The sequence below is a fragment of the Neolamprologus brichardi genome, chromosome 10 (assembly GCF_056152115.1).
Source record: "Neolamprologus brichardi isolate AB-2024 chromosome 10, ASM5615211v1, whole genome shotgun sequence".
NCBI lineage: Eukaryota > Metazoa > Chordata > Actinopteri > Cichliformes > Cichlidae > Neolamprologus > Neolamprologus brichardi.
In genome coordinates this window covers 11,407,187-11,531,091 of record NC_142113.1, presented here as the reverse complement: position 1 = coordinate 11,531,091, position 123,905 = coordinate 11,407,187, and the positions used below count along the sequence as shown (strand labels likewise).

At 40.4% G+C, this 123,905-nt stretch overlaps 8 protein-coding genes across 14 annotated transcripts in view; 7 read left to right on the top strand and 1 right to left on the bottom strand.

The window, feature by feature from the left end:
• Nucleotides 1-3,573: 3,573 nt before the first annotated feature.
• Nucleotides 3,574-10,009, top strand: LOC102778818 (uncharacterized). Its single transcript, XM_087846808.1, has 7 exons — nt 3,574-3,826; nt 4,144-6,730; nt 7,134-7,162; nt 7,305-7,466; nt 7,555-7,621; nt 7,723-7,827; nt 8,866-10,009. Exons 1-7 carry the CDS (start codon nt 3,618-3,620, stop codon nt 9,700-9,702), a joined length of 3,996 nt encoding a protein of 1,331 aa, XP_087702934.1. The 5' UTR covers nt 3,574-3,617; the 3' UTR covers nt 9,703-10,009.
• Nucleotides 10,010-12,037: 2,028 nt separating this feature from the next.
• Nucleotides 12,038-16,843, top strand: rom1a (retinal outer segment membrane protein 1a). Its single transcript, XM_006799444.2, has 5 exons — nt 12,038-12,172; nt 12,425-12,662; nt 15,273-15,703; nt 15,839-16,085; nt 16,225-16,843. Exons 2-5 carry the CDS (start codon nt 12,513-12,515, stop codon nt 16,432-16,434), a joined length of 1,038 nt encoding a protein of 345 aa, XP_006799507.1. The 5' UTR covers nt 12,038-12,172; nt 12,425-12,512; the 3' UTR covers nt 16,435-16,843.
• A 1,678-nt stretch (nt 16,844-18,521) lies between these two features.
• Nucleotides 18,522-30,237, top strand: frmd8 (FERM domain containing 8). 2 transcript variants are annotated; one of them, XM_006799445.3, is made up of 11 exons: nt 18,527-18,939; nt 20,167-20,264; nt 20,390-20,557; nt 20,671-20,772; nt 22,011-22,069; nt 22,387-22,553; nt 24,461-24,670; nt 24,751-24,874; nt 24,970-25,119; nt 26,998-27,226; nt 27,362-30,237. In XM_006799445.3, exons 2-11 carry the CDS (start codon nt 20,174-20,176, stop codon nt 27,469-27,471), a joined length of 1,410 nt encoding a protein of 469 aa, XP_006799508.1. In that variant the 5' UTR covers nt 18,527-18,939; nt 20,167-20,173; the 3' UTR covers nt 27,472-30,237. The 2 variants fall into 2 exon arrangements, with proteins under 2 accessions (XP_087703299.1, XP_006799508.1); XM_087847173.1 differs by having other exon boundaries at nt 18,522-18,939; nt 26,998-30,237.
• A 430-nt stretch (nt 30,238-30,667) lies between these two features.
• vps51 (VPS51 subunit of GARP complex) lies at nt 30,668-37,289 on the top strand. The gene is made up of 11 exons (XM_006799446.3): nt 30,668-31,090; nt 31,478-31,607; nt 31,725-31,871; nt 31,971-32,190; nt 32,678-33,569; nt 33,682-33,897; nt 34,008-34,091; nt 34,176-34,310; nt 34,397-34,518; nt 36,263-36,350; nt 36,441-37,289. The coding sequence occupies exons 1-11, from the start codon at nt 30,914-30,916 to the stop codon at nt 36,699-36,701; spliced, it is 2,472 nt and encodes an 823-aa protein (XP_006799509.1). The 5' UTR covers nt 30,668-30,913; the 3' UTR covers nt 36,702-37,289.
• Nucleotides 37,290-37,554: 265 nt separating this feature from the next.
• Nucleotides 37,555-49,994, top strand: tm7sf2 (transmembrane 7 superfamily member 2). 2 transcript variants are annotated; one of them, XM_006799448.3, is made up of 11 exons: nt 37,555-37,623; nt 38,527-38,609; nt 39,462-39,658; nt 40,143-40,197; nt 40,464-40,658; nt 40,961-41,064; nt 43,378-43,497; nt 43,579-43,747; nt 43,843-43,923; nt 44,084-44,206; nt 49,533-49,994. In XM_006799448.3, the coding sequence occupies exons 2-11, from the start codon at nt 38,537-38,539 to the stop codon at nt 49,691-49,693; spliced, it is 1,278 nt and encodes a 425-aa protein (XP_006799511.1). In that variant the 5' UTR covers nt 37,555-37,623; nt 38,527-38,536; the 3' UTR covers nt 49,694-49,994. The 2 variants fall into 2 exon arrangements, with proteins under 2 accessions (XP_006799511.1, XP_006799510.1); XM_006799447.3 differs by having other exon boundaries at nt 37,555-37,692; nt 49,533-49,993.
• A 7,111-nt stretch (nt 49,995-57,105) lies between these two features.
• On the bottom strand, nt 57,106-70,823 carry cnih2 (cornichon family AMPA receptor auxiliary protein 2). 2 transcript variants are annotated; one of them, XM_087847171.1, is made up of 6 exons: nt 70,269-70,823; nt 67,242-67,310; nt 63,410-63,457; nt 61,039-61,151; nt 60,818-60,961; nt 57,106-60,690 (listed from the first exon to the last, which is right to left on the bottom strand). In XM_087847171.1, the coding sequence occupies exons 1-6, from the start codon at nt 70,404-70,406 to the stop codon at nt 60,663-60,665; spliced, it is 540 nt and encodes a 179-aa protein (XP_087703297.1). In that variant the 5' UTR covers nt 70,407-70,823; the 3' UTR covers nt 57,106-60,662. The 2 variants fall into 2 exon arrangements, with proteins under 2 accessions (XP_087703297.1, XP_006799512.1); XM_006799449.3 differs by lacking the exon at nt 70,269-70,823 and adding an exon at nt 69,204-70,235.
• A 13,883-nt stretch (nt 70,824-84,706) lies between these two features.
• Nucleotides 84,707-110,177, top strand: slc8a4a (solute carrier family 8 member 4a). Of its 3 annotated transcripts, none has more exons than XM_006799451.3 (9): nt 84,707-85,017; nt 86,059-86,134; nt 88,648-90,063; nt 90,211-90,728; nt 99,180-99,286; nt 100,429-100,547; nt 103,006-103,105; nt 104,491-104,763; nt 108,365-110,177. In XM_006799451.3, the coding sequence occupies exons 3-9, from the start codon at nt 88,723-88,725 to the stop codon at nt 108,742-108,744; spliced, it is 2,838 nt and encodes a 945-aa protein (XP_006799514.1). In that variant the 5' UTR covers nt 84,707-85,017; nt 86,059-86,134; nt 88,648-88,722; the 3' UTR covers nt 108,745-110,177. The 3 variants fall into 3 exon arrangements, with proteins under 3 accessions (XP_006799514.1, XP_035767367.1, XP_006799513.1); XM_035911474.2 differs by lacking the exon at nt 84,707-85,017 and adding an exon at nt 85,029-85,700 and having other exon boundaries at nt 86,064-86,134; XM_006799450.3 differs by lacking the exon at nt 84,707-85,017 and adding an exon at nt 85,029-85,700.
• Nucleotides 110,178-119,845: 9,668 nt separating this feature from the next.
• Nucleotides 119,846-123,905, top strand: part of si:dkey-175m17.7 (uncharacterized) — a 23,359-nt gene continuing 19,299 nt past the window's right edge. Inside the window, exons 1-2 of one of the 2 annotated variants that reach the window (XM_006799453.3) lie at nt 119,846-119,928; nt 120,020-120,171. The gene's annotated coding sequence lies outside the window, so the exon portion shown is untranslated. Of the gene's footprint in view, nt 120,172-123,905 lie in introns of both variants that reach the window. The other variant, XM_006799452.3, reaches the window with a different exon arrangement.

Here is a 123,905-nt window from a genome sequence, read left to right as displayed (position 1 = left end):
GATGTGGTCTTCTGTAGCCCATCTGCTACAAGGTTCAATGTGCTCTCCATTCAGAGATGCTGTTCTGCATACGTTGTAATGCATGGTTATCTGAGTTACTGTTGCCTTCCTATCAACTTAAAGCAGTCTGGGCATTTTGTTCTGGTAACAACATTGTGTTTTCTCCCAGAGAGCTGCCACTCACTGGATATTCTCCCTTTTTTCCAGAACATCCTCTGTAAACCCCGGAGACAGCTGGGTGGAGAAATGTCAGTGTGGAAATGAATAACAATGAAATATTCATGTGAAAATGGCAATAGGATGCAGGAGCTTCAATTAACAGACCACAACTGGCCATTTATTAGAAACATACAAACATACAAAGAAATTATATGACCGCAAAAGTCATTGAATTTCTTGTATGGCAACAACTCCTGTGACTGGAGGCAACCACCAGCTGCAGTCCTAGAAGCAAACAAGGAATTAAAAATCTACACTAAATACAGCTGCTAGAATTACTAAACAAGTCAGTTCTGTGAATTGCGTCTAAAACGATCCTTAAATAAAAGGCAGCCAGTGCTCTGCTCATTTTCTGCCTACAATTAAAAGTAACATATGAATTAATAAATACAAAATACACCAATACAGAAACAGTAAAGCTTTACAATTATTAAAACTACTCATAAAATATCTGTCATTTCATTTTATCTGGCAAAAGTATTAGTCAGATCTGGAAGTCAGGCAGGAAGCAGGCCCTACAGCTGGCAGCAATCACCTGTGTGACTCACTTGTGATTGGCTCTTCCCTTGCTTGGTGTTCCCAAGCTACACTCAGACCAGCACACCTGGCACCAGGAACTGTACCACATTTAAAGTCTCTTTATTACTTTTGTTTGTTTATTATTAAAATGCCAGAGGCCCAAACAGTTGGTCTGAGATTCAGTAAGTGACCTTAAGGCATGCTTTGGATTGTTCATGTGATGTACCAAGTGAACCTGCATCACATGATAGGGCAAGATACCCATTCAACAGTCATATTTTCCCTGCATAAAAAGTTTACTTAAAAGCTATAATAATTAAATGTATTTGAAAAAGGACAATCACAGCCTTTTAGTGTGGAGAGTACAGCATTCATTTCTGCCTGCAATGACTTATTGCGTGATGTAACTTTGCCACATCCTGCTTTATTGAGTCCTGTGTAGATATTAGTGTTATAAATATCCACCAATGCGCATGAGCATTATCTGACTCTCCCAGCTTTCCATTGTGCATGCTATTGATTGTCTGTGGTTCTGAGCCACGGTTACATTGATGAGGGGAGACCTGCCAGCAGTTATCAACATGCACATGTTGCAAAAATTACAAAGTGGATCACAGCTCTGTGGTATACACCAGAATATTTTGATTGTATTCTCCGACATGTTACTCGATACATGAAAATTTTCTGTGGTGGTTTAACATAACCGCTTGACTGCTTTGTGAAGTCTAATGGTTTTTGTCACTCTATCGGAGTTCAATGTATTTCTCAGTAACTCTGAGTTATTAGATTGTCCATTGCACTGACATAATAGGGACATCCTGATCAATACGTCCACACTTTCTTGTTAACACGCTGCACACTTTTCCTGCACCTCGCTGCACTCCTGATGCCAATCATAGGTGGTAAAAGTGTCTTTGCAATGAACTCTCACATCTGGAGTGAGTTTTATAGGCTAGCTTGGCCTTTTTAACAGAAGAATTTTCATTTTCCCATCTCTAACACATTAACAGACAAAAAAGAGCATTTTGTGAAATGTATAATACAAGAAAATAACATCTGATACCCACCCACAACCATACCTTGCAGTCATACAGACTCGCTTCAAAAACAGAGTTTGCCTCACATTTTGTTCCCTTTGCTGTTCCTATTTTTGATGAGCGCAGCTGTACGTGCCCCTGTGAACACTGAGCAATGAATGCTGGAAGCCATTGTGGTTTTTTGGCTGGCATAGCAGCTCACATCAGTGACATTAAGGCTTCATTCTATCGCTGTGTCTTCAGGCCATTTCCAAAATAAAGATAAATTCTTGTGATTTTTGAGATTTCTTTGCTGATATATTGAGACAGGAAGACAAAGTTCAAATAATGCAGCGCTGCTTCGATGTCTTGCAGCTTCAGCAGAACAAAACTAGTACAAAAATCCAGAAATATTTTTTAAAAAATGAAAGTGAATGAAAACTGCATTGGTGTTTTAGGTTGTTTTTTTTTTAATGTACACTGCAGAAATGTGTACATGTGGCTTGTATTGATTTTGGAGTTATACTGTACATGCACAGACCAATACATTCCTCATTCAGCTGGTTATTTTTAAATTCAAAAGGTGTCATACAGAGTATTCGATAGAGTTTAATAGAGTTCAAAGTAGCTGCTCGCGGCAGCTTTCCTTTCTGTCACTGGACGGTGCAGGAGTATAAATTGAAATGGGAGTGTGTGTGCTTCACATGTGCCGCCCAGTTCAATTAGAAAGCGCATCACACAAGGGAAGCTTCTGTGAACGTCAGGGCCCGTGGAAAACTGTGAGTACAGCTCTTGTCTCTATGGCAGCTTAGTTAGTCACAAAAAAGCAGCTGAAACAGTTTTTCATCCTCTCGAAACCTGTTGTTTTTCATTACATGTGACAAATGACAGTGATGTCAATGCTGTAATTTTAAGTTTAAATTACGTTTAAGTAAGTTTAAGTTATTTGTTTTCATTCTGGATCTAGATTGCAGTAATCTAGAATAGATCTATGAATTTGTAGTCACTGAATGTATATTATAACAGGCATTCTCAGATTTTATATATGCAAAAATGAAGTATTGCTGTGTTCCTGTTATTATGCACACTTTGAATATGGTAGAAAAATAAGCAAGACTCTGAAAGCACAAACCTCCACTAAGGCAGCTCACTCTCTTGGGGTCAACTTCAAAGACAGGCAGATGTGAAATGTAAACGTGAGGTCCTCGGTCAAATGTGACATGACATTTGGATACAAACTATAATGTAAGACTCCTCATCATATACCAGTTTCATTTCCTTTATTGTGCCAACGCAAACAAAGGCAACAGAATTTTAAGCATAGTTTAAGAGAAAGTTTTATCAAAGTTATACCTTATTTGGCCTTGAAGAAGTCAGAGGTCCAAAGTAATGTGATATTTAGAATCCTCATATATCATTCACTACATACCAATACCTTATCAGTACAAACAATGACAATAAGATATATAGTTTTAAATACATCTATATATCATTATTATCACATTGAAGCAAAGGTCAGAGGTTAAATGTGACATAATATTTTAAATCTTTGTATGGTACAATAAACACCACAACTTTGTTTCGAAGTTATAAGGTTTTTAGTCAATTCTTGACTAATAAATCATTACATTGACCTTGAAGAATTGGTGGATGTAAGCCAAATTTTAATGGACATATCCTACTCTACACCCTTACAATGTTTTATCACAATTCATTGAAAAACCTTTCACATTTATGTTAGCAGTGGTAACAATGTGATCAAAGCAGAGGGATTTATATTGTAAAGTTGTAAATAAAGCAAATATTTTCCCAGGAACTGAGTTTGTGCAAGTTTCTGAGGACTCTTGACTGCATTGCCGGCCGATGGAAAAAAAATTCAGACCTGTACATCCTCATCAGAACACCACGGAGATCATAAGTCACAAGGCAGAAATGTGTGATCATCAAGAAAAAGAGCACAAGCACAGAAGACCAGCCAGCTCCAAAGGTCCACATGTGAAGCACCACCATCAAAATCAAGGCCATCAGCGTCACAATAATAAACAAAGGTCAGATGGCAACGATAGTCATGAGTAAGTCCATCCTTTTTCTAACTGTATGTTAACAATAATTATTTAAGCATTTCATATAGATTTTGTTTTTGTTTTTGTTTTTGTTTTTTTACAAAATAAGGATTAATCATGTGAGGTATTTTCCATTATCAGTGATGAGAAGTAACCTTTTCACCAATCATGTCATATGCTATCAGAATAGAATTTTTGTTTCTTCTTAAAATTGTCTTGGGGGAATGAATCTCTGGGGTTGGTTGGTAGTTAGGCTAACCAAGTATCAGAATTAATTTACTGTAGACACTGTGCCCTTTAACACCCATGTTTTCTTTTTGAAATAGCACTCATTCAACAGCAGAGGAGAGCATTTTGAGTGATCATCATACCAACCGTCAACATCAGTCCGAATCTCACCATTACCACCACAAGCAAAACCATCGCCATGTTTCTCTTTCACAAACTTCCTCAAGTTCCTCAAGCCATTCTTCTTCATCCTCTTCATCTTCATCGACATCCTCATCTTCCTCTTTGTCCTCCTCTTCTTCTTCCTCCTCCCCTTCCTCTTCCTCTTTCTCTTCCTCTTCTACAACATCTTCCTCTTCTTCTAGTCTGTCTTCTGAGAACAGCAGCAGCAGTGACACTTCAGATAGCAATCCTTTCAGGAAGCCACAGCATTCACAATCCTGGACCGATATCTCTGGAAAACACAAGTACTTTGATGAAGGAGATGATACGGCTCCTTTGATTAATAAACCAGCTAAACTAAATGAGTTGTCCAACAAACAGAAACAAGAGAAAAGCAAGTCCTCTCGTTGTGGCCCCAAAAAGGGAACCTCAAAAAGCCCTAAGAAAATTGCAAGAAGCTTTGAAAATGATGGAAGTTTCCGCAAAGCCAAATCAATGGAGGCTCTCACCACACCCAAAGACAAAGGACATGGAAATGAGGATGAAAATGAATCGGAGAAGAGGAAAAATGAAGCCAGGAAGAATTTAATGAAAGAAAAAATGAAGTTCTCTGCTTTTCTTAATGAGATTACTCGGCAGGTGCTCAGCCCAATGAGGCTAACCACTCTTGGCGTGACAGATGCACAACGACCCTGCAGTCCAGGGCAGGCCTCTCTTAGATCCAGGAAGGCGGACAGCAGGACTGACAAACCTAGACAGCAAAGAAGCCGGCCCACCAGTGCGGACTCAATTAGCTCCAGCAAATATTCACACTCTTCGCAGTTGTCTCAATCTAAATCTTTCCACGGTGAAAGTCGCTATTTTGAAGAGTCACCCCATCACATGCATCATAGGCCAAAAAGCTGCACAGAATTCAGCTGTTTTAGAAGACGTCACTCATGGTCTCAATCTCCTGAGCGTCACTCCCATTCTTTTAAGCACTACCATAACCACCACAAAGGAGACCATGAGACTTCTAGTCACCATCACCATCATCATTACCATGGAAATAGCCCAAGTCCTCACCATCATCACAGAAAGGACCACAGTCCTGTTTATCCCCATGGAGATTCACATAGCCATACTTACCACAACAAAGATCACCACAGTGCATCACATCACCATTACCGTGGGCAACATCGACATAGAGAACCCTACAGCCCATCCCATCATCATAGTAATGCACACCATCACCACCATGGCAAGCACTACGGTCATGTTCATCACCATCACCATCATCATGTCGACCACAATAGCCAAGGCCATCACCAAGGAGACCATGATAGTCCTGACCATCACCATCATCACAAAGACCACCATAGTCCAGACCATCAACATCATCACAGAGACCACCATAGTCTAGACCATCCACATCATCACAGAGACCACCATAGTCCAGACCATCACCATCATCACCAAGAAGACCATAGCCAAGGTCACCACCATCACCATGGAGACAACCATAGTCCAGACCATCACCATCATCACAAAGACCACCATAGTCCAGACCATCACCATCATCACAGAGACCACCATAGTCCTGACCATCAACATCATCACAGAGACCACCATAGTCCAGACCATCACCATCATCACAGAGACCACCATAGTCCCGACCATCACCATCATCACCAAGAAGACCATAGCCAAGGTCACCACCATCACCATGGAGACAACCATAGTCTAGACCATCACCATCATAGTGGAGACCACCACAGTCCAGACCATCACCATCATCATGGGGACCATCACAAGCCAGACCATCACCATCATCACGGAGATCACCATAGCCAAGGCCATCACCATCACCATGGGGGCCACCACAGACCAAACCATCACCATCACCATGGGGAGCACAATAGCCCAGAACACCAACATCATCATGGGGACCACCACAGTCCAGTGCATCAGCATCATGGAGACCACCGCAATCTGGGGCATCCCCATCATCATCATGGAGACCGCCACAGTCAAGATCATCATCACCATCATCATAGAGACCACCACTTTTCAGACCATCATCGTCATCATGGAGACCATCACAGTCCAGACCATCACTATCATCACCGTGACCATCATATTTTGAACATTCACCATCAACATGACCACCACAGTCTAGATCATCATCATGATGATGTTGATAGTTCAGGCCATCATCACCATGAAGATCAGCATAGGGAATCTCATCACCATCAGCATCATGGAGACCAGCACAATCCAGGCCATTGCGTACAACATGTTGACCACTACAGATCAGGTCATCACCACCATGAATCACATCCCAACCAGCACCACTCAAGAAACAATGATCTTGACCATGATGACCATCACACTCATTTGAAGGGGCATTCTGCTGGCAGTCCACCAGCACACAGGAAGACGGAGCCTCTTTCCATTAAACCAGAGTCTTCCATGACAACAACAAGCAACCCCAGCAGCCACGAAGAGGAACGAACAAGTTTCATTGGCCCATCATTACAACAAGTATGGCATTATTATACTCACTGAAAATGTTTTCTATTATGGTGTGCATACATACAAGTAACTACCAGGATCATATGGCTGCCTGTGTTTTATGTTTTTTATTATCTGGTTATGTAATGATGTTCATCTAATTTCCATTCATATTGATTTGGGCAACAGCTTACACGTCATGGCAGACAATAGATCTGCAAATGACGTTCACGTGTTAAAGAACAATAGATTAGTTGCAGAACAATAGATTAGCTACTAAATACAAACTAATAGCAATCAATTTGACATTCTAGACTAATATTCTGTGTTCATCTTTCATTTCATTTCATTTTTCACTTTAGGCCTAACAGAGTACCCGTTGAATGCTTTTTTAAAAAGATTTTTAATTTATGTATTTATTACTTCAATGCAGGAGAAGAAAGAGGAGCTGGATAGAATCATGTAAGTGTAATGTTATTCGTTTGGGTATTTGGATGTGTAACATAGAAAATATGGAACTGTTCATTTAAAAAGAAAAACAACAATTTAAAAATAAATGGCAAAAAGCTTGACAACTCTTGCTTTTTGTCTGTCTGTATTATAGGATAATACAAGGACAAAATGAAGGTCTGCACCACAGTTTGCTGAAGACAGCAGTGAGGATGGAGTGTTTGGGAGAGGAATTCATGAGTAGCCAAAAGCTGTTGGAGGTGGAACTTCAGAGGACACGCACAGAGCTCAGCAACCTCACGGAGAGGTTTAAGAGGTTAAGAATGCCTTTTCCAGAGACTAACTGCAAATAGTGATAACAGTTTTAATGTTTGCTGAGTAAGTCTGTCTCTGCCTTATTTCAGACTACATGATAACTGTTCCTCCACACAGCAGACTAATAATGTTCTGGAGCAAAAGCTTCACTCAGTGGTGAGAAAGCAAGCATGGCTGTACATCTGATGTAAGACATCCATTACTATAAACATATATGTGAGCTATTACACCATGTTCCCCTTCTTCTTCTGTTTCAGACTCAAAATATGGAAGAAGAACGACAAAGGTTGAACTGTCGTATTTCAGAGCTGACACAGCAGCTTGGTAATGTGAAATTTGCCAACTCTGGCGAAGTGTTCAGTGTAAGCTCTTTGGCATTCTTTCATTTCTAGGTCTGGAAAATATTAGTAACATTTAATTCTGGCATTCCTTGCAAATGTCAAAGTAGCGGCTGCTAAGGTTGCAGAAAAAAATCTGATTGTTTAGATCAGTGACTCCCTAAGTGTGGAAAGTATCTCTAGGTGCTGCAAGTGAGCTTCAGTAATAGCAGAAATTCATTTTGAAATTACTTTCTAGTCACATGCAGTTAGATATTTATATAAATGTATTTCATTATATAAAAAATAACTTTAAACTGGTAACGGGGGGGGGGGGGGGGGGGGGGGGGGGGGGGTTAGTTTGTGATATTAATAATTACTCTCACCTAAATGTACCACTCTGGTATTGAAGTTTGTGTCCCAGAGGCAAGTGGGTCACACACTGGCCTAAACACTTATGTCTGAGTAGGATTAGCAATTTATAACCAACAGCCTGTGTAGTTTATGTTTTTTGAATACAGTTTTCAAGGAAATGCATCACTCTTTCTTGTATTTTGATTAGAGCGAGATTTATGATTCGGTAGCCCTGGAATTTTTGGTTTTTAAGCAGGCCCGCAGCACTCTTGATATCAGGAATGTCTTATTTAAACGTTTATGGAAAAATACCTAAATTCCCACTGGATTCAATACCGCAATAATAATTTGATATTCTAGTTGTAAGTTTGTTAAATAGATGACAAACCACATGATTTATGGTGTTTCTAGCTTGTGATTGACAAAATGCATATGTATGTGGAGTGTCGTTGGTTTCTCAGTCGGATCCGTTCATCCCTTGTGATTTCTGATGTCTGTGAAGATGATATTGACCAAAATGTCAAATTTGCACTGCACCTATATTAGTCTTTTCATACAGTATGAAGTATAAATATGTTTTTCCTATGTCTTAAATAGTTTAGAGGACAGTGTAGCACTTGGCATTAGTATAATTTTGTTCATACAAAACCTTTGTTTTTCTTTCAATCATATTTTGTATTTATTATTTCCAAATTCCATTGAACTGATCAGTTTCTCTTCTCATTTCAGGTGACTTCTGCAATACACAAAAACAACCATCATTTTCAGTCAGATGATACCATTAATCAGGTGGTTCTCCCAATCGCTCCCCCTCCAGTTCAGTTTATGGACAACGATAATTATGGAAAGGTTAAAGCTGCTGGGCAGGAGCAACCTCTAGGGTCAGTCCCAGAGGAGGAGGAATCTGACTGGTCTGAAATGGGAGAAGAGACCCCACGGCTTATACTGACAGGATCAAACAGGGGTCAGACCTGGAGACACCGGGAAGCAGACCTGGACAGAGACAGCGAGTCAGGAAGTGAGGAAATTCCCAGACGACACTCTCCACGCCCACTGCAAATACCTCATCTTCAGTTCACCTCCCACAGTGACAATTTACCTGCACCACAAACTAGTTCTCGCCCTTCTGGCATGAAGAATCTTTCTGATGGCATTACAGGTGAGGGAAGTTACAGGTCCTCTAGTCCAAATCACGGATCTGCCATTCTTATCCGGTCAGCAAGCCTGGAGGAAATTCCTCTGGCATGCCATCACATGCAAAAAGAGCTGAGAGGCACAGAGGCCATGATGGACCTCCGCCATCAAGGGAATGAAGCTACTGAGGATTTAGATAATGAGATCATTCATCATTGGAACACAAGCAACCACAGGGTTATTGGGAGGCCAATAGATAGCAGTATGTCAGAGGCAGAAAGCAGCTTGGCCAGCCTGCAGTCAGCCGAGCGGATGCTAAACCACTTCATATGTGATTCTTACACTACAGAGGGAAGAGACAGGGCTGAAGTACATGGCTGGATAGGAGGGATTCCAGATGAGGTGCTGAAAGGAGAGCGAACAAAGCTGTGACAGTAACATGACTGCACTAAAATCCTAATTTAATGTAGCTGTAGTAGAAAGTTTAATGAATAAGCTCATTTTAGTGGTTTATGGATTCAGCCACATTAATTTGATGTTTGATGTAATTTAATTTCTGAATTTGAAAAGTAGATTTTATGGATTTACTTTGATAAACTGATGCTTTAACTTTCCTACTGTCCAATTGGTGTATCCAATAAAAGTGATGAGTTTCTAGCTTTAAATTATTATAGCTGGCATTTGCTGAAAGTGATTGTTGGTCGATGAAAACTATGTATATAAATGTGCACCTTGGAAAATCCTGTACAGCTTAGATAAACGGATTAATTCACTGTAAAATGTAAATGTGTATTTTTGTTGCATAGATACAAATAGAATGGTCAGCCAAAACCACTGACAGGTGGACCTCCAAGGCTCCACCACAGAGCCCACATGAGCCAAAGGTTCCACTGCTGAAACAACAAAATAGCCACAGTTCATACTCTGACAGGTCAAATGTGGTTTTGTGGCTAAAGGACGACATACACAATGTTAGGCAGGTGGTTTTAATGTTGTGGCTGATTAGTGCAGTTCCTTTTCTTTTTTCATCATTGCAGAATTTTAAAAAATGATCATATAAGTTATACTTATTTACATAGGTAGCTACTGTTAGATACTCTTGAATGCTATAAACAACATCAAGCACAATTTAAAACAGTTAAAAAGATCATATTGAACCTGATTTCCTTTCAGTTTAGAGTAAAATTTAATTATGATAGGCTTGCCTTACATGCTACTGATAATATATATATACTTATAAATACAATATTGCTATAGCTTTTAAAATGTGAAAATGATCTTATGTTTGCTGTTTTCCTCATATTACAATATCCTGCCAAAATAAAAGCTTGCAAATGAACAGATTTTACAGTTGTGTCTCTGTCCATGTCACATCTAACTGAAATGAAAAAAACAAACCCAAAACAAAACAGTGAGACACAGTTTCAGCTGTGAATAGAATAGAATAGAATTCAACTTAAGTGTCATTGTACATGTCACAAGTACAAGGCAACGGAATGCAGTTTGCATCTATCCAGAAAGTGCTTTAGCAATAATATAGATATATTACAGAATATAGATCTATTATAGGTATGTTACAATGTACACGGTATGAAGGTATATTATGAATATACTATAACTATAAGCATGTACAGGCTATAGCTGTAGTAATAATAATAATGGATTGGATTTATACAGCGCTTTTCATGGACCAGTACGGTAGTTACTGGTAGAGCAGAGCAAAGTAAAAAAAAAAAAGAAGTAAACATTCAATACTAGTATGACAGCGTGGATACTTTGTTTCTATTATCTAAGTGATGTAATCCACTGAATTGAGTTAAATAAATTATTTTTTGGAAATGAAAAAAATCTATAGATACACTTTAAACATGAAAAACGTCTGAAGCTTATAGCATTGCTGTCAGGTCTATTTTATTTATGGCCTATATCACATTTTAAAGAAAAGCACGTTTACATTCCACTTCTCCAAAAATTCCAGTTTTAAAATACAAGAAAAGCTGAAAGGTGTGTTTTGTTGCACTGACTGATAATTGTGGAAAGCAAAAATTTCAATACTTACCCTGTATTTACTTGATCCTGGATTGATACCAAAATTAGTACAACAGTAGTAATACACTTTCAGGTGCCTTTTGTGAACTGTAATAAATCATCATCTCACTGTATACATGTTCTGATTAAGAAGGTGGAGACAAATATTAATGATGTAGATTCATTGTAGATTTGTTTGCTTACATGTAAGAGGAGTTCTGCAAAGTCAGAGCAAATGAAAGAGACCATATTGACCAGAAATATTAATGGAAGATTGGTACCAGTATGGAGGAGGAGGTGATAAGGTTTCCCACTTTGGGACCATGCTACTTGGATTCAGAGTATTAGTCAGGCAGTAATGAGAGTTGGCTACTCTTCCCCTCATATATTACTACACAGAGTTGAGAGCCAGTGACTCTGGGTCACATACAGGACTTTGACTGTTTCTCAACCTGTAGACTTCTACATAATGGCAAATTGAAAATGGAAATAAATATTTAGACCCATTTGTCTGAATATTTTTTTTTAAATCTCATTTAATTTTCTTGTACTTTGTAATTTTTTTTCAGTAAATGTGTCCCAAGTGTCTGCATTACACAGATAATGACTTGTGTATTAATAATACCTCCCTGTCAAGTTCAATTTGGCTTGTCATCCATGTCCCTCTGTATGAGTGACGGATGCTGAGCAGACAATGGCCTGGATCCACAAACCAGTTTAATAGGATAGGTAGGTATTAGTGGTAAGACGCCTCCCTGCATCCAGGTTTACCAAATCCAGTGTGCCAAATCCACTGTGTGGCACATTGGACGGTACACAGTGGTTGCTGGAGATAACTGGACTTTTTTTCCAGAATCTTTTAGGAAAAAATAAGGTAAAATTTAACCTACCAACATCAGCTTAATTGAAGATGCACCACTTGTGATGTAAAGCTCTAAAACTCAGAAGTTTCCAGGGACTTTCTGCTAACCTCTCTACTTCTTAGTTTGGTTGTTTGTTTCTCACTAAACTACTGTTTTTGTGTCTGAACTGTCCTCACACTGTTTATACAGGTGTGTTTCAGTTCTGCCGTCTTCATCTTTAAGCCTTTGGAGTCCTCCCTCTCATCTCTTCTCCTCTCTCACAGCCAGAGCACAGCATCGTCCCCCGCGGCCTCGTCGCTCTCCTTCCCCTACCCCCCCGGTGAGACCTGGTAAGATTCCCCCGCTGCAACCATGGTGGTAATGAAGATGAAGTTCCCCTTCCAGAAAAGGGTGAAGCTAGCCCAGGGACTGTGGATCCTGTCTTGGTGTGCCACAGTTGCTGGGGCCACGACCTTCACCCTGGGGTGCATCCTCAAGACGGAGCTCCGCAGGAGGGCAGAGGTACTTAAAATTTGACCTCCTAGAGTAAATACTTTCTTATACTTTTTGAATTTACCCATTTTTGTCGTGTAGAATGCCTGAAAATTACTACTGGGTAATTACTATTTGCATGAAATGTAGTATTAAGAGTATGCATAGTTACTGTAACTGTGTGTAATGGGAAGAAAGTCATTAAAATTATTGTTGTCTGCAATGATAACTATTACAAATAATGTCAAATAATAAACCACTAATAAGTGCTAATATTTCTAATCTCACATCAAATTGTGCATTAAACATCAGGGGTGATATATTTAATTGCCTGAAGAATCTGATTATACACTTTAATACCAGGTGTGAATATTCCAGAGTACACTCAACAAATGCCTTCTGTGTTGGGTTTTAACTGTAGACACTAGATTTTCAGGGAAAATGCAAAAGGAAAAAGTCTTAGAGGATAAATGAAATCTCCGTGCTAATCGGCAATCAACACACCTGTGACCCACTTTGGATCCTGACTCATCATTTCATAAATTAGGCTCCGTCAGTCTTAATTACCCTAATCCCTACTGCTCCTTAAAGCTGTCACCATAGCTTTGTATGATCAGTTTTATTATAACACACGCTTGGAATGATTGAAAAATGCAAAGAAAATGTTATCTTATTATGTAGATTACAGCAAAGGTTTCATCACATCATCAGAGAACTCCGTTTGACTGAACACAAGACTTTGTTGTGTTTTCAAAATTGAACTATTTTCTTAAATTTCCATTTTACCAAAATGAATCTCTGCAGATGTTAGTTTGCTTGACATATAGCTTCAGGAAATGTGCTCTACAAACATGTTCCATTGGAATCACATTGGTTTACCAAATACGTAAACCAAAGACAAACCAAAGACAAACAGTGCAGCATTCAGTAGAACCTCACTACCATATTTAAAAGGGAAGTGGCTGCAATTTCATGCAGTTGTGGTGTTTGTGTCTGTTCTGTATGGTAGAAGTGGATAACAAACTGAGTTCTGAGTTACTAAATGTACGACAGGTATCCTTGAACGATACGTTTAAGCCTGAGCTTGTGAGCTCATACATTCTGGTCTAGTTCTTCATTATGAGGTTTACCATCTGACAGTAATGCTGACAATATGTTTTATTTCTATATATATTTACACACATTTACAAATTGACGTCTCTTCATCAATAAAGGTGGAATCCTTTTAAGCCTTCTAAGCCTCATCAACGCATGTTGTGATGTCAAAAATGTTAACTTTCATTTCAGGACTGTACTCTCCGCATTAGTGTCTATATATTCAAAATAGACACTAAGAGAAGAACAGTCTGACTTATTAGAGGAGAAAAAATTGGTTAAAAAGTTTACATATACATGCAATTATGTTTATGGCTGTGAACATAAGCACTCTGGACATTTTATTAGACATTCACCTGACACAACTGCTTTTTGCTTTTAAGAACTGACTTAATTATTCATAGCAAAGTTTCAACATGCTGCTGGAAACATTCCTTAGAGAGCTTGGTCCATATTGACATGATAGCATCACACAGTTATTGCAGATTTTTTGGCTGCACATCCAGGACTTGAATTTTGGTGTTGCATCACTCCCAAAGGTGCCAGATTAAGATCTGGTGGCTGTGGAGACTGTTTGTGGACAGTGAACATTATCATATTCAAGAAACCAGTTTGGGATTATCTAAGCTTTGTGACATGGTGTGTTGTCCTGTACAAGGCCACAGCCGTCAGAAGATGGGTACACTGTGATTATAAAGGGATGGACATGGTCAGGAGTATGTAAGCTTTGGGGTTTAAACCATGCTCAGTTGGTACTGAGGGGCTCAAAGTGTGCCAAGAAAATATCCCCACATCATTACAACCCCAAAACAACAAAGTAAATCATTGATATAAGGCAGAAAACGAGACTCACCCGACCAACATTTTTCTAGTCTTCTGGTGTTCAATTTTGCAGAGGCCATGCAAATTGTAGCCGCAATTTCCTGTTCTTAGCTGACAGGAGTGGTACCTGATGTGGTCTTCTGCTGCTGTAGCCCATTGCTTAAATGTGTTGTGCACTCAGAGATGCTCTTCTGCATACCCTGTTTGTAACAAGTGTTCTTTTTTTCAGTTACCATTCCTTACCTATCGGATTGAGGTAGTCAGGCCTTTCTACTTAAACCTTTAGTATCACAGAGACATTTTCACTCAGAGAGCTGAAGCTCACTGGCTACAAGCAATTTTCTACAAACCCCAGTAATGGTTGTGTAGAACCCCCCCCCCCCCACACACACACACACCAGTATATCAGCAGTTTCTGAAATACTCAGACCAGGCACCAACAGCCAAGTCACTTAAGTCACCTTTCTTCTGATGCTCAATTTGAACTTGAGTAAGTCATCTTGACCGTGTCTACATGCCTAAATGAACTGAGTTGTTGCCATGTGACTGGCTACTTAGTTATTTCTGTTAACAAGTAGTTGAACAGGTGTACCTCACAAAGTGGCTGGTGAGTGCGATTTTCATCGAATTTGATACTTCCCTAATTTTGTTTATTTGTTCTGCATAATTATTGAAATAAATTTGAATGGTTTAATATTCCATACATGTGTGACTCACTTTCAGGTAATGGATAACCAAGACATTCATATTGTGCCGAACACCCTCATGATTGTTGGTCTCGCCTCCTTGGGCATCAACTACTTTGCATCAAAGATCTGTCAGGATGCCCTGGACGCTGGGCGATTCCCTCGCTGGAAGAACTTCTTGAAGCCCTACTTTGCCGTCTCTTGCTTCTTCACCGTGCTCATGCTGCTAGCTGTCATCATGAGCTACGCAATGAAGGGCAGTCTGGAGTCTTCTCTAAAGGCTGGCCTGAGGAATGGCATCCGCTTCTACAAGGACACAGACACACCAGGCCGCTGCTTCCAGAAGCAGAACATCGATCGTCTGCAGATGGAGTTTCAGTGTTGTGGGAACAATGACTTCAGGGATTGGTTCGAGGTCCAGTGGATCAGCAACCGCTACCTTGATTTCAGCTCTAAGGAAGTGAAAGAGTAAGGGGCTGGAGGGTAGTGGGTTTCACATTTGTGCATATTCTTAAAAAATGAAAGAGTTTGGATTGAAAAAGTGTGACTAAAGAAAACAATCATGTGGTAACAGTGTTAGTAATCCCTCATTTGTTTCTATAGCCGCATCAAGAGCAACGTGGATGGCCGTTACTTGGTAGACGGAGTCCCATTCAGTTGCTGTAACCCCAGTTCTCCACGGCCGTGCATGCAGTATCAGCTTACCAACAATTCAGCTCACTATAACTATGATTACCAAACCGAGGAGCTCAACATCTACCTCCGGGGGTGCAGAGAGGCTCTGGTCAACTACTACATGGGCCTGATGAACACAATTGGGGCTGGAGTTCTGTCAATCTTCCTCTTACAGGTAAGCCCAACAATGATTTCAGGCAGAGATTGTGATGCCACAGCAAGCTTGTAATTTATATCATGTGAGACATACAACACTGGGTTTTAAAGAGCCTACCCTTGTCTAACTTGCTCCCCAATTGCTCTCACTTTTGCAGGGCTCTGTGCTGGTGAGTTTGCGCCTCCTGCAGACCGCCATGGAGGCAGTGGCAGGAAAGGAAAACACTGAAATCGAGACAGAAGGGTACTTGCTAGAGAAGGGAGTGAAAGAAACCATCATGGAGTACCTCGACCCTGTGCTGAAGTTCCTCCTGCTCAAAAACCAGGTCGAAGAAGGGAGTGCTGCAGCCACAACAACTCCCACCTAAACCACATTTTACATCAAACATCACGTGTAAATAACTTGTACAAGACGGCATCTAAAGAATGATTTTAATTTTTAAAAAAGAACACAAATAACAAATTTCTGTGAATTTCACAAATTTAGGGATAGTGTTTTTGTTTTTTTTATTGTCAGATGACCATCCACCCATCTACTCTAATTCCCAGTCAAATTCTATCTTGGTGTCTTTATTGCCAGTAAATGTACCCATAGCAGCTATGATTAATCCAGTTTTCAGACACTTGTACTCCTTAAAATGAATAAGATGCTTAAAATAATGAGAACTTTTTTTTATTGTCTATCACTTTTATTTTGCCTGTTATTCACTGCACACGATTAACAAATCCTTGATTGTTATATGTTTACAGTCCTACAAATATATGCAATTACCAATATTGCTTTTGAAAGTGGTTTGGATTATAATTACGCACTCAAAAGACTTGTTTGTCTCAAACGCAATAAAGCAGTCACCCATCAATCAGAGGATAAACATTAATCGAAGAGCAAGTGTACAAAAATTATATATTTTGTGGAAGATGTAAAGCTGACTGTAGAGAGACATGAGGCACAGGATTATGACAATAATATATAAAAGATGACTTATTAAAGTTTGAGGTTACTAAATGTCTCATGGAGTGGAGTTGTTTTCTTATTTTCTTTGTGATGTAAATACAGCACGCAGAGACATTGAAATACTTCACTTGTCACCTTCCATGACAGTGGCTGTGAGATAGCACTTTCTCCTTGCCTTTCTTCTCTCACTCAGTGAAAGGAATCAGATTACAAAGGCTGATTAATCGTTGTCAATAATGCAGTGAAAGCCATCGAGTGTGTCCTCTGTTCTGACACCTTAGCTGCTAAATCCCATTAGTTAATACCCAGCCTGCTGCCTTGGCAGTTAGACGCCTGCGTCAGGTGGCTGGCAGATGAACGGTGAACCATATGAAGGCTTTGTCTCCTTATACAAATTTGAAAAGGTAAAAGATAATAGTACTGAGACTGGTAAAAGGAAAGACTGGTAAAGCTGAGAGATAATCATTCAAACACAAAGTTATATAGGCATGCCAATATGTAATGTAATGTATTTCCCTAAAACTGTACAAGGCAGTTTATTTTTAAAAAAAATCACTTTACTGTTTACATACATGCCTTTTTTGCACATTACAAAGTGCAGTATTTCCATCTAGTTATTTACACCTATCAGGCATAACTGATTCTCTCTTCATCTTGGCAAGAGTTATTGTGTGGGATAAATTAGGGAGCAAGTGAACATTTTGTCCTCAAAGTTGATGCATTAGAAGCAGGGAAATTATGCGAGAGTAAGGATTTGAGAGAGTTTGATAAGGTTTGATCAGTTCCCCGGGTCTCAATCCAGTTGAGCATCTGTGTGACGTTCAGGGCAAACAAGTTCGATCCATGAAGGCCCCATGTCGCACCTTACAGGATTTAAAGGATCTGCTGCTGACATCTGGGTGCCAGATACCACAGCACACCTCCAGGGGTCTAGTGGAGTCCATGCCTCCATGGGTCAGCAAAGGGTGACATGTGACAAACACAACTTTAGGCAGGTGGTCATAATGTTATGCCTGGTCGGTGTATATTTAGAGTCACTGTTTTTAAATCTGTTGAAAAGATTCATGACTCTTTATTGTCATTATGCAAGGATAACATAATTATGGCAATACTCCCTGACATGGTGCATTAAGCTTAAATAACACGTCAATATACTGCGAAGGAAATATACACATACAATTTAAGAAGTCTATAAATATGGGAAAATACAATGGGTGATATTAAACTGTGAGTAAATGCAATCCAATAAATACCACTTTGTGAGACATGGGTTGAGACTGTATCAGATCAAAGTTGATTCATGAGGACGTCTGAAGCTGTGACTGCGTGGAATCGATTGTATTACCGTGGCTGTAATCTGTTTTTCGCAGGTAAATTTAATGACAGTCAGCAGATAAACAGAATTAATCCGCTGCCTGCTAAAGTACAGCTGCGATTACGTTTCAGTCACGTGACGGGACGACGCACTCTCTGACGTTCGCCTCATTTTTCCCAGTCATTCTGAGGATCAATATTTTTGACCCAATCTCATGTGAACGACTTCAAAGTGTACACTCTATGTCAGTCAGTGAGCTTTCAAAGTACCTCCAGATGGAACATGTATGGATATTCGCTTCCAGTTGCCTCCGCGACTGTTTAATTTAGAAATATTTGAATTGCTGTGGTTAAAAAAATCTTCTAGCTTGGCTGTCACACCCAAGTAATGAGGAACGGGTTCGAATAATCAAGTCGTTCGGGAGTCGCAAAATTTGAAACTGTTGCAGCTGCTAGAAGAGCTAGTTCAGGGTAGCTGGGAAGCTGTGGTGAGGGCAATAACAGCGGGTTTTTAATTAGTTGGTGTACTTGGCCACATTATTTACAAAATCAACCGGATCCCATCGAGAGAAGCGAGTGGACGGAAACTTACAGGAACTGGCAGGTAGGTGGACAACAGAGACATTGGAACATAGTAGTTTCATCACTTGCTATTAATAGTGGGTCACTCTGTTAAACAAAACACACACAAAGTTAGCCAATGGGCCAGATAGCTTCGGCATCTAAATTGTTTCCTACTGGCAGATAAATGAAGCGCATTAACACGTCTAAAATGATCGCAGTGACGTCCAGTGTTGGTAATATTTCCGATACCTAGCTTATTTAGCTAGCATGGTGTTTTCAACTGCCTTTTAGCTAATAGTCTACGCAATTCACTTTTTGTGTGTTGAGTTATTCTCTATAATGTCACACATATTTAATCCCCGGCTGAGTTTGGGGCAGCCCTGTTAAAACTGAGGAGCTCGCTATTGTTTTATCCACGGGCGGCGAGATGTTGCCCGTTTCAACGACGCCCGTGTTTGTTGTCTCTCTGTAACGGTATGAAGGCTGTTCTAGAAATGTTCGAAGCCACGTTAAAAACCGTAACAGTTACATGTTGGTGCTCACGGAGCACTGCAGTTGAACAGGGTGAGGTCAGCAGTCGACTGACTGGGATGTAGTGATCGCATAGGATCATTCTCGGGTTAAAAACACGAGGTGGCGCTGGGTTATGTATTGAACCCTGACTTTTGTTTTGAACAAAATATAATAGAAAGAGCACCAAGTGGAATAAAGTGATAAAGATGCACCCCTATTATTGTAGGGTCTGCCTTACAATATAAAGCGCCCTGAGGCGACTGTTCTTGTGATTTGGCGCTATATAAATACAATTGTATTGAATTCCTGCTGGTCTAGTTATCTCTGAAGAGGTTAGTTAGCTTTAATGCATTGTTTAGAGATAGTATGTGGCTATTCCCAAGCTATTACACACATGTGTAAGAATGTCAGTATAAGCAGCACACATGCCTACACCGCTTTGCTGGCATTTCCTTTTAGTATACTGTTGATGAATAACTTGAGAGTCCATTAGGGTTGGGAGTGGGACTGTAATATATTGCAGGTGTGCTGCCTCTGTTGCCACTTCTGTGTTCAACTGCGACGTGTTTGTGTTCCTCAAGTGCAGTTTACAGTATTGTTTTGCTTTTCACTCCTGGTGATTGTTTTGTCTCACCCATCAGACACTTGGGTACATTTCTAGCCATCCCTTCCCGTTGCATTGCTCCTCCCTGTAAAGTATCTTGTCGTGAGTCTGTGTTGTTACTCGTCTGAATTTTTGGTGTTTTCATTTCAGGTTAGAGATGGAAGGAGATGAGTGCAGTTTTCCTCCAGATTCATCAGATGATCACTCGCTAAGAGGAAGTGTGGCTTCCTCTGCAACACTATCCCGTGGTATGATGTCAAACAGTCTCACCCAGATTATTTTATCATGCAAAAACCCCCCAAAGTAGTTAATCTATCATTATTGTTTTTGTTATTAATCTTTTTGCTTTTTTAAATTATGTTTGTTCACACAGCTCAAGATGTGCTTGTATACTTGTTTGGTGACAGTGCAGTACACTTAACTCTAGAAGGGCTCGGCACTGTCACCGTGCAAGAGCTGGGCCGCAACGTTCGTGAAGCTCTCCATACTCCTGAGTCTGTACAGGATGTTTTTGCCTTCTGGCTTTGCTCTCCACTGCTCGGTTAGAACTTCCCCCCTCCTCATATTTCTATCACTTAACTGTATTATGTGATATCACTTGATATGAGTAAAACATGTTGCTGTATAACTTTTTTCCTCACTCCCTATCTTCAGAACTGCAGTTAAAGACGAGGCATCAACCGTACAAGTTGTGTCGGCAGTGGCACGACTTGCTGTATCGCTTCACCGAGGCTTCAGAGGAAGACATTTCACAAGGTCAGAGTTTTGACTTGCGTGCGCCAACAAACACTGGACTAAAGAAAAGCTGTCAACGCAAGAAATCTAGTTTCTGTAATGAAAGCATGACTCGAACTTTGTACGGGAAAAGGGTGTTGCAGTGTACAAAGAGATGAAAGGAAAGATAATGGCTTCTGCTGCTGAGTGGTAGATTATTCTTGTAAATCCTTCCTAATAAGATAAAGTAAAGCTTTTTGCTTACGGAGGATGCCCTCTTGTTGCCATAAATCTTACAATTAAACAGCTGCAATCCTCTACAGACTAAAGAATGTTATTCTATAGTTTCTAATACACTGTAGTTACCAACGTAAACATCAGTCCAGTCTAGTAATTGGCACTCTATGTTTGCCTTAAGCTGACTTCTGTCACCAGCCTGGTTTTCTGCCTCCAAACAAAGCATTATTACATGCTGACAACAGATTGTTTCTTTTTCTGCAGCTGTTTCCTCTTTATTTCTAGCTTACTTATAAGTTAATGGTGGTTGCTGGCTTACTCGAGGTAAATAATGGATAAAAGGGCTGTCAGGTTTGCTTGGATGTGTTAAAAGAGAAACATGGAAAAGGAGGCATCGACATGAACTGCTGTTGTTGAACAGGAAAAGAAACGACTGAAACAGGTAGAAAATCAAAGTGAATATGGAACAAGCATTTGGAGGAAGAGAAAAACAGACGTTATATTCCACACTTTGAGAGATTATGTGATCCTTTTAGGATTACAGCAGTTCTTATGAGCTAAATCATTAGCATCCCTTAGCATGTGTTATGCAGAACAGAATAGCAAAAGTTTTTACTGTTAGGTTAAGTACAGCACATTTTAAATGAGTTGCAAGTGGGGTAAGAGGCACTGACTCAGTCTGCTGTTTTTTGTTTCTTTTTCTGTTTGTTTTTTTGTCCTAAAACTTCCCCCTCAGAGACGATCAGCCCACACGTTTGCAGTGTGGCAGGTGCTTTTAGTCTACAGTGACAGCTTTCCACTAATAAAGCATAAAAAGTATCACACAGGTATTGTATAATCCCTTAAAAGCTGTTAGTTTTCCTGTGGAGTAAATTCCACCCACGGCACAGGACTGTGAGCCACAGCAGAGTGGGCTTGAGGGGACTCACATTGTCTTTCTACCCTCACTCCTCCACACTGGTTGATGAGGCTGATTGTCATCCAATGTGGACTTGAATACTTCGCGAAACAGTAAAGCATGATTGTCTTCTGCCTTTTTACAGATGAGCCATGTCTCCAGTACAGGCGCAGTGTGTTTTATCCGAAATCTAAAGAGCTGCAGGTATTCTTAACTCTGCTACAACTTTCACTAATCTTAGACTGGTGGAAACGGTGTTATACTCCAGGGGTAACAGAGGTCTGCAATTCATTTTTCTGAAGATTTTGTCTAATTTATTGACTTCGCATGGCTTGTTAAAACTAACAGTGTTTCCTTGTGTTACACACATAGCAGCAAATTAAAGTTGACGACTCATAATATGTCAAATCAAATCAAACGAAGCTAAATGAAATACAAATTTTGACTTAATTAGACAAAAACTCTTTTTCAGTTTCAAATTTAATGTGCTTACTGGGAGTTACTGTCTCACTCCTGTGCAGATACAAGAGGAGGGAGTGTTGCGACTTCTTTATGAGGAAGCCAGGAGCAACATCCTCACCGGTCGATACCCCTGCGACCCTGAGCATTGGACTAGTCTTGGAGCTTTGTCTATTGCTCTCGATGAGGGAACTAGTCTGGACAGCCAACAGTTTACTACAACTATAAGGTGAGAAGCAACTGCTCATAAATAACTACACATGATGATGCTAGGGGGAATTTGTTTATGTTTCATGTGCCTGAAAGAAAAAAATATTGGCCGATATGTCTTAAGTCTTATATCAGTTGTGCTTCTGGGTCCGAAATTGTAGTTTTTGGGGGGTAAGTTGTGAGCTACAAGCTTAAGGAATGGTTAGATTTTGTCAGTTTCAGTCATTTATCTACAGGACAATGACAATTTGAAAGCAATTGCTTCTTCCTACTTCAGTTATATCTTCCTCTTTACATAATAGAAAAGGAAGAAATCGGTCCCGAGACCCTACTGATGTTTATTTTATGTGTTTTGTTAGTGGTCTGGCAACATTCAGTCATTGCCTTATTCACATTATGTACCCTCCACCTAAAGTATTTAAAATAATTTTTGCTTAAGGCCTTGGTAATTTAGTGGGATTTATTTTTTTTTAAACACATTTCTTAAAGCATAGATGGAAGAGAAGTAAACTGCAGAGTCAGTGAGGTTAATACATATCTGTAAAAGTGAGCCAGATGCGTGCCATTTCAGAAAAGTAATCCTTGCTTAATCCTAGTTTTTCCCAGTATTCTACTCTGTGTATGTTTACTCTTGCACTTAGAGAATGTGCTCATACACGTTCACACAGACTTTGCAGTTTATGCAAAATGAAACAGTATCTCTCTTCCATTTATTTATAAAGAAATGGTCAATCTGCCTTTCATAAATCTGTCAGACTTGCAGATGATCCCTTTCTACCGCACAGCCTAATGTAGTAGAAAAAATAAACAATGTAAAAAGCACCACCCAAACCATTTCCCACAGCCTGCATATTCCTCAATTAGGGATCTGATAGACTGAGTAGCTTTGAGTGCTTCACTACAGTCTATGACAATATGATGCAGTCTTGTAAAAGGTACACAGATACTGTGAATAAGGTCAGTAGTCCTTTTGTTTGAGAAGCCTTTTTTATATTTACAGTTGCCTGAACACTGCAGTGTTTTTCTAAGTACTTGTTGGTGTGCAGGTGGGATGAGGCATTTCTAATGACAACATTCATATTTGGTTTCTTTTAGGTTGTCTAAGAGCCACTGCAAGTGAAGTACTAAAAATTGACACTGCACATATAATACAGCATTAGGTATATTATTATTAGTGTAACCTATCTACTCTTAGAAGCATCTTAGAGGCACCCACAGCTACACAAAAACATGCATATTTATAGACTTTTTAAGGAAGTCTTTGCTTATGGAGTTGCAAAATCCTACTGTGTGTTTTTATCTGGTGTCTGAACTTCCTGCCTGCTGTTTCAAAGCAATTTACTGACTGATCCATAAGTTTTATACTACGAAAGATAATCTGATGTTCTTACTGCATGAACATAAATAATAATGCTGCACCCCAACCAGTTTAAAAATGAAACGAGATACTTGCTTTGTCCTCTACATAAAACATTCACGTTAACTGTCCAAAGTAGAACAAAATAGATTCCTATGATGGCCGATGATGAGACAGAGCCGGGCAATTCTTTGAGGCATGTTTATGGGTTATTTTAAATATAGATGCTCTCATCAGAAGATTTCTACATAATTATATAAAATAGATTCTGTAAAGGAAGTAGTCCTCTTGCACTTAAGGAGCGTGTTTATCTAAGAATGTGAGTGGTAGCATTTAAGGAGGAAAGGTCAAAAACTAGAGCTACACTCTAAACAGTTTAATTGGGAGATGAGTGCATTTTGTCCTTTGGTCTCACAAAAAGTCACAGTAAGACGCGCTGCGAAGAACATTTAAATGAGACCAACATGAAAGGAAGAAAGATTGACAGTTGGGTAAATTAGGAAAGAGGAGCAGACGAGAGAAAATACTTCACAGATCCGATGCAAACTTCTGTCCTCTGTTTTCCACAGGGAGAAGAAGCTGTCTTCTTATCTGCCTGCACATGTCACCATGGGGAGCGGCGGCTTGTTCTCTACTTTGCGAGGGAAGTCAAGCCGTCAGGTCGGGCTGGAGCAGAACCTTTTTAAGGAGTACAGTAAGATCTGCACATCTGCTGGAAGCTCTCCTACGCAGCTCCTACACCAGTACCTCAACACTTGTCACACGCTGCCTTATTATGGGTATGAAGTAGCATAATGACACATTTTTGCATTGTATTTTTCCACAGAAGGCAAATGATTAACTTTAAATGTGAAAACAGGTGCGCTTTCTTCTTTGGGGAGATTGACAAACCAGCGCAGGGGATCCTGCAAAGGGGAAAACGTAAAGCTGTCAACATCGGGATCTGCCTGGAAGGTGTTTATGTGATGGATGTCAAAGAGAAGGTGAGCAGTGATTCACACCTTTTGTAAAACAGCAGCCACACTTGCTGTGGTTCTCACTCTGTTTCTGTTCCTGTTATGGAAATGTTTTCCCGCAGCACGTGCTGCTCGGCCTGCGCTTTAGTGAGCTCTCCTGGGACCACAGCTACCCCGAGGAGGAGGGGGATTCACACATCCTGTGGCTGGAGTTTGACGGAGATGAAGACGGCACTCCTGTCAACAAGTTGTTAAAGATCTACTCAAAACAGGTAAGAAACGTTTTCCATCCATCCATCTGCTCATCCAGGGCTGAGGCATTGTGGCAGCAGCCTTGGCAGAGAAGTCCAAACCTCCTTTGTGTTCCCCTCGCTACCTCCTTCAGCTCACCCAAGGGAAACACCGAGGCATTCCCAGGCCTTGGGGAATCTTCTTGGTAGGACATGCTCAGAATATCTCAGTTTCTAGTAGACATCCTTGTCAGCTGGCTTCTTTTGATACAGTGGAGTAGCAGCTCAACTCTGAGCGCTGAACTCCTCACCCTATCTTTAATGGAGAGGCCTACGCCCATTTGGAGAAAGCCTCCATCCACTATCCTCAGTACTCAACTACTGACGGCAGCTGTTTGAAAACTTTTTATGAAATTAAAAAAATAATATGGTGTGAATATCTCCACTTTCTTTGCTCTTTTCAAGCATGTCTTATGGCTGTCAGCTGTAGTCCTCTGACGCAGTTTCAAATGAGATGTTTTCAACTTGGACAAAAGATGCAGTCACTTGTCAAGAACACCCGCTGTTTGTGAGAGTTCCAGGATTGAATGAAGCAGCTGTGCATATTCATGTTTAGATGAGTGATATAGGTGCTGAAGCCTAAAAAATATCAAGTCATTTTTGTGCTTCAGGTTTATCATCCTCATTCGGTGAATGTGGCACCAAAAAGTTGCTACCTAATAGTAAAAGCATTATTACCATAATCACCAGGCTCTAAGCCTTAAGATGGAATTAAAATGCCTGTTGTTTCATATTATACTGTTGTTTATTTTGTGCTGCCACACGCACACTGTTTACTGCAAAACAAATCAAAGAGCTCGTTCCTAAACGAGGGGCTACTTCTGTAGCATATGCATAGTTGTGTTGTAAAAAGTCTGACATGGACCAGAAAACTATACTTTGCAAAATTATACCACAAACCAGTCCCCACCACAGACTCAAAACAAACCTGTTCTAGCACCTACGCAAGGATCACATGAAAGAGTATGGAGAGGGTTCACGAATGAGAAGCAAAAAAAGAACTGTTAGGAGCTCAAAATAAAACGGAGTCAAGTGTTAGAACAGCCTTTACCCTTGGCGCGCCATGTAATAGACTCACAAAGATGGAAGGAGATAATTATTGCTTTTGCAGCTATTGCAACTTTTATCTATAAAGACACTTAGAATGTCGAGAAACAAGGATTTCTAAATTGGTCAAAACACTTGACATGTCCAGCCAAAAACACTTCACACAAGTCCAGTTGCCTCATTTATATTATGAGTGTCGGGCCAAAACATTGGAGTCATGCTAGACTGCAGCATCAAATGTATGCACAGTGCACTTCATCCGAGACCGGACACACTGCAGTCAGTGTTTGCAGACGTGCTGTTTTCCTGAGGACCATGCAGGGGAAATGTTAGCCAGAGCCCTCAGGGAGGCTCTCGAGTCATGGGGACTGTGTGAGGGTCATCTAGTATGTGCCACAAAGGATGATGCCACATAAGACCCATATTTATTTTGTTTAAAGTGTTTATTAGCCTTATATAGTTTTTAATGTGCATTTGCATTTCATATATGTTATGTTGGGTCTTTAGTCATTTGATATTGAAAAGTGTCATATGTCAAACATATGTCAAGATGTTATACATAAAAGCACAAAAATAATCACGTATGAATGAGTACTGTTCATTTTTTATTAATTAATTTTAAGTGTAAAAAAGAATTTGTACTTTACGTGTGGCGATTATATAAACTATTCACTGAATTTACAGAAAATGCACTATATTGTGGTGATATTAGATCCCACAGTCTTAGGATGTCTGGGTTCTGTAATAGGCCATTAAACAGCAGACTACAACAGACTCAGGTATGATTTTTTTTTTTTCCCCGCCTCCAACAAGGCGGAGCTCATGAGCGGCTTCATCGAGTTCTGCGTGGAGCTTAAGTCTGCGTCCGAGGGGGCAGCTGCAGCCGACATGGACGGCGAGGTGAGTTTGTCACAGCAGCCCGGCGGACAGGCAGAAAGGAGCAAGAATGGGCGTGGCGGAAGGCGCGGGATGCTGCACAGGCAAGGCAGCGTTGTGTGCAGCCGAGTCCAATCGCTCAACACCATCAGCTACGTCGATGACGGTGAGGGCCAAACTTGTTTAACAGCAGCGTTATCCTTTCTGGAGGTAGCTCCTTCTGTGCCGTTTCACAGTGTCAGAGATTTTTTTTCAGCCTTTGTTCATTTTTGTGTTTTTTGCTTTTGTTTTGTTTTTTTAGGAAAAGAAATCAAACGCTTGAAGCCCAAGAGAGCTGCGTCTTTCTTCGCCCGACAGGCGTCTGCAGTGTCGTACTCTGCAGTGCAAACAGAGAGTCTGGAGCAGGGTTAAAGTCGCCCATCAGATCTGAACCGATCCTCTCAGAGACCAAATCTGAACATTTTACACTGAGATTTAAAACAAAACAAAAAAAAACGGAGAGACTTACTTTGAGCTTGAGACACTTATCTGCTAATATATGAACATGTAAAGGACCAAATGACAGCGATCCAAGTGTGAGTGACAATATTTATCTTCTGAAGTTGTGTACATTAAGCGAGTACAGTAATGTGAAAAAAGATCTAGCAGCTATGCTTCCAAGGTTCAACTGAAGTGGCTGTTCCTTAAACAGCCTATTATAAAGATCATGATGAATAAGTGTGAGACGAGCCTTATAATAATCTTCAAACAGTGACTCCAGTCAGTAACTGTTTTTGACCTTTCTGCAGCGCTCTGGAAGCGGATTTACTGCTATTATTCAAACATGTTGCACCTCAAATGAGTATAACCACTGCATTACCTCTACTCATCTTATCGGGGATTGAGCATTAAGAATATTTAAAGCTTTCGTAACTCCACTTCAGACTTTTAAGCGATACCACAAACGGCAACAGTCAGCATGACAAACATTTTTCAGGGGACTATCTAAGGGTGCATTTCCGCTATTCTGCTTTTTTCAAACTGCCAGTGCCTTGATCTCTAGAAAGGGTGAAGCCACTTCAGAAAAAGTAGAAACGTTTCACGTCCGGCTATTCTGACCATAAACGATCCTTATGGGAGCACATTGGCTGTGTTGTGGAGGACTTTTGTAAGTACAGGAGTTTTTGACAAAGTCAATATTAAGCGATATCTGCAGCTAGTTTGAAAGAGGTGGCACGACCGACCTGCTTTAAAAAATGTGAGTTTTAAAACTTCTTGTTAAAGAAGCTGCAACTCTGTGGTCACAGTATCAAGTGTTTAAATGGATTTGCACTAATAAAAGAATCAAATTAAAGCTATAAAACTTTAGAACCTGTGTAGGAAAAAATATATTCATCTAAAGATCATCCAGCACTGCCGCACCATGCTTGTATTCAAATGTTAAATTTCAAAGCATGGACGATTAGTACAAGCGATCTCTCGGCACACAGTCTAACCTGACTGTTGGACCTGATGAGCAAGAAAACTGATGCAATACTGTTCTTGTGCAACTTCTGACATGACAGAAGGTAAATTGAAAGTGTAGACATTAAAGAAACTAACAGTGTTGTTTTCTGCAAACACGGTCACTGTGACATCATTGGGGAAAAAAGGCCTCGTTTTCAGCTTTACGACGATTCATCTACCAATGCGAAGAATTTCCTTACTAGATTATTAGATTTATATAGCATTAAAACAATTTCTGCTTCACTTTATCTCCAAAAGCTACCCAATCTGTTGACCCGGTTGTCACTAGAGAGCGACTGTGTGTTCTGAACACAAAACAAGGACCAAGTTGTGGCCACACTGTTGAAAATCTTAAGTCTTTCCACCAAAGCAAGCCTGCCTGACATGCTGCAACCAAGTGTATGCTACCTTAACGCTGCAGAGACAGATTTTAGCCTCCAGCACTTGGCAGAGTCCCCCGGGTGTCACTCTGAACCCCACCCTAATGCTAACGGAGGCAGTTTCTGTCTCCACATCTCTATAATAGCGCCTTCCACTTGAACACGTGCCCTCGTTGGAGACGTGGGACAACCCGTGGCACATGCGGTCTATTCTTCCCGACTCTCCTCAGCACGCAAACGGCAGAATGTTCTTACTTTTCTATGCTTCGACTTGTGTATCAGCTGCTGTCTGTATACTAACGCCAGCAGCTCAGTATGTTGTTGCGAACAAACACTATGCATGTCACGTTGTAGAATAGGCATTCCGACAGTCTACACATCATGTGATGCTGCACTTGTTAATACTAATACACTGTTTCTAAACATTTTACAGCAGGAGATTTGTTTTGTATTGTTTGTTAGCTTTTATGAGAGAACATTTTTTACTTTCTTTTGGTTTGTTTTCATGTACTTGCCAGTGTTTGTATATGTGAATGAAGAAATAGGTCTCAAACACTTTACAGAAGCTTAAAGTGCCTTTTTTGTTTCTACTAAGTTGGCCTATAAATTACTGTTTTGGTGCATTGAAACCAGAAAATGGACAGTTGTGGTATTGCTATGGTTTAAAATGATGTATTTCCTTTGTTATCTGATGTGAGTATATTTGAGTAACTGGATGGCGGATGTTGAACGTACTGTAATTCCTCTCGGTTGTCAGCTCGGCCTTCATTAAAATTATGGGATAATGCAAAGTGGCCCCGTTTTTCTGAACATACCTGTCATCAAATATTCCTTCCTCAGTGCTGCTGCTTAAGTGTACTAAAGCCATATTTTAACCAACATGTTATTCTGCATATGATTTAATAACATCATGCAAACTTCTCATCAGTATTTCTGTGGCATTTTGTTTTACTTTAACACTTGCAGTTGTAGAATAATGTTAGAGTTGAGCCAACAATTTCTTAGTTGAGGTGCCATCTTAACTAGATCCATTTCAAATTGTTTGAGGAAATAAGTTCATTGTTAAATGTTTATGTTTTAATATATGGCAGGTATGATAAGAGTTGATATATATCTGTAGAAAGCTTGGTGAGTGCTCCTGTGGAAATGATTTAATATGCACCTAAAACCTCTGATTTTTCTGTTTATACAAATGATTTTCAAATACCTGAACTATATCGCAGATTATTATTCCTCTATGATTTTTATGTTCATGATACAATATAGACTTTTGTCACATTTTAAATCTTATAATAAAAATGTTTTTTTCCTCTGAGCACTCAAGGGATTAACATTTTTGTGTTTTTCTTGATTTCAACACTGTAGGATTTGCTATTCACAGACTGCAGTACAATCAAGGCTGTATGTTAATTTTGTCATACACATTTAATCCATTTTGGTGTCGTCATTTAATTTTTTTCCCTACAACCAAAAAACAAATTGAAGATTCCTTCAATCTAAGCACTTTAATATGGCGTTACGTGCCAATTAGGACATGCGCAGTTGTGCGCATAACTAGAACACTTACCTGAACAATTATGAGCTTTGTCTCTGTCTATACTTTGCCAAAAAATACATTCTTACATAAAACACATAAATTTTGAAGCCTTTAGTGAATAAAAAGCTCAACAAAGAGAAACTGCTCTAATTGGCTGTTTAGATTACGTGCACTGGTGGACGACGTAACACCGGATAGGCTAGAAACCCGGAAACAACAGCGCTTCCACCTAGCTGCTTCTGTCTCCGAGAAAATATGACATTTTCTGAATATATATCCTGAATGAGTTTGTTGTTTCCAGTTGGCAGCGAGGCTAAACACACAGCGATTACACAGGAGCTGTGTGCTGCTAGTGCTAGTGGCTGTCGTTTGTCTCGTGTCAGCTGGATTGTCGTCGCCTTTGTTTATCGTTATTTTACTTTAAACGTTTCACAGCTGGCCGCCGTTCATTATGGACGAGGGCTCGGTGCCGGTGGCTGAAGACCCGGCAAGGAGGCGGAGGGTGCACGGCATGTTGAAGCTTTACTACGGGCTGAATGAGGAAGGAAAGGCCCCGGAGCAGCCGGAGTCCCTGGATCCCTGCGACATCAATGGGCCTCATTTTGACCCGGAGCTCTACCTCAACAAGGTGCGAAACTGCTACTGTCATTGTAATCCGCTCAGTGTCTCACAAAGCTGGACTGCTTCAGAATTTTAGCGTAAGCTTGATGCCAGATAATAGAAAATGAAATGCTGAAATCGACAATACTATACACAGTGCAGATTGCAGTAATGTTACATGAACTGAAGAAAACACCAGAGTACTTCCTTCATTTGTCCCAGTTGTAATGTCACTACAGGTGAAGATGTAGATGGCTGTGAATTTTAAAACACTTTTTAAAAATCTGCTTCTGTCTTTGCCAAACAGTGAGGAATGAATCAGTTTTAATACTATATCACACTATATCTAGAAGACACAAATGACCACTAAGTATATGTACAGTAACTTTTTTTTATTTTAAATATCCAAATCCAGCTCAGGAGGGAGTGCTCTCTCACGGAGCTGATGGACCAGGAGACCTGTATGGTCAGGCAGATCCGCTCTTTGGACAGCGACATGCAAACCCTGGTGTATGAAAACTACAACAAGTTTATATCTGCTACAGGTGAAGGAACATCATAAACACACACACTGCTGCCCTAACGTAAGCTGACATTAAATTGTGCAAACCTGGATAGCTGAAATATCCTTCTTTCTTTCTTTCTTTCTTTCCTTCTGCCAGACACCATAAGAAAGATGAAGAATGACTTCAAGAAAATGGAAGATGAAATGGATTGTCTGTCTGCTAACATGGCTGCGATCACAGAGTTCAGCGCTCGGATCAGCGGCACTCTTCAAGACCAGCACGCGCAGATAACCAAACTCTCTGGTGAGCCCTAACCTGACTGTTTGTTTGGATTAAACTTTTTAATAGGTTGATTCATATTTTATTTATTTATTTTGGGGGTCTTACCATGTTTCACTCCAGGTGTTCACACTCTGTTGAGGAAGCTGCAGTTTCTGTTTGAACTCCCCGCAAGGTTGAATAAATGTTTGGAGCTGCAGGCCTACGCTCAGGCAGTGAACACCCACCGCCGTGCCCGCTGCGTACTGCAGCAGTACAGCCACCTGCCCTCCTTCAAGGGAATTCAGGATGACTGTCACGCCATCATGGACAAGCTGGCACAGGAGCTTCGACAGAAGTTCAGGTGACAATGACTAGTTATTACAATATATAAGAAAAATGATTTTAATTAGGATAAACAGCATGTTTGACACAACTGCATAGATATTAAAATTACAAATAAATAAACACAAATTGAGTTGACTCATAGATAATAAACAAATGGACATAAGCCTCATCAGAGAGGTTTTATTGACGAATTTCATACATCTATACTGTTTTTGTTTTATGTTATTTTATTTTGGGTAGTTTTGTTCTATACTGTTTCAGTAAGTTTTTTTTCCAAAGCCTAGTTTAAATAGTCTAGTTTTATTTAAGTTGACTCGGATGTGCTTTCACACCTAGTTTTAGTTTTTAGTGTAGTTTTAGATGCCAACTTGAGGGAACGTTACTCAAAAACTTTTCCTTTTATAAGAGGCTGATGAGTGAGCCAAAACTAACCAAACTTCATGGGGAAAAAATCACACGTTTCGTTACATTTCTGCTTCTGTCTTTTCTTCTTGTGATCATAGGGATGGTGGGTCAAGTGCCAAAGATTTATCAGAGTGTGTGGAGCTTCTGTTGCAGTTGGATGAGCCAGCAGAAGAGCTCTGTGATAAATTCCTGAGCCACGCGCGGTCTCGCCTTGAGTCAGATCTTCAGGGCCTGGAAGCAGAGATAAAGCCGTACCCGTCCACAGCCACAAAAGACGCTTCCGCGCACGGGTCGTCGTCTGCAACAGCCCCCGGATCGCCGTCCGACGGCTCCCCCAAAAGCAGCTCTCTGCCTTCCCCCGCATCAAATACTGACATCCTGGAATTCATTGACAGAGGCTGCAATGAGTTTGTGAGCAGCTTATGCTTGGTAATCACTTCCTATCAAGAACTGTTTATCAACCATGCTCAAAAGGGCGAGCTGGCATCCAAAAATATTCCTCAGATGGCAAATGGCAAGCTGCATGCCTTTGTGGATGATTTGGCTGCTCGATATTTCATGCTCGTCGAGCGGAGAATACAAGAGGAGAAAGGGGTTGGGGATAACTCCCTACTTGTACGTGCGCTGGACCGCTTCCACCGCAGACTCCAGGCTGTGGCCAAACTTCTGCCTGGCTCAGCTGTGCCAAACAAGGGGACGGAGATTGTGATACGGGCGGCGACGGAGCGAGTCAAGCAGTACCTTTCCGCTCTGCAGAGCTTCTACATGGACAGCTTGACAGACGTGAGGCAGGCTCTGGCAACTCCTCGTCTCTCTGTGGCTGGCACTTCTGTGGCTGGGCCAGCCTCTGGCAGAGACGCTCCAACCAGCCTACCAGAGCTGCTCTCCTCCCTGTCAGCCTCAATTCTCAATCAGATTAAGTCGGTGCTGGCGTCAGTGCATCTCTTTACAGCTAAGGACATCACATTCTCTAACAAGCCGTACTTCAAGGTGAACATTTTCTGCTCCCAAACTACCTGACATCATGTGTTACTGTAACCCTGCGTGTTGTCTCTACATTGTGCGAGTAATACCGGTTTGTGTGTGTCTCCCCCCCTTTTAGGGTGAATTCTGCAGCCAGGGTGTACGTGAGAGCCTGGTGGTGAGCTTTATCAAGTTTGTGTGCCAGTCTTCTCGGCAGTTTTGTGAGACCGCCGGCGACAAAGGAGGTTCAACTCCCCCAGCCCTTCTGTTGCTGCTGTCTCGTCTTTGCTTGGACTACGAAACCTCAACCATCTCCTACATACTTACTCTCACAGATGAACAGTTCCTTGTACAGGTATCACAAAACAAGGAGAACTAGCTCTCATTGTGTTTTTGATCTCTTTTATCAGCCAGTCACCCTGCCAAAGGTAATGACAAGAATGTGCTTTTTGCTCTCTCTCTCAGCACCACAGTCCCGTAACACCTGTTACAACTTTATGCGCAGAAGCCAGGGAGGCAGCACAGAAACTACTCAACCATTATGTCAAGGTAGGCTTTTTATCAACAACCTTTAAAAGTCACAAAAGCGAAACAACCTTTTTATTTAGTTGCTTTATTTTTGTTTTGCTTCAGGTTCAGGGTCTGATTATTTCCCAAATGTTAAGAAAAAGCGTTGAAACCAGAGACTGGGTTAACACCATTGAGCCGAGAAATGTCCGCGCTGTCATGAAGAGAGTAGTAGAGGACACCACATCCATTGATGTGCAGGTGAGAGTTTTTGCAACTGTCCCAATGTCCTCGTGCACCCATGATCCTACATGAACGGGGTGTTTTATTAACCTTCTGCATGATAGGTTGGTCTTTTGTATGAAGAGGGCGTGAGGAAAGCGCACAGCAGCGACTCCAGCAAAAGGACTTTCTCTGTCTACAGCAGCTCCAGGCAGCAAGCCCGCTATGCTGCCAGCTACACCCCAAGGTACCATAGCTCTACACACACTCCTCTACACACACTGCTCAGCTGGTGGCAGCTGTGGTTTTGTTTTTTTTGGTTCTGTTCACACCAGGCTTGGCCAACTCCAGGCCTCGAGGGCCGGTGTCCTGCAGGTTTTAGATAACACCCTGGGTCAACACACTTGAATCAAATGATTAGTTAATTAGCAGGCCTCTGGAGAACTTCAAGACATGTTGAGGAGGTAATTTAGCTTTTAAATCAGCTGTGATGGATCAAGGACACATCTAAAACCTGCAGGACACCGGCCCTTGAGGCCTGGGTTTGGACACCACTGTGCAAAAGTAGAGTAAGTAGAGTCTAATGTGCAGAAAATGAAACAATAGAAGGGCCTTTATAAATTTGTCCAATGTTTCCCGTCAAGATTTTCAATCGGTGCTTGGATGTTCTTGAACATCTGTGATTTCAAACTTCCATAGAGAACAAATACCAACTCCCAAACAGGAGTTTTCAGTGGAAAAGGTTGGAGTGTTCAAGCTCAGAGGCCGTGCATTAGGTCAAAGGTGAAAATGCATAATTCGTGTAGTTTACTTGCAACATTTACACAGTTTTGTGCTGTGAGTTTGTCTGCAAGGTCATAACGGTCTATGTCTGGAGGTATCTGAAGATAAACCTTTCTGTAGAAATTAACTGACTGGTGTGTAAGCATGCAGCACATGTTCAACCTGTTTACAAGTTATGGCTCTCTGGCTTGTAACTTTGTCCTCTTAACTACACAGCATGTGATCCAGTGTGCACTGCAAACACACCAGTGCAAGTGGACAGAATGGGATTTTCAGCGATTGACCTTAAAATAGTTAATAATAGAGCTAGCAGTGGTGCAGAGCTACCTATAAATGGGGCGAAAGCAAATTTTTAATCAGGAATGTCAAACTTGTTTATATTGTGGGCCACATGCAGCCTATTTTGACCGTAAGAGCCCCGGACGTTTAACCAAACATTTAATCCCTAATATATCCCAATATAAGAAAAAGAAGTGTAATTTCAACACTACATCTCGGTTTTTCTACGTGATGAAGAAATGCTGCTGTAGTTAATGAAAGAAAACTGTCAGCATGACTCATTGGGCTTAAACTGTGAGAAATAAATTTGTAAAATTACAGAGAAAGATCTGGTAATTATTACCATACCGTCCTATAATTATAAGGCTGAAAATTTGTTGACTCACAGTAAAAAATACAATATACAGTGAAAAAACAGGAATCTTTCTGTAATTCTTTGCCTATCTTACTTTACTTCTCTTAATTATTTTTACTTTGCTGTGAATGGCCACAGGGAAGCTCTTTATAATTAAGAAACGTTTTAAAACTTCTAAAAACATAATAAAAATTCCAAAATGTATGCTTGCCTTCACATTTTTCTATGCCAGTCAGTGGGCCAGATTGGAGCCTTTGTTGGGCCAATTTTGGACCATGGGCCTTATGTTTGACACCCTGTTTTTGATTTTGATTCATTTATTTATTTATTTATTTTGGTAGAGTACAGTGAGTGATTTTGGAAATGTCAGCATAAAGTAATGACATTGTAATGACGTTTTAATAACCACTGAGTGGTTATTAAAATATTATAAATAAAAGGCACAGATACAGTGTTACATTATACTTGAAAGTACAATGTCAGTTGTTTCATAGGCATTTTTAATCATACTTTAACTTTTTAATTTTATTTTTAAACACATTTACTTGAACACTTGTCTTCTGTTTACCTTCAGTGCTCCCATGGATACCAATCTGCTGAGCAACATACACAAGCTGTTCTCTGAAAGGATCGACATCTTTAGCTCAGTGGAGTTCAACAAGGTGGCTGCAGATCTGCAGATGGTCCTCATTTAACAAAATGAAAAAAGAAAAATCTTAGATTTTCACTTGCACATCTTTCTGCTTCCTCAGGTGTCCGTGATGACGGGAATTATCAAAATCAGCTTAAAAACATTCCTGGAGTGTGTCCGCCTGCGCACTTTTGGCCGATACGGGCTGCAGCAGATCCAGGTGGACTGCCACTACCTGCAGATGTACTTGTGGCGCTTTGTTTCCGACGAGAATCTCGTGCACTTCCTGCTAGATGAGATTGTTGGAAGCGCCGCCCACCGCTGCCTGGATCCCGCACCAATGGAGCAGAGTGTGATAGAAGTTATCTGTGAAAGAGGCTAAGGCTAAGGGGACGGAAAGAATTACACTGAAATCATGAATCCAAATTTAAACACTTCTTTTCTGTTCAACACTTGTTGTTCAGTCTGTTGATCCAGATCAAACGAGTCAGGAATTATTACTTTTTCAACACTAAATCAAACAGTAGTAGCTGTTAACTGACGGAAAATTTGTGGCAGATTTAAATCGAAGTGCTTGTCATTAAAGTCCAAATGAGCCTGTACCACTTTGGTTTGATATCGTAACTGTTACAAACTAACAAAATCATCTCCATCTCCTCCTTATACAAAGATAGAGTTGAATAATCCACTGTACAAGCTGAAGCTTTTAGCACCTGTTTCACTTGAAGGATAAAATATTGACCTTGAGTACATAATATTAATGACTACAGAGAGAAGCTGTGTCCTGTGAAAATCACATGTATTAATAAATAATTTTTAAGAGTGCTTTGCTGAATAATAATTTTCTGATTATGTAATCCATGTATGTCTACCTGCTACCTTCAGGTCGTTTGAGTCTGTTTTCTGGGCTTGTTTCCATGCAAGGAATGTTTAAATGTAGCTTGTCTGAAATAAAAGTGTATGAATGTGGGATTCAGAGATTGTGCTGTCTCTGTTGAAATCAGCTGGTAGATATAGCACTGTGCGCCTGCACTGATCTAAACTTGTGAGCATGAGAGTGACTGAGGCGAATTTCACAACATTTTCTACTATCTGGAGGGTACAGCTGACTGTCGCCACCTGACGATCGCATTTGATTGGCTAAGCCTTTTTCTCCCACCCTCTTCTGATGACCGAGGAGACTCCTGATTGGCGCGGGGAGGATTTCGTGCTGCGGTAACGTAGGTGGGGCGTGTCCGTGTGCAGGTTGCTGGATGGACGCTTACGAGCTGCCGTGATGCAAACATCCCATTTTGCAGTAACCGGTAAGAAGCTAAACAGGACTACAGATTTGCACTCTTCGTGTTTGCGGAAAGCCTTCAGTTCGTTCACAGGTAACTGGTCCAACCCGTGTTTCACTGTACACAGCAGAACTGCTCAGGAACTGACAGCAGCTTGACCTGAACTTTGCCTTATTTATTTATGGCATCCATCGCGACAGTCCAGCACGGGTGTGCAGAAATAAGCGGCGGTTTAAAATTTTATTAGAAAAAGGTTTTTAAATTGAACCATAATGACTTTTTGATGACTCTTAATCGTTTCGTTGACCATTTCTCTTCCTTTTGGTCAAGTTTGATTATTAGCCCACATTTAGAATTCCCTTTGAGTATTTGAATGCATCAATATTGTGGCCTCGCCATTCAGTGTGAGGGGTTTACATCAAATCTAGTCTGACAAGTATGCACCTGTAGAAGAAGTGCTTGGATCTACTCACGTAACAGTACAAATAGAATCATTTAAAAAATACTCTACTGCAAGCGGAAGCCCTCAGCTTTAGATTTTACTGAAAGAGGAGAGATGCCTTTGAAGTCAACTTCACTTTCCTGACAGCTTTGTTACAGAAAGAGTTCAAACGCTGACAGTCTTGTTGGTTCAGTGTGGTGGAAATCTCAGTTTGTCTAACCTGAGGAGGGCCTCTGTGGGTTTACAGGGTTTATTAAATCAGTTATAAGTGTATTGCAGTGTATATGCTCTTTAAATCTCCGGTTTTAGATAATCATTACTGATTGCTGGTAGTTGGTAAAAAGTGCCCAATAAAATGGAAATACTCAAGGGAAAAAGTATCTTCAAGCTTCAAGATCTTAATAATAATACAGTCTCTGAGGGATTTGTGTTGTCATTTTTACAACCTTTTAACCTACTGTATATATTGTCTTCTTTTTAAACAGGAGCACAATAATGAGACCAAACAGTCAAGCACTCAAACACAAACTGTCACATGACTCAGAGAGGGAATTTGGAGGAACCCTGGGTAAGTCACAGCAGTGTGTCTTCATGTCGTGCTAGTAGACATCTTCGATTTAGTTTGATGTGACGTTGCCATGATCACAGTGCTGAGCATTGATGCAGCATGTGCCATTGCTGCACTAAACTAGAAAAACAACAGAAACTTTTCTTTCCTTTGATTCATTCATGCACTCTGATGCTCAAGCTGCTGTCTGCAAATGCAGTGCTATCACATTACCTGCATTTCCCTGCAGCTAAATGCTGTTTTTATATACAAATTAGATAGAAGCTAAGAGGATCCTGATTTTATAAAAGGAAGAAATAAGCGGTGGTGATCATTTTAGCTGACATACAAAAGAACGTTTACACTAATGCGCTATTTATGATGCTGACACTGCCTAGAGATGTGTTGTTTTATTAAATTGAGCAGTTTGTTTGGTGGACCATAAGATTGATGCCTCAGTAAAACTAATAGGATGAAGGATGTTGCACTGTAGTAATGATCGCTGGCATCACAGCATCATCTCCATCATTACACCTCTAATCAAGAATCAAGGCAGCCTCCTATGTCAGATTCATCATTGCTGAAGTGAAATGTGCATGATGCTTCATGTTGTGCTTTTCCAGTTAAGCTAACCACAGATTTCACATCCGTCACTACTGATGTTTACAGTCAGCTGACTGAATTGTTTTGCTACTCTGCAGTTATTAGAGTTACCACAGTTTACCTGCATATACATTATTAATGTGCTGCAATGCCAAATCTCCACGGATGCTGTTTCACTTCTTTACACGTTGTCTCAGCCATGCTGTCTTAACACGCACCTAACCTGTCATCATACTTTTGTCTGACTCTTTAATCGTATTCATCTTTCAGGTGCCGTGTGCATTCCCATCTTTCTTCCGTTAACGGTGCTGTTCCTGATCAGTTTGAGCCGATCTCCTGAGGCCAGTTTGTTCCAATGGCCGCCCCCCCTCCCCTCAGCTGACCAGCTGTGGGACCCGCTGGCCCCCGTGCTTCTTCTTGGGTGGTTTGCTTTGCATGCAGTCATCTATTTGATGCCATTAGGAAAGGTACGGCATGTTCATCAGCCCAATTCAATGTGAAACTTACAGTGAAATCTGCTGTGGGTTTGTGATCTAGCTTATGTGTATAATGAAGCTGTAAACATAGCTTTATAACATGCTGTGTGTAATAATTAATACTAATAAATCAGAAGATAATTATTGCCTGTTAAGTTCCAGTCAGTGTGATCGTCCTCTTGGTTAAATGACTGTACTCTGCAATTAGAGTTCTTTCAGAGCTACACGCCTCAACACTTCTCCTTTGCTACATACTGAGAAGTTTATAAAATACAGCGACCTGTATAATACAGTTCATCTGTGGCTATAGGCGCTCTCTGCCTATAGAGTCCAGCATTTTTACAGAGGAACTGTCTAAGCTGCACAATTATGAAGAAATGAGAAATGAGAAAGAATGGGTTGAATTATTGACCTTATGACACTGTAATAGGTATGCAGCATGTGATTTGTGTTGTATTCTGCTTATTGCCTGCAGGTGTCTGAGGGGCTGGTGCTCAGAGATGGAACACGCCTCAAGTATCCCATAAATGGTATCGTTGAGCAGCTATTCTTTAGTATTATACATTGACTGCAAATGTGTTGTTCACAGTTGTGTTGCTGACTGTAGTATATTTGAAAAAAAAGAAAAAGAAAAGAAAAAGAAAATCTAAAATCCACAGGTCTGATCTAAAAGTTGAAGTTACATAATACTCAGCTCTTCCAACTTTTACCTTTTTCTCCATGCAAGCCTCTGTCAGCCTGCTTATCTCGCTCCTCCAGGCGACAACATTTTGTGTTGTTTGTTTCCCTCCCTCAGGTTTTCATGGCCTGTGCATCGGCGGTGTGTTCCTGATGTTGTTACTGGGGCTCGGGGCTCCTCTGGGGTATCTGTTTGAGCTGCTGTTGCCTTTGGCAGTATGTGCAATAGCAGTGTCGTTCCTGTTCTCCATCTACCTCTACATCCGCTCCTTCTGGGCTCCTTCCCATGCGCTTGCTTTGGGAGGAAACACAGGTGAGATGTTGAGGATCATTAATAAAGGTTGAATCCATGCTAAAACACGGTTTGAACCCAGCAGCTGGCAGCATTCAGTGCGTCCACAGGCTTGTTGTATTGTTTGCTGGAGGATTTGGATGTTCCTGTGGGTAATTATCTAACTGCCACGCTCAACAGGAGCTTGTAGGCATTATGCATGAGGCAAACTGTTAAGTGAGATAGCGCTCCTGTACTTGCTACTCTGCTACCTTTATGTCAGCATGTAATTATAGCATTTGATTTTTGTGATTTAACCCATTTTTCTCTTTGATATGATTTAGGAAACCCGCTCTATGACTTCTTCATCGGGCGGGAGCTAAACCCCCGGATTGGAGATTTTGACCTGAAATATTTCTGCGAGCTCAGACCGGGTCTGATTGGCTGGGTGAGTTTACCCAGATTAGCAAACTACTTGGCTCACCTTAACACTGTTCAAAGATTTATAGATACAGTACTCTATAAGAGACACATTTGAAAACTGTCTCTAACCAGATGACAAGATCCTTTTTACTTTAGAAGTCATCCATTCATTCTCTTCCACTTATCCAAGTGGCTCCACTATCCTATCCCTATAGGCAGGGCACACCCTGGACAGGTCACCACTATGTCTCAGGGTTAACACAAAGAGACAAACAACCGTTCACACTCACATCACACCAGAATCACCAGTTAAGCTAACCCCATTAACTGCATGTCTTTGGACTGTGGGAGGAAGTCAGAGTACTCGGGCAGAATCGACACAGCCGCAGAGAGAGCATGCAGACTCTGCACAGAAAGGCCCGGCCAGATAATAGAGTCTTACCCGGATGTATTTTTAAGTGTGCAAAACACCTTCAGATTCACGTTAAATGCATTAAATAGCATTGATGGTCATTTCTGTTCAAGAGTCCAACATAACCAACAGGTGGCGGTATTGCTCTCCTCTGAGTTTCCATAATAATTTGCAGTCTGTGAGTTTGACACAGTCACAATCAAAAGCTTTTCTCCCTGCTGACCTGACACAGTAAGACATTTGCTGGAGGACTGGGGTGCGCGCAGCTATCTGTGTCTGAGTCATCAGACTAAATTAGACTAAATGTGCTGTAGAACCTCAAACAAGATCCCTAAAATGACCACGAGGTTCTCAGTGTCATCGCTGGTCACAAAAACGACAACACCGAGACTGCAGAAGGTTAAAGCGTCTCGGTAAAGCACTGATGCGAGGAGCCGTTTTCCTTTGGTATTTACAGTGTACAAAGGAAAAACCTTTGCACATGTGAATGTTTTAAAGCCATGTGCGTGGGAGAGCCCAGAAAAAGCCTCCACCAACTGGCTACAGACACTGTGTGGGATATTTTCATTTCCTGTTCAACATCCAAACTACTTTCTTTTAACGTTCAGCATTTCACAGTTGCTAATAAAGTCTCAAATATTAAAGCACAATGGGCTTTCTTAATAATTTAATGGATTCCTTGGGCTTTGGTATAATAGTGCCAAATATTGCTTCTTAGATCTAAATCAGCTTCATATTTAATAACTCAGTTTGAGTTATGGAAGCGTTTATAGCTCGAGTGTGAAATATTTATTTTGTTTCTGCATTCTCGTGTATCATAAAGTTGGAAAAATGTACACGATGTATGGATTTTTTTCCCCACTGGGAACATAAATGACAACAGTCTGGGGAATGAATGCAGCTGCAGAATATCCTTCACTCAGAAAGCATTTGGAGTGTGATAATGCATTTATTAATCATTTATTCGATTGGTCCAAATGGCAGACAATTGATTGGCGTGTACGCTGTAATTATTTGCACATTTTTTTGTTCTCTAGACTCTGCACTGCAGCTCATTCCATTTGACATAAAATGATGGATCACAGCGCCTAGTCTGGGCTTTCATTCGAGCACTGAAAAGACTCCGTGCGAGATACGGTTAAACGTGTCGCCCTGAATCACAAATGGTTAAAATGTAAATTGGACATTTACGCAAAAGACCTCACATGTGACCCAGAGTTGACTGCGAGCTGTCATTCAGATTGAGGTGATTCAGAGGAGGTGAAGAAGATATCAAGGACTTGTTTGACGACATGACCGGTTTGCCAAAAGTTAGATTCATTCTTAATTTTCACTCAAGAAAACTGGAACAAGACCTGCAAATGATCTCATGGATGGATAAGGCTAAGACTTGACTTTTAATGAAGTCTATACTGTTTCATATTATGTTCGATTAAATGTACCTAAATACAGAGTAGGTTTTTACTGTATGTTTATAATCAATTCATCACAGGAGGAATTTTCTTATTTAAAAAGACAGAAAATGGGACATGTGTCTTATATTTCACGCACAAACGAAAGACTCGATTAAGCGAGACATTATTTGGCAAATTATTAATCCTAAAAACAGTGGCTCTGTAGTGTAGTGGTTAATTTGCCTAACACATGAAAGAGCCCCTGTTTGAGTTTGGGAGGAGATGAAAATCCCTGGGAGGGTAGCATCAGGTAGGGCATCATCTGTAAAAATCGCATATGTGGATCCATCCACACGAGAATAAGTGACCAGCCAAAAGAAGCTTTTTATTTAGTGCAAAATAAATAGTAGAATAATGACAGCATCCATTTATTTTAGTTGGCAATCTCATGATCACAGAAGGAATTTGTCTGCCCGTGCAAATGAACACACGCAGCCCCACTTGTGTTCATCTTTATTCACGACCCCCTCAGGTGGTCATTAACCTCGGCATGCTGATGAAGGAGGTGGAGCTCCGAGGATCCCCCTCCCTTGCCATGATTCTGGTCAACAGTTTCCAGCTGCTGTATGTGGCGGACGCTCTGTGGAATGAGGTGAGAGTCACACTTTTTTTTTTTTTTTACTTTATTTGATCACTGCTTTTATTTAATGTCTGCTTCATTTTGCTGTAACAGGAGGCTGTCCTGACCACCATGGACATTGTGCACGATGGTTTTGGTTTCATGCTGGTCTTCGGTGATCTGGCCTGGGTTCCATTCACGTACGGCCTGCAGGCAGCCTTCCTGGTTGTGCACCCCCAGGCCCTAAGTTCACTCAAGGCCGCAGCCATAATAGCACTGAATGGTAATCGCTTGTCAGCTCTTTTCTGCTGTTCTGCTGAAAAGTGGCTGAAAACGAATAATGAACCTTTTTTTTTTTGTTTTGTTTTTTGCCGTCAGGTATTGGATATTACATTTTCAGACAATCCAACTCACAGAAGAATCAGTTCAGACGGGACCCCACTCATCCAAGTGTCACTAGTCAGTTTGTTTCCCTCCTTTTTAATCTTTATCTTTTAATGCATTCAGATAAAGTCTTTTTTATTTTTATTGATTTCCTCCTCACATCAAAGTGGGGAGGGAGACAGAGAGTTGGTAAATCTTATTCAGAAATATCGGTGCGTTTTACGACTCCCTACAGGACTGGAGACCATTGCCACAGCAACAGGGAAGCGGCTGCTGGTGTCCGGCTGGTGGGGTCTCGTTCGTCATCCCAATTACTTTGGGGACCTCCTCATGGCCCTTGCCTGGTCCCTTCCGTGTGGTAAGACATCTTAAAAGCCCTCTGCCCTTTTTTTTTTTTTTTGGCTAGAAAAGAAGGCCACGCTGACATAACAGGTTTTTTTTAGCATATGTGGGTGAAGTCATGGATAAGAGATTAATGTCAGGCTGAGTATTAATCATCTTCAGCCTTGTTTATTATTAGTATGGATAATGATGGCTGGTTGTGTTAATGATCCACTGTGAAATCCAGGTTCTTTTTTTTCTCGGAAACTCTACTTGTATGTATGTATGTACGAAAGTTTTGACCTCCTCATTATGAATGTCACTAATCCCTGGATTAGTGACATTCATAGCAAAGTAACTCATAGCAAAAGTCATAATCTTTCATTTTTATTGTGATTGGTCGTTTTAAGAAAATCTTTACGTTTGTATTTAGCTGCAAGGACCCCAACCCCAAATGCATTTATTGATAATGAAGCAGCAAGCTGCGGCTTGAGGAAGCCTTTATCGGATCAGGGGTGACTCGTGAGCCTGGCATATACAACTGATCGCTTTGAGAAAGACTGACAAACAGAAGAAACAGGGGAGGGAGAATGAATGGGTGTGTCGCACAAGTAGACATTTACAGATCTATGGCCAGTAGGGGAGTGTTTGCGGCGTGCTCCAACTCCTTTGAGTTTATCTACCTTTATAATATGATTGGAAAGATGTGTTTTTGGTATTTAAATAGCGTTTTGCATGGGGTGCTGATCCAAGGATTTTCAAATATTTTAAACTTAACCATGAAAACCTGACCAAGTCCAACACCAGGAGCAAATAATTGTCAGTAAGTCCAAGCTCTCACTGCAAAATGAGGGCCAAATGGATCATAGCAATGGGTCAGATACCCCACACTCCTGAAGCACATACCAGAGGATCCACTGAGGGTTACAGTTAGACCCCTTCTTCAATTCAATTCAATTCAATTCAATTCAATTCAATTCAATTCAATTTTATTTATATAGCGCCAAATCACAACAAAAGTCGCCTCAAGGCGCTTCATAGATACAGAGAAAAGCCCACCAATCATATGACCCCCTATGAGCAAGCACTTTGGCGACAGTGGGAAGGAAAAACTCCCTTTTAACAGGAAGAAACCTCCGGCAGAACCAGGCTCAGGGAGGGGCGGCCATCTGCTGCGACCGGTTGGGGTGAGAGAAGGAAGACAGGATAAAAGACATGCTGTGGAAGAGAGACAGAGATTAATAACAGATATGATTCAATACAGAGAGGTCTATTAACACATAGTGAGTGAGAAAGGTGACTGGAAAGGAAAAACTCAATGCATCATGGGAATCCCCCGGCAGCCTACATCTATTGCAGCATAACTAAGGGAGGATTCAGGGTCACCTGGTCCAGCCCTAACTATATGCTTTAGCAAAAAGGAAAGTTTTAAGCCTAATCTTAAAAGTAGAGATAGTGTCTGTCTCCCGAATCCAAACTGGAAGCTGGTTCCACAGAAGAGGGGCCTGAAAACTGAAGGCTCTCCCTCCCATTCTACTTTTAAATACTCTAGGAACAACAAGTAGGCCTGCAGAGTGGGAGCGAAGTGCTCTAATAGGGTAATATGGTACTACAAGGTCATTAAGATAAGATGGGGCCTGATTATTTAAGACCTTGTATGTGAGGAGCAGGATTTTGAATTCAATTCTGGATTTAACAGGAAGCCAATGAAGGGAAGCCAAAACAGGAGAAATATGCTCTCTCTTTCTAGTCCCTGTCAGTACTCTTGCTGCAGCATATTGGATTAACTGAAGGCTTTTCAGTGAGTTTTTTGGACATCCTGATAATAATGAATTGCAGTAGTCCAGCCTGGAAGTAATAAATGCATGAACTAGTTTTTCAGCATCACTCTGAGACAGGATATTTCTAATTTTAGAGATGTTGCGCAAATGGAAGAACGCAGTCTTACATATTTGTTTAATATGTGCGTTGAAGGACATATCCTGGTCAAAAATGACTCCAAGGTTCCTCACAGTGTTACTGGAGGCCAAGGTAATGCCATCCAGAGTAAGAATCTGGTTAGATACCATATTTCTAAGCTTTTCAGCGCCGAGTACAATGACCTCAGTTTTATCTGAGTTAAGAAGCAGAAAGTTAGTGGCCATCCAAGTCTTTATGTCTTTAAGACATTCCTGCAGTTTAACTAATTGGTGTGTGTTATCTGGCTTTATGGACAGATAGAGCTGGGTGTCATCTGCATAGCAGTGAAAATGTATGCTATGTCTTCTAATGATGCTGCCTAGGGGAAGCATGTATAATGTAAACAGAATTGGTCCTAGCACTGAACCCTGTGGAACTCCATAATTAACCTCAGTGTGTGAAGAGGACTCTCCATTTACATGCACAAATTGGAGTCTATTAGATAGATATGATACAAACCACTGCAGTGCAATACCTGTAATACCTACAGCATGTTCTAATCGCTCTAACAGGATATTATGGTCAACAGTATCGAATGCTGCACTAAGGTCAAGAAGGACAAGCACAGAGATGAGTCCACTGTCAGAGGCCATAAGAAGATCATTTGTAACCTTCACTAAAGCTGTTTCTGTGCTGTGATGAACTCTGAAACCTGACTGAAACTCTTCAAATAAACCATTCCTCTGCAGATGATCTGTTAGCTGTTTGACAACTACTCTTTCAAGGATTTTTGATATGAAAGGAAGGTTGGAGATTGGCCTATAATTAGCTAAGACTGCTGGGTCTAGAGATGGCTTTTTGAGTAAAGGTTTAACTGCAGCCACCTTGAAGGCCTGTGGTACATAGCCGATTATTAGAGATAGGTTGATCATATATAAGATCGAAGAATTAATCAATGGCAATCTTCAAGTCCACAAAGAACATGACTGGTTGTGCAAACTCCCACACACCCTCAAACATGCTCAGCAGGATAAAGAAGTAGTCCAGTATTCCACAACCAAGGCGAACCTAGATTTTACTACATACACTACATACAACTTCTTTAACTGAGCTTCAGGAGAACCAATGTGGACAAACTTCTTCTCTAGTACATCCAGTAGCTTAATATTTCCAGCGAGGCTTAAAATTGTGATCCTTGTGTAATTGGTCCTGGAGGACATCAAGAGCCTTAAGATGCTTCTAGAGAATCTGATCCACCCCAGGGGCTCTGTGACCAAGGAGCCGTTAAACTACCTCAGTGACCTTACCCCCAGTGATGGGTCGGTCATCCCCCTCAATTCTTCTTTTCCTCTGGGTGTGACAATAAGATTGAGGGGATCCTCAGTGGAAGTATTCCTTGCACTGCTTGATTATATTAAGTTGAGGTCAGTTGCTTTCCCATTCTGTCACATGACAGTATCCCTGAATCGTTTCAAGGCTGTCCAAAAGTCTTGTTTCTTCTCACCCAGTCCTCCCTGACCTTCCTTCAGCTACATGGGCTGGACTCTTTGCTGCCAGAACAGACACCAGCCACTTTGCAGCTGCAGATTCGTGCAGCGTGTTCCTCTTTTTAACCCAACCTTCCTTTGAATGCTTCAGAAGTTGTGCTGGAGGTTTGGATGAAAATCTCACTCACAGACTGGGGGCTCTGCAAAATGGTCCTCACTGTACATTTGGGTACACGAGACCTGTCCAGGACCCTGCTTACGAACACCCTTCTTGAACATGGTGTTTGTTTTTGACAAACTGTACTTAGCACAGAAGTCCAACAGATAAACACCACTCTGGTTCAGATCAGGCAGGCCATTCATCCTGATCAATCCCCACCTGGTCTCACCTGTTCTGTCACGAAGTGGGATGGACTCAAGCGCAGACAAGGCAGCTAGAATACAGTTCCGTTTATTACTATACAACACCAGGTGCAAATATATACAAGTGAGAGGGCGGGGGGAATCCAGGGCATAGGGAAATCCGGGAAAGCAGCTCTTCACACACGAGGGACTTCACAAAAAACACAGCACACCAGCAAGCCTGCACACCAAGGGTTCCAGGGAAACGGAATTCCTGTTTACAGACAACAAGTGATTAATCCAAATGGTCAGCGATACAAAAAGGCAACAAGAGACTAGTACTCCGGAGCTTACTACTGAGGTTACTCAATAGTCCAGCGACGAGATGTTTCCAGCCACTGCCTTAAGTAGTGGATGAGTTTAGGCGATGAGCCACAGGTGTGTGATTAACCTCAGGTGCGCGGGCCAGGGGCGGGAGCCCGTAATAAGCTCCGCCCCGGGAGACACGGCAAGCGTGAGAGAGGTAGATGTAAACAAGAAACATATGTAGCCAACCTGAGTCAGCCGGGCAGATACGGGGACCATGACATGTTCGGTGCCCACCGTGGCGTGTTAATGGCAGGGGTACCCTGAACTGTTGCTCAGCACATAAGGAACAAACAACAGTTAAGACCTGTTCCCTGGGAAGTTGTTTTCTAGGAGATTTGTAACAGTTTTGTTGAAAATTCCGAGGTTTTCTTTCTCTGAATTTTACCCCTCCTCACCGAGCCGCTATTGTTTTTCTTTTTTCTTTTTTTTTGCATTGTGGTAAATACCGGATGGAAAACAGCCTCAATCTAACTAAGCATTTAACGCCACATTTTGTGTGCTCTCAGTACAGTTTGATGTGGTTTTGGTTATATAAGGTATTAATGGCCTTGTGCACTGTGATTTTTTTTTTTCAGACTACCTCCATGTCCTTATGAAATATTTGCATTACATTTGCAACTGGTGTGCTTCCAACAAAGGCAGCAGGAGACTGTTCTCTTTGTTCTTCTGTAAATTGCCCTATTCTCTCAAAAACCCACTTCCTGAAATAGTGACTGTCAGACTTTTGTATAGCTGACACTCTCTCATTGGTATTCAACATTATGTGACTCATTTGTCTCTCTGCTTTTGTAATTGAGACGCATTCTTTAGTTTCTGCTTTTTATCCTTTTTTATCGCTGTAGCACAAACTGCAAAAATTTGCACTCCAAAAAAAAAGCGATGACAGATGAAAGCTGCCCTAACAAACGAGCTCAGTGGTCCCCTGTAAACCTGGACTGAGGAAGCGCTGACTAAAGGGACAAGGGGTACTGCTCTGAAACACTAAGTGCAGTCTCAAAAAACAGATTACTGTGATGAATCAACACTGAATATTAAGAGCTTAATCAGAGTGGTATTCACTGCAAGGCTTTTGTACAATAAAGACTGAATAGAAAGTAAACTGCTATTTGCAGAGGAGGATGTACACTTGATTGCAGCTTGTTTTATACAAATCACAAATGCTGATGTCAGTAGCAAAAGAAGGTACTAGTTTTTTTTTCACCATTCATTACTGAATCATATAATACTGTCTTGTGTTTTTTGTCATATGTGCCCCTTTATTTATAGGATTCTCACATCTTCTGCCTTATTTCTACGTCATATACTTCACCATTTTACTGATTCATCGAGAGGCCCGTGATGAAAGACAGTGTAGAGCCAAATACGGGCTGGCTTGGGACACATACTGCCGACGTGTGCCTTACAGGATTTTCCCTTATATATACTAAGAAGAAAAGAAGATGTGGAGGAGAGGGATTTGAACTGCCGTACAACTTATTGAACACAAACCTAGCAATAATTTCATGTAAATCTATTTTCAGTGAAACAAAGATGACTAGCGTCTGCGCTCCACATCTCTTTGGAAAAACAAATATGACTTAAATACTGATTGGACGGCAGAAACAAATCCATAAATATCAGTGCCTTTGTTCAAAGAAAGTCTGCGTAAAAGCGTTGTTTACAGTGTCTTGTTTTGTTGTTTTTTGTTTTTTAAAATGTAGTGCCACAGTAAACTACATTGGAAATAAACAACTACAAAACACCAAGTATTCGAAAGTGTTATTGAAATAAAATAATTATACTATAATGTGAAGATAAAACGTGATGATGTTTTACATCGTTGCATTATGTATGTAGAAGTCAAGCCCATTCTTTTGTGAAAATTGTCATGTGAAAATGTGACTCATACACTCAGTGAACACTTCTGTTTAGTGGGTTTCCACCACGTCCCAAAGGTTCTGTATTGGCCTGAGTTTGGTAATTGTGAAGGCTGTTCAAGCACAGTGAACTCATTGCCACATTCAAGAAACCAGTATGACCTGATCTTAGCTCTGTGATGTTGCAGCATAGAAGTAGCCTTCAGAAGATTGGTCCACTGCGGTCATAAAGGGATGGACACGGTCGGCAACAATACCCAGGGAGGCTGTGTGCCATGAACCCCCCACCGCCACCAGAGTGGATCCACATTGTTTCACACCAAATTCAGATGCTACAATCCAAGTGTAGCAGCAGAAATCCAGACTCATCAGACAAGACAACATTTTTCTAATGTTTTTGCAATCTTCTGTTCACCTTTGATCAGCCTGTGTAAACTGTAGCCTCTGTTTCCTGTTCTCAACTCAACGGAGAGGTGCTCGGTCTACTCTTCTGCTGCTGTAGTCCATTTGCATCAATCTGGCCCTTCTTCTCAGGCTTTCCTCCACATTTTCTTCCGGAGAACTGCCGCTCGCTGGAGATTTTCTAACCGTTGTTTGCAAACCATGGAGATGGTTGTGTGGGGAAAATCAAAGCATATCAGTGGTTTCTGAAATACTCAGACCAGCCCATCTGGCACCAACAACCTTTCTTCACCATTCTGATGCTCAGTTTGAATTTCACTAGCTCTTCTTAATCATGTCTAAACGCACTTAATTGGGGCCAAGTGATTGGTTGATGAGATATTTGTGTTGATGCGCAGTTGTAGAGGTGTACCTAATGAAATGGCCAGGGAGTGTAATTTTTAGTAGTAAAACCACAGCAGCTATTAGGAGCCACTTGCTATGAACATGTCTGTTTTTAGCTGTATCGCGTTCTGCTAACCTTTTAGAACCTGTTATCATCTTGTTCAAATAGATTCTCTTTCCAGGCTTCCAAGCTGCAATAGCAGATGTTCGCCAAGCCTCTAGGCTTTTTAAACATTTGTTAGGCTTCATCTCTGAGCTCGCTCTGTTTCAAATTATTCTAAAGGAACAAGTACACGGCAGATATTAGTACCAGTAAATGCAATCAGAAGCTGCTGAAATGGCCTCTGTCAGCACTAAAGCAATAATTATTTCTTGAGGTTTTGCATTAGAGTAACTTCTTTTGCTGTGGAGGTGACAGGTGGCCACATTATTGCTGAACTGATGCATCACTTTGAGAAGAGGTTTTTTTGTTTAGGCAATCTCAAAATCTTTCATGACTGTGCGATGATCAGCAGTTTGGTTTTTATGGCGCTTTAATATTTGAGCTTGTTTGTTGTCCTTTTTAAAAACTGATTGAGACGTCTATTCTATTAGGCAGCGGTGCAGATTCGTCTAAAAATAATGTTCGTATTATATTTGACCTATTTCATTATAAATCACCCTGCATTTACACTAGAAAATGATGTTTTTCTCACATGCAGTGAGGCGTGTGCGTACAGATGACAGAGCACTCTGCTGATGCACACCTTCGTTTTTCACTTTTTAAACCCATTTACAGTACTGTTGGCCTCTGGCCTCGCCTACACAAGCTATTTTGTGTTGTTTTTCAAATGCTAAGTGCTAATTAGGAACGGGCTTCTATACTGTGAGTGTGCGTGTCTACATGGTGGCTAGACTCATGCTGAATTACATAAGCTTCTTAGCTTTTTATAGGATATGCGAATATTTGTGTGCATGTGCAGCATGTACTATGCGTGTTGTTTTCCTCTGTTATTTTTGTTTTTGTTCTTTTTAAAATTTTATTACATATTTTGTTCATATGGTAATTATAAGGCTGGATTACACCACAGCTACCTGTGCATGTGACACAAAATAATAACAAAATATAACTTCAAGAAGTAACTGTAGTCAACCGCAAAAAGTGTTCACACATCATACATAAACCAACGAAATGACAAATCTCACCTGGAATGTAAGCTTTAGCTTTGAAGTCAGTAAGTTCAGGTGTGGCTATTGCACCAAGCCACTTCTTATTAATATATATCAGTAATAAATATGGCGGACACCTAATATAGTGGCTTATAAATTCAGATTCAGAACATTAAAAACCAGCCAAATATCTTTTATTTCCTTTTCTGTTGTTGTTGCAGTCGTTAGCCACACAATAAATGACAAAAGGTAATTAAACTACTTTAATCACTTAATATATGTCAGCTAGGTCTGTCACACAGGCACAGAGAGGCAAATAGTTGGTGTGTGCAGACAAATTGGCATCTTCCATGCAAACTGTGGGTGACTCCAGCAATCTCCTAATCTGATAATAACCACAGGGACCACCACAAGGTGCAGAACAGATTTCCCCTAGCGACTGCCAGCTGTCTCCAGCAACTGCTCCCCATCCTTTTGGGAAATACACTTTTTGTCCCCAGTGACCGGTGGTTGCCAAGGGGTTGCTGACCATTTTCTAGGTCAGTGTGACTGAGGACTACCAGCAAACCTCTGCAATTAGCTAAATCCTAAGTCCCACCTGTTTTAACTTCTGGTCAACACCATTTTGTATAATATAGCTGTTAGATGTCAGAATAGCTTCGAATGTAAATACAATGTTTGTATTTAGCCAAGACTACTAGATATTAATGACACACCTCCATCTTTTATATACACTCTATTGTTCCGAGCATTATTTAATACAATACGATGTCTACTTTGCAAGTCATCATCACACTTGTGACTGACAAGTCTCTATACAAAATGAGTAATTAGCCCTTAGATTAGGTGTTCAGTTTTAATAAGATCTAAATGCTTAACTCTTTAAATCAGGACGTCACAAACCATCTCATGGCATTATTATATTACATTATATCAGCTCATGATTTCTTTGACATGATGCCGTGCAAACACACTGCCATCTTTAATGAATATAATGACAACTGACATGTGTGGGTAAAGACTTTGTCATTCTTCACTCCCCGTAGCGCCAAATGATTCTGTAAATGATTGTCACTTTGATTCTGTATAATCTGTGAAAAGTTGCTTTCCCTGTGTATTAATTAAATGCTACAGTGGGGCAAAAAAGTATTTAGTCAGCCACCGATTGTGCAAGTTCCCCCACTTAAAATGATGACAGAGGTCAGTAATTTGCACCAGAGGTACACTTCAACTGTGAGAGACAGAATGTGAAAAAAAAATCCATGAATTCACATGGTAGGATTTGTAAAGAATTTATTCATAAATCAGGGTGGAAAATAAGTATTTGGTCACCTCAAACAAGGAAAATCCCTGGCTCTCACAGACCTGTAACGTCTTCTGTAGGAAGCTTTTCTCTCCCCCACTCGTTACCTGTATGAATGGCACCTGTTTGACCTCATCATCTGTATAAAAGACACCTGTCCACAGCCTCAACCAGTCAGACTCCAAACTCCGCCATGGCCAAGACCAAAGAGCTTTCGAAGGACACCAGGAAAAGAATTGTAGACCTGCACCAGACTGGGAAGAGTGAATCTACAATAGGCAAGCAGCTTGGTGTGAAAAAATCAACTGTGGGAGCAATCATCAGAAAATGGAAGACATACAAGACCACTGATAATCTCCCTCGATCTGGGGCTCCACGCAAGATCTCATCCCGTGGGGTCAAAATGATCATGAGAACGGTGAGCAAAGATCCCAGAACCACACGGGGGGACCTGGTGAATGACCTGCAGAGAGCTGGGACCAAAGTAACAAAGGTCACCATCAGTAACACACTACAACGGCAGGGAATCAAATCCCGCAGTGCCAGACGTGTTCCGCTGCTGAAGCCAGTGCATGTCCAGGCCCGTCTGAAGTTTGCCAGAGAGCACATGGATGATACAGCAGAGGATTGGGAGAATGTCATGTGGTCAGATGAAACCTAAGTAGAACTTTTTGGTATAAACTCAACTCGTCGTGTTTGGAGGAAGAAGAATACTGAGGTGCATCCCAAGAACACCATACCTACTGTGAAGCATGGGGGTGGAAACATCATGCTATGGGGCTGTTTTTCTGCCAAGGGGACAGGACGACTGATCCGTGTTAAGGACAGAATGAATGGGGCCAAGTATCGTGAGATTTTGAGCCAAAACCTCCTTCCATCAGTGAGAACTTTGAAGATGAAACGAGGCTGGGTCTTCCAACATGACAATGATCCAAAACACACCGCCCGGGCAACAAAGGAGTGGCTCCGTAAGAAGCATTTGAAAGTCCTGGAGTGGCCTAGCCAGTCTCCAGACCTCAACCCCATAGAAAATCTGTGGCGGGAGTTGAAAGTCCGTGTTGCTCGGCGACAGCCCCAAAACATCACTGCTCTTGAGAAGATCTGCATGGAGGAATGGGCCAAAATACCAGCTACTGTGTGTGCAAACCTGGTAAAGACCTATAGTAAACGTTTGACCTCTGTTATTGCCAACAAAGGTTATGTTACAAAGTATTGAGTTGTATTTTTGTTATTGACCAAATACTTATTTTCCACCCTGATTTACGAATAAATTCTTTACAAATCCTACCATGTGAATTCATGGATTTTTTTTTCACATTCTGTCTCTCACAGTTGAAGTGTACCTCTGGTGCAAATTACTGACCTCTGTCATCATTTTAAGTGGGGGAACTTGCACAATCGGTGGCTGACTAAATACTTTTTTGCCCCACTGTATATAGATATTTCAGGTGTTAAACTACACTATCAGCATTGCAGTAGTCGTCGGGATTAAAATTAGACTGCCATTCTCATTACCAAAAGAAAAAAAAACTCTCAGCCTGAGGGCTTCATCCATTTAAAATATTCAATTTGATCTGAAAATTGAAAATTAAAATTAGATATGAGCAGACGTGGCTGATTAAAAAGTCTGTTACAAGCGAGTAATACTCTGTTTATAAAGCGGCCTTAAACGTGACCCGGGAACTTTCAGACAGTCTCACATAACAGTGAAGAGGGGAAGACAACAGCAGCCAAGTCATGACTTTCTAAGGCCAGTCACTGAAATTGAAGTTAGTAGTTAGTTTGATGAAATTTATTTATATAAGTGAGACAGCAGCTGACAGAGTGAGTCACGCTCGTGTCTCTGTCTGGACAGACGATGCACAGTCCAAATAAAAACATAAGTGTGAACAGGTTTGACACATCCTTGGAAACAAAAAAAGACTGCTAAGACAGCACATCTGCTCCTTCCACAAACTTAGGATTTCAGAAAAAAATGCAAAAACATCATGTTAATTTTGTAATACATCCATGATATGCAGTGATAAATCTGGTTGATTGATTTGTTAATTTTCATACATTTCATGGGTGGAGGGGGGGCTTATGTCAGGAAGGGCATCCTGTGTGAAAATCCTCCAAACCAAACATGCGGAGGTACCCGCTGTGGTAACCCCTTGTGTCTAGGGGAGCAGCTGGAAGTAGCTTATGTTTTCATTTGTTGTTTTGAGCTTTCAAACATATAAAAAGGTCTCACTGCATGCGCAGAGTGTTTATGATAAATGTCAAACCAAAATCATTTTGCATTTTACAGGAATCCGAGTGTGCATTCAAAAAAGGGACAGTCAGTAACTACATATTTTTTATTCTTCTCCTTTTTTCTTTAATTTTTCTTAAATTAACCCCCCCCCCCCCCCCCCCTAAATTTGGTGTACACCCCTTCACCATACCTATCGTTTCCTTATGCATGCATGCCTATAGAGCCAGAATAACATGCACCAAGCTAGAATTGTATAATAATGAATGTGCACAATATGTGTGTGTGTTTGTGCATGCACCTCCAAGCATGCGCGCGCTTGCCAATCGTGCATGCCAATCCTGACGTTTTCAAGCCGATCAGTTGTTAGCCAGTTTCCATGGTAACGCCTGGCTGAGAGGTGCACAGACGTAGGAGAGAGGGGAAAGGAGTTGAGACAATTATGGTGGTGGAGGGTGCTGAAAAAAGGAAGAGCCCGAGATGATGAGTGTGAAACAGTGTGAATCGTGGGATGAGAGGGAACGAGAAACAGATGCATGTGCTGTGAGTGAGCGGGTTTAGTGTGTGTGTGAATGTTGTATATATATGCGCGCGTGTCAGTGTCTGTGTCTTGGTGTAAGCAAGTGTCATAACTGCTTATATGAAAGTGATATGTATGTAGTGGATGTAATAAATATAAATGCACTGGGCAGTGAAGCAGTGCTGCCAGGCATGTGCACCAACTTCTATTGGATTTTTCTGTGTTTTCAGCTTCAGAGTGAGTCAACAGGAATTTCTAATACAGTTTAGTTTCCATGGTGACAGCGGAGAATGATCTGTCCTCTTCAAACAGAGGGGAAAACGCCAACTTGAAGCCTTGTTGTTTCTCTGTTTTCTGTCTAAATCATTATTTAAACAAGTGATAACCTGGCAAACCTTTCAGACTCTACAAATGAGCCCCAGAGCCAGCTTAGACCCACACTCAGTGTTTTAGGTTGTGTGTCTTTTTTCTCTCCCCCCTCTCTCTGAGGAATCACAACTTGTGAATTTTAAATGTTACATAGCTACAGTGACATTTTCAGAAGTGATGATGTCTCTCTGTGGAGACGAACTCTGTCAGCTTCATTTTATTATGTAATCTAATAGGCATCCAGAGCTCTATAATTTGAAATGTTAGTATTCTGAAGGTGCAGACATTAATGAAAGGCTTTAATCCTCTCTTTGCTGCCCTCCAGTAGAAGCTTTTTCCACATCAGTATTGGTATTTAGTTATTCTGGTGCCTGTAGAGAGGTTGGCTGAATGTCTCTGGAACCACTTCTAAATGCAGCTGTTTTTCAACAGCTTCTCAATGAGGCAGTTCGTCTCCTATCCCTCAGTCTAATGCACCACTCAGTGTCCCCATCATCCTTCAGTTTTATTTTTTCTCTTCCAGCACATCTTCGGAAGAAACATCGCATTTCTGTGACAACTCTTCACAGATGGACAAATAAATGCTGACCCTCAACAGGCAGGAAATGAGCGACGTAGAAATGGACATTTTGGCATCGTTGTTTTATTAGAATACGGCATGTGAATAGCTGTACATCATAGTGTAGCCTAATATCTATATATATAAAGTCATCCACCAAATTTACTGTAGCGTACGTTGATGAGAAATGTATAAAAGACAGATACAAATAATTATACTCAAATACAGTTTTCTAAAAGGCTTTGTTCACAGCAACTACATGACATTCAACCAAGCTGTATGTCTCCTCCCCCCTTTTTTTTCTCCTCGTGTTCCTGTGCTTTAGTAGCGATTGTCCAGACTCTACACGCTCACACTGTAGTTTTGAGGTCTCAGTGTCCTGTGATTACTTTTGACATTATTTGGAACAGCATACACCATCTTGTCTTCAGACACACTGACAGCCTACTGAAATTGCTTCAGTGCTTGCGATTCAGATCACACAGGCAGTTTGATTTGCTCTGCGTGCCATGATTTCAGACTTAGATAAGGCTTTGTTTATATATATGTATGTGTATGTCCTGAACATCTACAGTGCAGCTACATTAGCGACACGGGTTATTAATGGTTATAAAACTTTTTTTTTTCCTTTAAGACTAATATATGATATATTTTTTTGAAGAAATTAGGCTTCCTGTAATGTAGAGCATACTGTATGTCAGTCAATTTAGCATTCGGTGCTATGCTACTGGAAACTGAATTTCCCGAAGGAACCCACCTGAGGGATTAATAAAGTTTCATCTAATCTAAAGGTGAGTTTAGAACTGTAAGTACGTTCTGGAAACTTCATGGATTTATATTAATTGTTATTAATTTCTGCTTTTCTTCCACAGTCTTCCTCCTCTCATCCCAAAAGGTCACGGCAGATGGCCGCACCTCCCTACACATGGTTCTGCTGGAGGTTTCTTCCTGTTAAAAGGGAGTTTTTCCTTCCCACCTTCACCAAAGCGCTTGCTCACTGAGGATCATATGATTGCTGGGATTGTAGGGACTTTTTTACCTTCCACCTATAAAGCACCTTGAGGCCACTGTTGTTGTGATTTGGAGCTATATAAATAAAACTGAATTGAATTGAATATTAGGAATTAAAGTCATCCTTTCCAAATTGCCAACACATTTTGTGAAAATTAACAAACCACAATTCAGCTGATGTGAGTATTACAGTTGAAGCAAAGGCTTGGTACATTTCGTTCCCCCCAGTGTTTCAGCTTCACAAATGTGCATGGGGCTAATGTGTTATGAATCTGATAAACACAGTGCTGTTGCCGGAAAAAGTGCTGATGCAAAAATGTTTCTTTCTATAAGAAATATTGCATTTATTCCTGTTTTGAGGGACATTTGCTAAAACTACAGTGAAAAAAGTCGTACAGGCAGGGCAAGAAAGCGTGAAATGCTGATGTACACAAACACTGGTGTTCACATTTGTATTGAATTTGCTGAGCTTAGCAAAACAGCCTCAATCACTGGTATACAGTGCAGTGTGGATGTTTTCTAAGGAAAATATAGTTTTCATCAGAAATAAATTTCATATATCGCTAACACACACTGGAAAATTATACAGTTACTTTTATCACTGATCGAATGATCAGGGAGTTTTTACTTCCCACTGTTGCCAAGTGCTTGCTCATAGGGGGTCGTTTGATTGTTGGGGTTTTGTCTCTATTACTGTAGAGTCTTTACTTTGTAATATGAATGTGACTGTTGTTGTGATTTTGTGCTATCAAAATAAAATGTAATTAAATTTATTTAAACAGATCTACTATTTAATTATTGGATAAAAGTCATGACAATGTGTCAATTTTTGCTGTGAATTCTTCTACGTAACAAGAACTTCAGTAGGCTGCAGCAGCTGAGACCATTATTTTAAGTGGGCATTCCTTGACAGTAAGACGTGGTTAGTCAGGGCTGGGGGCAAGGTAACTGATTACAGCCAGCCATGTCTACCAGTTGAGAAATGCCCACCCGTGTTCTCCGGAGACTCCTTACCTCATTTTTTCCTATCTGAGCCCACAGTTTGTCTATCAGACACCACCATTTAGTACACCTGGAGTTGGTGTATGGCAAATATGGCACAGCTTGTTCTTAGGCCCCCAGAGTTTCTGTTTTCCTACTGATATCACACATCTGAACCATCACTTATCTGCAAACAGATCCATCTAATGAACACATGGCGGCAAAGGCCAGCCAAGGAAAGGCTTTGCTGTTTATAAATCTTGGTCATCAGCAAGATTGTGTGTCTCTTACGTCTGTTGCCTTTGCAGCTGTATGTTTGTAGATGTATTGCGATGCTGTCATTGCACTCCTTAAACAGCTGAAACACTGTCATAGAGTCGTTATTGTCTCATCTGCCACTTTTGTCCCACTCACTGTTACAAACACTGAATAACACTGGATCGATATGTCTCATGACTCAATTTACATTGCTAGATTACTGTTATTAATTGCTTTTTTGTACATGAGATGACTATGCTATGCTATTCTACCTCGAATCAGAGAAGAGTTGCTGTGCTAAAATGACTATAGTATAAATGCAGATGAATAAGAGTAAACATCACTGGAAAGAGGAATAAGGTGCTTCCTGCACACTAAAAAACACAACAAAACTAAAGTTTTTTTTCTTTCTTTTTTTTGAGGAAAAAAAATCATGTGCTAAAGAAAGTAGAATTAAAGATAAGGTCTGAGAGCACAAAATACTGCAACTACTTTCTAGTCTCATCATTTTTCTTTTGACCTTGATTTTATATTTGGCACAATGATTTTCAGCGGTAACATTTTGGCATGTTTGAGCTGAACGCTCTTTGGAAAGCATGAACCTAGCATATAGCGTAAAATATGCCCTCTCACGTATGGACACACCTATTTTGAATGCACATCACAAGCATTGACCCTTAAAGTCAAACTTATTTAAGTCAAACCTGGATAATTCCTTGCTTTTTTCTCATTTCATTTTTTTTTTTTTTTTTTACCAATGTCTTATTTGACTTTGCGTTTGGCAGATACTGGCATCAGGCAAATCTTTATCCTCTGTCCTGGTTAAAGGTCTCCAGCTCATGTCAGGTCCGTTAAACCTCTTACACTGCTAACCCATTTCCTGCAACACGATCAGAGTAACGGTTTGATGTCAGAGTTTCCATATGCAAAACAATCCTGCTTTTAGTACATTGTCAAAGTCAAAGAATACAGACATAATTTTTCATTTTCCAGTCCCCAAGTGTTTGGAGATTCACAGTGAGTGGAGCGACTGGATTATTAAGAGCAGCGTGGGGAAAATCCAGCCCTTCAGAAATATTGTTAAATTGTATAATGGGTCAAAGGCAACACAAACACCTGCGTTTCAGTCCTTCAAGATTTCATCCGGTTGTCCGACAGCAGTATCGGGTGTACAATGATACAATCGAAAAGAGGCTTTTTCGAAAAAAATTCACATTCATTCAAATTGTTCTTCATGCTTTGTCCAAGGTTAGACTTCCAAAGCCCAAAGCCAGAAAGGTCAGAATACATGGAGAGAGTAAAGGTTTGTGTCTCCGTTTGTTCTCCAATTTTTCTTTTACAGTTATTTTATTTCTTCATCTCTCCTGTTTGTTAGAAGCTCACCAAGGCGTAGACCATACTACAAGAAATAGTGCAATGGATGAAAAATTCAAATTAATTTTACAAATTTATGAATCGTAACACACGTCTAAGGATTCCTTGAAGTGTCATTATGAAATGAGAAACATTGTAAATCTCCCACTTACCTGTAGAGATAATAGAAAAATGAGAGAAGATAAAAGCCCAGCTTACACCAGGACTCTTTCTGACAGTAGTTGAGAATGTCGGCGTTCATCACGCTGACAGGATCATACATGACCTCTGAGCCATCAGCGGGCCGATGAAAAAACCTGAAAAAGCAGGAGGCTTGGCTCACTCACCCATCAGACTAACACAAACTAGTTACACATCTGCTGTGGGACCGTACCTCCACAGATGGTAGAAGAGCAGCGGGATATTTAGGCCAAGTGTGACCCACTCTCCAGCACACATGAACATCAGGCAGAAGAGACCGTGGATGGAGTACTCTGGTACCACCAACTAATAAGAAATATAAGAAGGACGGAAACTGAAATGATTAAGTGATAACACTCCAACAACTCTTTAGAAAACTACAGTGTATAAGATCACACTGCAGGGCAAATACTTTCACACGGAAGGTGTTGCTGTTAGTCAGGGCTAGCTGCTGTTACGGGTGCAAATATACGTTCACTTGCACGTGGACTGTTTTTTATACATTAGTAGAAGGTGATGTAAGTTGCTGACCTTTTTTCCTTGTGATGTAAAGTCTAGCGTTTGGTTGTTAAAATACTATTTGAGAAAATCTGAGATAGGGTTAAGACTCAAGATGGCAACAGGATAGCAACAAAGATGATAAAACTACATTTATTGTGAAAGGACAAAAACTTTTGGGGGGCAACTTGAGGGCAGCAGAAACAAGCTCTCAACACTTACTTCATATCAACATTTTAGTGTTTCATGCTGGGCAGGGAGAGTGTTACCACTTTTCAGAACTTCTCTGTTTCTCTGAAAATAGCTGCTTGCAGCAGCCAAAAGCAGTGCAATGAGAGCACTGATAATGAACCGACACTGTAATGTCTAGGCTAAATGAGGCCAGCTTACAAGCACCAGAAAGTTCCTTAAGTGGCCACTTGAAAGTTGTTCTACAAGTCAAGTGGCCATATAATCCCACGTTAAAGACCTTTCTTGTTCCAAAAAAGAGTTTTGGTTGCTATAACTAATATACCCCTACAAAATGACTACAGGAGGTGAATTTTTCTTTATTTAGCTTTTCACCTTAAATCTTTTAAGCTTTCACCTGCGCTAATTCAGATGTCAGACTTGGGCTTCAGTGTGCGAGAACATTTTAATAGAACTGTTTTACAGATAATGCTGTGGCTTTGTACTTCAGTTTCGGTGAGTGAAATTCTAGTATTTCATATTTGTTAGAAGGTCTGTGTATCTGTGTTTCTCATTTTAACTCATACAGTCTATGGATGTGCCTTGCTAACCGTGCTAACAAGCTAGCATGGTTAGCCCCACCAGTAACCCCTAGTAGGCTTCTTGGTTGTGGGGTGACCTGCCTGCAGCATTTAGGGTAGTTTTGCCAGTGTCTTCTTTTTGTGTTTTTACTGCTAAAGACCTGTTTCTTGCAAATGGCCTTGTACAGTTCTTGCAAATTTTATTATAACATTTTTATCTTTAAGATTCTTAGCTTAACACCAAGTTTTTTTTTAACTTTTAATTATGTTCATTTCAATTTATTCTTTACACATTATCGCTTTTATAAAGTCTTGCATGGTCTATTTTAAGTGATTAATTGATAAATTTAATTTTTATAAAAATCTATTGTTTGTTTATTCTGTTTTTGGGAAGTACTTTGTAGTGCTATACAAATGAACCTTATTTAATGTGAACTTAATTTAATAAGAACTATCACATCACATTCACATACACGTAGCAATTTGATCTTGATGCTAGTTCAAAAATATGGCTGCAAAATAACAAATTACATTTCTTTGACTGACATCATAACCCTTAGCTGGCTCCATCAGTCATTACAATCTGTTTCAATATTATTTGAATATTTTTAGTGGAACCAATTTCAGCAGTGATTGGTTAGAGCAAATATCACTAATACATATGTAGTCTAATTACCACGCTAGATTAAACCTGTGTAGCAGTTAAGGGTAATTGAAATTATTTTTCCAGTGCAGCAATAAGAGTTCCTTTTCAATAACATGGTAGTATTGTAATTATGCATCAGTGGCATTTTCTTTTCTTGCACTGAGCAGTTATATAAAGAAAAACGTAAAAAGAAACGAGAAAATGGTAACAATTTGAACCCAGGGCAAACCTTCTCAGAAAATGCTCTTTACTACATTAGCATATAGACCCTAATACTACAATTAGTATGGTGGCTACTGCCTTTAAATTAAACTCTTGTAATTTTATATATTTTTTATTTATTTATCCATTAACTTTGACTCAAAAAAAACCTAATGGCACTGGCCATCTATGTTTAAAATGGCCTCCACAGTATGTGATCTTTCACGACACAAAGTTCTTTTTCTGAAAGCCTTGAAATAAAAAGCTGACAACATCTGGGCTGTATTAGTGCTCTCCATCACTGTGTGCCTGTAAAGAGGTAATGGCGTGTTGTGGGGACGGGCTACATGTGAAATGAATCAGTGTGTGTCATGGTCCTCACAATGAAAAAAGACAAACGGTCATGGCTCTGTGAAGCCCCTCTGCTTTAGTCATCCACCACCAGCAGATGAAAAACAGCTATTACTCACCCTGCGAAGCAGGTTGCAGATCCTTTCAATGTTGAGAATCCTTTCTCTCTGTGGGGAGGATATAAAGAAAGTCCGGTCAGCAGTCAGTGTATTACTGTCAATGCCTAACAGAAATAGCTGTCTCATAGCAGAAACAATAGATGATCGTGGACTGGAGTGAATCTTATTTTGGAGGATTTTTTAAACTGGACAGATATTAAATATAGTGATAAAATCTAAAAACTGGACCTGATGGCTAGTTTTATATTAGCATTCCTGCTTAAATATCAGTATTATGGGTATAGTGATACTCTAATATGCAGCTGTACATTACATTAGATGTCCAGGCCAACAATAGTACCATGGAAAAATACACTTACCAACTGAAAGTAATTAATTAACTACCTACTTTTTTTTTAAACTAAAACTCCCGAGTTTGTTTTCATCATACATCTAAAATACATATATTTTTACACTTTGGTGCAGTTTTATCATAGGTCTGTTTTTTAAATTTTTATTTAAGGTAGTTTCCAGAGTGAGTTTGCTCATTTTGCTTTAGTTTCTATTGTTTAATAAGGTTAAGTTTAATACAGTTTTTTGGTTCTTTTTTTTAGCCGCAGCTTTTTGTTGTTATACATGTGGAGTCTGTCAGAAGTTCAACACAATACGATACAAAACAGTATTACAATATTAAAATACACAGACCCACACACACAGTTGCATAGACGTCCCTGTTCTAATAAACACACACACACACACACACACAAGTACTTCTTCATTCTGGTATTGTTGGTTAATTTGACCAAAATGATACAAACACAATTCAAATGGATTTTTTTAGTGTATTTTAGTTTTATTTATTTATTTATTTTTGTTTTTTAGGCCAGTCTTTTATTTTTATTTATAATAACCTTGGTTTGGTGCAGACAGGACTTTTCATTGCTCAGAATAGGTATATGGCTGTGGACTATAAGGCCATAACCATGATCTGGGCACATACAACAGGTACAACTTTTGCATGAAGAATGAGTTAAATATAGGTTTTATTAATGACACTAGTGACAGTCCTGATCTAGAGCCTTAATGAATGTCATTAATCATACCTGTGCCCACATTTGGCAGAAATCAGACTTGTTATTTTTTATGAAATTTGAGAAACACAAACTGTATATTATACTTGAATAAATTCATTTTCAGTTAATAATAATATTAATAATAATAATAATAAAATACTTACAATGGTGTTGATTTGTTTTTCATTTATGTGGCTGAAACCTATTTGAGAAGCAAATCTCATATTGCAGGGGAAAAAAACCCTGTGCGCACATCTCCCACCTTATCTTGTAAAGCTATCAGCTCGGAGTCTCTGGTGAGCCATTATAGAAAGCTCAATTATCAGTTTTAAAATTAAAGCCATCCGTCTTTGAGTACATGAGCCTGACATCAGATATTCGGCTCATGCAGATGTTTTCTTTGGTTGTCCATTGATTAGTCAGCAAGGCAAATTAGATGTTTTGCTCTACTTCATTTGCCCCGTTTATCCGTTTCCATCACCAGAAAGTTATTGCATTATTGTGTAACCATAATGTCTATCGTCAGATAATTATCACGGGGCTGTTAATTTGCTTGGCTTCATTTATTTTGTTAAATATAATACATCAAGTGGATAAGCATGTCTATTCATTCTGACATATTGAGGCATCTATCTTGGCTACCAACCGGTGATATCGGCTTCCTGTAGCTGGAGCAACATCCAGCTTTTATGAGTCTGTGGACATAAATTAAAACTGGTGACCTGAAAGGGAAAAGTGGATTTTGGATTAGACACAGGCTCTCTACCTTCACTGTTGTTAGTATGCTCGGTGTAATTTCCTGCCTTTTTTCTTTCTTTCGTTCTTTCTTTCTAGTCCTTCCTCCACAGTGCTGTTATTTAAGGAGTGAAAGTGCCAGCCTAGCTTCTGTGCATCATATGGTTTATTGTTGTCGGTGTAAATCATTGCGCTGCTCAGATTTTACAGCTCGTAGCCTCCCCGAGGTGGCCCTATTTGTGTCAGGTCATCCAATTTGCTCTGAATATTTAATAGTTCCAATAAAGAAACATGACTGAGGATGTTAATCAAAGGCAGCGGAGACATTTCACAATATACACAATATACAGAAGAGATAAAGGAGCAACAATTACAGGGCAAAGAGTGCTGTAGTTAGATTGGTAATCTAATTAAGCACTTATTATCAGAGACGCAAATGAGGGATCTCCCTGACAATCTGCCTCATAACTTTTCTAGAGCTACTGACATAAAAGGAGGCCTGAAAAGGAATGAATTTTACCACTATGATGTGTTTAATTTTGTTGTTTTAACAGGTGAAGTAGCCATAGAAGGGCTCTTTATGGATGGGGTGGTTCTCCCTCTGAGTGTTACTGTGTTTAAAGGCTTTACGCAGAAACCTGATTTTAAAAAAAGATGTCTAGCTTCTTCCGCTCTGTCTTTCTATCATTTCTTTCTCTCTCTTCCCAACAAATATTGACTGCTTTTGTCCTTTTTTGTACACAACCGCACTCGAGCGAACATGTGTTGCTCTCAGCTAACCACAAATATAATTGCTGTTTATCTTCCATGGCTGTTGCCTTCGCTTGTCTTCTGTTTGTGCAGCTTATTGATTTTGGGGAGAGACCGGCAGCGTCGCGTCCTGCCAGATCCAGTTATTTCTGAACACATTTGAAACGGTGACATCAGACAGCGTGTTTAGGTTGTCACCAGTCCTACAGAGTGGCCTCAATACTTATCTCACTGCTGTGAAACCAGAAAAGTTCTAACGGGGATTGTTTGTCAGACAGCTCTCCAGTGTTGTCCTGAGGAAAGTAAAAGATCCACTGTGGCTTTTGTGCTCCATTGTATTTGACTGCATCATAATTTACAGGTGTTGCAGTTATTGTGTCCACCCCCTTGTAGCTGGCATGCCTTCACACTCCTACAGTCTCCTTTCACAGTTTCCTCTCCCACTCCTCATCACTCTCACTTTGCAGTTCAGATGCAGGTTCACATGATTGCTAGAACATTAGCTATCCTGTGAAAACGATAATCACAGCTGCTGTTAACTTGCTAAGCGAATAATAGCTCGAACTACTGACTCATGATAATGTTATTTCATCTTCAGGAGAAAACTTATGCATACTGTAAGCAAACAGCTCTGCAACATGAGAGGATAAATAGTTGCGCTAACTTTCAATCAGCAATTATTTATCTGTCACTTTGGATCAAGTGAATGCGTTTGTTCTCGTCACGGTGAGGTGAAAACTCCAAATTGTGCTCCTATTGTGGCGACACTACAGTATCTTATTGTCTAAAAAGCGACTTCATTTGCATGAATCTCTGTAACTGATTAAGCCAACGAGCCGTGGTCTTTGTAGGAGGCTGATTGCTTCAATCTGCATACAAATGAGCATTCAGGGAAACACTGCCTGGGTGTTACTGTAGCAATCACCTGGAAGCGTGGATTAGTGTTTTCAAAGTAGGGCAAATATTTGATTTAGAAATATTAATGAATAAGGCTAAATGTAGCCGAATTAAATATTTGAAAGCTTTCGCTCCAAAAACCCCCAAACTCTCATTTGCATAACATGATGATTTTATTTTTTTGGTGATTGCAGGCTTGGAAAAAGCGTTTGCTGTGTTTATTTATGAAATGAACGTGAAACTTTGTGAACTGTGCTCAGAAAATATGCAGCGTAGGCAATGTTTGGGGGGCAAAACCTTAAATGTATAGTCTCCTTGAAAGTACAAAGAAGGGATTTCTCTGTGTGCACACGAAGGTTTGATCATTCTTGCAAGAAGTGAAACAGCAGGGTTCTTACCGCTCTGGTGGGATTGCTCTGATCGATGGGGTTTTTGAAGTCTGTGCGAAGCTCATCAAACGCAATGATCTGAAAAAATAAATAAAATAAAATAATAATATTGGACACGTGAGCTTGTTTTTGTTTCACCACCACTACGCTGCGACTGTAATGCAAATGTAGCTGTTGTCTTCTCGCCACTCGTAAATTTGGTTCGACTGAGTCGGCTGTACACTGTTGAGCTGCAGCTGCTTTCAGATCACTTTGAGTACATATGGTGAGTTAGTGGCATATGTAAATGCAGACATTTGCTATTGCCCTTTATGCTGTTAGGAAGGTCATGTTGTGTTGACATCATGTGTGATTATGTAGTAGTGCTTGCGCTAAAGGATTTTTGATTGAAATTTGTCCCTGAATAAGAACAGCTTGGATGGTTAATTCACCCCCATACAGCTTTGCATTATCCGATTCCTGTAAAAAAAACTATGAAAAGCTGCAGGAGTAGATAAATGCATTGCACTAAGCAATTACATAAGGCTTGATTCTTACGTTGAGACCAGTAATTAAGTTCACATTGGAAGATTAATATTAAGACACAAATGCCAGTAGTCATCCAAGAAGTGCTTGAGAAATGTAAAATGCAAGAAGGTCTTTGATGAGCATTTTTTTAGCTGGGTTAAGAACATTGCGGTACATTTCTGGTACATACACTATCTTGAGTGTCTCTCTGCATATTGAAATATAATATACTGAGGGCACTCGTTCAGATACACCAATACACTCTAACTGCCTCCTGTGATGCGAGTATAAGTGACAATTATTCTCACTAGCTCCCTGATTAATAGCTCTATAAAAACACGAATAATTCGGAGTGTAAAGGCCACCTGCTGTGCTTATCATCGGCTCAGGTTTTAAAGAGCTAAGCTTCCCTTTGACGGCTCATTGAAAAGCCATAACAAGCAGACATCATTTGCAGAAAAGTGAACATCAGCAGTGACTGATGGCACGAAGGGGAGAGCACCTTCCACATACTGTACGCGCCTATATGGCTCTCCCTCGTCTTCGTTCGCAATTAGCTCTGTTGTAAACAGATGCAGTTTCCATGGCGACATGATGAGCCCCTCAGTGGGCACCATGGTTACTATACCAGTGAACCGAGGTTCTGATTGGTCGACGGCCGCATACAGTTGGGGTGCTGTGCCCGTGGGTGGAAGCAGACTGGGGGAAGGGGTGAACAAAATCATAGGTTGATAAGCGTTTCGGTCACATGCTCGAGAGCCGAGCCAGACGCAGGCTTCTCGCTGTCTCTTTCACACACAGACACACTCACTGAGTCATATGTAGTCTCACCCACTTAGTCAATTGGTACGTTAGTCATTTCAAGTCCTATATTCATAATGATGCGTTTCTGTGCTTCGCCGTGTTCCTGCCTCCACGGAGGGAATGTTAAAGGTGAGAGATCAAAGCTGCGGTGTTTGTTGAGTCTGTGTAACAGGCAAACCGAGTGCACTGGTCTCCAGCGATAGCTGTGCAAATTCCACTGAAAATGCCTGCGGGCAGACAGATTCACAACAGTCTGGTGGTGAGATTTATGATGACTGTGTTTTGCTGACTGTCTGTACTCATTATCTGGAGTTTGCTGAAGCCCAAACGCCTTACGTGGAAATGTTTATCGTCAGTTCTCTGGGATCATAAGTTGCTTTTATGTGGAGGGATGAAGCCAGCAGGAATCTGTGCTTTTTGTCAAAGTGTCATCTGGTGGCTCTTAGGAGATCATTTGAAGTGTCTGATAAGTACAATTACACCTTTAATGCATATTATTATCTCTAGAGGGGCTGAAGTGTGTATGTTATGTTGCCGGCAGCTCTGTACACCTGTGTGTAGGCGGCCGCGCTAGTCTGCCTGTGTGGGATGCTACAGTGAGGATGCTGCAGGCCCTACGTGTGTCAGTCTTAGTTCTGGTGTGTTCACCGTGCCACTCACCTGCCATATGACAAAGAAGATGAGAGCTGCACACAGTACCAAGGTGAGCATGTAGCAGAAGGCCGCAAAGGTGAACGCCATGGCTGCACCAGCCAGCCTGACAAGGACACGGGTGAAGGGAGAGAAAGGAAACTGGTTCCCTGCTCTCTGCCTCTCTCTGGCTACTGGTCACTCCCCCTCCTCCTTTTACTGTGGTAGAGGCTATTGTTGGTTTTCCCCTTTGATGCAAGCTGAGTCTATATTGTCCAGGTGGGTAAAGCACTCAGTTTTAGAAACAATCGATAATCAGCTGACGTCGCAGCTCCACTGCTTACTTGCTGTCTGTCTTTGTCTCTTTTTGTAAATCTGACAGCAGGACAGCTCCTTCCTTGCTTTGATCTAGGAAGCACTTATGTGTCTGTTCACAGCCACAGTAGTCTGCCGCTGGCCCAGTGCTCCTCTTTTCAGTCTCTGACAGGGAAAATGTCTGTCTCCTCCTTGTCTTCCCTGCAGTTTCTCTTTAGACAAAGCCTACACATCATGGTTTTTTTTCCTTTTTTGTTTTTACTGACAAACCACCAAGAGTCTGACTGACACGCCGACTACAGAAGCACAGGTTACTAGTCGATACTAAGAGCAGTAAAAACAGCGCGAATTATTGTCCCAGTCGGTTATGGCTTTTTGTAGTTTTTGTAGTTTGTTGTATGGCTTTCTGTTCATCTGTTGCTCCGGGATCCAGAACACAATTAATGACGCATATATTTCCATATCATAGTTAACAGGTTTACATCTGTGAGTTATTATTTACAGAGTCTTTACTTATAATGATGGCTAAACTGCTGAGTAATTATTTACATCCTAGCTGAGATTCAAGGTATTGCTTTGCATGTTACTCAGTTATATTCTGACAAAGCAAATCACAACTTGCCACTGCTGATTTCACAAAGTGAGAAGGGTGAATCACTGAGGCAGCAGATATTCTAATTGAATCGAAAGATTAGTTAGCACTTCAAGAGGGCTTAGAGATGCGACATCACGATACATTATTGATAGTTTCAGTTAGCATGGATCGACATCTTGACTGACCTTAATATCGAGTAGCGAATACCTGTGCCTGGTAGGAGACGTGTCTGCATCTGAACAGTCCACTCTTTCCTCTTCTCTGTCAATTTGGGTCGACACCATGTCAGAACTGTCTGCTCTGCATGTTTGTCTCAAGCGCATCCCTCAGTTATCTCCAAAAAACAAAAAGAAAAACGTGAAGCTTTGTCTCTGCTGATGTGCAGGTTAAATAGTTAAATTCTAGCAGGGAAATATTTACACAGTAGCCTGCAGAGTGTCTACATGTTGAAACCCATTCGTGCTGATTTAAAATAAAAATAAAGCGCTCCTGTTCTTAAGTAAAAAAAAAATCTCCACAGCCCTCAGGAGTCATAAGTTACTGAGTCCACCTTACTATCATCTCTCCTGCTCCTCGTGTACCCTGCTTTCTTTTTCCTTTCTTTCTTTCTTCTTTATCTCCCCCTTCTTTTCATCCCTTTCAAAGATTTTGAAAACAGACCTGAATGTGCTTCCTGAGTCTACTGTCTCTGGCTGTCTCTTCCTCTATTTCTTAGACTGCGAGAGAAATATTTCCATCACGGTTGATGTTATAACGGTCAGCCAATAGCATCGCTCTGTCTCCCTCCCGCTCTTGTTTGCTCTCCCCTCTGCCTTTCTCTCTTCCTCTCTGTCTGTCAGACTCCCCCTCTCTTGCATTTATACATTTCCATAATCCCTTGTTCCCGTGAGACTGATGAGGGGGCAGGGAAGGCTGCAAATGTCTGGTGTGCCCCCCCTTCCTTATTAGCCCCTTTCACCCAAGCTTTCAGTCATCTGTCATTCCATAAAATATAACTCTGTCTGTTACAGGGTGTTGTTCTCAGTCATTTGTCATTTTCTTCAATTCTCTCCTCTCAGTGCATTCATTAAATACCTCAATCTCACTTTTTAATTATTCTCTCACTCTATTAATGAACAGAATCCACTAGTGCCACCTAATGTAAGTGTTGATACTCGTATTATTTGTGTGGCCAATGTAGGCTTATTCAGAAAAGTAATTCCTCTGTTAGATGGATCTATGCCATGACCCAACCTTTTTTAGCTGCCCCACATTAACAGTGTTGGTATTTACTATCTTTTATGTTTCTGTGACGGTTACTCCTCCAGTCAGTGTAGGCTCTTTAATCAAAATGATATTTTTAATGCTTGTATATAACTATTGTTTCTATCCATGAATGTTCAAATTCACTATTTTATTAAAGAAAAATTGAATAAAAAAAACTAGAAAAGCACATTATTTTTGATTAAGAGGCCAAATTAAAGATCCTGCTATCCATGATTAGTATCGGACTTATCCGAGGTGTCCAGTGTGAAGCTCAAATTCTGGTATAAAAATTTTGATATTAGTTTATTGTTTGCCTAATAAATAACAATGGATAGATTTCAAAAATGTTTGTGTTTTCGTGTGTTTATGGCAATTGGTCTATTAAATGATTAAGTTCAATTCAATTTTATTTTATTTATACAACGACAAATCACGACAACAGTCGCCTCAAAGCACTTTATATTGTAAAGTAGACCCTACAATAATGCATACAGAGAAATGCACAACAATCATACAACCACCAATGAGTAAGCACTTTGGCGACGGTGGGAAGGAAAAACTCCCTTTTAACAGGAAGAAACCTCCAGCAGAACCAGGCTCAGGGAGGAGGGGCCACCTGCTGCGACCGGTTGGGGTGAGAGAAGGAAGACAGGATAAAAGACATGCTGTGGAAGAGAGAAAAAGATTAATAACTAGTATGACTAAGTTAAGTTAAGCACTGTATAAACAATATCTCTCTATATACTGTATATAAACTCTGTAGAAATACTTTCTATATACAGTATATTTTGCCAGACAGAGAAGCTTGATTGAGTCCACTGGCAGCGTTCTTTACACAATTGCATCCAATGCTTTGCACTGCTGACGTAAGACTTGAATGAATGGAGCTGCTCAGGCATGCATCTCCATTCCATGAAGCTCTCTGTGCAATGTTCTTGAACTACTCTGACGGCCACAAGAAGTTTGATGGTCTGTACCGACTGACCCTACAGAAAGTTTGTGACCTCTGTGCACTATGCACCTCATCATCCACTGACTCCACTCTGTGATTTTACATTGGCTACCACTTCATGGCTGAGTTGCTGTCATTCCCAATCACTTCCAATTTGATTTTTGACTGTGGAATATTTCGTAGTGAGGAAAGTTCACGACTGGACCTGTTGCACAGGTGGTGTCCTACCACGGTACCATGCTGACATTCACTGAGCTCCTGAGAGCGACCCATTCTTTTATAAATGTTTGTCGAAGTAGTCTGCATGCCTACGTGCTTGATTTCATACACCTGTGGCCATGGGAGGGATTGGAACACCTGAATTCAGTGATTTGGATGGGTGAGGGAATAATTTTGGCAATATAATGTATTTAGCACCTTTCTACTCTTGAACACTTAAAGTACTTTCTACTACAAGTCACATTCATGCATTCAATTCATACAGCCTAACATTCATACACACTCTCACAGGTGTTTGGGGGTAACTTGAAGTTCAGTATCTAGCTCAAGGAGTCAGGGATTGATCCACTAACATTCATTCATAAAACCTGAGCCACAGCCTCCCCAAACGAGTGCTTAATGTGAGTTGCTGTCACCTTCCTATCAGCCTGAAGCAATCTGGTTGTTCTCTTCTGACATCAGCGAGACATTTTCTCTTTTTCAGACCGTTCATCTGTAAATCCTTGTTACAGTTGTGTGGAAAAATCTCAGTAGATCAGCAGTTTCTGAAATACTCAGACCCGCCCATCTGGCACCAACCGCCATTAAAATTAAAAACACTCTTCTTTTCTTCTAAAGAAAAAAAAACAGAACAGAACAGACATTTATCACAAAATGTATGAGCCACAACATTTTACTGTATACTGTAAGTGTTTGGTCACACTGACAACTGAAATGGCAGAGTTTTCTTAACTATTCAAATCAACCAGTTTTTATTACTCAGACAAATCGCATTTAATTTTATTGTTGTTATAATAGAGATTCTCTTATTACTGCAATAACCAGACACGCTCTGTTTATTACTTTCCATGTTTCTGTACTGCAAGATATACAGCAGTGAGCAACATTGCTTTTATGCTGATATTATTGTTATGCTTCATTAATAATAAGTACAGCCTAAATATTAAGAGGTATTGTAAATGTCTGTTATTTCTGACCGTAAGAAAAGAATGAAGAAAAGTCTTTACATAGATTTAAATCCTGCAGCATTTCTGTTGTAACATTTTCTGTTAGAGAAAACACTCAGACTGATATTCTTGTTCATCTTCCATAAAACTATAGTTCCATTTGGCTGTGTAACTTTATCACATTGGGTGACACATTGATCAGTGCTTTGTGAGCATCTCCAGATCCGGTTAGCTCATAAAGACACTACCAAACAGCTGCTTCTAAGCCCAATCTTAATTAAGAAAAACAAACAAAAACAGATCTCTAAGAGCGTATTGCAATGACTGACACTCACACAACACAGATTCGCAAATTGGAGTTGGATGATGGTTTGTTTAAAACGTTAGAGGTGTTTTGTTGTTGCTGTTTGTTTGTTTTTTGCCAGTCTGGGTAAGTGTGCTAGCCATCTGACAGCCGAGGAAAGCAGAGGTTGCTGGTCTATTTTGGGTTACTGTGTTGTCGGCAGTGGGGGTTCCCTGCAGTCTGATCAAACTGTGTCAAGATGTTATTTTTAATCAAACTTACTTTCTGTCCTTCAGCCTCCTTATCCCGATGTCATTTATTTTGGTAAACCAGGGAGCACAGTGAACAATCAATAAAAAAGTATCACAGATATCTCACACAGTTTGCTTGTTCATTTCACAATCAGCATCCCTTGAGTGTTTTTGTGTTGAAAGACTGATGGAGGTCACACTGGATATGAGCTCCAGTTAAATGCCACAGGTCCTAAAGGCTGCCAAATGAGGTTTTGGCTCCATCTTGAGCCAGTAGCTCAGAACTCATAGCATGAAATGAGTGTTTCTGGCCCAGAAACCATAGGACAAAGTCCAAAAAGGTTAGTCCTCTGGCCCTCAGAGTGAACATTTCCTGAGTTTCTCAGGATAAAATGACCTCACTTGATCTTAAGGCTGGTATTACATCTATATTTGCATGTATGTATAAATACAGGAAAGCGTATTTAATGTACTGTGGGTGTACGTCTATGGTAAAAGGAAAACAAGCCCCATATTTTTTCACCTCACAGAACTCTAAGGCCATCACCATGGCTTTGGTGTCACCGACTAACCTGTGTCAAAATAAAGGTCAGATTTGAAGGGCTTGTCTTTTTTTACCCTCTCTGCCTGTCTGTATGTATTGATGTCTTCGTGGGTTTTTATTTGACACGTTTTTCAAAAACAAGCTTGAACAGAAGCCAAATCTTGCAGCACGAGCAAAATCATTTAAACCATAGACAAAACCACAAAAGACTTGCTCTTATCTTATTAGTGGCTTTAGGCTTCCCACTAGTGGCAGTAATCAGTGACTGCAGCACCTCGTGTATGTGCATGGTCCCAAAAGCATCACAAGAGTACCCACACACATGTGCAAAGGAATGAAAAAGAACAGACACATAACTATTTACGGTTTATCGCATGTGCCTTATTGGCATGATATTGATATTGAGCATCTAATAACAGATAGAAAGTGGACGAAAAGAGGAGGAATAACCAAACTTGTGAATGGATATTGGGGACAAAGGCTTTAGGTGCTTATCGAAAAACTATTTGAATGGAGGATGCTTTCAATGCCGTGATTTGTATTTTTTATTGTGAGTTAGACAAAACAAAAAACTAATTAGTATTTGGTGTGAGCACCCTTTGCTCATTAAAAATGCAAACATCCTACACTTGTTCCATTATTTGAGTTGCTCATCAGGAAGGCTGGACCAAACTATCATGAAAATAAAAGTGAGAATCATTCAGGGACCTGGATTCATTCAGGATTTTGCCTGAAACTAAAAACTTTGCTGACTGTCATTAGCACATTGAGTCTAATTGTTTGATCAGGCTGCAGATTCCATGCCAGTAAATTTCATGTATTTATTTATTTATTTATTACACAGGTGTCGAACTCCAGGCCTCGAGGGCCACTGTCCTGCTTGTTTTCCAACTAACCTGCCCTTGTAACTTCTTATTGGCAAAGCACACCTGATCCAGGTAATCAGCAGCAGGTAGGGCAGGGATCTCTCAAAAACAAGCAGGATACTGGCCCTCGAGGACTGGAGTTTGACACCCCTGATTTTTTAGCTCTACAGGACAGTAGTCTGTCAAATTGTTATATGTAAATCTAATATAATTCCGAATGGCAAGCAAATACAGAAGAAATAAATCAGCTATGGTTTAATGCACAAGGTTGAGCAGGAAAGCCACGTGCCACAGGACATTGTACAGTTCATGCTGCCTGCTGTCGTTCCCTTCTTTTGTTTTTGCTTCACAGTCCTACCCAGCAACAAAGGCTAAAATGCCCATTAATAAATCTTAAAAGAAAGAAAGAAATTAATTATATAAGTAAACCACATTTATGAGTATTATTTCCACTCATTATGGTAACGTAAATGTGATGAACGCAGCTCTTCTCACCAGCTCAACAAACAAGAAGAATAGAACAGACTTACACCAGACAGTGCACATCAGTGCTTTTATTCACCATCAGACTCTACAATAAACATACATACAAATATAAATATATAAAAAGTCCAAAGGTATAAAATATATAAAAATAATATAGGATATATAGATGTAAGAATTATTCTTATTTTTGTTGGTGGTGGTGTTGTTTTCTTATTATCATATACTAACACTGTCATTCATTTAACCTTCCTCAGACCTTTTTAATGTTTTAACTCGGTGCATTAATACAAATGAGGACTGGCAGATTTTAAATTGTCCACAAGATGGCAACATATGAGAGGCAGAGGCAGCAACAGATGGTCGCATTAGGTGCCTAACAGCAGTATTGACTTAGGAATGACTCACTAAAGCAGAATTCGTAACCTGACTATATAAGTGCCCTGAGATGACTAATGATGTGGAGCTAAATAAAGAACCCTAAAGTGAATTCTGCATCCCTGCAACTTTGTGTTTGCTGTACATTTGAGGAACCCATGCTTGGTAGTCTCAGGGAGAGAAAGCAACCTCGCTGAGAAATCAGAGAAAACAAATCAAGCAGTTCAGTCCGTCAGAATTTAGAGATGTGCAGGCTTTGTTAGCTCATTATCCCCAGTCACATGACCTCGGGGAGTATCATGGCACAAACTGGTCTCAGTTGTGTCAGCACAATGATGTCGAAGGTGTTTAGTGAAGTAGTGTAAAAGAGCATCCCGAGAGTACTAAAGAGTGAGGAAATCATCAGCTATTGATATGCCGTAAATCAAGACTCATGACCTTCTGACCTCTGGTCCCAAATAAAATGTCAGTTTTATTGATTGCTTTAAGCAGAAAAAACAATCAGAGTCAACTGCCAGGAAGTCAGAAAGTGGTACATGCACTTTACAATCCTAACACATATATTTGACCTTACCACAGCTAAGTGGTACATTTGTTGTTAGTTTGCAACACAAAACAGCTTCATGCTGCTGTCAGGAAGCTGTCTTGGGCATCAAAGCTGCCAGTGGAAAAGCTCAAGGAGGTTCTTGTATAGAAGACAACATAAAATCCTGACAAGCCTCTGTGCAGCACAGTGATTAAAATGCATTTTTAACCCTTCATGCTGGACAAAAATGTGCATATGTAACAATATGATGGATTTGTAAGTCTGCTAAGATGTTTTGTGTGTGTGTGTCAAATACAAGAAACTTTTTGTGGGGTTGCAGGAAACAGTGACTGGCTGTGATAGGTACAGTAAAAGCAACAGTGACGGTTGATGCGAATATTATCACATTTTTAATACACTCTTTTAACACAAGTTGAAAACAATTTACAAGTGTCTGCCAAAAAAATAAAATCGCTCAGCATGACCACCGTGATAAAAATCGTCTTTAACATCCATGGATACACAGGAGCAGCAACAGTTGCTATAGCAACTGAAACAAACCCTGGAAGGTTGCTTTTTAGTCTCTTTGCTATAATCAAATGTTTTGTGCCCTTTCGGTTGTTCTGATCATCCTGAGAGTGTTGATTTGAGAAGAAGTGTACAAAGATGATTTGGGAGATGCTGTTTAATGTGAAACGCGTGTCTCATATTTCAGAATCCAATTCTTTTTGTTTTAAACGCCACTGTAATTACTAATCTGGAATAAAACCCTGTCCTTCAAAGAATACATCCCACCTGAATTTCTGCATTTAAAAACTACCACGGCATCCATCCGTCCGTCCATGCGTCCATTTATTTTCCTTATTGAAATCAGGATTACAGCAGGCCAAGCGTTTTCTAGCTGTCGTGGAGTGAGCAGCAGAGAACACCCTGGACAAATAACTAGTCCAGGATATCATTACAGAGAAAACAATGCAAGCTTTATTGTCTTCTGTAGGGTTTGGAAGATTTTTGATATTTTGTGTCTTTCTTTGAGGGGATAAAGTTATGTCTCCATGTAAAACTAAGACAGATGCATTGACTTGTAAGCCACCTATTGCTATTCTTGTAATTACTTTGTGCTTTTATTGTCTCAGGAATCCCCTTCCCTTTACCTTTTCCATAGAGCACAATGAGCAAAGCAGCAGCCTTCAAAGCAGCAGCATATACTGACATAAGGATTCAATTCAGTTCAATTGTATTGTACAGCACCAAATCACAAGAAAAGTTGCCTCAATTTAATTCAGTTCAATTCAGTTTTATTTATACAGTGCCAAATCACAACAACTGTCGCCTCAAGGTGCTTTATATTGTAAGGTAGACCCTACAATAATACATTCAGAGAAAAAAAACAACAATCATATAACCCCCTATGAGCAAGCACTTTGGTGACAGTGGGAAGGAAAAACTCCCTTTTAAAAGGAAGAAACCTCCGGCAGAACCAGGCTCAGGGAGGGGCGGGGCCATAAGCTGCGGCCGGTTGGGTGAGAGAAGGAAGATAGGATGAAAGACATGCTGTGGAAGAGACCCAGAGAACCAGGGATGTTGAGATGCCTCAAGATGTTTTATATTGTAAAGTGAAAAAACAATCATGGCGACAGTGGGAAAGAAAAACTCTCTTTTAACAGGAAGAAGCCTCCACCAGAACCAGGCTTAGGGAGAAGCAGCCATCCTTTGCTACCAGTTGGGGTTGAGGGGAGGAAGACAGGACAAAAGACACGCTGTGGAAAAGAACCAGAGATGAGTGACTCATGATTAAATGCAGAGTGGTGTATAAACACATGGAGAGTGAAAAATGTGAGTGAAGAAGAAACACTTGGTGCATCATGGGAAGCCCCTACCAGCCTAGCCCAATTGCAGTGTAACTAAGAGAGCATTCAGGGTCACCTGATCCAACTATAACTATATGCTTAAGCAAACAGGAAAGTTTTAAGACACACTTTAAAAGCAGAGAGGGCGTCTGTTTCTCAAATCCAAGCTCAGCACTGGAAATGAGAAACTCACAAATACATAAGCATCTAAGGACTTACCAGTAAAATGATAACTGCTACAAGGAGACCTTATGAATAAACACTTTTGCATTTTAACCATAATCATCTTGCAATAGTCCATGGCCACAGGGCACATGAGTGGAAATAACTCAAGATACTGTATCTGCTCTCTAAACCATAACTCCCTTCTACAATAACATGAATGTCTTTTGCATCATATCAGGAAACTGGGGTTTAAATGCTGCAAGCGTTATTGGACGCTAAGATATAAGAAATCTTTTCCATGAGGATAATGATACACTACTGTTGAGAAGGGAATTGGAGAAGGGAGAGATATTACTTTATTACTCAGTGAGATTTTACTGTTTTTCCTTTAACTGTGTTTCTCTGTCTCGTATTTCCAACCAGTCTGACTATTAAGAAACACAACAGACTATTGTTATTATTCGGCTATCAATCACCTCTTTTACATTATTGGCCTGTCTGGGCCACCTATTTAAGTTGATTGGTGGGGCTGTTGGACAACTAGGGCACTACTTTGGCTGGCCATAGTGGGACAGAGTAAATGATGCTGGACACCAGTGGTGTGGACCAGTCCCGTCCTATGCAAATCATCTGTGAGACTCAGTTTGATTCACTTATTTATTCACCTATCATTAAAAACAATAAAATGAATTAATATTGTTAAAAGAAAACTAAATTAAAGTAAATTAAAAAAGGACCAACTGCTCTCCCTCATCAATGATATTTCTTTGCACCTTGCTGCAGGTGAGAAAAAGAACCTGCACAGATGCAAACAAATTAGGTGAGTTATTACAATGTTATTATCCGTTTTAAGCTTTATTGAGCAGAAAGAAAATCTTCCAAGTATCCCTTAAATCCAGGTTCTCACTAATGAAGACAATGGGGAATCCTTTGTTAAGCAACAGATAATGCCTGAGCTAGCTCTACTTTAGGGTTTTGTTTTTTTTTATTTATTTATTTATTTATTTTTTTTGGGGGGGGGGGGGGGGGGGGGTGTTGCACATCATAATGCAGCCCGTGTTGGATTCATTTCCAAATATTTACCTCATCTTTTTTTTTAATTTAGGCTCCATTCTTTAATACTGAAGATACTTACTGATACTTAAAACCTAGTTATGGCATAGTAAAAGAGAGTTGGCAGGAGCAGGTTATACTTTAAGAGAAACTGTTTCCCCCTCTCATGTTATATTTTCACTGTATCATTATGGGGTTTGGACTATATTATAGAGTATCCTTACACCCCTCCTTATACTGAGACTACACATTACTATTATGGATGTTGGTTGTATTAGAACGTACTATAACCACCTCTTTCTCACATTGTAACCATGCAAAAATGTTGGTGTGCAGACTGTGATACATTTAAATTATTGTGTTTGTCACTTTAGGGAAGTCACACCCTTAGTTGCATGTTGTATTGTGAAATGTTACCATTATTTTAATCACAGAAGCACACCCACATTATTAAAGGGCAAGAAAGCAGACATTCTTTAATGCTATCTAGTCCATTAATGCCTGTGGTTTTGATGTTCTTTTATTATTATTATTATTATCCGTCTCAGTGTCAAACCAGAGTTCCTTCAATTCTATATTTTAGCAGTGCAATCGGTGCATTATATTAATTGTGGGATACAGCTTAATAGTTAAATAGGAATGACACCTCTTTGTAAAATCTATTCCTGTAAAGCAACATTTAACTATGATCTTATACATGTTCACATATTTCATCAAAAGCATATTTGACCTCAGCCCAATAGAGGACCTTTGGGATGAATTAGAGTGGAGCCAAGCCAGGTCAGGCTTCCCGTACAACCACAGTGTCTGACCTCACAATGCGCTTTTGAAACAGTGGTCAAAAATTCCCATAAACACACTCGCAAACCTTGTGGAAAGCCTTCCCAGAAGAGTTGAAGTTGTTATAGCTGCATAGGGTGGGCCCACATCGTATTAAAAAATATGGATTATGGGCTGTCACTCAAGTTCATATGTGTGTGAAGCCACACCAGCGAATACTTTTGGCACATATAGTGTATCAAAAGAGGCTCTGTCCATGGTGCTGAACAACAGCGACATTACTCAAGCTAACCGAAATGTGACAAGCATACCAGCTAATCTGAACACGTTGAAGAATGTAATAGTATATATGTGTGTGCTTTCAGGGGAAAGCAGCAGTATCATTTGCATCAGAGTCGCGATTTTCTCTGAGCAACACCTTTTTCTCTGAAGGCGCATACATCACCATCTGCTCCCACCTACAATGAATGAATAAACTGGATACAATGTTGCGATTCAGTATTTCATAAGATTTGTTCTGCCAAGGCAAAAGGGAGAGCAGTATGTTGTTCTAAGAGTAGGTCAGTGTTTTCAATTTAAAGATCCCATTTAGGCATTCTTATCCAGGCTTGTGTGTAATGCGATTATTTGTGTTTGAATACACTGCTTCCTCTTTTTATTAAAAAAAATAAAAAGAGGAATTTATATTCAAAGACATATAAATGGCTGCCCTCAGCCTTCTGTAGTTAAGTAAAATTTCTCTTGCCACTTAAACATCACAAATGTGTATGTCATAAACTGGAGCCTTCATCACTTCATGAGTAATTACAATTTCTCTTTAGTTCAAGGTCAGTGTTGACATGGGCAGACATGTTTTACAGGAAATATGCAGGGTGTGATGGATTAAATATGGGTGTCTTGAGTGACTTTTTAAAGAGAGACGTCTCTGCAGCTGACCGTGCAACCTTTCCACTGTCGTCAGCATGTGTTTTAAACTGATTCCTCTTTCCAGGAAGAGAAGCCACATGGTATTTGGGTTGTTTCCCTTCTTTGGTGTTTTCTGCCCACCACTCACTGTCTAATCTCTTTTATTTCTCTCCAAGGTTTCCTGTAATCACCCCTTCAAGCCTCCATTCCATGATCATCGCAAGCAATCATTCACCAGTGAAGAGTAAATGAATGTTATTCAAATGAAAGCTGTGTTTTTAGGTTTCCGCTGAGTTGCTGTGGAGGTGGCAGTACCTCAGATACAGGCATTGATTGACATGCTTGATTACTGATGCTGGTGATCACCAGACAGGTAAGTTAATGACTGAATACCTCACCTGTATAATTTGAAGTGAAGCAAGCTAGTATGCTATGAATTAAATAAAGTGAGCTATGACCCTTACACATGCTAGCATTTGTACATTAAGAATGGAACAGCCTCAAAGTAGATCTTTAACCTCCTAGGACCTGGCATCCACATATGTGGACATCACATTTTGGGTTATTTAGACCAAAACACTAAATTTTGCTCTAGAAGGGCCTGATATCCACCTACGAGGACATTATACTGCTACAGTTCTATCAAAATTTTAAACGAATATCCTCATATGTGGCTCTTAATATTCTTAAAAACAAAAAAAAAAAAAGGTAAAAAATAAAATCTGGTAATTCTTTGTTTTTACATTCATCGGGCCCCAATATGCCCAAATATCAAAGAGAAATTAAAAATGAATGCTGTGGAAGAGTTCGGGTCTTAGGAGGTTAAGGCTCATCTTCAGCACCATATTTATTACTGCATTCTACTAGCTTTGCTTGATTCATCTTTGAAAATCATCCTGATTTATTTGAAGTAGGCCTGTGCCTGAGTTTCACTGTCTTAAACAAGTTAATTTAGGGCCTTCCCCTTAACTTTAACTTAACCTTCTTCTGATTGGCTGGCCCCTGCAATCAGAAGGTTTGATTTATTAAATTAAAATATTCTTATAAGCCGGTCTTATTCTTTAAGTCTACATAAAGCCAACAAGGTGCCAGAAACATTCCTCAGAGATTTTGTTCCATATTGACACGATAGCATCACACATGAGAATATCCTGTTCCACCAATTTAATTTAACTTTGTTTTGTTTTGTTTTATTTTATTTATACATATGCCTTTGAAACATGCCTGTAGTTTAACTAGTTCACATGTGTCATCTAGCTTCATGGAAAGATAAAGCTGGACATCATTTACAAAGCAGTAAAAATGTATACTATGCCTTCTAATGATATTGCCTAAGGGGAACATGTATAATGTAAACAGAACTGGTCCTAGCACAGAACCCTGTGGAACTCCATCATTAATTATCTATTATTCTCAGCATGTGAAGAGGACTCTGCATTAAATGAACAATCAGAAGTGTATTAGATGGATACGATTCAAACAACTGTAATGGAGTGCAGTAAAATATTGTGATCAGTGTTAACAAATGCTGCACAGAGGTCTAACAGGACAAGCACAGAGATGAGTACACTGTAAGACGGTCATTATTAACCTTGCCTAATGCTGTTTCTGTACCGTGACAAATTCTGAATCCTTCCATCGCAAAGGTGTTGAGATTTGGTGACTGTGGAGACCATCCCAAGTACACTTAATTCACTGTCATGTTGAAGAAATCAATTTCAGATGACCTTTGAACTTTGTGTCCCAGCATGTTATCCTACTTGAAGAAGCCATCAAAAGATAGGTAAGATAGGCATAGATATCAGTAACAATACTCAGCTAGGCTTTGACTTATAAACGATACTCAGTTGGTACACAGATCCCAAAAGTGTCTAACTTGTATCTAACTGTTGATACAAATCAAGCTTTCATATGATTTCAAATACTGACCCTACCATCTGTTGCAGCAGAAACCAAGATTCATCAGACCAGACAATGTTTTTCCAATCTTCTGGTAAGCCTGTGAGAAGCTAGTTTGTAGCTTCAGTTTTCTGTTCTTGCTTGACATAAGTGGGTCTTGGCGTTGTGAGTTCAGAGATGCTCTGCTGTATACTTTGGTTGGAATGAGTGTCTCCATTCTCTCTCTGACCACTCAAAGAACTGCTGCTCGCTGGATATATCCTTCTTTTGGACGACTCTCTGTAAACCTTCCAGATGGTTGTGTGGGAAAAATCCCAGGAGACCAGCAATTTCTGAAAGATTCATACTAGCCTGTCTGGCACCAATAGTCAAAGTCACTTAAATCACCTCTGATGCTCGGTTTGAACTTCAGCAGGTCGTCTTGACCATGTCTACACATCTAAATGGATTGAACTGCTATGTGAACTTGCCATGTGATTGGCAGATCAGGTATTTTTCTTAAAGATCTGTTGAACAGTTTTACCTGAGTAGCCGGTGAGTACATAGGTATATGTTTTTTTCTCTCACACAAGTAGCCACATGTATTATAAAAAATCATCTGAAGATTTAGAGCAGTCTGAAGACTGAGCTGCTCCTCACAGGGATTTCTTGCCCAGAAAGCGACATCCTAATGTTTAACTTTCTCATTATGTAATTTGAGCTTCCATCATTTTAACAGTATACACATGATAGGAAATAAGGAAAAGCATAACAGAACCACTTTAAACACAGCTAGTATTAGTAATGGTTAAAGAAAACCCAAAACATACTTTTTATGAAACATAATCATCCTTGGCTGCTAAATGCCCTGTTTCCAGTTTCTTGTGAAACCCAAACCTAACAGAATAAGCCCATCACTGTGGCAGAGTGTCCAGAGAAACACAAAGTATCATCTTAAACACATTAAGCTTTAAAATTACTGGCTTTTACCCTGGCACCACACCAAAGCCCGTCATGTTCTTTGGCCCAGTGGTGGTACAGATCACAATGACAAAGCACTCAGTTTTCTCTCTCTAGGATTTAGATTTGTTGACCAAATAGAAGCAACATGAGATGGTGGTGTCTTATTTCTCTCAAATGAAAGTCTAATTTACTTTGTTTTGTCTTCCCCCAACAGTAGATCAACCACATGGCTCCCATCTTTTAAAGTGATGTTAGTCTGAATTCACATGTCAGAAGAAAAACTATTTGAGACTATGTGCTTTTTTTTGTCTCTAAGTAACCATCCAGACTACAACAACGGCAGCCCACAGCAGGCGTACGGGCAGATACATCTGGGATTTCGGAGTGTCAAAAACGAAGATCAGCTCTCTATCTTCTAGCTTACAGCAGGTTTTTTTTGTGCTGATGGGCAACCAAGATAATGAGCAAACATTCTAAAGGGTTTCTGATGGAAATGATCATTAATCCTGGTCTCCTGATGCGCAGTCAGGAGGACCAGCCGTGCGTGTAGCGCTGCTTCTGAACGTCTCCCCTCCCCTGTTTCTGCAGTGTTACTGTTTTCCCTTTCGCTCGTCGTTTCTTGTGCCAGTGCTGCCCACCGCGAGAGTAAGACAAGACTTCCATTCCACACCACACTCACACTCCTCTTTCTTGTGTGCCACCATCCCTCTGCTTGATATCCATCTTGTCCTGATCCGCGTACTGTGTGGTTTGCGTCCTCTCAATCCTTCACCATTCATTCACGCCCACTCTCATGTGCAGCCCTGTTTGGCTCCTTGCGTTATCCAGCTCAGGCAGAAGAGCGAGGGAATTTTTTTTGCACTCAGTTTATTTTTCGGAAATAGAAAATACAATTAAATTCTCTTTTTTAAAATTAATACTTTCTAAGATTTTGTTGTTGTTGTTTTTTTGGACTGGTGTAATGTAATTTATTATTTTACGCATCAACACGCAGTCAGGAAAGGATAAAGCTGAAAGCGCCTCGTGGTTTTTGAATAATTTACTTAGCTTTGCGGAGGGTGTCGCGGTGGTGGAAGAATGGGAATTTAATGAGGGGAACTATTCCGGCTGTGTTAAGTTTGCTGAGGTAGGGTACTTGTGAAAGAAAAAAGAGAGAGAAAGAAAACAAGCACCGGGGAAAGCTACGCGTCATTTCCAAGACACCAGCAACAAGCCAACACCATTACACCAGCCTGCCGTGTGAATGGCACACGGGGTGTCTTCCTCTGTTGAACTGGTGCAGGGTAGCCACGCTGTGACCGGGATCCAACTGAGATTCTGGGCTTTCCGTGAGTATCAGTGGGGCAGCTGTGCGCACCAAATGGACCGGTCTGTTTGTCCCTCATGCTCAGCGTACTGATCATTTAATAGGATCTATTTTTTTTTCCCTTTTAATTCTACATCTGTAATATCACTTACCTAGCCGTCTCAGAATCTGTTTCTAACTTAGCGTTTTGAATTGTCTCGAATCTGCAACAGCGGTGTTTTGTGTTAAGGTGCTGCTACTGGCTCACATTTATGGCTTTTATTTTCTTTCTTTTTTTAAGCTTCTCAAAATTCTCCGATGCGGAACACTCATTACTCTCATGATGGTTTTAAAAACTGACTTTATGGTATGCTCGTTTAAGATAAGCTGTATTTCCACAGAGCAGCATGAAAGATAAGTTCATCTCCTGAGGCTAGAACTTCCACTCTGGGTTGACTCACTGACAGCTGCATCCAGGTGAGTAATACAGTTTCTCACAATGTTTAAAATAGGAACTATAACTATAAGCTAAACAAAAGAAAGAAAGAAGGAAAGAAAAGAAACTAAGCAAGCCCCTGCATGAGAATTTTGCTTGCCCCCCCATTATACTAGACTCTTAGACTAACAGCTGCATGTAAATCCAGTAACACTTGTCTTAGTACTTAGACTGATGAGTGTGCTTTGAGCTCAAAACAACATCTCGAGAAACTCCGGTTTCTTTTCATTTTCTTCCACTTTTCTGTTCTGTTTTCCTTTTGTTTATGATTTCTAATGACTTTTCCTTCCCTAAATAGCAGAGATGACATTTATGAGGCATCTCAATACAAACTGAGTGTGCCACCATTTGAAAAGCGCACACGCTTACACACAAAACAAGTGCAGGCATCAAAGTGTGAGTCATTATGTGTTTACTTGCCAACCCTGGACCTTTGCTTAGCAAACAAGAACATGTTTGAGGATTAATTTAATTTGGGTCTGCTTTTTTTTAAAGGCTTGGATAATTATGGAATTATTGAAGGTTAGTAACTCTGTTAGATGGAAAGTGGCATCATGCTGGGTTTGCCAGTAGTTGGTAAAGTCTTCATGTTGCACTCGGGCTTTTAATCGCAAACATGTTAGAAATCAGCAGATCAGAGAACTGTAGTTTTGCACTGGCAGGATACTTGCACACTTTGAATAGATGTAATGTGACGAAGGTGAGGAGATTTCAGAGTGTGTGCTTGTGTTGACTAAAAAATGAAAACATCTGTATTCTTCAGGGGAAATGAATAATATGCTTCAGTATCTCATTTACTTGTTGCTACCTGGCGACTTTAGTGAGGAAAACATTATCACTAAATACTGCACAGAACAGAACGAGACATTTTTTTCTCTATAGTTTTCCTGCATTTCCACCAGTCGGAGAGCTTGCTTTTGCCATAGAAACATCACCCACTCAAAATTTGTGCAGGATTGTGTGCCAGATGAAAGCAACGTATTAATTAAATCTGCTTTCGAAAGTGAAGGAATCAGTGATGATATCAATATGTGATTTCACATAACAGTAATGAGGGATATTTCATTCAGTCCGAAAAAAAAAAGACTGTTTCATTGTCACTGATTGGAGCTGCCTGTTGCAGGAGTCGCTGTCCATGGTGCTGATCTCACTCGCTCAATCTGATCAGCAGACAGGTGTCGGGCTGTTGCTGTTGTTGTTGCACAAATACAATCTGTTAGTCACTTATTTATGAGCTAACAGCAGAAAGAAAGGAAAAAAACTGACGGCTTAATTCCTGCATCTGTGCTGCACCACTTCACCCTGAAACGTAGCCTTGATGGAAACCGTGCTCTCCTGTTATGCAGGTCAGATTGGAGAATGCTGCCTTTCACTGCCGCATGTCAATGAGAGCATGTGCCAAACATGCAGCTTTGCCTGACTGCTCCTGCTGTAGGTGTGCAACCTATTTCTGAGACAAGGATGGGCTTTTAATTTTCATTAGAAAACACCAGACACATTACTAGACATCTTTCCCTCTCCTCTTTTTTCACAGATGTTAATCCTTTGAAGAGTTTAGCACTGTACTCCCTGAAATGTCTATTCAGGCCATTAAGATACTGCTGGGGGGGATTGGCACTGGGGAATTGTTTTTAGTTGTCCCCTGATGCCGTTTCCATTGCTTATGTAAAATTTTTAACTACATTAAACTAAGCTAAACGGCAGATTGGCTGATCTCAGTGGTAGCCCGCATCTGCGGATTTCTCAGCTGATACCCATCTAAGCGTCAATCTCATTAATTTCATATAACACATGGTATTAAAGCTGCTTAAGCCAGCCCACAAGTTGCTGTGCATATGCATGCTGCTTTGCAACCCCACTCCACCCTGTCATGCTCTGTCTGACCTAATCAGAGAAACTATGTTGGCAAATATAAATTACTGCATGTGGAATGGATTCTTTTAGGTAAGGTGGTGATGATTGAATTGCACTCAGGCATCCAGCTTTATATTTAATACTAGACCTGAGAGGTGTGTTGGACTCTCTAGACACTAGAGCTGTTCCTCCTTTAAATCATCCTATAATATATGTACCAGTAGGGCTACCTAAGAACAACTGCTCCTTTCTTGTTATTCTCGTTGCCAGTGGATATTATTTTTGGACTCCCATCTAACTCGACAGTACGGGGTGGACTGAGTCAGTTTTTCCCTCGATACTACAGGTGCAAAGGGTAACATTTTCACTGCGGTTTAGCACAGAATGACCACATTATATGTGTGGGAGTCGTACAGGGTAGTTCAATACCAGTGACTCAACGATTAGTAGGTGCCAATATTTCTGGCTCTCTAAACTCGGACCAACGAAACTGATGGATCCCACATCATTTGCATACAAAAGAGCACTTTTGTGGTGCCATATTGGGGTTATTTTGAGAATATAACTGAATAATGAACATCTGACATGTGGCTTTCTCATCCACCAGGCAAATTTCTTTTTTTTTTTCCCTGTCTTTCAGAGGTTCATGCGAACCTTCACATGTCACGTGCACTGATCTCTAGCATTAGAAGACTCAAAGCATCACCACACCATCATGTTTCTACACAAGCGTATCTTGAACTGCACTCCACCTGCCACCCCATGCATGTTCATCTCTCTTCTGCTGGTTCTCCTCCCGGGAGTCACCCGTTTCTCCTACGGCAGCAGGGATGATGACATCGGCAGCAGCCCAGGCAACTGCTCCAGTGATGACAACTGCTCCGAGGGCGTGGTGCTGCCCATGTGGAATCCCCAGAACCCCGCAGTGGGTGACAAGGTGGCACGTGCCATTGTTTACTTTGCCGCTCTCATATACATGTTCCTGGGCATGTCCATCATCGCCGACCGGTTCATGTCTTCTATCGAGGTCATCACCTCTCAAGAAAAGGAGATCACCATCAAGAAGCCTAATGGCGAGACAACAACAACCACTGTGCGCATCTGGAATGAAACGGTCTCCAACCTGACCCTGATGGCCCTGGGCTCCTCGGCACCAGAGATCCTGCTGTCTGTCATCGAAGTGGTCGGCCATAACTTTGAAGCGGGAGCTCTGGGTCCCAGCACCATCGTGGGCAGCGCTGCTTTCAACATGTTCATCATCATCGCTATCTGTGTCTATGTGGTGCCGGAAAATGAAACCCGCAAGATAAAACACCTGCGGGTGTTTTTTGTCACCGCAGCCTGGAGCATATTCGCCTACATCTGGCTGTATCTCATCCTGTCAGTGTTTTCCCCCGGAGAAGTGCAAGTCTGGGAAGCAGTCCTGACCTTCCTCTTCTTCCCCCTGTGCGTTCTGCAAGCCTGGATCGCAGACCGCCGCCTGCTCTTCTACAAGTACGTCCACAAGCGCTACCGAGCCGACAAGACCCGCGGCATTATCATCGAGTCAGAGGGAGATGCCATGTTCACTAAGATGGACTTGGAGATGGATGGACAGGGTGTGAACTCTCACACTCACCCCAAAGAGGCTCTGGATGGGATGCTGGAGGGCGTGGAGGAAGGTGGTGGGATGAGCGCGGAACAAGATCAAGAAGAAGAGGCCCGCAGGGAGATGGCTCGTACTCTAAAAGAGCTAAAACAGAGGCACCCGGATAAGGACATGGAGCAGCTCATCGAGATGGCCAACTATCAAGTGCTGGTCCAGCAGCAGAAGAGCAGGGCCTTTTATCGCATTCAAGCTACGCGCATGATGATCGGAGCGGGGAACATCCTGAAAAAGCATGCAGCTGACCAGGCCAGGAAGGTGGTGAGCTGTCATGAGGCCAGCGGGCAAGAGGAAGATCCTAACACTATCTACCTGCAGTTTGAAGACTCTCATTATCAGTGCTTTGAGAACTGCGGCTCACTAAAGCTGACCGTGAGTCGGCACGGAGGAGAAAGTGGCTGCACTGTTAAGGTGAGGGGGGAAGGCACAGATATTGCAAATGCTCAAGGTCAATTTTAAATCACCTTTAACTGCCTGAGGCATAAAGTATTAATATTAATATTTTTATTACAACTCCAGCCACTACATATTTGATGTAGTTTTTTTTTCCCTGCACAGGTGGAATACCGGACGGAGGACGGGACTGCCAATGCAGGTTCAGACTACGAGTTTGCTGAGGGCACTTTGGTCTTCAAGCCTGGCGAGACAACCAAAGAGTTCACTGTTGGCGTGATCGACGATGACATTTTTGAAGAGGACGAGCACTTCTACGTACGCCTCAGCAACCCGCGCATCGTGCACAGAGCCGAGGTCTCAGTCCTGGAGCCGAGCTCCATCACCTCCAGCAACAGCATGGTGGGCCTTCCCTCCCATATCCCTCCGAAGGCGGCACTGGGCAATCCTCACATCGCCACCGTCACCATCTACGACGACGACCACGCTGGCATCTTTACGTTTGAGAGCAACTCCACAAGGGTCAGCGAGAGCGTTGGCAACATGCAGGTGAAGGTTCACAGGACATCCGGAGCACGGGGAAAAGTGGCTGTGCCCTACCACACTGTCGAGGGGACCGCCAAAGCAGGGGAGGACTACGAAGAGGTGTCCGGCAAGCTGGAGTTTCAGAACGATGAGACCATGTGAGTGCCAGTTCCTCTTGTTCATCACTTGATTAAACATCACCGCCCACACATTGGTACATTAAACTGTCCTGCTAGATTACTGTAAGTTATCTATTCTGGTAACGAATGAAAGGCCTATTTTTATGACTCACGGATACGTTTGCTCGGCGAAGTTTAGATCATTTCGCAGGGACGATGTGGGAGGATAAGAGGATATAATTGTGCGGCAGATAATGAAAGATCGTGGAGATTTAAAAGAACAAGAAAAAGGAGGAGAAGAGGAAGACGAAACCCAGAAACAGTTTCCTGTGAATGAATTAAATGCAGCCTGTTGGGATTTCTGTGGAAGTTCTGTTGAAGCTCATTGTAATGCACAACACTAAAGACTTCCCTGTGGAAAACAAAGGAAGCCCACACGAGCAACAGAGTACAAGAGGGGGGAAAAAATCAGACAGGTGACTTGCACGGCAGCTACAAAAACAGGTGCATGCACTGGAACCCGTGTGGTTATTTTAGTTAAAGCATTCGTGGATGCGCCTGCAGAGAGGAGGAGAGAAAAAGATGAGGGAGGCAGAGTGCAGAGAGCGAGGGAGTGAGAGAGCGCTGAAAGAGTGATGTTTTTCCAGCTTTTCTTTCTTTCTTTTTTTCACTTGAACGCTGTTTGAAAGGGCTGGCTGAATGATGAGTACACTTGTAGTGTTTGCTTTATGACGAGATGAGCAAAAGACCTGGCAGTTACGCAGAACGGTTATGTTTTTTTTTTAATTTCTTACTTTAAAAAAAGAAAGAAAATGCCCTCAACCGTACCGAGCTCATTACAAAATGATTTACTGCACGGCAAAGGACGAAACAAAGGAATCAAATGTGTCAGATGCATCCGTCTGCGCGAGGCTCTTGCGTAGGTGTATTGTGTAGGTTGGCCGAGTGGGAGGAAAGGCAGGTGAATACATGGTGTCAAAGAAAACGCAGATCTCCCTATTTGTCTTTCTTCTTTTTTTTGCCTCGTGGCGCAGGTGAAATTTAAATATGCTGCTCTGTTTTTAGCAGTTTATCTATGCTTTTTCTCCTTTTTATGCCTTAGTCTATGTGTATAATTAAGGCCGTATTAGAGTGCTGAATCTGCTTTAAACCCACATCAAGCAACATGTCGCTCCAAAGGGGAACTAAAAAGAGCTCCTTGAGCATCCAAAGCAATTAAAGAGAGTGAAGAGGGGTTAAAGGGGTCCCAAAAGTTCCCCTCATAGCACAGTCAGCTACAGAGGCTGCAGTTAATGAGTCAATAGTGTATAACAATGTGAAATGAGAGGCAGGCAGCTGGCATCTGCATTCAAATGGAGACTGAGCAGTAGATATAGTCCTCATCTACTGAGCTAAGACTGTGCTTATCAGACTGTAGAAAGCTTACAGTGAAAGTACACTTCATAATATCTGGAGTCATGCTTCCCTTAACAGTCGATGTGCAGCAGTGGAGAGGACTGGGGGTGTGACTGTGGAGAGTGGGATCCAGTGGGGCAGGACAGTTTGTTATCAGAAAACAGATGAAAAGAAAACCCAGACACAGCAGAAAAAAAATGCCAAAGCAGTGTTCAGCTACTCCTGTCCTCCTCGGAATAGCAAGCGAGGACTTAAAGGGGAATGCGGGAGTACTTTGATCATAGGTTTGACTCAGATCTTGAATCGAAATTGCCAGGTCGAGCAGCTGACTTATCTTTTAAGCTGAATCTAAATGAGTTTTCTAATATTGCTGCTGGAAATGCGCTCATCTCTGCGTGCCACCCGAAGGTGTTAATGTTTGACTCTGATGCCGAGCCAAAAGTTCACCACTTTTGGAGAGCTTAAGTCGAAGACTGCCAGGCCAGATTGTGCTCCTCTTTACGCAGCGTGTGAATTCTTTACGCCAGTCAGGCCCGTTAAAAGATGTAGGTGAAATGGCATCATCTTGAAGCGTTGCCGTCGTTGTACGCGTCTATTTGTTTCTCCGAGCCTATAAACTCACACCCTCTCTGTGTTAAATGCACGTCTGCGCTCATTACTGCTCAGCAGGCTGCCAAAGTTCATCGTTCAAAACCGAGCTGGCTTTTCATACCCGAGTGTTTCCCCGCGTGTTCGCGACAAAGAGATGACACTCGGCGACGGTCCTCTGGGCACCTCTGTGTTTGTTACAGGGTCTCAAGCTTTGTGTGTCTTTGTGCTCGCGTACATCTGTCTTCCCCCGTCAATATTTGAGCATGCAGAGGAGCAAGAGAGGAAGCCAAGTTTTTAAGCTTTTGATGCGGAGCCAGGAGGAGCGGTTTAAAATCTAGGCATGCATATAAATAATAATTTACCATTAAAATTCTGCTCTGCAGTAAATAAATTATGATGTACAGACACAAACCTGAGCTAAAATAAACAAGCTGACATCAAGCGCCATTTTACATTCTGTGTTTATGGATTAGAGGAAGATCTGCAATAGACCCTTTGATGCTCGTATGTAGCATAATCTCATATCTGTTCTCGTTAGTGCCTCAAATATGCGCCTCTATGCACTAGTTGAGTCTGAAGTGGATAATGGGGGCAGTTACATAAGCTAAGATAAAACAGATAGAAGGGGATCACTTGGAAAAAAAAATCAATACACTGATATTCTTTATCTCTCACGCCTGAGGTATTCGAGCTCGATGACATAGAGAACTTCCTGAAAGACACACAGATTCAGGGCTTGGTAACATTAACACAAAACATTTGCAGACCCATGTTTACATATTATAGCTGTTTAATGTAACTTGGAGGTAGTGTCAAAAATATGTGGAAAAACCAGCAATGTGGGCTACTCTTGTTTATGTTTGGGCTGTTAGCCTTTAGCTTAGCAACTGCTGCAAAGAAGACAGAAGCTATAACTAAATAACTTTTTTTTATGGCATTTTTCCCTTATTGATAAGAAAGTGTAGACAGCATACAGGAGAACAGGAATTGCTTTGGGCGGACTCAGACCCCTGGCATAACCTCTGGCATGCAGCTTCTTTATAAATCCTCATTAAAAAGAATGAAAACATCCAACTGCAGTTATTGCTTATCCTGTCCCTTCAAATCAACTTTTCAAGTAGCCACAGAGCTAATCACATATTAGCCTTCCTGCTTCCATGTCACAAAGGACGGCACTGTTTGTCAATCAGTGCAACACCATAATTCACTGTGAAATTTCTTGACTTTTAATGGATAATAGACATTTGTGATCCCCAGAGGATGAAACATCTCAATGTGTTTTGTACTGGGGTCAAATATTGTACAGACAAACAGTCATGGTTCTCAGAAGATGGATCCTAATGTCTTTGATGGCCTAACGTTTTCTCTTGTGCTGACATGAGGTTAACATTTGTAGCTCTGAGCGTAAAATCTCTGCAATTAGTGCTATGAAATTAGGTCCACCAGTTACTGCTCACCTCTAGAGGAACAGTAATCAAGTGATAGCATCCCTCTGGTCAAAATCCTTCCCAAAGCCAACCGTGCTTTACATTTATTGCAAATTAGCAAGTGAACATACTAAATTGAGATAGTGAACATGTTACACAGTACACCTGAGGAGAATCAGCGTGTTGTCCTGCTGACATTAACATTTACCACTGAGCTTAAATTCAGGGGAGCAGCTAACACGGCTGCAGGGTAGAAATGAATTTGAAATTCTCCTCGTCCCACTTGTCTCTCCCTGTGCTTATTAGTTCAGACCATTCTCCATTATGTTGCCACACATTTTTGCAAGTACAAGTTATCAGTGGTGGAATAATTTGTTATTATCAATGTCAAAACGGGTTTCTTTCTGTAGAAATTTTCTCTACATAATAACCCAACAACACAGTGGAGACACAGTAATGTAATGTAATGCAGCTGCTTTCTGTTTATAATGAGCTACACTGCAGCCTCTCTGGAGCTGGCTGAGATTCAATATCTTGCTCAAGGACACTTCAGCACTGTAGGCAGATGCTGACATGCCACTTTGATTCATGGCTCTTTAAATGAACGGAGGTGCTAGGTCCAGCTGTGGATTTTGACACACTGTCATGCATTCACTCGGTCTCCCTGCCAGCTTAATTTTTGTCAGGGTCTCGGGAGGGCAGAAGCTTTCTTTTTTTTTCTTTTGCAGCTGGCAGAGGGTAGAAATTAGAGACACTCTCTCTGGCTACAGAGTGAACACAGTCATACCTGTGGGCAGTTTGGAGTCTCCGGGCCTCATGCCTTACTGTATATGCCTCTGGATTGTGGGAGGAAAATGGAGCTTCCTTAAGGAACCGACAAAAAATGTGGAGGAGAGGGAACCTCCAAATAAAAACAGAACTACTTTAAGAGTCACAGACGATATGTATGATGTTTTCTTTCTGTAGGTGACAATTATGACCAACCTCCTTTTTCTCATTTCTCTGGTTAAGTCAAACTAATCCTGATAATTAATTTACAAACAAGGCATACTTTTTTTAGCATTCAACATACTCTCAGTAAATGTAAGACAACTGCAAAAAGAGCCAGGCAGATGGAGAACAGATAACGGTTGTTGCAGATGGAGCAGAGATCAATCTTTAGAATGCACGCAATATTGTCTGTGTGACAGATGCAATTGGAGGTTTATACCACTGCGGCTACTCAGAAACTTTCCCAGGAATGGAGCCAACCGGGCAGCAGAGATGGCTGATGGCTCCGCAGTGTAATGTGATATGGAGCAAGCCAAGGATTTACAGTGTTGATAAAATCCAATTGTGTCTGTAATAATCAGAGTTTACATTGACCTGCAGCGACAGAGCTCATAAAGCAGGACTGTGTGCTGTTTAGAAAATGTATTTTTAAACTGAACATTTTAAACCCAAGCGCACAAAGGAAATTTTAAAGGACCACAAATTTTAAAAGGTAACTTTACATTTTGAGAAATGTGCTAAAATAAAAAAGAACAACTATGATTTTGCAGGGAGTCCTATTCGTTGTAAATAACTGGCTCAGCATGAATATTGTACAGTTGTGGTCAAAGGTTTACATACTTGCCATGACAAAAATGAGGACTATGATTAAAAGCCCAGACAAACATCAGACAGAATTATGTGAGAATTAGGCCAGAAGCTTGTTAATGGTTACCAAAAAAATCTTGTTGATGTGCAACTTGCTAAGGGACATTTAACCAAATGTTGACGGGGGATATGATGCTTTTGACACTGTGTGGTTTAAAAAATATCTAATACTAATATAAATTCAAACTTGTGGACCCAATTCTTTTTTCTTTTGTTTTTTCAAACTCATTATAGATGTGTGCTGTACAATCATTTCACTATGAACAAAGAACAACCCAAAAGTATAATGAAGTTCATATAAAATGATGAGTATCTGTAACTTTATGCTGAAATCCACAAACTTACATTTTTACATCATCTAAACTGACGTGTGAGAGCTGTGTTGTTAGTCAATTTTAGAGCTGTAGACTGGGCTCAGCTAGGCTAGCTGTTTCCCTCCATCCAGACTACATGCTAAGCTAAGTCGACTGCTTGCTATTCTACTTTAATAATTTGAGTGCAGACATTAAACTGTCATCAATTTTCTCATTTCATTTTCAGCAAGAACACAAAATTGCGTATTTTTTTAAATGTGAGACTATTCCTTTAACGTGTTTAGCTAGTTCGTGGATGTCTGACTTAGTTTACTTTAGCTAACTTTTTAGCTAAATCGGCTAAATCGTGATTATTTTTACCTACAGTGAAGATGAAGGCAGAACTTCATTGATTTCATATTTTGATTAGTTTACATGCTTTCATTGGTAGTCATTTACATGCTGGAAACATTTAAAATTAAAAATGCATCACTTCATCATCTGAACTGCTTTTCCAACTATAGTAGGGGTGGTAATGAGATACAAAACCACTCACACTCTCAGCTATAGACAGTTTAGAACCAGTCAGTCTAACAAGCGTGTCTTTTGATTGAGGGAGAAAACCATCACCAGGACAAAAACTCAGTAGGCACAGGGGAAAAAACGCAAATTCTACACAGAAATGTGGCAGCATACATTCTTGCTGCAGGTCAGAGTCGCTGACGACAGAACCACTGTGCGCATGAAAATTAAAAATGTGAAATATGTTCTTAAGGTTTGGGCTTTCAGGGCCTTTGAAAAAAAATCTGCAACTTTCAAACTCTGGTGGTACCATTTTCTTTGAAGAATTGAAGCATAAATTCAGCTTGAATAAATTTTATTTTGTGTGTGAGATTCCCCCCCCATCCCCATCCCCATCACATACAGAGACACACAAATACCTGACAAATTGCTGGTTAAGAATGACAAGAGTGACATCCTGTTCATCAGAAGCTTCACATTATAAGCATGCTGCATAGAAAAAAAGATCTGGAAAGTGAAATCTCAGCAGAGAAAAAGAAATCACCTCAAAGGAATATACTCATGCCTCTCTCCTCCTGCCAAGTTAAATTACTATAATAAAAATCTACCAGACATATACACTACATGCACAGAGATCAGCAGAACATTGTTTCACTGTGAAGAAAGTTGTGTGGAGGTCAGACTGGCATGTGGGAAAATTATTTCAAATTAATTCAGTTAAATTCTGTGAAATCCAAAGCTATTTCTGGTGTTGAACAGGCACTGATTGTTTGTTTTTATGGTATGGCAGGCTGCTGCACGGTGACCGTGAATTGCAACATCATCGCTTTCAAATAACTTAAGGACTTGCCATTCCTGTGTTTGTAGCTTTTATATCAGAACATTCTCCTCATCTCTGCCTCCAGTGGCTTTTGAGATTGCTGTGTGTTAGGCCTCAGTTACACCAACCTAACACAGACTGTGAAGCAGCACTTTGCCACCAGTCTCTCCTAGCGACAGCAAACAACCTACCACACGCACCAACCAGCCAGGGGAATACACATTTTTCTCTGGTGACCAGTGGTTGCCAGATGGTTGCAGACTAGTGTGCAGGACTGGAGTGTAGCAATAATTAAATCATCCGTTCTTCCATTCGTAACTGTCTTTTCTTTAGCAAGCACTGCTTGTCTTTAGCCACTCTGTTTTGCTTGGTTTATTTGTGCTACTAATGCTTTTGAAATACTAACAAAGGTATTACTGATTCAAGTAAAATATGTTTTTTCAAAAAGAGGGATGGAATTACTTTACGTGAAGGACCAACTCACCGAAACTAAGAAAGCAGGAGAACTAATCTCACCACAGCTGTTTTTTAGTCTGTTTTGAAAAGTCACTTTTGATTTTCTCGCGTTTTGCATTATCACCCACCTCTTTTTGTCTGAAATCAGTGCAAATGAGCTTCAAACTGTGGCAGCAGTTTAGAGTTAGACTGCCAGCTAATCAGCCCGATGCATTAAATGAACCCGGGCCCCTGCTGCTTCTCGACAGCCTTTAATTTCTCGTTTGGATTTTAGTGGAAAATGTAAATGTTCGTCTGTATATTCTGCTTATCTAGGTGCGCTACGGCAAGACAAACAGTGTCTGCCTAAAATGTGATGTAATGTCAAAATGGCTGCTACATTAGCACAATCCACAGCAGCAGAGCCTTCACATTTTATTTCAAGGCCCCGGCACGGCGATTCAAAGCAAACATACCATGCACACAAACTCTTTTGTTCCTGTTGCGAGGTCTCCAGGCTGCGCTTCACGTTGCTCCCACTGGCATGACTTAGCCTGACATTAGACAGCCAGTGACGTATCGTTGCTGTTTAAAATAAACTTCTTCTTCCTCAGCAAGCAAAAGCTCTTCATGCGTGTTGTCAAACCCTGAGTGTATATGTGTAGACAGAAATAGACAGCCACCCACATATCATTAGGGAGATGGAGGGAGAGGGAGAGAGAGAGACTGGCTGTGACAGTGTGGGCGAACGAAGAGGGCTGAAGAAAATATGTCGGTCACAGTTTGACAAAGCAGCCTCACGTTTTTGAGCTCTCGGATTTAAGAGCACAAACTATATATATATATATGTCTTATCATGAGTCCCTGTGTAGATAGGTGACGCTTAATTTCCACAGAGACAAAGGTAATAATTCAATTCCTCATGACTTCTAACTTGCGTGTGTGGGAGGGGTGTGGGCTATTTCGCTTTAGTTGTGCTCTAATGGAATTAATGGTGCAGAAGGAGTCCGCCCTCTTGTGGGGTGTTAGGAAAATTTATATTTTAGTCTTTTTTTTCTTCGTAGTGTTCGGCAGCGCATGATATTTGTCAATTTGGGGGAAATGTTGAGCTTCCACCTTCTTATCTAACAGATCTGTTTCATGATTCACTGTGTAGGCAGTCTACCTCTTAGCTACTCTGGTTTTATTTGAATGTGTACGAAAGCATAGTCTCAGCATTGGAAGCTGCTCTTACCTGCCTGGGATCTATTTTGAGAGTGTTTAGATAACAGAGGGTTACTGCAGGTTGACTCATACGGGCAGCTACTTTTATTTCCCCTAAACAAAGCTGATCCGCATCTCCTTGTTCCCCTGACCCCTCGACCTTTAGGAAATTGCTGAATGTGAAGATCATTGATGATGAGGAGTACGAGAAAAACAAGACATTCACAATTGTGTTGGAGGAGCCCATACTGCTGGAGGTGGGACAGAGACACGGTGAGTGGATGACATCACTGTGTGCTACATGTGCAGAGTGATATGTCACTCTATTTGGTGGCTTGAGATAAATGTGTACACTCTCTATTATATTTAATTTAAATGCTTGGATTAATGCAGATTAAACCTTACAGCACAACTAATCTCAAACTTCCTCATCAGGCCTTATTCATGAAGACTGAAAGTCTAATTGATGTACTTGCTCAGGGTTAGAGTAAAAATATCATTATATTTCATCAATGTTATTTTTGAGAGCTTTTACAGTTAATCATTCAATTCAATTCTATTTATATAGTGCAACAACAGCTGCTTCAACGAGCTTTATATTGTAAGGTAAAGACCCTGTAATAATACAGAAAAAAACCCCAACAATCAGATGACCCCTATAAGCAAGCACTTGGCGACAGTAGGAAGAAAAAACTCACTTTTAACAGGAAGGAGAAAAGACACACTGTGGAAGAGAGCTGTAATTACTGTGCAATAGCTGCTTTTGCAATTGCATGTTAAATTAAACTAACTAACATCAAAAAAGTACTTGTAATACAACTGTGCTCATATCAATACTCACTCAGACTCTTTGCTAAATGTGATCATATTTTAATGATTGATGATTTGCAACCTAAAAGTACTGTGGATATATTAAAAATGTGACGTGTAGTCAGAAAATGTTTGGGAAAGTCCTGTTTATGAGACCTATTTATATTAATAACATACAATTCTGCTTATTATTTATTAAACATAATGACAATAAACACATACAAGAAACGATAAGCCAGTAATGAATGCAGAAAAAATATATCCCTGAAGTAAATTACTAAGTAGAGAATTCAAAACATAAATAACAGAATACATATTCACATAATCCACTATTATAAATAAAACCACTGACATAAATAAACCTAAATCCTCTTTTCCAAGTACTTTTTATGCTCTTGATTAAATTTTGAGTATCAACATGCAGGCTGCCGTGTTTTATTTATTTCAATACGTGTCTCCCCAACATCTCTCGTGTTGGGTTTACCAATTATGATTGGCTGATCTGTCACTCAGAGTCGCTGTAACGGACCGTAGCACACACAGAGGACTGACTTTCATTATCATCCAAGCACCATGTAGGAATTTCTTGTGCTGCTCTGCCCTAGGTGACACTAATGACAACAAGACAGCAGTGGGTCCGGAGGACGTGTCAAAGATGGGCTGCCCATGTCTGGGAGAGCACACCAGGCTGGAGGTGGTCATTGAGGAGTCTTATGAATTCAAGGTAACACAAAATCAGCAGCTTTGTAACTCAGAGCACCTGATGCCTGCTTATTTTGAAATTTCTTGCCAGCTGACATGGACTGACTTTGCAACATTAACCTGGAAAAATGCAGCAATTTCACTGATGTCACAGTATTTTGGGTTAATATATATTTTACTTTTGATGTGTGATAAATTATGCAACTCATGAATCTTCCAGTAGATGTGTTCACGCATCATTCAGCTTGAATAGTCAGAGTTAAAGAATTTATATCATTTGCCATAATGCAGAATTTATAGCAGTACTCCATCTGTTTTGTATTGATAAGTTGGGTGTTTTCCAAGAGACAATAAATGGTAAGTGAACCGGTACTTAAATAGCACCTTTCTACTCGGTTCAAGCACTCAGAGCACTTTTTATTGAAAGTTTCATTCACCCAGTTCCACACATATTCATACAACACTTTCATCTAAGCACTTTATCTAACGTCCACAGACGCACTCAACACATGCCGTTGGCTGTGCTGAGGGCAACTCAGTTATCTCAGTATCTTGCTGAAGGATACTTTGACATTTGGACTGGATGAGCAGTGGATTGATCTCAACTCAGGAAAAAGTACAAATTTTTAAAAAAGAAAGAAACTTCAGTTACCTTAACACAACATGATATTAGGCCCACGTGGCAACCTCAGAAGCTGGACAAAGAAGCCAGCCAAAAAAGTAGTGAAAAAATGCTGCTAATTCTGAAAACAAGCTCATTTCCAGAGACTCTCTTTAGAACAGAATTAAACAAATTTACAGCCTGGTAAGAAAAGGCACCGGGATCGCTACTGCTAATTTTGGTATTCATGAAAAATGTGCTGAGGATGACTATTTATTTAATTCACTTTAAGTTATATCCAGACTTTAAGTTATGTTTTATTAGAGGCATGGTGTCTTTCTGTGACGGGTAGGTGCTGACGCATAAGAAAAGTCACTGAACTCTGCCTGTGAGCTAAATTTGTGGTGCCAGTGCCATTTGGAGCTGAAAATCTGATTGATGAGAGAGTGGTGTGCTAACGTACTAGCTAACGCTAGCAACCTTGGTTAGCAAGTAGCATCCATAGATTATATGGCAGCAACAAAATGACCTGCTGATTATTTTTCCTGCTAATAAAATACTAATACGTCACTCACCAAATCTGGAGTTCTTGGATGAGCTGTAATAAACAACAGGCCATATTCTTTATCACATAGTTGTACACAAACATCAATATCGGCACAACTGTCAATCAACAAATGTTTGTGCTCCGCTGTAAGCCCTGCAGGTAGAATAATGCTCTTTTTACCTTGGAGGTCGAAGCTAGGCGTGGCTAGCTGAATGCATTTCAGTAGCAGTCAAAAAAGCAGGTGCTTCCTAACACAGAGAGAAGATTCATCCATCAGTAGACTCTGTTCATGAATAGAGCCTAATCAGTGCTTATCTAGTGAGTCATAAATGCACAACAGTAGTGGTATAGATTACTTGTTCCATCATTTACTACTATTTAGTAAGTAAGTACTGCCTATTTACAAGATGCCATGTTGGTGTTTTGAAACCACAAGTGGTGAGGAAGGGGCATATCTGACTGCGCCTCCACATGCTCATTAGCTAACAGCTATGAGCTGTATGCAAGTATGCAAAAGGCTAATCCCTTTTTTCAGTCCTGGAAAAGAAGTCTGTGTTAGCATTTTGTTTTTGTTTTTTTCATTACGGGAAATAATATTATGGTTCTAGGAACCTGTGGCTGTGCAATACACCTGTACAGCTAATAAATGTGTCACGCTATCATGCTAACAAAGCTAGCTAGCATCGGGTCTCCACTTTATGGTCACCTCTGGCAAATATAATTAAGTAAATAAAGAATGTGACCTGTCCACTCAACTTAAGGCTTTAAAACAATAATCCAAAAAAACAATGACTGATATGTAGTGATGGCATTTTATTTTTGTGATCATGAAATAAATAACCCTCTGTTTGATGTGTAGTCTCCAGTCACAATCTGAGCTAACCCTTATCAGATAACTATGACATCATCGCCATTATACTTGTGCTGGAGCTACACAGATACCACAGATTCATACTGCAATCCTCTGCACAAGTAAACTGATCCTTCAGCTTAAAATGGGTGGTGCAGCGCTCTGAGACAATTTAGGAACATTTAAGCTGTAACATGATACCGCAGTGATATTAACAGCTGCAGTTTCATGAGTTGGCTTGTGTTTCTTCACTGCTTTAAAGCAGCTTTATGCTCGCACACTCCCTTTCTCCTGGGGGCTACTGGGATTTTGTGCTCGCATCTGTTTTGGTGACTCACCATTGCTTCACACTGGGAGGACAGAAGCTGGTAATTGTATCTTGATTCACCACATCAGTGTCCCCAGTGTCATACAGCACTAAGATTGTACTGAGTATGTTATTCAGTGTGTGTTAATGCACCTTTCTTCTGCTTTCCTTGCAGAGCACAGTGGACAAGCTGATCAAGAAAACGAACCTGGCTCTTGTTGTAGGGAGCAGCAGCTGGAGAGAGCAGTTTGTTAGTGCCGTCACTGTCAGCGCAGGTAAGTCGCTGCGTCCTGAAATGTCTCATCTGTTCATCCCTCTGAAGGCAGTCCTGAAGAAGATTGAGCCTGCAGGCTGGATCCGGTCCACCAGCTGCCTGTTGTGCAGCGCTCACTTAGATATGTTTTTAAAATAAAATTCAAAATGCTCCGTTTAAGATTGCATAAAGAAAAAAACATCCCCAGTTTAACGGAAAGGGTTGAAAGAGCTTACAAAAACAAATGCTATTTTAATTCATTTTTGATCATTCTGAGCTTATTTGCTGCATCCATTTAAATCCAGACAGTTTATTAAAAATGCATGATGAGGCTCATCATAAAAACTAAAAGGGCCGGCTCTTCCTCAACAATTAATGGCTCTGAAGAATTAATGACGATGTTTGTGGTGTGGTGAATCTTTTTTGGGGGGGTCTTTCCAAAGCTGTCTGTGAACCTTTTAGATCTGCACTAGTGCACAAATCATTGGGCTAAAAGCTCACTTAGACTCCTGTGATGTGTCATTTGGTTAACATGCTCTTTTCTTTATTTTCTCTCTCTTGCTGGATGGAGAAACTCATTTGCATTTGCAATGTGCATATTTAAGATAGAAAGTACACTTCCAGCATGTCTCTGATTTGAAAAGGATTGCTCAAAGATGCTGAAGGTTTTACTGATCTAAAATATGAAGATGAATATCATGACAAATTGGCACTAAATTTCTGAAAAGTCAGGATTTTTTAGTGCTCATTCACTTCCACAGTTTGGGTCTGAGCTGTATTATGATAAATATGATGATATTATAAATTATAATGTAATCTCCTGCCCTCAGCGATGGCTGTCGCTGGAATGGTAGCTCTACTAATTGTTGTGCTTTGGTCGCACGATGACACATTTGTTTTTAAATTGTGACACTAACTACGAGCCCCGCCGCATGTGTGTAGTGCACTGAATTGTGACAACTGCAATGACTGCTGTATTGAAGCCACTGTATTCCTGTCCTCCTGTGGTGTATTTGTTACACGTCTTTCTTATCTAAGCACAACTGGTCTAAATCCCATTTGGCTTTAACAAGGATTTCTTGGCTGTAGATAACAGGAGCAGTATAGAGCAGTCACAGAATGGCTATGATAACAACAGGAATGGCCACATACCACAAAAGCAGCCATTGTCCAAACAATATCCACATTCACAGTTTCATCCAACAGCAGTGCATATTAAATCTTCTCTCCATTTTACAGTATCTGTAGAACATTTCCCAAAACTGCCAGTGTCTGAACAAACACAGTAACTGGAACTAAAATTATATCGATTTCACGGTGGCTTTACGGTGCTCTGTAAAGCCAAACAGTGGTCTACATGAAGGTTGTGTTTCGCAGGCTTTCATGCATCTTTTCTGTCTTTGCTAGGTGACGACGATGAGGAGGAGAGCGGGGAGGAACGCTTGCCGTCCTGCTTTGATTACATTATGCACTTCCTGACAGTTTTCTGGAAGGTCCTCTTTGCTTTCGTCCCACCGACTGAATACTGGAACGGCTGGGCCTGCTTCTTTGTCTCTATTTCCCTCATTGGCGTTCTGACAGCTGTGACCGGGGACCTGGCCTCACATTTCGGCTGCACAGTCGGTCTCAAAGACTCGGTCACCGCAGTGGTGTTTGTGGCCCTCGGCACTTCTGTTCCAGGTGGGCATCTGTGCTTGTCGTTCAGTCCTACCAGCGGCCTTGTCCTGTGTCTCCTCTGGGCTTTTCCCCTGTGGCAGAAGCAGCTGCTTGTGTAACCTTATCCTCCACCTGTGCTGTCAGAGGGATTCTCTCCAAAGCTCATGCCTTGGATATTAACAAGTTGTAAACAGAGAAAAAAAAACCTTGTTTCACTTGTTAGTTTCGCCCTAATTATAGTCCCATTTTGCTATTTCCTAAACACTAACGCTGAACACAAAAAATGACTATGAAAATTAGTTTTTGGTTTAATAAACAAGGGTTGCCAACTCTCACGCTTTGAGACTCCATCTTATCCTCTCATGCTTCCCTAAAACCTCCCGTGCCAAATAAGAGAAAGCCATGAAGCTCCCCTTTTTGAAAAAGTCACCAGTAATGAATGTAAACTAGGTCTTAATATAAGAGTCAAATTCTCGTGTTTTCAGTTGTTCAATAATCCCTGAACTTGACTTCAGTAATTAGCCAGCTTAAAAATAATTATTCTTGACAGTCAGAAAACAACATTGTGTTTTTTTACACTGCAGACAAGTGATCTGTCACATACAGAGTCACAGTTTATTAGCTACACATATATTATTTGATACATAACGGCATTTCTCTCGAGTCTTGAACTCCTTGACAGCTGGGGGCCCATTTTTATTTTACTGTGAGTAAAAGTCAGATCTGTTTACGAGCCAAACAATGTTTCATCAATGAGAGAAAGTTTTCTATTTTGCAGTTTCACAGTAGGCTATTGGCTGTATTCCCATAACCACATATAGGATGTGGTCCTTCTAATCATTAATGCAGGGCCACAAGACTACAACAGCCTAATAACAATTTAAGTACACATAGAGTACCATGGGTGGCTATAGTTTTATGAGAACAATATTACACAAAAACAGTGTTATTTTCAGCTTTCATCTTCAGCTTTTCAGCTTTAAATAACTGAGTTTCACAAAAATCTGGGTTGATTCTGTTCATCTGGACGCAGCATTTTCAGTGGGAGAAATGTTTCGTCACTCATCCAAGTGACTTCAGTCTCAGCTGACTGCAGCTTTCCCCAGCTTTATAAACAGTACATCGCACAATGACTGAAATTAGCCCACTGGACAAGGGGCTGTGAGGTCGCTAATCATTAATATGCAAATTGTCATGACCATTGATCAACAAACAGTGTTGGGAAGGTTACTTTTAAAATATATTCCACTACAGATTACAGGATACATGGCCCAAAATGTAGTTTGTAATGTATTCCGTTAAGTTATTCAATGTGAGTAACGTATTCTGAATACTTTGGATTACCTAATATATTGTCTTGCTTTTTACAACTACATGAATGTACTATTGCTGTGTGATTTATTACTGAAGGCTCTACTCGCCACCGAGCTAACATTGTTAGCTAGCATTAGCTGAGGTTAGACTTGATGGATAGCATTAACAACCTGCTAGCTGCAAATAATCATGTGCAGTTCTGAAAGCAATACCAACTAGATTTTAAAATCTTAATATAAAATGAGTGACAGTAGGGTGGACATTAGGTAAGGCTGCAGTTTTTGCAGTGATCTCGTATAGAAAACTATTTCTGTATCAGTAATATGTTTTCTTTCTGTCTGCTTTCAGAACTGCACGTGATTATTTGCAGCTAACAGGTTGTAATGCAGCCTTCATTATTAGTAATAAATCACACGGCAATAGTACAGTGGCACATAGCCCAGGTAGCTACCACATCTAAAACAAGGTAGCTGCAGTAGGCTACGTTTCTTAAGGTTGGAGGTGGAGTCGTTTGACGCTGAGAGCAGCTTGGTTGCTGGCAAACAGAGTTTGCATTACTCGGTCAGATGTGAAGTGGTGTCGGAATTTCCAAGTAAGAAATGAATTCTTGCCCGTGCACTGCTGGCTCTGTTGTGCGGCCTTTCGGTCCATTGTGTAACTGACGCCCCACCAACATTAACAGGACGCTTAGATACAGCCTCTTATTGAGTGTGCTGTTTGGGTTTTTGGCAATGTGTGGAATTATGAATATTAAAGCAAAATTAGACCATTGATCAAAGACCACTGATATATGGCCATGAGTACGATTCACAGAGAGTTGGGGAATGTCTGCAATCACGGCATTTTAAGATGGTGAAAGATGCACCCTTAGCCCCCCCTCTTCAATTCAGAGATGGTCTTTCCTTTTTTCACGTAAATGGCCTCCTTGACTCCACGCTCAAACTAGCGTTCCTCCCTGTCCAGGATATGTACATCCTCATCATTAAAAGAGTGTCCACTGGCCTCTAGGTGTAAATAGACTGCGGAGTCCTGGCCTGACGAGGTTGTGCCATCCACTTCGCCAGAGGTTGTTTGCCATGTATAAATCATGGCAATCCTCCAGGCACTTAACAGAGTACACTACACTACTCTGCTTGTGTCAGGGGACCCGATCCTTGAGTTGGACCAGTTTTTGGCACAACATGTTTAAAAGCCAAGGAGACGTGGTGTTTAGAAAAAATGTGTTTCAACCCTTTGGGATTTACTTACCTGGATGATTGAGCATGCATCAAGACAATAACTGTTTACGACAATTTTGAAACACAACTAACATCACTTTAAATGTAAGTGTTGTTTTTAATACTTGAATGAAAACCCTTTTTAGTCAACGACTGGAAACATGGACATCACCAAATCCTGTGTTTCTTCCTTTGCATTACTCTGGCAGGCCTTTACTCCAGCCATCTCCAGCTGCTGCTTGTTTTTGAGTCTCTCTTTTTGAGGGAGTTTGTATCAGTATTGATTCAAATGACTATCTTAATACAATGTTAATTTTATTATCTATTTATATTTATATATTGATATTTATATCTGAGTATGATTTTTGTTTTCTGTGACAACCCTTTTTTCCAGGAAAGCCTAATCAGACTTTCATGTTTTTAAGTGTAATCAGAGGTTTGCACCTTGTTATTCTTGTCTTTGCATTTCCATTCCAAAAAGCATGTCTTCATTGTAGATTCATAAAATAATCCAGTTTTATACCTCCTATTGAGTGTTCTTGACGGAATCGATGAAACCAACCAAGAAATAACTTCTGCAATCATACACTTTAGTCTTCTGTAGTTATTTGGGATGTGTGGTATTGCTGAGCTGAACAGTCCATTTATTCGTTGTAACCATGATCTAGGTTGTTGATTTGGCCACTCTTACAGCTTAGGCTGTGTTCCTAAGTTTTTCCTTTGAACTTTCAGCCTAATCATGGCCTCGTTGCATTTGCACGGACACTTTGGACTTACATGCTAAGAGTTCCAGTCACAACTACTAAATCAACTCCAGATCTTTATTGGCTTAATTTGTCATGGAATAATAGGTAAATATGCCTCATCTGGCCCTGAAATTACTTGTAAGTCAACTGTCCAATTATTTTTGAGCCTCTGAAATTGGGAAACTATATACAGTATAATAATGGCGGTACTTCCTGAATTAAGGCTTGAATTTCATTAAATACATGTAGTGCTTATTGTACAGTCCCTGGTGTTTGTGGCACCTGTACTCTGTCTGTGCACATTACTGATTACTTATATATATTTGCCTATTTCTCTCTCTTTTACAGACACTTTTGCAAGTAAGGTGGCTGCCATCCAGGATCAATATGCTGACGCCTCTATTGGAAATGTGACGGGCAGCAATGCGGTCAACGTGTTCTTAGGCATCGGAGTGGCGTGGACCATTGCATCAGTTTACTGGCAAACCAAAGGCAAGGTGTTCAAAGTGAACCCGGGGTCCCTGGCCTTCTCTGTCACCCTCTTCACCATCATGGCGCTGGTGTGCGTGCTGGTGCTGCTCTACCGCCGACGTCCCGCCGTGTCTGGAGGAGAGCTCGGTGGCCCACGGACAGCCAAGCTTCTCACCTTCTTCCTCTTCCTCTCTCTCTGGTTCATCTACATCCTGTTGGCCTCCTTGGAGGCGTACTGCCACGTGCCTGGCTTCTGAGACAGAGGGAAAGGCACAGACACAAGTCCTTTCCTTGTTTTTACAATTTACTGAACGTGTTTTCTCTCCGTTTTTGTCTATTTTCACAAAGGTTTATAACTATTTGTATCATTAGTTATTATTAATACGGCACAGTATCTGACTGACTCTGATTCTTTGGACTTTGGTACTTTGCTCCCACCTATGCTGTGAAGGATACCTTTAGCCACTGAAAATGAAGCTCTCTTGACTTTATTCCTTTTTTGAAATATTATATCACATGACACATTTATCTAATCATTTCTATCACCATAAATTATATTCTGTCACTTGATCCATACAGACAGCTTTTGGCATTGGATCCTTTCTCTCTCTGTGGACAAATTATTTGAATTTTTAGATGTTAAGAAAGCACAAGATTGAAGAAAACGTCTAGAAGAATTCTCCTTTTTGGCCTTTGTTATATAGCGGAAACTTAAAGATGGTGCATGGGACGGCATTAGATAGTACTTGGCATTTACATTAAGTGGAAGACAGAAGTGACCAGTAAAACATATTTGTGTGATGATATTTATTACTTAGTCTGTACAATGATTCATTGTATATCATGTAAAAGATGAACATTGTGCGTGAGAGTGTTGTGAAAGGTGTGCTTAGTTTTGCACGTTATCAGATAACAACAGTTTCTTGGTAATATATTTTAAAGTACTGTATGTAATATTTTGACATGGGTGTTGATGTGTTGATGTGTTTGTGTACATGTGAATCACAGCTGTATCATACTCTATTCACTGCCTGGTGCACTGTCATGTTTGACATAGCCAAGGGTTTTTTTTGGAAAAATAGCCTTTTTTTTTAAGTCAACCTGGAGCAGAGTGCCTGCTTTTAATTGTACAAATACTTTAAGCACATTTATGATTTTTGTGTATGCGTGTGTGTAGGTGGTGAGTGTGTGCTCTTTTGCACTCCAGCACAAATTGTCAAAAAGCATGGCACTGTCTCCATTTTGGGGTGGTTTGTTGGTAACAGAAGAGAAACAGAATTTGAATATGGATATTAAAAGGACTGCAGTTTTCTTATCTGTCATGCTGACACTGTGAACATTATTCAACAATATCTCTTTTAGGAAAAGCACAGCAGAGAGCAAACGGGCTCTTTTAAATGAGAGTGGAGTACACTTTGTCACATCACAATCACCAAACAAGTCCGTCATTTGACATGGAAAATGTGCTAAAAGAGAAGACATGTACAGTGTGTCCCGAGAGTGTCTCCTTGTGTTGCTCAGCAGTTGATACTGAAATCTGTTTTTTATTTAACCTAGAATCTGTAGAGCCATATTTATTGTAACAGTATAATAGTAGAGGTATTTATATGATCGATTTTAGTTTTATTGATATGCACGTTTAATGTATAAAAAAAGTGGAAATAAATGTTGCTCATTTATTATGCCGTTAGACGCCTTGTCATCTTAATTTAACTTTTTGAACGATGGTTTAGATTATACAAACCAACCAGGTCGTCATTGACTCTCACAAACTACTCTTAATAAAGTTAAAAGTACAGTCAGCTAGAGACTAGCCAAAGAGTTAGCATGCTAAAGTAAAGTCAAAGAAAACCTTTAGGCATTCATGTGCTGTGGAGAGAAATTTTAATTCATGTTTGTACAGTCAGGCTCCAATTATGAGGGATGACACCTGTGTTTTATCATCGGAGAAGTGGAGTCTATCACCATATAAGCAAAAATGCAAATAAGAAAGACAAGACAGCTAGCATCTGGAAAAAATAATCATTCCTGACTTCTGGCTTCATCTCCTGAACTAAAGTGAGGGCTTTAAAACATGAAGACATGCACAAACATGCTTATTTATTCCCAATATTGTCAGCAGATTAGACATATAACCATCCTGTCTCTGGACAGCTGACAACGAGAACAAACTGGGCTCTCTGTCCTGGTCGTTGTGTCCCTGGGCAAGACACTTTACCCTACCGCCTACTGGTGTTGGCCAGAGGGGCCGATGGCGCAATATGGCAGCCTCACTTCTGTCAGTCTGCCCTAGAGCAGCTGTGGCTACGACTGTAGCTTGCCTCCACCAGTGTATGAAGGTGAGAGTGAATGAATAGTGGAATTGTAAAGTGCTTTGGGTGCCTTGAAAAGCGCTATATAAATGCAATCCATTATTATTATTATTATTATTATTAACAACAACTGGTTATAAGCTAACATGATGCCAGCTAATGTTAGGCTCCTAAAAATCATGCTTTGAATGTGATAAATAGTTTATTCACTAAGTGTCCAAGTCCAACAATGTTTGGTGTTTTACTGTGTTTTACAATGTTTTACTGATGCCAACTAACAGCAGCTAACAGCAGCTAACAGCTGCAAAAACAACTGTGTTTACCGGCAGAAAAGCACAGGATATCTTCAACTCACCTTAGTGTGGTTGTTATTGGTCAGTTTCATTGACTCATCAACTCATATTGAAACTCTTTTTTTTTTCAGATTTTTACAGCTTCCTCCAGCGTAAATTCATGTGGACACCCAGCATATTGAGAAGCTACACTCACTACAGACGAATTGTTTGTCCTACTGAGGCCACCAACAGAACTCAGTTGACAGCAATCTACAATTGACTAAAATATGGTGGTGAGATTTTACACACTATAACTTTAAGACATTACCTTTAGACAATGAGCGGAGATGTATTCAGAACTTTCCAGTTAGCATAAATTTAGAAAAGGCCCCTGCATGTTTTTCATATGTGCTAAACTACATGTCGGGACGCAGTCTGCGAGTACATGACTGGCCTGTTTGGCATTGTTGGCGTCCTACTGTGCATGTCTAACTACTTTTTCACTGCAATTCCTGAATTTATCAATGAGAGAATAACTATTATAGCCTCAGTATAACAGTAAAAATCAAAGCATCAATATAAAGACTCACAAATGTCGGCAGATTCCTGGAAGGAGGCAAATAAATATGAGGGAATGTAGTGTCTGACAGGTTAGGCGCATTTTAAAAGTGATTTAGGTTTCATCATGTTGATAATTGCCTGATAAATAGCAGCAGCAAAAACAGAAAACCATTTCAAAGAGAGGAAAAATGGAGAATAATTTCATCATTTTCCCTCGCTGCAGCATATGCTGTGTCTTAATAACTGTTTTTTTTTATTGCAGGCAGAAGAATGTACTAATTGCAAACACATTAACTGGGAAATGAGCCCCTGCTGAGGTAAAAGGAGAATATTATCATTTCTTGTAGGCGCATACATTCCACTTTTCACACTTTTGTGACTGTAAAATGTGAGTGCTAGTGCTCTACTTTATAACTCAAAGGAATAAATTTTTCATTTTCTGGAAAAATTCATTCCTTTGAATTATAGAAAAGGGGACCCACGCACTGTCAACTCTCTGGCACGTCCTGCATTGATGGTCCAAGGTGCCATATATGTTGAAGGGCTGCGGTCTGAAACAGTTTTGAATGGGAATGCTTGGGGGCTGACGAGACATGCAGAACATCACGTTCTTTTGATCCCCCCGCCCCAGGTCGTTCACCAGGATCAGCCCTGCAATAGCACTGAGAGCAATTTCGAAAGAAGACCTAAAACAGGAATGTCAGAAGGAAAACGTTGCAGAATGGCATTCATTTGATTTATATTGGATGGGTCTAGCATTATTGAATAGAAAATGAGTGACTGACTTAATATGCATACATACATATGCTTGATGCTAAAAGCTTGCTGGATATGTGCTAGCTGTCTAAATAAGCAGGTACAGGAAAAGGTTTTCAAAAGTGTGCAGTAGTAGCAGCAGCACGGAATTACAGACGTGGATATATGAACATAGCGAAATATTCAGCAGCTAAAGAGACCCAGGAGTTTCCCCCAGGAGTTTGAGGAGCTTAAACCCAGGAGTAACAGGACACCAGGTGGCAAATAACATGAAAGTAATGGTGCTAATAATTTTCTGTCCTCTGGTTGTGTGAGTAGGAAGCTGTTTGCTAACAAGTTTATCCTCAAACAAATTCAATGGGAGACAGTGTCTGTGTTACAACTACCCTGTGGTCAAAAGATACGTTTTGGAAACTAAGGCGTCCACATTTTAATTTCCTTGGACAGCGGTTCTCAGCTTATGTGTCCAACAATCATCCATTCTGCTTATCCAATCCTTGTTCCCTGCTGTCATTGGGCGAGAGGCAGGGTACACCATGGACAGGTTTCTTTGTTGCAGGGCTTACACAGAGAAACAGACAGTCATTCACGCCGACAAAGAATTTAAAATGGCCAGTGAACCTAACCACACTAACTGCATGTCTTTGGACTGTGGGAAGAACATGGAAACTCCACACAGAAAAGCTCCGGTTTGATGGTGGATTCAGACCCAGGACTTTCTTCCTGTGAGGCAACAGAACTAACCACCACACTACTGTACTGCTCTCTTCAAACACTCCCAATAGTTCAAAAAACAATTTTTAATTCCTCATATCACCCCGTCTCTTCTATTCCTGCACTTTCCATATCTTAAGGCTGTCCCGTTGTCAACAAATTAAGTCAAATGAAGACTCTCAGACCCTTTTATCCCTTGTCGTGGAAAATTTAACAATAACCTGCAACACACCCAGCAAGCTTGATTTAAATTGGGTTTAATAAACACATTGCAATGTGGAGAGAGCATCCCAGTGAAACACCAGGACCGTCTCTGAATTGTGGCCACCGCCCTTACATCTTATATACAGAGACACAGACAAAGAACATTCCACAAACTCTTACATGTTGGCCCCTCTCACGGGGGGGCTATACCTCCTCCCTCACTGAGAGAATTATGACCTTGTTTTCTGCTTGGCCGTCACCTAAAGATTTACATCAGGGACAAGAAGTATTAATAACATGGAAGAGATAGTAAATGGCTTTAATGGATTCTTTGTAAACATAGGGCCAAAACTGGCAGAAGAAATAAAGGTTGATGGAATAGAAAGGGACACTGGTGAAAATATTGAAGGGAATAGTAGCTCAATGTTTTTAAGAGCAGTGGAAGAGAAAGAGATTTATGACATAGTTAGAGGACTTAAGAACAAAACCAGTACAGACTGGAATGATATTGATATGGTAATAGTAAAGACAGTTATTGATGGTATTGTAAAACCATTAAAATATATATTCAACTTGTCGTTTCAAAAAGGGGTTTTTCCACAAAAAATGAAAGTTGCTAAAGTTATTCCCATTTACAAAACCGGTGAAAGGCATCATTTTACAAACTATAGACCAGTGTCAATACTCTCCCAGTTCTCTAAGATACTGGAAAAACTTTTCATAAAAAGATTTGACAGTTTTGTGGAAAAATATGAATTAATGACAGATAGTCAGTATGGGTTCAGAAGCAACAGATCAACAGCTTTGGCTTTAATAGATTTAATGGAAAAGATAACGGAATGTATGGATAATAAGAGGTATGCGCTCGGCGTTTTCTTAGATCTAAAGAAGGCATTTGATACTGTTAATCATGAAATTCTATTAAAAAAACTGGAAAATTACGGGTTTAGGGGAGTGGTTTTGGAATGGTTAAAAAGCTATGTTGGGAATAGGCAACAATATGTACAAATAAATGAATATAAATCTAAATTGATGGATATAGCTTGTGGAGTACCTCAATGTTCAGTACTGGGTCCAAAAATGTTTATTATGTACTTAAATGATATCTGCAGAGTATCGGAGATTTTAAAGTTTGTAATATTTGCAGATGACACAAATATACTGTGTTCAGGTGTGGAATTGCCACAAGTTTTGGAGATGATCACACAGGAATTAACGATATTAAAGAAGTGGTTTGATATAAATAAATTATCATTGAATCTAGATAAAACCAAATTTATGTTGTTTGGAAACCAAAAGAGAAACATCAAAGTAGAAATATGTGTTGACAATGTATATTTAGAAAGAGTAAATGAAATAAATTTTCTTGGGGTGATCATTGACCACAAGCTCTGTTGGAAGCCACATATTACTTATATTCGGGGGAAACTGGCACGGGGCATTGCCGTCCTAGGGAAAGCAAAGTATATGCTGGATCAGAAAGCACTGCACATTTTATACTGTGCTTTACTACTGCCATATATGAGCTACTGTGTAGAGGTCTGGGGAAACACATACAAAAGTAACACACAAACAATAACTGTAATACAGAAAAGGGCCATTAGATTAATAAATAATGTGGGGTACAGGGACCATACAAATGCACTCTTTGTCAAAATGCAAGCTATTAAATTCCAAGACTTGGTGAAGCTTAAAACAGCGCAAATAATGTATAAAGTAAGAAATAAATTGCTTCCAAAAGAAATCTGTAAATTGTTCATAGAAAGAGAAGGTGGGTATAACTTAAGAGGGAAATGGAATTTAAAAATACAAAGTGCTAGAACAACTTTAAGAACGATGTCTATCTCAATTGCAGGAGTTAAATTATGGAACAGTCTAACAGAAGAAATAAAAGACAGTAAAAACATAAAACAGTTTAAAGTAAAATATAAAAACCTGATTTTAAATAAGTATAATAATGAAGAAAACGGGGTTAACCCAGGACGGTAATGTTGCTGGTAATGGTGTTGTGGTTCTTTTTTGGGGTTTTTTTTTTTTGTTTTGGTTGTTTGGTTTTCCATAACTTTTGTATCTGCAAATATACACCTTCTGTATTTTTCATATGTAAGAAACTATACTGTGGTGGGGCTTGCTAACTTCTTGTTTTTGATTTATGTATGTTTTGTTTTGTTTTGCTTTACTTTTGTTTCATATGTTGTTTGTTTAATTTAAGACTAAAAAAAAAAATTTAAAGGAATGAGAGGTAAAACTTGAGGGGGTAGGGATAAATAAGTAAATACTTCTACCTACTCCTTTTCAAACAAATAATGGAATAATATTTTGTAATGATTGTGAAGGCTCATGTTTGAAATGTTTGAAATAAAAATGAACTGAACTGAACATCCCTGATAAGCAGAAGGAGTCCCACTATCTGTTTAACATCTCCGATTACAATGGCCTCACTGTGTTAACATTCCACATGCATGTAAACTAGTGACAGGAGTGCTCTTACTATAGTACAGTGATATTACTATAACTAATGTGATATGATTAAATATGTGATTAATACATGAGAAAAGAAATCTGCCACCACACCCTTTAAAGCCAGAACCCTGAATTAATTGCCAGAAAATTCAAATCTTTTGAAAATGGATTGTTTATTGAATCTTCTGACATTTTTTTTCAAAAAGACAACGAAATATAAATCGGCAGATATGAGTTTAATTTGTATCATGTTTGCTACATCTCGCTTTTTTGTGCAATTTATTGCTTAAAAATGTATCATGCAATTTATTTAGATTTTACAGGAGGGAAACACACTGATGATGTAGAAGCCTCAAAAACTCACACAAAGTGTGTCAAATACATACATGGCCCATTAGGGGCTTATTTTAACCCTTTCATATAAATTTTAGCTACTTCAAGTATATTTTGCAGCAAGCAACGGGAAGCAGTGTGTGCTTTATTACTCTGCAGTTTGTTTGTTTTTTGATGATCCTTTTTTATTACATTTCTGTGTTTTGACAAAATTGAGAAAATTTCCTGTCTTTAAAGGAAAGAGCGTGGGAGCAGATCAGACTCTCGGTCCCTCAAGTTCCTTTGGCTGTGCAGAAAGTAAAAAATGCAAAATAAATAGTCCCGAACTGACGACAGCTAGACGCATTTTTTAATGCTGTCAAGGTAGCGTCACAAAGCACTGTCCCATTTCTATTCACACCATTTTGAACCTGTATAAACCCAAATTCTTAAACACTGCTGCTAAAAACATACATTTGATAGCAGTCTTTGGAGGGTTTGGTGCATAAGCCTTACGGTGGACTGGGCCGAGACACACCTTATTAAAAGAACAGTTTGCCATTTTTGCTTTCTGGACAAGACTTTAATAAGAACAGGTAGGAAGATTTTGTTTCCTCTGGATGGAGCGAAACCCACATATTTCCAGTGTCTGTGCTAAACTAAGCCAAGGAGCTGCCGGCGGGAACTAATTATGCCATCAATCTTCACATCAGACTCTCAGCAAGAGCGTATAAACATGATCAACTTGTTCCTTCAAGGTTAAGACAAGATCCTGACGGTTTCATCATCAACAAATTCACAAAGAAACTCGGCACAGCCAGATACATTTCCTCCTAACAGGTACTGCAGGTGGAACTGAAACCTCCTGCGCTATTTCATTGTCATACCTTACGGGACTTCCTGCAGCGTTTAGTTGACACATTAGAAATAGACACATTATCTAATTTACATTGCACCTGCGAAACTTGATAATTCACATTATAAGATTTACTCATCATTATATAACCACATGCAGAAAGGGGGGGGAGGGGGGAGATCACCCTCGCTCATCCAGTAGGATGTAAACTATTGTCTGGCCCATGCTGTTACAGTGATAGCTGTGAATGGGCCTGAATTAAGTCAGCTATGTGAAGCAACTCTAGTGCTGGCAGGGTGAGATCAATCTGTCAGCAATTAGTATCATTTTGGAGAAGCACAGACAGAATGTGTTTTGGGAATCACTGCAGAAATGCACAGCAGGAATGAAGATAACATCAGACAGACAGTGTAGTGTTTTTGTATTGCTCCAGTGATAACTCTGCTGCAGAGGTGTCAATACAGAGATTAGGTTGAGGTGGGCCAATCAACCCTCAGGGTTTTTATTTTTTACTCCAAGGCTTCAAAGAAGCACAGGAAGACAAGTGTTGATTAGGATACAGTTTGTGGCAAATACATGTTTGGCAAAACTAATAGCTGAAAATTATAGTAAATGTGATGCTATGTGTAAACACACAACATAGGTCAAGTGCATCATAGCTACAGGCTGTTCTACTCCCAGATATGTTAAAAACAAGAGTAATAGGAGCCGGTGGACACCGATCCCAGCCAAAGTGAGAAACACGTAAAAGTCAGTTCATTTTAAAGAGTGAGTGCCGCTTCCGCAACATCTAAATGTCTCCATTTTCAGTGTGTCTCCGTAGCCTAAACTGCTCAAAATGTTAAAATTAGCTCGTGGCTACATTCTACTTCATGATTTCACACAAAAAGAAGATCATTTCCTAATCAGCACGACACGCATGTCAATCATCTCCCTTCCTCCCGAAGAAAGAAATCTGGCTTCCCTCTGTTCAAGCTGAGATCAAAAATATCGTACTGACATAGCTAATGGTGTGTGAGCGGGAGGGTAGATTTTTTTAAAAAGATTTTTTTTACAATACTTCAAATCAAACCTACATAGAAAAACAACCAATCATGCATATTTGACAGACTTTATAAGTTTTTAATGAAATGCATAATGGGTGATAATGTAATTTGTCAGTTAGCTATTGGACTGGATTAATGTATTCTTTTTATTTATTCGTTTGTTGCTGATCAGACCAAATGTAACTATCAAATCTAATTTATTTATATTACGTACTCAGCATGAGTACTGAGGCATGAGAAAACAAAGTGAGCCTTTATTGGTTGATACAAAAAGGTACAAAATTAACAAAGGTGATGAAAAAAGCAAGACTGTAACAATATTGTAATTTGATTGGGGATGACAAACGGGGGAGTGAGGAGACATGGGTAAAAGCAATCAGTAAATCAGGAAAAGGCAGAGGGGAAGCAAAACTGATTCAGGACAGAAAAGAAAATCTGGACATAACAACCTGAATACTAACACTAACAAGAATATGATACAAAGGGATCAATGCAAAAGCACAGGAGGAGACAGAGGGGGGAACAAATAGAAACAATGGGGAAACTGCTACAAATAATAACACTAATAAACGAGATGTGAACCAGAGTTCAAGATATCTCAAAAACTGAACTCATCACTAGTAAAAAGTAAATAAATAAAAAGAGACTCAGAGATATCTCTGAGTCTCTCTAAACAGGTAAATAATCACACTCACCGGAACAAAAAAAGCACAAAATGTTAGAGATCAAACAGAAATGAAAGAGAAACCCAAGCTAACAAGAACAGAAGTGAAACCACACAGAACATATTAACAGAGATGAAGAATCTTTAAACTCCAACTCCCATGACCCAAACCCTGCACCATGACAGATAGGAAACAGTGTGCAAGAAAAAGCAAAGGACGGACAGAGGGTTGTGGAAAAGGTGAATATTTACATTTTGTCTGAACTTAAAAGGGCCTTGTTATTGCAGATATGTGAAGTGCTTTCACTGTACTTTCTCTGAAAGCATACATTTCACTGGAGGCTGAACATTCTGATAATAACTGTGGCTATACAGTACTACACAACCCTCAAACCTGAGCTTGGGATATATACTGTACAGAGCCTGTGCTGCCAGTTTCAGGACAAAATCTGCTAAAGAACAAATTCTGAATAAAATATGAAACATTCAGGAGCTAGAAAACATTTTTTGTATTCATCTTAAACCTGTAATCAGCTCTGCCAAAAGCAACAGATGTAGCTTTTCCGTATTTATTTTTATTTCATTTTATTTTTAATCACTTAATTAATGAATTATTGTGGGAAATGTTTTGATTGGAGAGAGTTCCACGTTGAAGTGGGCAAATCAATCAAAAAAGCCACAGTGTCCATATCAATGCTGGTACTGGTATCGGATGGATACTATAGATGTTGTTTCTATCCTCTTAAGTTCAGTATGTAGCCCACTGAATTGTGTTACATTTTTTTTAATGAAAAAATATACCTCAAAAATGCAATATGGAAAATCTCTGTGCCTTTTTGTGTTGACTGTCCTTCTGTTTAATTTATAGCTTATAACTTAAATGACAGAAGTGGACCCAAAGTGCCATAAAGACAGGCACATTTACATTCCAGGTCTCCAAAAGTATCGGTATCGGTATTGGTATCGGCTCTACTTGGTATCCGATCGATACCAAAATTCGCAGTACTGCACACCACCAGTTTTACATTATCCCCTCACTCTTTCACGTCCTCCTCCTCCAGCCCGCACGTGCTGCGTGCTCGCCCCTGAGTCCTTCCTCTCGTGCGTGTAGCCATTGGTTTGGGATGATGTCATCCGCAGTAGAGACAATAGAGCCCTCCTCCCCCGTCACTGTCTCCTCACACACGCTTCGCAGCTCAGAGTGACACACGCTCAGACGTGACGCCAGCTGAGTTAGCCAAGCACCCCTGATGACATTTCCTAATTTATCTGTTTACTGTGAGTCCGGCAGAGCTGTGCATCTTCTAGTCAAAGCAGTTTTTTTTTTTAAGAAATTATTCTTATTTGTGATTTTCCTTTTTCTAATAAGCTTCACGTACAAACGAGCAGGCAGGGGAAGGTGTTACACATCTGGATCATACCAACACATCGGGTCGTGCTATTCGGGCCACTGCAGACATGAGGAGCTCTCATTCCGCTGCGCATAAATGATGAAAACACTACGGGACTGCCACTCTTGATGTAAGTGATGTTATCTTTTATTTTAATTTATTATTGAGTAAGTCGTCGTAGTGCACGGTCCGGTCGGCCTGCAGCCTGTGATAGTCCCCCATCAGCATCTGCTTTCAAACGGTTTATCTCACAGCACAGATCTGCTCCTGAACGCCGTCATTGTGCAGTCATATGAATGCAAGAGAGAGAAACAAGAAGAAGAAGGCAAAGCATGATCGTGCATTTCACCGCTGGCTGCCGGATGCCATCAGTCATCTGTGTTTGCAGTGATAAGTGGCGTGTGCCATTTATTGTGATAAATAACTGCAGCACCGTGGAGGGGCTAAGCAAAGAACGACACGTGAACTCTTAATTATGCACGTCCACGCTTCATCAGAGGCAGGAAGTGAAGGTGCAGGCCTGCTGGCCCGGGCCCGCATTAGCTTCATTTCTCGTCATAGTAAAGGTTAAAAGACCGTGCCACGGTGATGCGATTAAAATAGGGAGAAATTAGACGGTGCGCCATCTACCGACTGCACAAACAGCAAGTAAAAGATTGACAATTACTGGCCTTTAGTAAACATGAGTGCAGAGGAAGAATGCGACTGTTTATTTGCGCTTGTAGTGGTGCTGATGAGATGAGGAGAGCTTGTTGTTTTAAATAGCAGGATCCAGAGATTTTGATGCCATTTACAGAGAGATGAAGGTGCAGATACACATAAATATGCCAGCCTATGTAAGTGACTGATGACCTGTACCTCCACCATTTACACAGGAGGCTGGTGGATTACAGTTAGGCTGTGGTCAGAGTGAAGCAAGCAGGTTGTTTAGCAGCTTCACTAACTTTACCAATGACACAAATCTGCAGGAGAATCACTGCAGTGGCATCGCATAGACACAAAACAGTTTCAGATGTAAACCTGCCCTAGGCTCCATTGTTCCTATTAATATGTCTCTTTAACCTGACACAGTCAGTTGTGGGTTTAGTGATCACCCCGCTGAGAATAATCGTTCAGCTCTGCTGTTCAGTGTTGACTCAGTGCTTCGGTCAACCTGTCCAGGTAAAAGCACGAGCAGTTCTGCTGATGGTCCAACGCTTCTGTCAGACAATGCTAAAAACCTCCATCTATTAAACCAAGGGAAGAGACATCAAGGTAGCATTTAAAAAGTGGTTAAACTGATTAACAGCAGCTGATTAACTATATATATATATTTTCAACCTATGTATAAAACACAGGAACATGAGCATCTATGATCACATAAGAGTGATGTAGTAGCTTGAAGGATATGAAGGTTAACACCCTCATCTTCCCTGTGATGAGTATGCATATTCTTTATGTGCTTGAGTTTAATGTCAGAAGGCACACACATCAGGAAACCATAGAAACAGTGTTACAGCCACGTAGGTGTCCAAAATCACTCGCTATGTACTAGTTTCACAATATATATAATGATAATGTGTGTGTCTGCAGTATTTCAGTGTCCTTAGAAAGTTCCTCATGGAAAGGTACAGCAGGTACATTGCATCATACAGATCCAACAATAATCACTGGCCAAGATATAAAATGGCAATGATAACTTGGCAAATATAAATCTAGTGTTGACTAAAGAGTAAACACTTAGTACCGTAGTAGCATTTTTCTCCATGTGGATGTGCATAATCCTCTGTAACTGGACAAAGGCCTCAAACAGGTCTTCTGTTGTCACACCCAAAGTCAGCAGACTAGTCAGGATGACTGTTAAGTGATCACGGGGTTTGATTGTTACCTGAAATGAATCAGCAAACTCAGTAGCTTCTCCAGAGTGGAGCTGGCCGGTTCTTCTCTGTTTCATGGGAAATTGAATATGTTTGAGTTTAAAACTTTCCATGCTCTCTGACGTGTTATAGACCACAGGAGATTAACTGATCACATTTGCAACCCTGCTGTGAGGAGAAGTGAACGATTCAGAGTCAGATAACTTTATTTATCCTAATGGGGGCAAGTGAGCGAGCAGAGAGCGTTCTATAGTGTGAAAGAGAAAAGTGCAAGGAAGAAAAATAAAAAATAAAATAATATAAAACAACATAACATATACATTGAAGTATTGGTAATGATGGTAATGAATGAAGGGTTGGTTTGGAGACTGCTGGACTGTATGACTGACTGAAACGGGAGCGCTGAATTGGTGGCAAGCAGTTAAAAGTAGATGATTTGATTTGGATTACGAGCTGGTATTTAAAAAAAGGAAAACTAATGTGTGTTGTCATCTGCATGCTCAAATACAGGAAGTCACTGCTTTGCATACATGGATCCTAAATCATTTATAACCAGTGTTGGGGAGTAACGGAATACATGTACCGCCGTTACGTATTTAAAATACAAAATATGAGTAACTGTATTCCGTTACAGTTACCGTTTAAAAAGGTGGTATTTAGAATACAGTTACTTTGTTGAAATAAATGGATTACACAGCGGTACCTTCATGTTTCATATTGTGGCGGGTCAGGACTGTTTGGGTTTTGTTTGACAGCTATGTTCTGTTGTTCCAGGCGGCAGCGTTACGGTTGCCATGGTTACAGGGTGACGCTCTCTCTCTGCGTGTTTCCTGGGTGAGAGAGGCCTTTTTGTTGTTGTTGTGCTAAGCTAATAAGCAGAATGCTACAGGCATAGCTCTAAAGAATGTAGCCTCATAGACAGTGTAGTCCGTGCTGCAGGGAGAATGGACTGCCATACACGTTATGTGTCTGTGAGCGAGGGAGGGAGAAAAAGGAAAAGTATGAGCTGTCATGAGCAAAAACGGGAGCTGGAAGCATGTAAATATAATAATAACCACTGCAGCCAAGAAGAGTGCCTGACGAGCCCAGTTGTAAGTAAGCTATTAAGACTCGACTGTACACCGTGTTCGTGTTTTCCTCCAAAAACAATAAGTTCTGTTGGAGCAGCCTTTCAACGCCTCTCTCTGTCTCTCGCTAGCAAAGTTGACCCAGACAACAAAGTAAAGCTAGTTTTCGGCTACGAGCCTGAGGTATTAGCCAGAGGTCCCTTTACTACGGTTCGGAGCCGCGGACCTTCAGTAACAGTAATAAATCACAGCAATAGTACATTCATGTAGTTGTAAACAGCATGATAATATATTAAGTAATCAAAAGTATTCAGAATACGTTACTCTCATTGAGTAACCTAACGGAATACGTTACAGAATACATTTTGGGGCATGTATTCTGTATTCTGTAATGGAATACATTTTAAAAGTAACCTTCCCAACACTGTTTATAACAAGACGTCTTACGAATGCGAAACGAACACTGAAGTGGTTACTATGCAAGTGAAGTTCTGAAACATTACTAGTTTATTTAAAGGCAAACATACACTAAATATGGCCAAGTGAGTAATAACCCACAGGATTGCCATGATTTCTTTTTAAAGAAACAGCCAATGACAGCCTGTCTGATTAATATGAGCTAATGCACTGAAACATGTGATCCGGCTCCATACAGGGCTCCAGACCTCAAATGAATCCTCCCAACGTGACCTCAGAATCACTCCCACCGTTAGTAATGATTAAATCATTAAGCGTTCCTCCTTCTAAATGTTGATGCCGTCGGCCGGCCTTGGCGCTGAGAGAGATGCCGCGACAGCCCCGGGGTGTCCCGTATTATTATTTTCATGCGCACTCATACTTTCTTAGGGGAGGGGGTTTCTTTTCGAGGATATGAGGGAAAAATAGAAACCGAGTGTTGTTACCACGCTGCAACTAACAGATGCTGCTGTTGACTTTTTTTT

What these genes read in the sequence shown, in the direction of transcription:
- vps51 (XM_006799446.3), top strand. Translation starts at nt 30,914, where the DNA reads ATGGACGAGGGCTCGGTGCCGGTGGCTGAAGACCCGGCAAGGAGGCGG. An exon ending in ATGAACAGTTCCTTGTACAG is followed by an intron (nt 33,898 to 34,007) that starts GTATCACAAAAC and finishes TCTCTCTCTCAG; the next exon opens with CACCACAGTCCCGTAACACC. An exon ending in GCTGCCAGCTACACCCCAAG is followed by an intron (nt 34,519 to 36,262) that starts GTACCATAGCTC and finishes GTTTACCTTCAG; the next exon opens with TGCTCCCATGGATACCAATC.
- LOC102778818 (XM_087846808.1), top strand. Translation starts at nt 3,618, where the DNA reads ATGGAAAAAAAATTCAGACCTGTACATCCTCATCAGAACACCACGGAG. An exon ending in GAGGAGCTGGATAGAATCAT is followed by an intron (nt 7,163 to 7,304) that starts GTAAGTGTAATG and finishes TCTGTATTATAG; the next exon opens with GATAATACAAGGACAAAATG. An exon ending in ACTCTGGCGAAGTGTTCAGT is followed by an intron (nt 7,828 to 8,865) that starts GTAAGCTCTTTG and finishes TTCTCATTTCAG; the next exon opens with GTGACTTCTGCAATACACAA.
- tm7sf2 (XM_006799448.3), top strand. Translation starts at nt 38,537, where the DNA reads ATGAGACCAAACAGTCAAGCACTCAAACACAAACTGTCACATGACTCA. An exon ending in ATTTGATGCCATTAGGAAAG is followed by an intron (nt 39,659 to 40,142) that starts GTACGGCATGTT and finishes TATTGCCTGCAG; the next exon opens with GTGTCTGAGGGGCTGGTGCT. An exon ending in CCTCAAGTATCCCATAAATG is followed by an intron (nt 40,198 to 40,463) that starts GTATCGTTGAGC and finishes TCCCTCCCTCAG; the next exon opens with GTTTTCATGGCCTGTGCATC.
- slc8a4a (XM_006799451.3), top strand. Translation starts at nt 88,723, where the DNA reads ATGTTTCTACACAAGCGTATCTTGAACTGCACTCCACCTGCCACCCCA. An exon ending in GGAGGTGGGACAGAGACACG is followed by an intron (nt 99,287 to 100,428) that starts GTGAGTGGATGA and finishes GCTCTGCCCTAG; the next exon opens with GTGACACTAATGACAACAAG. An exon ending in AGGAGTCTTATGAATTCAAG is followed by an intron (nt 100,548 to 103,005) that starts GTAACACAAAAT and finishes CTTTCCTTGCAG; the next exon opens with AGCACAGTGGACAAGCTGAT.
- frmd8 (XM_087847173.1), top strand. Translation starts at nt 20,174, where the DNA reads ATGGAAGGAGATGAGTGCAGTTTTCCTCCAGATTCATCAGATGATCAC. An exon ending in CACACGCTGCCTTATTATGG is followed by an intron (nt 24,671 to 24,750) that starts GTATGAAGTAGC and finishes ATGTGAAAACAG; the next exon opens with GTGCGCTTTCTTCTTTGGGG. An exon ending in TAAAGATCTACTCAAAACAG is followed by an intron (nt 25,120 to 26,997) that starts GTAAGAAACGTT and finishes GCCTCCAACAAG; the next exon opens with GCGGAGCTCATGAGCGGCTT.
- rom1a (XM_006799444.2), top strand. Translation starts at nt 12,513, where the DNA reads ATGGTGGTAATGAAGATGAAGTTCCCCTTCCAGAAAAGGGTGAAGCTA. An exon ending in AGCTCCGCAGGAGGGCAGAG is followed by an intron (nt 12,663 to 15,272) that starts GTACTTAAAATT and finishes ACTCACTTTCAG; the next exon opens with GTAATGGATAACCAAGACAT. An exon ending in TGTCAATCTTCCTCTTACAG is followed by an intron (nt 16,086 to 16,224) that starts GTAAGCCCAACA and finishes TCACTTTTGCAG; the next exon opens with GGCTCTGTGCTGGTGAGTTT.
- cnih2 (XM_087847171.1), bottom strand. Translation starts at nt 70,406, where the DNA reads ATGCGCTTGAGACAAACATGCAGAGCAGACAGTTCTGACATGGTGTCG. An exon ending in ATTCGCTACTCGATATTAAG is followed by an intron (nt 67,311 to 70,268) that starts GTCAGTCAAGAT and finishes TTATTTTTTCAG; the next exon opens with ATCATTGCGTTTGATGAGCT. An exon ending in TCTGCAACCTGCTTCGCAGG is followed by an intron (nt 61,152 to 63,409) that starts GTGAGTAATAGC and finishes ATTTCTTATTAG; the next exon opens with TTGGTGGTACCAGAGTACTC.